The sequence below is a fragment of the Nelumbo lutea genome, chromosome 1 (genome assembly GCF_056320005.1).
Source record: "Nelumbo lutea isolate HS-2025 chromosome 1, American lotus-T2T, whole genome shotgun sequence".
NCBI lineage: Eukaryota > Viridiplantae > Streptophyta > Magnoliopsida > Proteales > Nelumbonaceae > Nelumbo > Nelumbo lutea.
In genome coordinates, this window is record NC_142684.1 from 20,395,576 (window position 1) to 20,539,185 (window position 143,610).

The 143,610-nt window shown below is 38.8% G+C and overlaps 3 protein-coding genes across 5 annotated transcripts; 1 reads left to right on the forward strand and 2 right to left on the reverse strand.

Annotated features, from left to right (window-relative positions):
* The first annotated feature begins 26,891 nt into the window (after positions 1–26,891).
* Positions 26,892–82,968, forward strand: LOC148873861 (Tetratricopeptide repeat (TPR)-like superfamily protein). Its single transcript, XM_088955976.1, has 5 exons — positions 26,892–27,285; positions 39,408–39,546; positions 39,817–39,848; positions 82,128–82,214; positions 82,303–82,968. The coding sequence occupies exons 1-5, from the start codon at positions 27,055–27,057 to the stop codon at positions 82,432–82,434; spliced, it is 621 nt and encodes a 206-aa protein (XP_088812102.1). The 5' UTR covers positions 26,892–27,054; the 3' UTR covers positions 82,435–82,968.
* Positions 82,969–84,588: 1,620 nt separating this feature from the next.
* LOC148873862 (GATA transcription factor 9-like) lies at positions 84,589–85,482 on the reverse strand. Its single transcript, XM_088955981.1, has one exon. The coding sequence runs from the start codon at positions 85,448–85,450 to the stop codon at positions 84,734–84,736; it is 717 nt and encodes a 238-aa protein (XP_088812107.1). The 5' UTR covers positions 85,451–85,482; the 3' UTR covers positions 84,589–84,733.
* A 5,472-nt stretch (positions 85,483–90,954) lies between these two features.
* On the reverse strand, positions 90,955–118,269 carry LOC148873863 (RING/FYVE/PHD-type zinc finger family protein). Of its 3 annotated transcripts, none has more exons than XM_088955988.1 (7): positions 117,868–118,269; positions 117,319–117,689; positions 106,469–106,741; positions 106,027–106,380; positions 92,811–92,900; positions 92,560–92,604; positions 90,955–92,349 (listed from the first exon to the last, which is right to left on the reverse strand). In XM_088955988.1, the coding sequence occupies exons 2-7, from the start codon at positions 117,571–117,573 to the stop codon at positions 91,489–91,491; spliced, it is 1,878 nt and encodes a 625-aa protein (XP_088812114.1). In that variant the 5' UTR covers positions 117,574–117,689; positions 117,868–118,269; the 3' UTR covers positions 90,955–91,488. The 3 variants fall into 3 exon arrangements, with proteins under 3 accessions (XP_088812114.1, XP_088812118.1, XP_088812124.1); XM_088955992.1 differs by having other exon boundaries at positions 117,319–117,701; positions 117,868–118,005; XM_088955998.1 differs by lacking the exons at positions 117,319–117,689; positions 117,868–118,269 and adding an exon at positions 112,714–112,865.
* Between the last annotated feature and the right edge of the window lie 25,341 nt (positions 118,270–143,610).

The window sequence follows — 143,610 nt, forward strand, 5'->3', positions numbered from 1 at the left end:
TACTGCTGGTCATCAGTGATACAACAGCTGAGTTATATTTTCCTTGACTTCTTGAATAATCTGCTCCTTCACTCTGCCTTTCCTGCCCTTCACCACGTTGCGAAGATTAGTATCCTTGGAATAATTGCCCATCTGAACTACCCTTTCCCACTCCAGCTGCCTTCGTTCTCTGTCGCCGTTACCGCCGGCGTTCACTTCATGTCCGGTGTCGCTCATTTTCACCCTCTTGAGAACTCTGTGCCAGTCAAACTCCTCGTCCAGTAAAGACTTGTGTGACCTGCCTGAATGAGTAAGAGAGCTCAACAGGTCAACTTAAAAAGAGAAAAAATAATAATAATAATAATAATAATAAAATTATTGCCGACCATGTGGATATATAAGAAACTGTTGGCGTTGGGGCGTTGGGCCGAGGCGAGTTCTCAACTAATGCAGCATTCCCCTGCGGATGTCCAATGAAAAACGGGCACGTCAGCATTGGAGCAAAAAATCATTTCACGTGATTTTCTGATTTTATTCCATTGGTGTCGTTTCCTGTTTTCATTGGTGAGTCGCAGGAAGTGCTGCGACCGTAGGGCCCCCGGGTGATGTAATGTCATATCTGCGGTTTGATGTCATCAAAATTCACACAATTCACGTGTTTATTACACTAAAATAATTAAGAAATAAGATATAAGATGTATTTATCCAACTCTCCGGGATTGAAAAATGTTAAATCGTGCAATAGAGGCTGTCCGTTTGGAATCTAATGATTTCTTCTTTCTGCTCCTCTCAAATCATGCAGAAACTAAATGGAGGTTCCCATCCAGTGGACAATCAGCATCAATGAATAATGGATTATATTTGAATCTCCTTGTCTATATAGGATAGGTGATGAACTAGATGGACAAACAGGATTCTTTTTCATGGATTTCAAATTCCACAGGTAACTGATTGGAGGGAAGGAATCTGGAATCCACGGTTCTGCATGCCTTAACGCCCAAGTTTCTTCTGCTCTTAAATCATCCTCAAACTCACTTATCACTCAACTAAAATTAGAGAAGAGCCAAAGGGGTGGATTCGAGCCGAGCCAAGTCGAATAGTATGAGGCTTGAGCTCGGCTCGTCAAGGTAGGACAAGAATCGAGTTCAAGCTTGAGCTCGGTTTGAACTAGAACCTTGAGCTCGAGCTCAATTTGAGAAAAAATGTTTTATAAAAATAAAAAAAAAAAGTATATATAAAATTATTTTTTATTTAATATTTAAAATTTTAGAATTATAATATTTTTATTTGATATTTAAAAATTTAAGAATTATAATATTTTTATTTGATATTTAAAAAATTAAGAATTCTATTAGGCTCGAACATGGCTCGATTATTAATCGAGCCTGTAAATTGGGCTTGAATTCGATTCGAAGCTTGGTTGAAACCGAGCCGAACCATGTTCGAGTAGCTTGTGAAGAGCTCGGCTCGTGGCCACCCCTAAGACTGAATGTGAGATGGAAGCCAAGAGGAAGTGTGGGTCAACCTCTGCACTAATGCCGGGAAAGAGAAAACCAGTGAAGAAGATGATGTTCAATTATCTAGTGAAAGCTATTGCTTCTCTCTCCCGTCCTCCCTGTCATCAATGTTGAACTAAATTATACTTTGTATTTAGACTGAGATGTTTGAATTATTTCTATATTCTTCTTTTTGTGTTTACTTTTTTTGTATTTGGGTGTGAGATTTCAGATTGGTTATAGTCAAGTATGTCCACATTTAATTTTTGATTCATTCATTTCTTCAATTTGTATCTATCTTAAATGATTTAATATAATTAACCATGTAAATTAAAATTTGTTTTCTTTTTTTCCTTTTACCAAATTCTATATGATTGAATGAATGTGAATACAAATTAATATCTTAAATATTGGATTTAATGAGGGAATTTAATGCACTGAATATCTTAAAATGACATTTTTTCAATTCATTTAATATCAACAATCAATTACCCTATTTGCCTTCATTTTTTATTAATAAATTTAAATATAGAAATATAAATCTTTTATATTCCAGAAATATTCTTAAGACTATTTGTACCTTTTAAATTAGTATAGATTTGTTAGTAATTAGGTGAGTGCACCAATCAATTTCAAATGAACCATGGGTGGACCAAAAAGAGATCTATGAATAGTTGGTACCAGACAACCACGCCAGTAGAAGCATTGGATGTATATATCAAGAAATAAATAAACGAGGTAAAAAAAAATGCATCTCATTTTTTTGGCTTTTCTTTGAATTCAGTGGTGCTCCCATCGCGTTGATTGCCGAAAATTGATGGAAGAAATCCTTCAGCTGATGTAAAACAATGTGGGTCTGCAAATCTTGATCAATCAATCCAAACCTCTCTCTTTCTCTGCCGGTATATATCCTAGCAACCCTTCTTAAAGATCCCTCCAGTTTTCTTTTTCCTTTGTTATGATACCCCTTCTCGTGGGGGTTTCAGTGGCCAGAGTTCTGGTCAATCACGGCTACCGGCGCAACTAATGATTCCTGTTTGTTGTTTCTTCTCAATCACGTTTTCAAGCAGTGAGTCAATGCTGACCGATCAGCTGTTTCTTCTCGCTTGCATCATCCTCTAGGGATGACAATTTTCTCCATCCTCAACATGGACCTAACTTTCTCGACGGAGATGGGGATTATTTTGGTGGAGCGGGGACGGGGATTGAGGTCCTTGCCCCAACCCCAATTATATATATATATATATTAAATGTTATTTATATTACATAAACTATTATACTATTTATATTATATATCAAAATATATTTAAAATATTATTTATAATTTAAATATTTTATTTATTTTAAGTAAAACATTTGGAGGCTTCAGGTCCCACGGGGAACCCATCCCATCGAGGATCAGGGATGGAGGACAAAGGATTGGGGACAGGGATAGGGGGTTAACTTCAGAATTGGGGTCGGGGACAGGGAATATGATCCCCGCCCCATTGTCATTCCTATCATCCTCGATGCACTTGCAAGCTATATTACGGTTCATTTAACGAGGGCTTCAGCTTTGACTGAACAACTAAACCACTATAAACTACTAAAACCAATTTCATTGGGAAGTCAATTCTTTTGGCTGAATGATAGCTTATTTGAGCTTTCTGGATTTTTCATCAAATATAGTTTCACACTTTAATTTTTATACAAAAGGGAAAAAAAAAAAGCCTAGGGAAGGAGAACCCAACATTCCCTACTCCATATGTCCATAGCAAGGTTTTTTAAATTGGACCAGATGGGGAACCATTCTGAGGACTGGTTTCCGGGTCAAACAATCTTACCATCTAATACAAATGGGCCCATTCTAACAAAAAACAAAAAAAAAAGTTAAAAACCATTGTTCGGGTCGATGGGTTCAACAGTTTGACTACCCAGATAGGCAGTTCGTTGACCAAAGCAACATTTTTTTGCCAAACAGCGGTTTGGGGTGAAATGAAACCACTTAGGTGACTGGTTCCCAGTTTTTCTGGTCTGACCATCCTGACCAGTCCAGTGTTGAAAACACTGGTCAATAGAACGGCAAGAGCCCATATGTGACTTACTACAAGTTCCAAAGAGGAGTGACCCTACTTTGCCAGCCAATCAACAGCTTGATTTTACCCCCTCCAAATGTGAGAGTAGGCAATGTAGCTGGAATTGTCGATCTTAATTCTAATGCATTCTTCCTTTAGCTTCGCATGCTTTTTTAGCAAATAAAATGCACTTTCCATTCGGTTGTCAAGCAATAAAAAATTTACTTTCATACGTGGTTGACTATTTACCAAAAAATTTCTTAATGATTTATTTCTTAAATAATAGTTGAGCTAGTGGAGGGGCCTTGCTTCGGAGGGGCTGGAATGAAATCGTTGACCCATTGACCCATTGATCCAATCTCTAGTAAAAAACTATTGAATCGGTCAATGATCCGTTCAATGGTTTTTGGCAATTTTTTATTTTTTTAATTGGGAACTGTCCAGGCAACCAGTTCCATTTTATCCTAATCTCAGTCCCTGGCCAAAAATCGTTGAATCGGTCAATGACCCATTAACCCAAAAACCAGTGGCCAGAATGGTTCCATTTTCAGGTTGTATGAGTCACATGCTCGAACAACATAACATCATGGTTTTTAAAACCAACCTAGAGACCGAACTAGTCAGGGGTCCGGTTACGGGGTCAAACGATCTGACCATTCAGCCCATTATGACAAAAAAACAAAAATAAATAAATAAATGGTCAAAACCATTCGAACGGTTCGATATCTAGTTATTAATAATATTTATAATAACTATTATATATTTATATAATTATATAATTATATATATATCTATTAATAGGAAATAGGTTGCTCTCACATGAAAATTTACTTGCACGAATAGATTCCATTTCCTGCACGAAAAGATCCTTAATTACTGAACTAGCTATAAATACTTGAAGGCCATTTGGTTAACAGGAATAAAGGTCTGAAATTGGAATCGGGATGGCCCAACCATTTGGTTGGATGAAATTGGAATCAGATTTCCATTTTTGTTGGATTCCCTTCCGGGAATTAGAATCCATTTCATCCAATTTTGATTTCGATTCTAATTCTAACTATAAATCAAATGGATCATTACTTTATTCATATATACGATGGATTGATAGACAACATACCCGAAAGAAATTTCAATTCAGCTAATTTAGAGGTTAAATTTGTTACGGAATAAGTCTTAATTTTTTCACTAAAAAATGTCCTTTCAGTTTTTTTATTTTCAAAACCTTCCAGTACAGAACCTTTTGACATAGATCGCCTGTGATAAGCATGATTTTGTCTCCCCTATAATTACGAATGTATTACTTTCTAATTTTATTGAGGGCACAGTTTTATTTGTTATCAGAATTTCATTTACACCAGTGTAAATGCAGAGATGTACAAATGGGCTGAGAATTTTACTTCAGATTTCACTTTGTATAGTTTGATAGTAAGAAACAAGGTTTTTAAAACTAGACCGGATAGGAAACTGTTCTGAGTCCAGTTCTTGGGTCAAATGACCTGGTCCGATCTGAATGAATGGCCCATTTTAATAAAAAACAATAAGAAAAACAAAAAATGATCAAAAATCATTATACGATTTGATGGTTTAGTTGCCTACCATATTAACGATTTTTGGCAAAAAAGTGATTTTTAGGTAAAACGAACCAATCAAGTGACCGTCTCTAATTTGACCATCCAGTCCGGTCTAGTTTTAAAAACCATGGTAAGAAATAATATAGGAAGTAAAATATTGTGATCCCCACTTTATATGAAAAAGAATGTAAGAAGGATGAACATTATTTGTTTAAAGGGAGTAAGAGTTGTAGGCAAAACGACATTATCCCCACTTTATAATTTATATATGAAAAAGAATGAAAGCAAGATGAATGTAATTTGTTTAAAGGGAGTTAAATATAAGAGTTGTAGGCAAAACGACATTATCCCCACTTTATACCAAAGAAAAGAAAATCAACGCGGGAAGAGTGTAACACAAATTTGTTCAGTACAAATTAAAAAATGCAATTACAATTTTTTGTATTTACACACTTTGGTTGCTTTGTATGTGATGTAAATATTTATCATGGAGTTTAACACGGATTGATTTAAAATGGTGAACGATGTAATCGTTTCCGGTCATGTATCATTTTTTCATGATGTGTCAATTTTTTGGCTGAGTACCTTGTTATCTCGTCTGCTCCTAAGTGGCCTGTGACTCAGAGGCTGAAGTGGAGCTCCTTGGTGGCGAGCTGCTTGGTGGCAAGCTATCTAGTGGCGAACTGCCTGGTGGTGAGCTACCTTGATGTGTTGCCTGGTGGCGAGCCAGGGGGGCTAACCTTTAGAAGCCAGTAAGGAACCAAATGTTAGATGACCCAGGGTGGCTAACCCGGCGAGGTCACTCCGATGCCTAAGTTAGCTCTTAGTGGAGAGCTGAGAATGATATTAGAGAATGAGAGAGCTAGAGAGCAGAGGTTACCCATCACCCTTTCGCTCCTGGGGGTGAGGTCTTTATATACTAGAGTCCTCGTGGTTTAGGTGGAACAGTTCTTGGATTCCCGCTGTGAAGGGACCTACTTTCGTGTTAGGTGGGGGTAAAGCCACCAACTAGTAAGGTTGCCCATTTCCACCTGACTCGGGGAGTGGGTGAGTTAATATAGCCGTTACAAGTCACAATCCCGTAAAATGCGGGGTACGGTGGTGAGCTCCTTGGGGTTGTCAGATTGGCGCCTATGTTAGAGCAACCCCTAATCATATCACCAAATAAATAGATCAAGGTTTTTTCATACAAGGTAGGAGTATAAATCACTAGTCAGGGGTTTGGTTCTCGGGTCAAACGGTCTGATCGTTCAAACCGAATAGATGATCTATCCTAGCAAAGAAATAAAAAATTTTAAAAAAATAAAAACCAACCAAACCGTTGAAAGTTTGACCACCTGGGTCAGCAATTTTTTGACCAAATCAATGGTTTTGGGGGAAATAATGGTTCTATGGTAAAATGAAACCGATCACCTGACCAGTTCCCAGTATTTCTGGTCCAATTGTCCGGTCTGATCCGATTTTGAAAACCATGAAATAGATACAAAAGTTGAACCAGTGCAAAATTTCTATCTTGGTGAAAGTAATCAATCATGTCAAAAGGATGAAGGATGAACTTGCTGATGTGTCTACTAAGTCAACTTTTTTCTTGGACCTGGTTCAGCGGTTCTAAAATCCCCATGCACCTGATTCGACTGTTATCCAAGGCAAAGGGAACTGCTCCTCAAAGAGCGTGCCTCACATCCACATCCCCTGTATTGGGTACATCTCCACACGAATAATAAATACAAGTACGAGAGATGTGGCCGATGTATGACCAAGGCACGCTGTGAGATCGGTGTGAGAGACGCTATGTGAGAAGCAGATCCGGACTTTTATCCAAGTTTACTTTATTTAAGTGTAGATATATAGCTAAATATAATAATATAAACATGGAACCACATGGTCTAATCACAGACTCACTAGCAGCGATCATGGTGGTGGTGGAAAAAATGGAAAAAGGATTTTTCTCCTTTGCTGAAATGTATGTACTTCCGCTTTTTCTAAGGTAGATGTCTTTATTTTGTTAACAATCTTTGAATGTTGAAGGAGTAAAAGTAAATTTTATGGTGATGAATAGGGATTACCGTTTTCAGCGGTCGGAAAATTCCAAATTTGGGCTTAGGTTTTGTATTCAAACCCGGAATCGACCCGACGCGATTGTATTTGGGTCCCACGGTAGAAGTGTAGAACCACTTTTTTTTATACAAAATCCTTTGACCTGAAACAGAGAGACACCATGCAGAGGTCTCCTCCATCTTTAATTCCTTCGCTGCTAAGCCTTCTTTCTTTATAATTCTTTTGTTTGTTTCTCAACTGCTATATCCTAGTATAAACAACCCCACACACGCTTCACTTCATTCTAGCTGTAATCAAAAGTAGCCAGATTTTCTTTCTTGAATTGACTGAGAGGCAGAGAGGGTGAGCGAGCTAGAAATGTGGTGCAACGCTTGTGTACAAGCTGTACAGGACGAGGCTGGGATCGTCGAGTGGCCAAAGGTGGTGGTGGTGGTGGTGGTGGTGGTGCAATTCAAGAAGAACGAGTCTTTACTGCCAAGAAGGATATCTGTGAAGAAAATGATGTTGGATTTCATAGTCGAGTCCATTGCTTCTCTCACTCGTAGTCAATCTTGAGTTGAATGGGCTACCATTACTTCAATGAGTTTAGATGTAACTGAATGATGATCCTCTGTTGTGTAGTGTTCTTTTGATCTCTTTTTGTTCTTTTCTTGAATTTGTCTAAGTAGTTTAGAGCTTAGCCCTATTAATTGAATGTATCAAAACAAATAGAAAAAGCAAAAAGAACAAACAAACTTCAGAAATGAAATAATTGTCCGTAGCGTCACCACTCATCCTTCATTGCTTTGAATCTTCTTCTTTTGTGCCTGAAAAGACTAGCATTGTAATCCGGCAAAAAAACTTTGGAAAAGTATAGACAGGCCCAATTAAGATTTCTGAATTTCACTACAGACCATAAACACTCAATGTCAAAAACCCCTTATCTGTGAATTAACATCAATTCCAAACTGATACCTACCTTAATTGTACTTTGGGTCTAAAAATTCTGGCCCTGGGTTTGACCATCATTCTCCTAAAAAACTTGTGGTGGTTCGATATAAAAAAATGACACCAAGCTTGAATCTGGTGACACCAGAACTAGACCGATGGAGCTTTTTATTCCTTCATTCAGACGTGACTGAGCCACCAGCCGGTTTTCTTTCCAGTCCTTTGGATTCTTCCCTCCTCCCCGCAAGGCACATTGACCCACCGGCTTACTTTTAGCCAACAATAGCAATAACAACCCGGCCTGAATTCTGAGAATCTGAACGATGTTCTATATTTTTCTCTATTTTCATATCCCTGGATACTCAGACCGACTGGTGACCGGCAAATACAAGTAAGGTGGCCAATTTGAGAATTAGGGGTTGCTCTAGTGGACCATGGAAATGGAGATGGCCAGATATCCCTCTATTCTTGACTTGCTTGGGGTCACAATGATAGAGCACATAAAAGTATATAACAATAAACACAAATACCCGGTCAGACCAAGTTTAAAACCGGACATGGTTGGCGCATAAAAGACCGGTTCAATCCATATGGGCCGGGCTGTTTTTTGCCACTAAATCCAATTGAGGAAGAGAGGTAGAGCTAAGGGCTCTCTCCTTGGGCTTGAAACCTTACCCTTATGGCTACAAACACAATCCAATTGTTTGAATTTGATCCGATTATAAACATGAATCCACTACTATCCAATCTAATTATATTCGATTTAGTTTAAATATATATGTACATAATAAAGATTTAAAATTTATATTTTATGTATCAGTAAATTGTTTTAAATATCGTGTTTTTGTTAAATTTGTAGGTTTAAATTTCATATAAGTTATTTTTTATTCATTTTGTTAAAAATATAATATTAAAGTCAATTTTAATTCATTTTATTAATAATATGGATATGGATATGAATATGATATGCCTATGGTCCTTTTCAATCCGATGGATAACATCATACCCAAATTCAAATTAGAGTAAATTACAAATACCCCTTCTACTATGGTTAGTGACAAAGATCCACATGTACTTTAATTTACGACAAAAACTCTGAACTTTAGCCGTTAGACAAAGACCTGCCTCTATTAGCATTCTGTTAGTAGACTCCAAAAAAGATTCTCATCTCTCTCTCTAAAATTTTGTAAATGTATAAGCTATTCTTTTCTTTAATTTATGAAATCAACTTGTTTTACACATTGCACTGGTCATTGTCTTTTCAACTAAAGTAAACTGAGATGGCCTTTGCACTTCTTCATTGTCTTCTCCATAGAACCAACAAAAAAAAAATCAAATCTCATAGAAATACGTGAATTGTCTTTACAGTAGGATGTCATTTGATACAATTCAAAGAAACAAGCATGGTTTATTATCTTTTCGTTAGCAAGAGATGTGCCCAGTTAATCAGAAATGAAACTAGTTCAAATCAAAACTGATGGAGGACGATTTAGCCCGATCTACAAAACGATGACATGTGGACTTGACTCAACACAAGCCGCAGCTCAGCATCATAGCCTGATAATGGCTAAGTAACAAGCCCATAAAGCAGCTCACTATATCACAGCTCGCCAAAGAAGAAGCTCGCTACAACACGAGCTTCGGGTTCCCCGAGCTACCTTGAAGGGGATATCCCGATGCTACCTTAGCTCGCGAGCTAGGGAAACCAGCTCACTCAAGCCCCTAAGCAGATAAGTCATTGGAAGGGCAGCCCTCAAGTATTCCTAAGCTAGCTACAAAATAGCTCGCAAGTGAGCAGTGCGAGCGTTTCTCAAGAAGCTTCTATCTGACAGACTGGATCGATCAAACTGCGCCACATCCCTTGCCTGACGGTGCAATCCCTGTCCTTTCAACAGTCTGCATCCACGTCTCTCAGCAGGCGGAGGCGTGCCTGCCCCTTTGGAGACGTATCACCCCTCCGAGCAAGGGGTACGTCGCAACGGCCACCTACGCACCCTGGCAGGTAACGGCTGTGGCAGGGACCCAATGGCGGTTATGCCCGATTTGACAAGAACACCCCTATAAAATCCCTTGAGGCAGAAGGGGAAGGGATCTTGAGACTTTTTAATACTTTCGTACTCGCACACTCTGAGTACACCTTTTGCTCGCGAGCTAACCTCTCGAGCACAGTGATAAAGCGCGACCTACACTCTTAGCTTTTGCACTATTCTTTTATCTTTCCCCTACATTCTGACTTAAGCATCAAAGTATTCCCACCGGGTAAACCCCCGAAAATCCTACTTTTCCATCTTCTCAGGTGCTGTGCATTGCCAGCAAGGAGCCAGTCCCCAGCCAGCTAGGAGTGCCCGGGTCGTGCAGCATCATTTGGTGTCGTCTGTGGGAAACACTTCTAAAAGCCTTCCTCTAAGCTTTCACGGTTCCTCCTTTTCTGAAAACTCAGCATTCATGGCTTCTTCAAGCAATGCCGGACGTAGCATGGAGATGGACATCACCAGGGAACAACTCCAGGTCCCCGTGGTCTATGTTGGGTAGTTCACCATTCCCATTTCGGTGGATGGAGTCCCTAGCCTGAACGTGCCACGAGCAGTGGCGCCTGTGAATGTTCCCCTTCCCCCCTCTGTTGAGACAACCTTTGTTGAACCAACTGTTGTCCCTCCGATGACAAGCCAGAGCCAACTCGACAACCTGGTGCAATCCATGCGGGTCATGCAAGCCTAGATGCAACAGTTTTAGCAGTTCCAGCTCTACCAGCACAGGTGCTGCACCAAGTCTCTCAGTATCACTATCAGCAACAATTCCCTCAGCTGCCTCAGCCTCAACTCCCTCCTCGGCACCCAGCCTCGCGACAAGCCAGGTCTCACCGCTAGGATGAATGCCCTTCTCGCCAAGAAGAGGCTCCCCAGAACCCCCTTAAGAGCTAAGCCTCCTCCCACAACAGAAAGGAAAGACCAGCCACTCCAGTCTCGCCACGAGCAGTCAAGTCAGGAGGATCCCAACTCGCCAGGTCTACATCACCCCAGCAATCAAATTTCGAAGCTCCACCTCTAGAGAATTGGTTCGAGATCCTGGCTGTGGACTCAAAACCCCTCTGTCCGCAGCCATCACCAGCAGCCCGAGTAGTTTCCTGCGCATACTATTCCTGATAGTATGGAGTGAGCAGCACCAACGCGGAGCCCGCCAAAAAGCAAAGACGTCGCCGCCAAGCTCACCGAACTACTACCCACAACTTGCCCGAACACAGAGGCAGGGAAGAGGTAAGCTCAGGTGAAGTAAAAGATCCCCTCCTTTATGTTCCATCCCCCTTGTCTCCCGAGCTCCTAGCTGTTCCAATGCCCAAGGACTTCAAGCTCCCCCCTCTCGATAAATATCACGGGTCGTTCGACCCGAATGATCATGTAGACGCTTTTCAGTCATAGATGCACCTAGCGAGGGCCAGTGAGTCTTGCATGTGCGTGCCTTTCTCCACCACTTTCAGAGGAGTGGCCCGCATATGGTATCGAAACCTTGCACCCAGATTGATAAGAAGTTGGGCGCAGTTCACGCAAGCCTTTACGTCCCACTTCGTCACCAGCAGGCGGTTCCCGCAAACTAAGGAAAACCTTCTCAACATAGTCCAAAGAGGGAAAGTCCATCCGGGGCTACATCAAGCAATTCAACAATGCATGCATGTAGATACCATGCCTGGACCCCACAGACAGGTTCATAGTTGAATTCCTTAGGCTTGCAAATAGGTTCATAGCCATGGAGAGTTCGGGGGGCAAAGCCGATTCAGCCATTCCGAACCCCTGTAGCGGACTGGACTGACTACATCCCACTGAATGCTAAGCGGGCCGAAATCCTAATGGCAATCAAGGATGCCCTGTATGTGAAGTGGTCACCCCGCCTGAAGGGGAATTCTAATGAAAGGAATAAAAATTTATATTATAGCTTTCACAGAGACCACGACCATAGTACCGAGAACTATAAGAATCTCCGCGGCGAGATAAAGGAACTCATTCATCACGGATATCTAAGGAATTTTGTACATAATAATAATAATAATAATAATAATAATAAAGCAGGTTAGCAAGGGGAGCACGGTAAGGATGTTCCCGAGTCCAGCAACAGGCCGATAGAGCAGTCATAGAGGCAGCCCCCGGAAGAGAGGCCAGTTCGGGGCACCATCCACATGATAGTTGGAGGCTCGATCGTTGCGGGTTGTACCTTGGCGGCAGCTCAGACATCAGTTCACGAGGCTGCCAAAGAAGAGCAGAATCCTCCTAAGCGGCCAAAGACAGAGGAACCAATCTTCTTCAAGGAGGATGATACGTGTGGGGTCCACTACCCCCACGGCGATGCACTCGCCACAAAAGTAAGGATCAACGATTCTAAGGTCAGGCGTGTCCTCGTTAACTCAGGTAGCTCGGCGAATATCCTCTTCAAGGCCGCGTTCGACCAGCTTCAGTTGCAGGGAAGTGACTTGAGGCCGACGAATACTCCCTTGGTAGGCTTCAGCGAAGAAGAAGTTAGGCCCCTCGGGAAAATAACAGTACTTATGGAAGTCGGCACATGGCCCAGCGTAGTAAGACTCAACCATGACTTCTTAGTGATCGTGGTCCCCTCCCCGTACAACACCATAATAGATTGGTCGATCACCCATGTCCTACATGCAGTAGTTTCCACTTATCATTTGGCGATGAAGTTCCCTACAAACTTCGGAGTGGGGCTAGCGCGGGGTGACCAACTTGAGTCTCGCAAGTGCTATGTTGTCACGCTTAAGGGAAAGACCAAGGTGGCCGACAACCTCAAACTAGAGCGACCTACGGAGCAAGGCGAAGAATGAGCTGCACCCACGGAAGAAACCGTTGCTATTCCGGCTTCAGCAGAAGACCCAGCTCGGACACTTCAGATTAGTGCTTCAGTCTAGGAACCCCTGTGATCCGAACTAGTAAGTTTCCTACTTCAAAACTTGGATATTTTTGCATGGTCCATGACAGAAATGCTTGGTATAGACCCTAATCTCATAACTCACAAGCTCAATACTGATCCTGTAGTTAGACCCGTTAGATAGAAGAAATGCAACCTATCCCCGGAGCGATGGAAAGCAGTCGACGAGGAGGTCCGGAATCTCCTCACAACCGACTTCATAAGAGAAGTCTATTACTCGAGCTGGGTAGCCAACCCTGTTCTAGTAAAGAAGGCTAGCGGAAAGTGGCGCATTTGCGTCGACTACACCGACTTGAACCGAGCCTGCCCGAAAGACTGCTTCCCCCTCCTCAGAATCGACCACTTAGTGGACACAACCGCGGGGCATGAGTTGCTGAGTTTCCTAGACACCTATTCGGGCTATATCCAGATCAGGATGGACCCGGCTAATGAAGAAAAGACCGCCTTCATCACAGAGTTCGGTCTATATTGTTACAAGGTTATGCCCTTCGGGTTGAAAAATGCTGGGGCAACCTTTCAAAGGCTTGTAAATAAACTATTTGACCCATTGATTGGCATAAAGGTAGAGTGTTATGTAGATGACATGGTCATCAAAACCCAATTCTCACACGAATTAATACAAGACTTACATTTTGTCTTTCAAATTCTATGACAATTTAACATGAAGTTGAATCCAAACAAGTGTGTCTTCGGTGTTACCTCTGGTAAATTCCAGGGGTACATCGTCAACTAGCGTGGCATTGAGGCTAATCCGGATAAAGTTAAGGCCATCCAGATATGAGGCCACCCCGGAAATTGAAGGAGGTTCAGAGGTTGAACGGTCGCATAGCCGCTCTGAGCAGCTTCATGTCCAGGTTGGCAGATCGTTGCCTGCCTTTCTTTAAGGCAATTAAAATCAAAGGGTTCGAGTGGACCCAAGATGGCCAGCTCGCGTTTGACGAGCTCAAGAAATATCTCACTAGTGTACTCATCTTAACCCAGCTCGAAGAGGGTGATGTTTTAGAGTTGTACCTCTTTACAAGTGACGAAGTGGTCAACTTGGTACTAATAAAGGAAGTAGATCGGGTCCAATGACCCATCTACTATGTTAGTAAAGTATTGTAAGGAGCAGAGACGAGATATCCAGAGATAGAGAAGCTAACCTATGCACTGGTCATCACAGCTCGAAAGCTTCATCCGTACTTCCAAGCTCATACTATTATCGTCCTCACCGACACACCTCTGAGGCAAGTCTTACTTAAGTCTGAGGTCTCTAGTCGACTGACAAAGTGGGCCATTGAGCTCAGCGAGTACGACCTCCAATACAAGCCGTAAACTGCTATTAAGGCCCAAGCCTTAGCAGATTTCATTACGGAATGCACTTTCAGCTTCGAAATCCCCAAACTGGCATAGGAGAGACTCCCTTCAACCTCACCTACGACACCGAAGCAGTTATCCCAGCAGAGATCGAAGTGCCTACGCTACGACTGGAAGCATATAATGACAAGACAAATGAAGATGAACTACGTACCAACCTCAATCTACTCGACGAAGTAAGGGACCTTGCGTACATCAGGACCGCAACTTACCAACAAAAAGTAGCTTGATACTATAACACCAGGGTTAAGAAGCAGAACCTCCGCGTTGATGACCTGGTCCTCCGTAAAGTTATGGTACCTGAGCCCGGTGTTGGCAAGCTCGGGTCCAATTGGGAAGGACCTTACCGAGTGAAACGAGTGCTCGGGGAGGGAACATATGAGCTCGAGACCCTCGAAGGGAAACAAGTACCTCGGGCATTGAATATTGTCAACTTGAGACAATATCACCTGTAACAACTAAGTAGACCACGAGTCGCTCCTAGAGCCTAAGAGCCAAAATGCCAAGCTAACGTGACCTCGGCGTAATAAGACTCAGTCTTCTCCATAGCATGGGCAAACCACAAAGGCAGACTATAAGTCACCCCCCCAGCTTATGGGCTTAAACACCGAGCTAACTGAGACCTCGACATCAAGAAAGACTTAGCCACTTCAGTGATGAAGTCAATGTATGAAATATCAGAGGTGTAAATAGCTTGGATTTAAACCCCATGAAACATAGCTCGCCTCAGTGCGTTGGTTGAACTAAGGAATAACCGACAAGTGTATGGGTCGAGCATACATGGTAATCACCTCACCGTGCACCATAGAGATGCCTTAAATGATTGAGGGACAGTTCGAGATAACGACTATCGAGAAGTCCTACTTCGGGTATGTAGCTCTAATAGCTTGGGTGTTGAGATAGCCTTAGCAAAAATAAAGAGAGCACATCATACTTGGAAGAAAAAGAAGAAATTTCATTACCATTAAAAAAAGGGGGCGGGGGGGGGGGGGAAGAAAGAAAAATAGCAAATGATAAAGCAATAACCGAGCTAAACAGCTTGAGAAAAGTCTAACAGTGAAAGGGCACAACCGCCCAACAAAGGATCTTTTCAAGACTGGGTTTATGGAACCTGGGAGCCACCAGAAGTCTAGAAAAATGCCGCCAAAGCCTCAGGGATCCGCCTCCTCGTCCTCGTCCTCCAAAGAGTCAGGCTCCTCTTCCTCCGCCTGGTCCGCCGTCTCGGTAGACAGACCTTTCATGGTGATGCCATCGAGGTTGAGCTCAGAGAATTTCTTCTGGATCAACCACCGGCAGAGCTTAAACCCAGAGTGGTACAAACTCGATCCATATTCTACCTGAAGGTCATGATATTCTTGGGAATCTTTGAAGTCCCAGACCGCCTTCTCTCGTTCGGCCTCCACCATGTTGTCAAAGTTTCGAGTTCGATCCAATAGAGTGGACCCCAAATCATGAACATGTTGGCGAAGGAGCTCCCTCTCCGCAGCCACCCTTGACGACTCCTCCCTATAAAGCTCACTCTCTACAGAAAGCCTGGCGATCTGGGCCTCCTGGTCTCGAATGAGCAGCTCTTGGGACTCGCTCCCCTTATGAGTGTGAAGGAGCTCGCCCCGAGTCCGGTCGAGCTCGCCCTGAAGCTTCTGAAGGTTGACCTTCTGGATATGAGCATCGCATGAGTGGACATGCGTCTGGAGGGCCATGGTGTGTATGGCAGTGTTTACCTGCTAACAAGAGACAGGAGTCAAAAAACAACAAAAAGGAAAGGAGGGCAAAGGAAGATAGAAAGACCACTTACCACCATACAGTGAGAAGCAGCGAGCGCGGCAAGATCCCCAAGCTTCATCGCCCCCCACTTAGCGACCTCCTTGTTGCAGATCGCTCTTTGGCTTCTCCCGCGAGCTAGGACGAAGTCGTTTATGCCCTCCTAGTTCCCCACTAGGAGTTGCGGATAGGGAAACAACCGAGAGGAACCCGAAGGGAATAACTCTTGCTACGGTAGCTCGCCCTCCTCGAGGCTGGCCCCGCCGGCACCCCCTTCGGATGGAGGCGGTGGAGAGGTGAAACCCGGCTCAGCAGACTCGAACTCAGTACCCTCGGAGGGGGGAGTCTGGTCGGGGCGCGACCTTTTTACTTTGTGCCTCTGGTTGCTTGACAGAAGGCGGCGCGAATCAACACCTGACATGATGGCTACCAAGAAGAAAACGTAGAATGTCAGTTCGGTGAAAACAAAGTGCGCGTATATACAACACTGTGACAAGGTACTATGCGACCTAAAGAGGCAACCTACCCGGTCTCAGGCTGGCCTGCACCAGCTTCTCCTCGATCAAGTTATCCGAACAGAGGAAGCCAACTGATGCCCAGGACAGCATCGTTTTTTTAGTATCGGGGTCCAGCTCGACCCCGGAGTCATGGATGGCATCTCCCCAAGAAGTAGGGAAGGGCCACCCCTCAGGGTTGTGGACCAAAAAATAATCCCGTTTCCAGGCAGGAATTTTATTCGGAAGCTCGTATAAGAGCTTATAGCCACAGCATGGAGAGAAGTAGTAGAGACGCCTCTCCGGTGGAGCCCCGAGAGTGGCATTCTTTATACAAAGGATAGCAGAAAAAACGTCGAGGTTCAAGGGAAGATAGTATTCATGACACAATGATATAGTCCCAACCATGTTCCGAATGGCATTGGGATGAAGTTGATCAATGGTGACGTTAAAGTGGTTTAGCACCTCCACTATCAAGGGGTGCAAGAGGAGACGCAGGCCAGCCTCAAGCTGCTCTTGGTAGATGACTATCTCATTGGGGCTATGCTCCCACAAAAAGTTACCGGTGGGAAGACAGTAGATGAGGTCCCTGGGAAGGTGGAAATAGCTAATTAGAGACCTAAGTCTCCCCTCTATCATGGAGGAAGGGCCAAAAGTATCAGGCTCCCTTCCCAGGGAAGTGGAGGCTTCATCACCGGAGGTCTCCCGAGCCCCCGGAGCCTATTCCCAAGCTCCCCTTGAGCTCGAGGGAGCATCATTATCCTGGTCACCGCCCCGATGACAAGTGTAGTACGGGTACCCAGAGATGACTGATAGTAATCGAGACTCACCGAAAGGGACGAGACGGAGTGAACTGAGGAACTCGAGTAGACTTGACAGATGCGCGACCTCAGAATCCGAAGACAGCAAGATGGTGTGGGGGAGAATGAGACCCAGAGGGCCCATCTATTTATAGCCTTCACGCCTCCGATTCAACGGCCCAAATTAAGGTAGATCCAACGGTTCGCAGGTGTGTTGACCGCACGCCTTCTGAAAACTGAAAGGCAATTGGTTGCACGTATCCCATGATTGAAGTAATGACGGCTGCACGACATCCGGAGTTAAGAGCCACTATAGCACGTTTTCGAAATCTGAGAAGTCAGAAAATCTCCTGATTCCCGCGAACGCATTTAATGTGAGTAGTCAATCAAGTTTGAATTTTGGTCAAATCAGTCCATCATACTTCATGAACTCCTTGCGCTAAGCTAACGCTCTCAGCCCAAGGAGTGGGGGCAATTGATGGAGGACGATTTGACCCAACCTATAAAATGATGACACGTGAACTTGACTCAGCATGAGCCGCAGCTCAGCCTCATAGCCTGATAATGGCTAAGTAACAAGCCTATAAAGCAGCTCGCTATATCACAGCTCGCCAAAGAAGGAGCTCGCTACAACACGAGCTCTGGGTTCCCCGAGCTACCCCAAAGGGGATATCCCGATGCTACCTTAGCTCGCAAGCTAGGGAAACCAGCTCGCTCAAGCCCCTAAGCAGATAAGTCATTGGAAGGGCAACCCTCAAGTATTCCTAAGCTCGCTACAAAATAGCTCGCAAGTGAGCAGCGCGAGCGTTTCTCAGGAAGCTTCTATCTGACATACCGTACCGATTAGACTACGCCACGTCCCTTGCCTGATGACGCAGTCCCTGTCCTTTCAATAGTATGCACCCATGTCTCTCAACAGGCGGAGGCGTGCCTGCCCCTTTGGAGACGTGTCACCCCTCCGAGCAAGGGGTACGTCGCAACGGCCACCTGCGCAGCCCTGGCAGGTAACGGCTACAACAGGGACCCAATGGCGGTTACACTCGATCTGACAAGAACACCCCTATAAAAGCCCTTGAGGCAGAAGGGGAAGGGATCTTGAGACTTTTGAATACTTTCGCACTCTCACACTCTGAGTACACCTTTTGCTCGCGAGCTAACCTCTCGAGCACAGTGATAAAATGCGACCTACACTCTTAGCTTTTGCATTATTCTTTTCTCTTTCCCCTACGTTCTGACTTAAGCATCGGAGTATTCCCACTGGGTAAACCCCCGGAAATCCTTCTTTTCCATCTTCTCAGGTGCCATCTATTGCCAGTAAGGAGCCAGTCCCCAGCTAGCTAGGAGTGCCCGGATCGTGCCGCATCAGAAACTATAATTTATAAAGGGAAAATTCTCGATTAGTACTCTATGTACTTTAGGCCTAGTGCCACTTTGGTCCCTGAACTTTAAAATGTGACAATACAGTAACCAAACTTTTAAAACATGGCAATCTAGTACCTGTTGTTAACTAGTTGTTAACCAGCCGTTAAGTGAAATTTAAAAAAGACACAAATGCCCTTTGAGTATCATCTAATTTTCTTTATCAACCATTCAAGCATTGACTAAAACTTAACAGTCTCAAATCCTTACCTCTTCTATTCAAGAAAGTTAGGGTCACTAGAATGCCCACTCAAACCTAAACGTGATCCCAACTTTCTTGAATGGAAAAGGCAAAGATTTGGGACTGTTAGTTTTTTTGTCAACGTTTAGATGGTTGATAAAAAAGTTAAATAACACTTAAAGGGCATTTGTGTCTTTTTCAAATACCACTTAACAATTGGTTAACAACTAGTTAATGGTAGGTACTTGATTGTCACATTTTAAAAGTTTGAGTACTGAATTGTCACATTTTAAAGTTCAGGAACCAAAGTGACACTAGGCCCAAATTACAGGTACTAGTCGGAAATTTTCTCATTTATAAACAACGGGACCAGTTAATCAAATACAAGCATCCACCTCCTTTCTTCCTCTAAAATCCTACAAATTCCCATTTTTAAACAATTTGTCTTTATACAAATTGCACCACACTACTCTCCTTCCACTAAAATCCTAGCATCCACCTCCTTTCTTCCTCCCGGTTCTCTCAATCCCCATCTGCTCCCGTGAGAGAATTGGTATAAGCTTGACAAAAGTTAGGGCTTGTTAGTTTCCTCTTAACTCCCATCTCTTAAGTGGAATCTTTTAACTTTAATAGAAAAATGATTGTTCGTTTCCTCTTATCTCTTATCTCTTAAAGTGCAATCATACAAGTTTTTGTTTTCTAATGATATCCCCAAAAGAGAGAAACAAAAACTCTCATATACAGGGGGTCAAAATAGACATTTGATACTTTTCAGAATTCATAATTCAGAGTTCAGAACAATATTCTTTGCATTCTGTAATTATTGCACTTTCAAATGTCAGACTTTAGAGAAAATGAACAGGCCCTTAGATTCTATAACATCTAGTGAGATCTTTTCATATTCTATTTGAAATCCTTGAGTCATTATTGTATTAAGGCCTCTCATTTCTCGAGGAATCATAAGAGTAGTGTTAGTTCTTCAGGCTCGATTTGGTTTGTGGGAAGATTTGGTGGGATGGGATGAGAAAGTGTAAAAATTTACACTTCTATTGTTTGGTTTTATATATGGGAAAATAATGGGAAAAGCATTGTTCATCATCTCTTACCTTTGGACAGTGCCGCCGAAGATAGTAGTTTAGATTAATAGGTAGCACTATTCATCATCTCCCTCCATCCTCTTCTCCATTCGTTAGTCCTCTATTGAATGTCTCTGTCGGCAGCGAGGGAAGAAGTACACTAGAGCACCAGAGCCGTTGGTGAAACAGCAAGAGAGAGGCTTGAACTAGCTGCAGCAGTTCGTTAGTCCTTTGTCGAACGTCTTTGCTGCTACAACTAGTTGTAGCAATGAGAAAGAGGCTTGAAGTGCGGTTTAGGAAATCCGAGCTCACCACCCTCCATCGGATTCTATGTTTGCTGCCAGGTTGAAGACAATGAAAACCCCTCCCTTTAGCATAATCCCTCTTTCTCTCTCTAATCATCTCTTCTCTCGCTTGAATTGAAAGACCCTAGCCTCTATATGAGAGTCTCTCTCTACTCCCAATACAGCCTTTCAAAGGGAAACCACTAGAGCCCTCCCCCTCTTATGCTCTCTCTCTCAGACTTCCTCCCTCTCTTTCTTAGTTCTCTCTCTCCTCAGTTTGATGGTAACAATGGTTTCTCAACTTTTTCCATCGGGGTCGCACGGTTTTGGTGCGACCCCAAATCCACATTTTTGGGATCTCACATCCCACATTTTTCACATCCCATCCCTCTATTTCCCTCAAAACAAATGAGAGAAAAATGAATATTTTTGAAATATTCCCATTTTCTCATCCCCAACCCACAAACCAAACAGAGCCTTAAAGATTTTTTATCCATTGGAAAGAATCATCATGAGGAGTTCTTTTTTTTGGAAGATAAATATATTATATTGACAAAAAGAGACAGGAATACAATCATCAACCCTGGGTATCCCATGGAGGTAATTGTTACTAACAAAAAAAGGAGATGGATAAGTTTTAGCAAGCCGGGGTACCACATGGGTAGTAGAGTTATATTTCCTACTTATGTACATAAATTTAACCAAGTTTAAGTTTTGTAGTACCAAAACAGACTGCAAAAACAACTAGTGACTAGACTAAGGATAATTCTTTCGATGGTTGAACGTGCTTATCAAACACTGTGAATCAACACAAAGATACACTTCATCAAATCTCCAGCTTTGAAGCTCTTTAAGTGCCTGGAAAACAACAAATAATTCAGCCTGAAAAACTGAATGAACGTCAGAAGTATGCCCTCCTAAAATTTTTAAACAAGATAAATTTTTGAAATGATGATTATGCCAAAAGTATATAATGAGCTTGAAATCTTCGGTGCATCAGTAAAAAAGAGAAAATCAGTTTGTTGGCTCACTTTGAGAGATAAGATATTTTGATCATGCGGATTGAACTAGGGGGAAGATGATTTTGGTTTATCAAAAGATGAAAGAGGGACTTCACTGAGTTGGCCACTTTGGTCGGGGAAGAAAATTTATTCTAAAAAAGATTGTGAGGTCATGCATGCGCTTAAGGCTAGCCAACTTAGGATTTGCAAGAAAAGATTGTGATCATTGATGAGGTCATGCATGCGCTTAAACTCGAAGGAAAAAGAACGTTGAATCATGTTGGGAAAGTTAATATCCTAGGGATTTGAAAATAAGATTGCTTGAGAAAACTAGCACTTAATAAGTAAGTGATGAGCATCTTCAATGTGTGAATTACATAAAACACATAGATTGTGGTCATTCTAAATATGCAAATTTGCTTTGATTGGGATGAAGTTGTTTATGAGGCACCAGAGGAATAATTGGTAGTGAGGGGGAATGGACAACTTCCAAATATGCTTAAAATAGAATTCCAGATCTGAGTTCAGAGTGGGTAAAGAAGCTTGCAACTCCTTCCTATTGTTGAAATTAATTAAGAAATTCCCTGAGTTGTGGTGCACCCAGACCCATGAGATGTTATTGATAGAAGGTTAGATGGGGGTTCTGAGAATTTTATCCATTTCAGCAAGGGGAAAAGAAACCCGAATGGTGTCTATTTTCCAATGACTTTCTTGAATGAGATCTGTTATAGAGGCACAATTAAGGTGACAGGGTAAAGGTTGAGGTATCCACTCAAACTGACCCTAGTAGGAGTGTGAACATGACTTGGAGGTTCCTGAGGATTAGGTACTTCCTGATGACGATTAACAGGTTGTTGCGGTGGTTGAATTGGGATATGGACAAAGTCACTAAAGACAAGTTTTTTCCAAGAACGTCACTAAAGACATGTCCTTCTCATCTCTGTTTTGCACGAGTTTCCCCTCTCCATTGAAAGTTTCATGTTCGATCCACTTATTCGGAATCTCCTCCTCTCCCATCAAGAAGTTGAGTTCATGATGCACAAAAACGTTATAGGATCACAACTTCGCGATGCATAGGTAGAATGAGATGGTATATGATCAGAAGAACTGGAATAGGTTGAACATGGGAAGTTTCTTGCTCAGGAACTATTAATGATCGCTTGATATTCTGGATGCTTAAGCTCCGATGGGACCCAAGGTAAGATGGGAAGATCCTCGAAAGGGAGCCCAAGGACTTACCTGTTTTCGAGGCTGATGATCAGTTCGCCATGGTTTACCTTCTAGCCACAAAAAGAGATAAGTGGAGCAACAAGGTATACCTAGAGAGCACATACTACTTACATGGATGCTAGGGGATTCTATTCGATAGGTATGGGGAGAGGAGAGGATTGAGAACTACAACCCAGGGTTGGATGATCACCGATGGCTTCTCGTTACCCACTTCATGGGTTGCAAGCCTTGTGGGAAGTTTGGGGTTGGGGATTATCTTGTTGAGAGATGCTTGAAGCAGAGATGGACAGAGCTTTTAATTTTCAAGATTAAATACTACAGATTTATGGATTCATCCACAAGTGGTTAGCCAATAGGGGGTTAATAGGATTCTGAGTGAGACCAGCAATCCTCTTGAGGTAAAGGATGAGCTTGGGTTGCTTTACCCTACATTCAAAGCTGTAAAGGTATCATCTTCTTGACAACCAGATTAGAATTGGCATGCTCCCCTATCTGGTTTTGTTCGTTATTAAGTCATAATAGATGTGATTTTCTGCTGTGTATTTTGTTCTTATATATGTTATGGTAGGTTTTGTAATTTTTCCTTCTTATTTTTGCTCTATGACGATATCAAAATCAAATGTTTAAATTATAATGATTTCAAATTCCAAAGGGAATAAAAAAAAAATGCAGTGATATGATTTCAAATTCCAATGATTTTAAGTTATAATGAGCAAGAGAGCATTGGCAAAGAGACGACGGGGTATTTCTATGTGCTGGCTTCAAATAGAAAGAGAGGAAATACAATTCATTGGCTGAAAAGTGAAAATGGCACTTGGACCTCAACTCCACATACAATCTCTTCCATTTTAACTTCCTACTATAAAATTTGTTTACTACCTCATCTCCATCGTTGATGATTTCAAGGGTCTTCCACATATGCTCACTACTAATGATAGTACTGTATTAACTTCCATTCCTAACAACATTGAGATAAAAATACACTTTTTAGCGTGGAAGCATTTAAAGCACCGGGTCCTTATGGTAAGCATGCTGCAGTGTTCCAGAAATGTTGGGAGACTTTTGGGTCCTGATTTAGTGAATGTAATTTAACAGTGTTTTGAGAGTCCATATATGATTGAATCATTGAATGAAACCTTTATTTGTTTGATCCCTAAGACATCAGCCCCAGAACTAGCTTTTGATTTTTGGCTCATTGAACTCAATAATGTCTCATATAAACTTATTGCAAAAATCCTTGTCAATATATTGAAGTCGCTTCTCCAGAAAATCATCAGCCTGTGTCAAAATGTATTCTCTCCAGGCCGGCAAATAAATGACAACATTATAATGGCAAAGGAAATTGTTCTCTCTAAAGACACAAAAAGGAAAATCCTCTTATTTCATATTAAAATTAGATTTCTCAGTGGAATGGCTGTTTTTAATGAAGATCTTAATGTCCTTGGGCTTTTTGAGAGATTTTGAACACTTGTTGCTCAGTGTTTATCGACTACTCATTTCTCCATTATGTTAAATGGGCAACTAGGTGAACCATTTCAGCCATTTAGAGGCCTCCATCAAGGGTGCCCACTTTCTCCATATCTATATATCATTTGTACGGAGGTCTTATCATACCTTCTCTCTCGCCAACTAGAGGGTGGAGGACTTCGAGGTGTCCCTCTTGGACGAATTGGTGTACAACTCAACCACTTGTTTTTTTGCTGATGATATGTTATTATTTGGAAATCCAATGTTTGAAGGAACAACTAACATCTTTCTATAGATGGTCTAGTCAAACAATAAATTTTGCCAAATCGGTTATTTATTTCAATGGCAATGCCCACCAAAGAGAGTGAAATGAGATTTCACAAGGCTTGGGAGTCCATATAATGTGCAAAGATGAGGTTTATCTGGGAGTACCTCTCCTAAAAGGCAATTATAAATTTGTAGACGGGCATCATTTGGTGGAACGTGTTAAGATAAAGTTAGTTGAATGGAAGTTTCTTTTGCTTTTGCAAGTTGGATGCATTGTTCTCATCAAATCTACTTTGGAGGTGGTTCCCTCTTTCCGAATGCAAACTCATTTATTACCAAAAGAGACATGCTCACAACTAGACAAATTATGCCAGAACTTTTGGTGGGGTGATATGGAGGGGCAGAACAGGTTGCAGGTTCTTGCATGGTTTGGATTCATTATGGGCTAAAATATTGAATGCAAAATACCTTCAAGGAAAAAAAGTATGGAACTATACACCTCCTGTAAGATCATCTTCTATTTGGGGAAGTTTGCTCAATTTGAAATCATTATTGGCAAAAGGAGCTATGTGGTTAATTGGTGATGGGTGGAATGCTGATTTTTTCTCGATCCATGGAGTGGTGTGGGCTCTTCTCTACAATAGTTTTTTTTTGTCACAAGTTGCTCATTTTATTGATGCCAACTCACACAATTGGAATCTAGAAAAGTTTTTCTCCCTCCAAATTTGGTAACTCAAATACAAAATGTTTCCCTTCCTTTTCCCAATTCACAAGTGACAAACAAACTGGTATGTTGTAAGACTCCTCATGGCCACTTTACATGTTCATCAGGCCTCCATTTGTTGTCCTCTTCCACTCCTAGCTCCTCCACTTCCCAATACATAAAGGTTGATATGCATTGGACTCATTTGTGGAAACACAAAACTATGCCACCTGCTCTTAAAATGTTTTTTATGGAAAAGTGCTTTGAATATTATATTCTTCCATTTGTTAACAACTTGGGGAAACACAATTGCTCTTTTCAGGGTGCTTGTCCGTATGTTCTACCACCAAAGAGACTCTATTACATTGTTTGTTCTTCTGCTGCACCAGTTGTCTAGTTTGGCTCACACATGCACTTTAAGACTGCTTCTTTGAATTTTTCGAAGGTTACAAATTTCATTTATTTCTGGTGGAGTGAAGACATGAAGAGTGGTTCTATTGAGCATGGCCTATTATTATTAAGTGGTGCAGCTATTATGCGATGCATTTGGTAGGCAATAAATGAAAAAATTTTAAGAGATGCTAGTTTTGATCCTGGTACAATTATTTGTAAAGCCCAGACAATCATCGATAGCTGTGCGAAAATTACTCGAGTAGAACATTCCCCACAAGAACAAGACCTCTACCCTTCTTAGAGATCATTTCGATTTGTACATCCTGGCCAGAACAATCCCATTGCACTGTGATAATGCCCAAATGGCTGAGAGCCTTATTGGAAGGTTTGTCATTGGCATCTACCTTATCATTGTCAAATGTGGTTTTTGAGGGTGATGCTGAAAGTATTTATAATCTCTTGTTGGTTGATCAGTTTGATCCACGGTGGCAGCTTATTCATGTATTAGCAGCTAGTAGAAGTTCATTTCAAACCCTTTCAAATTGCTTGGTGAATTGTGTTCACCGCTCAACCAATAAGGCTGTCCATGCTGTAGCATAACAAGTAGGAGTGGATTCGAGCCAAGCCGAGCCGAATAGCTATTTGAGCTTGACTCGCCAAGGTAGTATGAGGCTTGAGCTTGAGCGCAAGCTCAGTTCGAGCTGGGACCTTGAGCTCGAGTCAAAAGCTCGTAAGCTCGAGCTCAACTTGAGAAAAAGGTTTTATAAAAATAAAAAAAAAATTATATATAAAAAATATTTTTTATTTGATATTTAAAAATTAAGAATTATAATTATTAATTCTTATATATAAAAATAAAAATATTATATATATTGTTTTCTATTATTATTATTATTATTATTATATGGATGCATGTATGTATGTAGCTATTCGAATTTGGCTCGCAAACCTCAAAAACCGTGCTTTATTAGGCTCGAGCTCGACTCGATTAACAAACTAGCCTGTAAATTGGGCTCAAACTCGATTGCACGAACTCGAATAACTCGTAAAGTGCTCGGCTCGTGGCCACCCTAAGCAATGACTTTCATTGGGTCGGCCTTATACTTGATCCATTTCTCCAGATTTTTTGGTTACTTTTCTTGTAAGCAATGTTTCATCAAGCTAATTTAATGAGATGGTCTTCTCGCTTTTTTCTCAAAAAAAAAAAAAAAAATCCTAGAGACCACACTTGAACAATAGACCAAGGATCCATGCGATCCACTAACGGTCCGGATTCGACACTAGTACTTTGCTGAGGATGTATTCCTTTTCATATCAATGGTTCACCCCTCACTAACCGTTGATGATGGAACTTGGGGCCGGTTATATAATTCTCACCTTTAGGTTTGGGACACGAAACAGATCATTTCAAAGTGTATCATTACACAACATCTGACCCATATTCGATCGGGTTAAAACAGTTATGGGTCGAATAATTTCACAACGCAAATGATGTAATGAACATGGGATGGTTGTCATTCGGATATATACTCGGTCTCGGTGCTTAATTACGCAGTGCAGCTTTACTCCGCTCAGGAGCGAAAGTTTCAGAGAGAAAAGCCGGAAGAGAAGATGAAAATAACATGGGCGAAGAAGAGCGGCAACAAACGCTCTCTCCCCGCCATAGCTCACTATCCGAATCTCCCTTTCGAACAGAACGAAGATGACCAGAGCGAAGCTGACAGAGCCCAATTAGGCCAAAGGAACCACCAGAAGGATCAAGAAACGCCGGAGTCGGTGCCTCTTAACCCAAATTTAAAGCTCGCTGAATCCTTTCATTCTCAGGGAAATAAGTTTGCAGAGGTATTTAATGTTTCTTCTCTTGTTTTCTTTTTGATTCCTCTGTTCAATGGTTCCTTTACCCCTTTTCTGGTTTAGAAAAGTCAGTATTTTGAGTAGAAAATATAGAATTTAAACACATTTTGTTGAATTTGGATATACCCATCAATGCTCTTTATTAGTTTTTGCATGCTTATTTTATATAATCCCCAACCCATAACAGAAAAGATGATTATGGAGTCAGGATCCAAAGTCTCGCCAGCTTGCCATGTGATTCTTCTTGGGTGGTATCATTCCCCCATTCTAGAAATCTGCCTTGTCCTCAAGGCCTGCATTAGGAAACTTCTGTATCAGCTCAGACCAGCATTCCCAAGTGGCATCCTCCCAGTGTGTACCCTTCCATTGCACCAATACCTCGGTCACTGCAGCATTTCTTTGTTTCACCATGCGTCGATCGAGGATAGCGGCCTGCTCTAGATGTAATGCCCCTTCTGCTGTTAAAGGTGGAAGAGAACCACTGGAAGTTCCAGTGAGGAGTCCCCTACTTTAGCCTTCAGTAGAGACACGTGGAATATTGGGTGGAGTTTACACCCAGCTGGAAGTTCCAACCGATAAGCCACCTGGCCAATCCGCTCTAAGATCTGAAAGGGCCCGTAATATCGGACAACCAGCTTTTGTGACTTTCGAGCTGCTACGGAATTCTGGCGATATGGTTGCAACTTCAGAAAAACCTTGTCTCCTACCTGAAACATCCTGTCTGTTCGATTCCGGTCTGCAATCTTCTTCATCCTGTGTTGGGCCTGTAGTAAGTTTTCCTTCAGTCTTCAAACTAAGATGTCCCTGTTCTTAAGGGAGTGAGTTTTGCAAGGTGCCAACCAGCTGGTTGGTAAGGTCTCCTGCTGGTCGTAGCGGAGACTTGGGATCAAATCCCACCCTGGGTTGGGGGATGGGCTGCAGGCTACCCCCGTTGTGTAGTAGCCCTTCCAAAGTTGTAAAAAAAAAAAGGGTGTGAGTTTTGGGGCTGAGTGGAAGTTTGTACTGTACCACCATTCAGCCCGTGGGAGCCATCTCACCCAAGTATGAGGCTGTTCACTAATGAAACTTTTGAGATAATTTTCAAGAGTCTGTTTCAAGACCTCAGTTTGACCATCAGACTGAGATAAGCAGAGCTCATATTTGAGCTAGGTGCCTTGAATTTTGAATAACTCCCAGAAATTTCCTGTACAAATAGGATCTCGATCACTGACGATAGATTGGGGCAGACCATGTAACATGAAAATTCCTTCTATGAATAGCAGGGCAACATCCTGGGTGGTGTATGGATGAGATAGAGGTAGAAAATGCCCATATTTCGTCAGCCTGTCAATGACTACCAAGACCACTGATTTCTTGTTAGAGATTGGAAGGCCCTCTATAAAGTCAAGCTAAATAACAGACCATGCTTGTTCTGGAATTGGGAGGGGCTGAAATAAGCCAGGTATGGGCACATTCTCATTCTTGACTCTTTGACAAGTGTTTGCAATCCTTAATCCATCTCTTCACTTCTTTTCTATAACCTTCCAACAACACACCACCTTGAGTCTTTGCATAGTGTTAAAGAACCTAGAGTGCCCCCAGATGGTGATGCATGAGCATCATCAAATTCTTCTTCTGAAAATGTAGTGGGGATTGAGAACAATGTGCCCCTTTTTCAAGAGTAGCCCATTGCGCCATTCATATTGGTGTTCCTGAGTTTTGCCTGAACCTCCTGGATGCTTTTCTATAGTTGGGGGTCTTTAGTGACTTCTATCTTAAGCTCCTCCACCCATTTGGGAACCGATCGGGAAATGGCATGGATTTCCCCATCTACCTTTCTGGATAAAGCGTCATCCACTGTATTGTCTCGTTCCCTCCAATAGAAAATTTCATAGTCATAGCTGATTAGTTTACTGATGAGTCTCTGCTGTGTGGGTGTTGAAATCCCTCTATTGCAATATGTACTCCGAGCTACGGTGATCTATAACAATGCAAAATTTAGCTCCCAGAAGTTAATTCTCCACTTCTGGACAACAAAGACTACTGCCAGTAATTCTTTGTCGTATGTGGATAAGTGGAGAGCTTGTCCCTTCAGTGCCTTGCTAAAAAATGCTATTGGCCTCCCCCTCTGTACTTGCACTGCTCCTAGCCCATTACCACAAGCATCTGTTTCTAATGTAAACAGTGCTTGGAAATCTGGGGTGGCTAAGATGGGAGTGGATGCCATTGCTGATTTCAAGGATTGAAAGGCCAATTCTGCTTCTGGATTCCATAACCATTCCCCTTTCTGTAACAATTTGGTGAGAGGTGTTGCAATGTTCTCGTAATTCCGAACAAATTTCCGATAATACCCTGTTAACCCAAGGAAGCCTCTGAGTTCCTTGACAAAAAGCTGGTCTCGGCCATGCTACCATGTCCTGAACTTTTTCTGGATCCACCTCTACCCCTTGGGATGAGATAATGTGACCCAAGTAGCTGATCTTGTTCACTCCAAACTGTCATTTACTTCGCTTAGCTAACAGCCGGTGGCTCCTGAGAATTTCTAATGCACTCCTAAGATGAATTAAATGTTCTTCCCTGGAACCACTGTAAACCAAGATATCATAAAAAAAAACCAAAATGTATTGCCACAGTTGTTCTCAGAATACCTAGTTCATCAAAGCTTGGAAAGTGGAGGGAGCGTTTGACAACCCAAACGGCATTGGCCTTCATGAGTGCGGAAAGCAGTCTTTGGTATGTCTACCTCTTGAACTTGGATCTGGTGATAGCGTGACTTGAGGTCCAGCTTGGAGAAAAAATGGGCTCCATGTAATAATTCATCAATCAATTTGTTGATAATGGGCATCGAAAATCTATCTCTGATGGTTGCTCTATTCAACGCTCTATAGTCGACGCATTATTGCCACCCCCCCATCTTTTTTTTTTTTTTTTAACTAAGAAAACCAGGGAAGAAAACAAGCTTTGGCTGGTTCGAATAATTCCTTCCTTAAGCAAGTCCTTGATGATCCCTTCAATTTCTCATTTCTGGAAGTATGGATAGTGATATGGACACACGTTAACTGCCTTGGATTCATCATTTAAATGTATAGCATGGTCACACTGTCGCAGTGGAGGCAAACCCATCGGACTCTAGAATACATCTTCAAACTCAGCCAGTAAAGATATGATATCTGGGTCCGTTGGTTCTCCTGTCACATTTCCTGAGGAGGTTAGTTGTAGTAAGTAAATTTGATCTGACTTACCACCTTAGAGGCTCTACCCACATCCATCCGTTGTGTGAAAGATTTCTGTATTCCCTTGATGAGGTCTTCCCTTATCATCAGTGAACTGCAAATTTAAGGTGGCAAAATCCTATACCACTAGTCCAAGGGTTCTCAGCCAGTGAGCTTCGAGGACTACATCGTAACCTCTTAGAGGCAAGATATGGAAATCTGTTGTAATTGTACCTTTAGAGGTTCAGATGGGTATCTTCAAGCACTTACCATCTCCAATGATTTTTTCTCCATTGGCTACTTGTACCTCGAATGATATTATTGGGGTTACAGGTAGTTTCTACCTTTTCACCACTGGAGGAGGGTCCATGAAGTTATGTGTAGACCCACTGTCGATCAGCAGCAGCAATAGGTGACTGTCTATATGACCTTGAATGTGCATGGTCTGCGGGGAGCTAGATCCATTCAGAGTTTGAAGAGAAATCTCCGGGATTTCTTCTGTAAATTCAGGTTACTCTTCGTTTCTTCAACTTCTTGTTCATCATTCAAGGTTGCAACAATCCAGAAAAGCTTTTGGTTCTTGCAACAGTGTTGAGGGGTGCAACTTTCATCGCAATTAAAGCATAGACCTCGATCTCTCTTTTCTTGTTCTTCTGTTGGCGTCAGCTTCTTCACCTTCGGCATTTGCTACTGATTTGGAATAGGGGTGGAGTTACCCACACAAGTTTTGCTAGGATCTCCTCTCGCCAGTTATTGTTTGATATTCCATTCTTCTTCCTTAAAGAGTCCAGTCGAAGGGCCTTAGATATTGAAGGTGGCTCGGACTTTTCAACATGTGCTCTTAATTCTGGGCGAAGTCCTGCTATGAAACAGCCCACTAGGAACTCATTCGAGACCCCCTTGACTCTGCTAGCCAGGTGTTTAAATTCCTCCATGTAATCTTGGATCATAGCCGTTTGGGAGAGTTGTGATAATCTCCTCGCCACGTTCGCGGCCAGAAAACCATTGAACCAGCTTCTATAGCCGATATAAATTGTGACATGTGGGTTGAGACTTGAGAATGGTGGTCTTTGAACTAGCAATACTAGTCAATTGCCTTTCCTTCGAACCCCAAGCTGGCCATGGAAATCCACTGATTGTCAGGCACATCCTGTACTTCAAAGTATTGCCGTATGAGGATGAGCCACCCATCAACATTGGTTTCATTTAATCGAGGTAACTCCACCTTGAAATATCTCAGAGCTGAACCCCGTAGTGCCAAAATGAGCTGAACCTTCCACTCCCTTACCTTGATCCAAGGAACCTCCTGGAACAAAACGTTGACTAGTCTCCTCTACTCCCCATGGTTTCAGGTGGTTTAGCTTGCCAAGCATTTCATCCAGCTGCCGGTTCATTTCCTCTTGGTTTTTCTCCACATTGCTCAACCGATCTTCGGCATCAAACATCCTGCTATCCTCATGCCCAGTCGACTTTGATTCCAGTCTGATATCAGTCTCTTCTAGTAGGTGAGAAGAAGCCTTAGTCTTACCCTGAGCTACTATTCTACACTACTCACAAGGGAAATAAAGATGAAAGGAATAGTGATTTACTATTACTCAATGAGTCAATGATCCTTCTTTCTGATTTGGTAATACATATATAGAGAAAAAAAGGAAAATTGTTATAACTAACTAGTGACGTGGTACCCAATGATTACTGCTGATAATGTCCTAATCATAAGAGAATATCACTGCCTAACGATTTAATAGAAAAGACAATTTTGGAGTCAGGATTCGGAGGAGTCTCGCCAGCTTTGATGGAGACCGGTCCAGCATTATAAGATACATTCTCATAAGAAGGCCAACAAACAGGTTTTGATTTGACATGGAGAAGACTCTTGGGACTTGGACTGATCTGGTTGGGTATTTTCGTCATTTTGACCAGTCCCATGTGGGCTTGGGCTATAGCATCTTGTTTATCTAGTTTAGTAGGGCTTGCCTTTCAATTCTCAGTTTATTTAGTACATAGAAAGTTATTGTGTTTCTTGATGCACAAGACAAGGGGTGGCATTTTTGTAATTAGGGTGAACAGTATTCCGGGCCACACAAGTCACTCTATAAATAGATGTATTCTCTTCTTTTTGAAGCTAATGAATGAATAAAGATTTCTTTAGAGCAAGTTTGCTGTATGGAGGGATTCCAACAAAGCCTAGAGTGATTCTAGGACCCCTTGGAGTGATTCCTTGGGATTTCTCTCTCTCTCTCTCTCTCTCTTCCTTTCTCAGTCTCTCTTTCTAACTTCTGATAGTTTGTTCCAGCCCTACTACATTTCCTTTGTATTTATACATTATTTGTGACTATTTGATTTTAAATTTAGTGTTATTAATATATTTATGGAATTTGTATGTTTTTCCTTAACGTATATAAGTGTTTCCATTTTTTTTTTCGTCTATATCCATGCGTTTCCAAAGCGTATCCGTATCCAAGTTGTTCGATACGACACTCGATACTGATACTTTGATACGGATACACTTAAGGGTAGCTCACTGGCTGAAATCTATGGAGCTATTCTCAGAATTTTTCATGGCCGACTTATTGAGAAAGTGGAAAGAGATAGCTACCTCTACCCATTGTAAGAGGACTTCTTGGCCCTCTTGGTCCCCCCCTCTCTCTAGATTCATAAAACTGAATTTTGATGGTAGTAGCTTAAGGAATCCAAGGTCTTCTGGGATTGGGGGCGTGTTCAGGAATGAGGATGGGATTATTATTGCTATGTTCTCAGGCCCAAATTGGAGAATTAAACATCAGATGCTTGGTTCTTGAAGGGGACTCGGAGGTGGTGATTAGGTGGCTGAAAGGAGACAACAGTGATTTGTGGAGCTACAACAACGAAAAGAAAAAATTTAAATGGTTGAGTAGGGATATTGAGGTGAAGTACAACTGGGTGAAGAGAAGTGCTAACTCAATGGCTGATGGGTTAGCTAAGCAAGGGGCGTTTAAGGAATCTCTGTTTTGGGCTAATTTTTAGCTTTTTTCCTTGTCCTTTTGTTGTTGGGGAGTTAAGATAGTTTACCTCCCCCTTTCTGTAATTAAAGTTTTACAAATCTTATTCATTAGTAAAGCTTATTATTATTGATCCAAAAAGAAAGTACTCCACATATGACAAGGAAGTCTATGCTGTTGTGCAATATCTTTGACATTGGCATCATTATTTAATTCCCAAAAGTTTGTTTTGTATTTAGATCATGAGGCACTCAAATATCTCAAATCTCTGAGGCATCTTAGTAGTCAACATCAGAAATAGGCTGAATTTTTAGCAAAATATAACTTTGTGATTAAGCATACAACTAGTGCTAAGAACCGAGTAGCCGATGCATTAAGTCGTGTGGTGTATATACTTCATTCTATGTTTGTACAAGTTGTGGGGTTCGATCAGTTGAAGCAAGATTGTTGCCGGTTGCAATGATTTCAGCATCATTTATGGTTCTTTACAGGCTGGGGAGCAATCTGAATGTCTTGGCTTTTCTATCCATGATGGTTATTTGTTCAAGGGAACTTGCTTGTGTGTTCTTAACACTTCACTACGTGATTATGTTATATGGGAGTTACATGCAGGTGGAATTGCTGGGCATTTTTGGTCGGGACAAGATCATTGCTATGGTAGATCGTTTTTGTTGGCCTAGCCTTAAGGCTGATGTTGATCGTGTGATCAAATGGTGTAGAATTTGTCAATTGGCAAAAGGGAGAAAGTAAAATACAGGGTTGTACACCCCTTTACCAATTCCACATGAGCCTTGTCAAGATCTTTCTATGGATTTTGTCCTAGGTCTGCTCTGCCCACGATAATATGGGGTCATGATTCAATATATGTTGTGGTAGATAGGTTCTCAGAATTGGTCAACTTTATTCTTTGTAGTAAGACATCAGATGCCTCACATGTGGCAAACCTATTCTTTAGGGAAATTGTTCGTTTACATGGTGTTCCTGTTACTATTGTTTCTGATCGTGATGCTAAGTTTATGAGTTACTTTTGGAAGACACTTTGGAAATTCCTCAATACAAAACTGAAGTTATCATCTTCTTTCCATCCGTAGACCGATGGCCAAGCTGAGGTAGTAGTTAATAGGAGCCTCGGTGATTTGCTACGTTGCTTAGTTGGTGGCCGTACTTCCAGGTGGGTTCTCATCCTACCTATGGCTGAATTTGCTTACAACAGTTCAATAAACAGGTCAACTGGAAGAAGTCCCTTTGAGATAGTTATTGGAATTCAGCCTAAGAGCCCTATTGATTTAGTGTCTTTTCCACAAGACGCTAGGACTTTCTTAGAGGCTAAAGGCTTTGCTCGCTACATGAGAGAAATCCATGATGAAGTTAGATGCAAGATTGCTCTTAGCAGTGATGCATACAAAGCCAAAGCTGATTTACATAGGTGCTTAGCTGATTTTCAGGAGGGTGATATGGTTATGGTGCATGTGCGTCTTGAATGCTTTCTTAAGGGCTTTTATAAGAAGCTTCACTCTGAGAGTGCAGGTCCCTACAAGATCACTAAGAAAATCAGTTCTAGTGCCTATGTCCTAGAGCTGCCAAGCAACATGGGAATTAGCTCAATGCATATCATGGCCATACACATGGTGATTGTCCATTTGTCCCATAGTCCCATTGCCTAAGCTGCCTTAGGTTCAACCTACTGATGTGCCTGAAGACATCCTTGATGAGAAGTTGATTTCTATAGCAAGTGAGGGTTATCAAAAGTTTCTTGTAAAGTGGAAGAATCTACCTCTTTCAGAATATCCATGGATTACAACTAAAGACTTGTATCATCTTAATCCAAAACTTTATGATCAATATCATGCCTTTTAACTCGCTAGGGTTGAGTTTCTTTCAAGCCAGGGAGAGATGATGGGGATCGGTCCAGGCATTATAAGACCTATTCTCATAAGAAGGCCAACAATCAGGTACTGATTTGGCATGGAGAAGACTCTTGAGACTTGGACTGATCTGGTTAGGGGAAGTTTTGTCATTTTGACCAGTCCCATGTGGGCTTGGGCTATATAGCATCTTGTTCCTCTAGTTTAGTAGGGCTTGCCTTTCAATTTTCAGTTTATTTGCATTAATAGATAGAAAGTTATTGTGTTTCTTGATGCACAAGACAAGGAGTGGCATTTTTGTAATTAGGGTGAACAGTATTCCGGGCCACACAAGTCACTCTATGAATAGATTTATTCTCTTCCTTTTGAATCTAATGAATGAATGAAGATTTCTTTGGAGCAAGTTTGCTGTATGGAGTGATTCCTACAAACCCTAGAGTGATTCTAGGACCCCTTGGAGTGATTCCTTGGGATTTCTCTCTCTTTTCTCTTTCTCTCTCTCTCTCTCTCTCTCTCTCTCTCTCTCTCTTTCCTCTCTCTTTCTGTCTTCTGATAGTTTGTTCCAGCCCTACTACATTAAGCTTTCCATGTGACTCTTCTTGGTGGTGTCAAAGACCAAGAAAATAATTTGCCCACAACTTTTGGCCACACATCCTCCACCTGGATACCTTTGTTGTGAAAAATTCTAGAGTTCCTTTCCTGCCTTATCAACCACCAAACAATTCCTAGGATCATTTACCAAACAGCCTTCCTCTTTTGCTCAAACCTTGAATGTACCCCCCCTTACAGAAACTTTCCACCGACTCTGGATGACATTCCTTAAGGGCAAACAAGCTATAAACGTTCACCCAGATTTTATAAGAGAACTCACAGTGTAATAACATGTGGTCAATGGATTCATCCACCCTATTACAGAGGACACACACTGGTGAGTCAATTGCCACAGCTCTCTTGTTTAGATTATCTTTACTCTGAATCTTCTTCAGGAAAGCCAACCGGATGAGGAATGCAATTTTCAAATGGATAGGTTTGTACCAGATTAGATTCATAGGGAAATCTTGATCTTCCTCCTTAGTTAACCTGTTATAAAAGGAACTCATTGAGAACTGCTTATTCTTCCCATCCAGCCACACTCTTTTATACTCTAGTATAGTCAATACGGGTATTGTAAAGCTTCTGCAACAACCGGGCATAATGATCAAACTCCCAATCATTTAAAGCTCTTCTGAGGAGGGGATTCCAAATACAGTTGCCATCGGAGATCTACATATCAATGTTTGAAAACGTGGAGGCATGATACGAGGCGTTCCACTACCTAGAGGCGTGAGGCGTAGTTCAGAACATAAGAGGTGTAAGCCTCCTTAAGAGGAGAGGGATAAGGAGGAAGAAGAGGGAGGATCTCATTTTTCTTTATTTTTATATGAGTTGTGCATGAGGCATACGCCTCTAGCATGCCTCATGAAAAAAGCATATGAGGTGTATGCCTCACATGCCTTTTAAAACACTGCTGTATATACTTGGCCACTTTTGCTTCCTTATCCACTACTAATGCAAACAACTCAGGAAATTAATCTTTCAGAATGCTACCTTCACACCAGCAATCCTTCCAAAACCTAACTTTGGTTCCTTTCCCCACCTCCAAGCTGATTTCCTTACTGAAAAAACTGTAGCTTCTCTCTCCCTTTCCAAACTGAACATCCATAAGATTGACTTGCTTTAACTGGATCCCAACCCCCACTTAGATTATATTTTGCTTTTATGACTCTTTTTCACAAGCTGTTTTCCTGTTGGCTGAATCTCCAAATCCACTTATTGAGGAGGGCAATGTTCAGATTTCTTGATCTTCTAATTCCTAATCCTCCATTTTTCTTATGCTTGCATACCTTTCCCCAATTTACTAGATGAACTTTCTTATCCTCCTTCCATCCCTTCCATAAGAATTCCCTCATTTTCTTTTCAATGGAGACTGCCAACCCAGCTGGAATTGGGTACATGGACAACAGGTAAATCAGAATAGAAGACAGCACACTTTTAATTAATGTAAGTTTACCTCCTTTTGATAAGTATTTGGACCTCCATGATGCCAATTTCTTATGCACCCTTTCTACTATAGGCCCCCAAATAGATTTTACACTGCGTTTTGCCCCTAGAGCCTAGAGGCATGCCCAAATATCTGATAGGCAGTTTTTCCCACCATAAAACCCCAACATTCAACCCATCCTTGCAGATCCCCCACCTCTCCTACAGCCACCACTTCACTTTTTTGAATATTTAGGTGCAGCCCTGAGACTGCTTCAAACCACCATAAGGTTGCCATTAAGTACTTCAATTGCTCATTAGAAGCATCACCAAAAAATAGCATTGAATCATCAGCAAACTGAGGTAGAGTAATTTCTAACCTTTCCTCCCCTACTGTAAAACCCTTCAAAAAACCATCTCTAACTGCTCTCACAACCAACTGACCCACTGCTTCCATCACATATAAAAACAACAAAGTGATATTAACTATTTTAACAAAAAGAGTTGAATGCAATTCTCTGAACCAAGAGAACAAAAGGGTTGGATGATAATTTATATTCTGATTCGAAAATTAGGACCATCTTTTGTCCCGAATTTCATTCCTAATTGACTTGCTGCATTTAGTACTTGACTTGTGGCACTACGAAGATCCTGGCAGTTTTATATGGTGCCTTGACCCACCAGAATTAATTAATGCTAAAATTTTATATATGGGCACGTTGACTCAATGTGTCTGTGTGTGTTTGTTTTTTCGTTCCGTGGAAAAGCCCATTGTTCCAATTTCAAAATAGTGACACCCGAAAACTAGTTAAACTTCAGGCACTGTTTCACCAATATTACTGGTGAATTGCAATGTTTCCAATGTAATGAATTACCTTTTTTAGCAAACCTGGAACTGAACTTTTCTCAACCTTAGCTATTGCAATTCAATTTTGGAACTAAACCCTGGAGAAATGAAAATGTCCTAAGGGAAAAAAGAGCATATTGTTTTTTCCTCTTTCCTAGGTAAAGCATGATGCATAGGGGAAGAAAGTAAAAATTGTAAATTTATTACAAGAGAATGACAATAAAATTCTAGAAGAACTTCTACATTAACATGACATTCCCATAATCTTGGTATTTGAAAATCTCACCTACTCCAGACTTGGAAAGATCAATTTCTATGCATTCATTTCCTAGTTCTTACAAAGGAACTAAAAATTTGTACTCAAGATAATCCGCTATTTTGTTTCTACACATACCCAAAGTGATGGTCACAATCAACTGCCACTCCATTCATCAGGAAAAGAAAAAAAATCAACTGCCATTCCATTGGCTTTCTGGGTACTTCAAAGCCATGATGTTTATGATTCAACAAAGGATTGCAGCCACCAATTCCAGCATTATTACCATAATCACTTCTTATGGCATTGCTTATTCACCTTTGACAAGAAAGGACTGTATTTATGTGATAACTCTTTAACAGATCTTAAACCAATGGAAAGAGCAAGACTTCTTCCAAATTGGGGTCAGCTGATCAGCCAAATTAGAATCTTCTGTTGAAGTAATTGGAGCATATATTGTTTTTGCAACCACATATTTGTTAATGTGCTTTTGGCATCTGATGGCTTCACAGCCATCCATTCAAAACCATTGCCATTTAACCAATCAATGATCTGATCCTCTAGACATCCTGCTTCAATGCTTAGTTGGTGATACTGAAAAGATAACCATTGTCATACAAAAACCTGTTTCATAAGAATGAAATACATCCTGTGTCAAGAAAAGAGATCATCAAAATAGATAAAAAGGGCTTCTGGATGGATGGTCGATGCACTCCTGAGTGACAACCTTCTTTTGTTCATTTTCTGGGGGCTATTAAAAGTTACTTTGTATTTATTAAATGCTCAAGAAATTCAGTGGCAGATCTACATGGTTGTATAATTGAAACAAGCATATTTCTTTATGTAGAATGTGCACTAAATGGTACTTGCTTTGCTGGTCTTTTAGCTCTTTCTTTATTAATTTTTTGCTGATTTTCATCTTCTCATTCTCATGTTACCTTCATTTTGAAGGATGGGAAATACCAAGAAGCACTTGGGAAGTGGGAAGCTGCCATTATGTTGATGCCTGAAAGGGCAGTTTTACATGAACAAAAGGCACAAGTTCTACTTGAGATGGGAGATGCTTGGAATGCTTTAAAGGCAGCAACTCGTGCGCCCCTAGTTCTTTCTCCAGATTAAAGATAGTCTCTCAAAAATAATTGAACTCTCATTATGAATGGCATTTTTTTTTTCTACAAGTTATTTCATTTTTCTTACAGTTTGTCCTTACATATTGTTTTCTGATTTTATTTTGCAAGTATTTTCTTGTTTTGCATGAGCACCTAGAAAATCTTTAGATTTTTTTTTTAAATACCAAACAGTGAGTAACTATTCATTCTTTTAAATTTTTATTAAGATATTCATTGATGCCACATTGCAGGAGCTACTGAATTGGAACCCTCATGGGCTGAGGTTCGTTAATATCATTGATCTTTTAATGCATTTGTAGCTCTAAAGCTTGAAATTCATAGTTCGAATTTCTACAGTTTTTTCTTAATATTTTTCTAGTATTTTTGTTTCCCCCCTATTCACTTTTAACTAAGGCAATCTGTTTTTCTGTTTCTTTAAAACTTGGAACATTTAAGCTTGGAACTAGCCAATATATGTTGCCTATATGAGTGCGTAACTATGCAGGCCTTCGTCAATTGTATGTGGACATTAAATTTGTTCTCTTGGAAGAAATCAATAGAAGAGAAGGGAAGAGAGGAAGAAGAAAAGAGAGAAGAGAGATTATTGATCAAGAAGAAAAGAGAGAGAGAGAGAGAAGAGAGAAGAGATGAGAGGAAGAGAGAAACAAAAGTTTGGAGTCAAAAAGTTAGGCTGGTGAGTGGTGGCACAAGCTCATCTATTTATATTAGGGCGGCCCAACTAATAAAATAAAAAAGTACAAAGACAAAAAAGCCCAGTAGCTTTGAGTACATGTATTGTTAACACTTCTCCTCAAGTTGGGACATAGATGCCAATCATGTGCAACTTGTCACACAAGTCACTATGACTTGGGTGATTTAGGCCCTTTATGAAGATATCTACAACTACAAGTTCTTCAGAACTAACACAAGGGGTACATACTTCACCACTTACAAGCTTCTCCTTGATAAAGTGTTTGTCCACTTCAATGTGTTTAGTCCTATTATGAAGGACTGGGTTGGCTACAATATTGATAGCAACCTTGTTGTCACAATACAATGACATAGGACTATCAACTACAAATCTCGATTCATTTAACAAGTTATTTATCCACAATATTTCAACAACTCCATGAGACATAGCTTTGTATCCTACTTCTGCATTGGACCTAGCCACCACACTTTGTTTCTTACTTTTCCGTGTGACAAGATTTTCTCCCATAAAGGAGCAATATCCACTAGTGGATTTTTTATCATCTATTGACCCAGCCCAATCAACATTTTCACCTTTAAATGCCCATGTTTCTAAAATAACAAACCAGCCCCTGGATACTTCTTGAGATACTTGAGAATTCTCTTAGTAGCCTCCACGTGGGTAGCCTTAGGGGGCATGGATGAACTAACTAAGAACACCCACAACATATGCAATGATGGGTCTAGCTATAGACAAATACAAGAGCCGTCCCACAAGCCTCTGAAACTGTTTCATATCCTTTATAGTTTCTCTATGATATTTACCCAGCCTATGACTATAATCAATGGGAGAATCAACTGGCTTTACTCCCAATTTACTTGTGTCCCGCAAATAGGTCTAGGATGTATTATTTCCTTTGAGAAATGAATATTCCTTTTTGTAAGCAGGCAACTTCAATTCTAAGGAAATACCTCAAGAAAATCTTTTACCTCAAACTAAGTGGCTAAAAAACTTCTTCATCTTTTGAATTTCACTTGTCCAATCTCCAGTGACTACTATGTCATCAACATACATTATCAAGGCTACAATTTTACCTTCCCCCCTCTTCACAAACAATGTATGAATAGATTGACACTACTTAAAATTGATCCGCTGCACAGCTAGATGAAACCTACTAAACCAAGCCCTTGGTAATTGTTTTAGGCCATGTAAAGATTTCTTCAGTTTGCACACTTTCTTCTCACTACCTTTAGCAACTAGGAGGTTGAACCAGTGAAAATTGGTGATACCAAACTAGTGAAAGGTTTTAGTCAAAATTGGCTACCAATGAGAGGACTCTAATGGAGTTCATCTTGGCAACCAGGGCAAATGTCTCTACATAATCCACTTCATACACCTTTCCACCGTGCCACCAACCTTGAGTTGCACTGTAAATACCCATTTGCAGCCTATTGGTTCTTTTCCTTTGGGAAGGTATACCAACTCCCATGTACCATTTTTATGTAAATCATTATTTCTTCCTTAAATGCATTTGTTCATTTAGGTACTGACAAGGCCTCTGCCACATTCTTAGAGATAGGAACACTGTCAACGGAATAAAGAAAGGCATGAAAAGAAGATGAGATATTCTCATAGGAAACAAAATGCAAAATGGGATACTTGGTGGTGCAAGACCTAACACCTTTTCTTTTAGCAATAGGAATGTCAAGATCATCAAAAATAGAAATATCTATATCAATGGGATTAGACATATCAATAGGGATAATGGCACTTGGCTGGGAAGGATCTACCCCTGGAGATTCTGATGATGTTAGAAGTATAACTCCAAGTTACTCTACTGCTTTCAAACTCAGTTGGCCCTTCCATTGGTGAAGGAACACACAAAATGAAGGATCAGGAAGAGGAGGAAAGTTGAACTTGAACATGTTTCTTCTCAACCCCGAGGAGAAACAAAAGAAAATAGATCACTCTCAAAGGACAACATCCATAGATACATAGTGTTTCCTAGAGACAAAGTCAGAACACCAGTAACCCTTTTGAGAATAAGGGTAATACAAGAAAACACAAGGAATGACACGAGGGTTGGATTTACCATGAGAGGGACACAGGTTGTGAACAAAACAACGACAACCAAACACATGCATAGAAATAGAGAACAAGGGAGCCTTAGACAACCGAGATGGCATACAATTAGTGAAATATGCAACAGATAAAACAACATCCATGTAGAAACGTTTAGGAACATTCATATGAAGTAACAACCCATAAGCAACTTCAAGGAGATGGTGGGGTTCTTTTTTTTTTTTTTTTTTTTTTTTGCAATGCCGTTTTTTGGGGTGTTTTAGCACAAGAAGTCAAGAACTACAGTGCTATTGGGCTAGAAGAACTATTGTATTACACAAGAAGGTCACAATGGAAATACTCTTTGGCATTATCAGGCTAGAAGATTTGAATGAGTCTAGAATTAGGTCAATATCATACATTAGAAGTCTTTCAAAAATTTTGGAACTCCACCTCTTGACCACATTGGATACACCCACACATACCTGAAATGAAATGATAATCAATAAGCATGATAAAGTATTTATAGCTAGTCTCGAAAGGTAAACTAACAAGGCCCTAAATATCAAAATGAGCAATATGAAAAGGAAATTCAGCTTTATTGTTTCTTAAAGGAAAGAGGATTTCTACAATGTTTGCTCAATTGACAAGTTTGACATTTCAATTCAAACATGGACACTGACTTAAACAGTTATGAAAACAAAATTTTCAATGACTCAGAAGACAAATGACCAAGACGACAATCCCATAAATAGACTTAACTTGTATTGGATTGGAGTGTCTAAGAAGTAAGAACCACCAACACCTCCATTGAATGTACCAACATCATTAGCACCATAATCAACATCTTCATCCTCGTCATTATCACTGTCATAATCATCATCATGATGATCTTCAACATCAATATCTTCTTCTTCATCTTTATTATCTTCTATATCTTTGTCCCACATCGAGTCTTCTTCTTCTTCTTGAACAACACTTTTGCCATTATCTTGTCTTCCAGACTCACCTCTCCCACGACCACCTCTACTTCTACCTCTACTTGGACCCCTAGGCCTCCCACTTGCATTTCCATGTCCATGTCACTTTCTCCTTGGCCTATTTGACCCTTCAAGGATTTCAGATACCCCTAAGGCTTCATCAACTTGAGTTCATGTAAGATCACACCCTTCATAGACCAAGTCATTTGAGGGGTCTTTCCTAGTCAACCACTCACTAGTTTCATTTACATCATCAAAGCAAATAGGGTCAAATTGCTTTGGATTCGCACGCCTTGTTGTAAATCTTTCTCAGAGGCATTGGCTGTATTGAACAAATACAAAATCATTGAGCCTCTTTTGATCAAGCCTATTCCTCTTTTTTGTATGAATCTACATTCACAACAAAATAAGAAGAAATTATAAAAATAAGTATCTTAACTTTCATAAAAAATTTTATCACAAAACCAACCATTAAATCCATTACTTAGAATACATGTTCAAAAGTGCTCCAATTGCACTCACAAGTAGAAGTGCATGTAAGACCTAATATGTGTAATGCAATGCGATACGCCTAAGGTCTGGGGTGCAATGTCCATAGCTATGCCACCAATCAACTACAAAATAGAAAAAAATGAATTAAAACAATATAAATTTAAAATAATAGGAATAAAATATAAATATAAGTTTCAAGAAAAGAGAGCTTATATTACTTGGTTGCTTTGTTTCACGTTGCCTAATTGCCAATTCTTTAGAGAAAGCATCATGAGCATGCTTATACTCTTCCAACTAATGAGAGATCTTGTCTTGAATTTCAATATCATTGACCATTCTCTCAATGCAATCTAGAAAGCCCATTTCAAACTTTCCAACCGATGCTTCATCTTGTGCTTTAGCCTTTACAATGAAGGGCTGGATTGAGAAAAAGACCAGCAAGGTGCAATGGATGTTGCATCATATTAGTCCAACGCCTATAAAAAATGTCTAAAATGAGCTTACACTCCCTTTCTTTCCCACTAAAATTTTCTTTTATTTTCTCTCTTGCTCGCTCCATTGCATAGTAAAAATAACCCATTGTGGGTTTCTCATTACCATCAACCAATAGTAAAACCTCCACAACCGGTTGAGCAGCCAAAAGAGCAACTCTTACATTTTTCCAAAACCCAACAGAAAGCACAATGCTTGATGTTCTTAGTCCATCTAATTTGTTAGCCCATTTACTCTTATTCCACACATCACCAACAAATAAAGCACGCAAGGGCTCCTTGAAAGTATACAAACTTTGTAAAGTTAGAAAAGAGGTAGAAAACCTTGTAACTGCACATCATACAAGATCTCTTCCATTTGTTTTTTCCCTCACGCGTGCAAGAAGAAGATGCCTATAAATAAAGCAGTCACTTGTCTTGCCCTAGCAATACAACTTTTTGTAGACATCAATTCCCAATGTCTTCCAACATAAGGTCTAGACAATGAGCAGCACAAGGAGTCCAAAAAAATTCTTCCTCTTCAATCTTAAAAGATCACCGGCAGCAACATAAGCAGAGTGGTTATCAGTAACCACTTGCACCACATGTTCCTCCCCTATCTCCTCAACAACTTTACCAATCAACTCAAACAGAAAAGTTGCATTATGGACTTCATTTGATGCATCAACTGATTTTAGAAAAAAAAAGTTCCTTCAGGATAATTCACCAAAAAATTAATCAAAGATCTTTGCCTTTTATCAGTCCATCCATCAGACATGATGGTACAACCATAAGTCTTCCAAGAAGCCCCATACTCATTGTACATTTGCTTTGCTTTCTCAACCACCCCTTTCAAGAGTGGCTCTTGTAACTCGTGGTAACTTGGAGGCTTGTATCCGGACCCGAATTGTGCAATTGCTTCAACCATAACTTCAAAACTTTTTAATTTCACCATATTGAAAAGAATCTCGGCTTGATAAAACCACTTTGCTACATATTCATTTACTTTTTTTTCTTTCTTCTTCAAACGACTTTCAATGCTTGTTTGAACCAATTGTCCTTTATGCCTCGCTTCAACAACTTCTTCTGGACTTGGTCTCACAAAACTATCCATAGATCCTCTGACATTTTCCTTCTTTTTTGGTGGAAAGGAGGAATTTGTAATTGGAGTGTTCCTACCACTTGAAATTGAGACACCTATGGGTTGAAGAGGAATTTGTGATTGCATTATGCGAGCAACCATAATGCAAATCAGCAAATGCAATATTGTAATATACAAATAGAAATAAAAAAAAACAGCCATGTAATCAAATATCAAATTTTCAATTCAGCCATATAATCAAGTTTCAGACTTGTAGTTTAGCCAGGTAAAAAGATTTCAGCCATATGGCCCATATATATATTAATGATATAAAAAACATTTGAAACAAAACTGATAAAAAAATAAAAGAGTACTAGAGTAGTTCAGCCATATTAAAAAACATTAATGAAGCAAAATAAAACATTTCAAATCTCAGGTTTTCAATTCAGCATACAATCAAGTTTTAGATTTTCAAAATAAAACATTTCAAATCTCAGATTTTCAATTCAGCATACAATCAAAATAAAACATTTCAAACATTTCAAATAAAAAACAAAAGAATACTCAAGGGGCGGACGACTGACGAGTGAGAACAGTTGGACTCATAGGGCAGAATGGTGATGATGATGGTGAGTGGAGAGAGGACTGAAGAGTATAGGGGCGGAGCCAGAAGAAGAAGAAGAAGAAGAAGAACTTACCTGCCGCTGCCGGAGCTGAGGTGCGATGGAGTTGGGCTGGGGATTGAGCTTGAAGTGTTGTTCGGTTCTCCTCCCTCTCCAATCGAACGAACAAAACCTTTCGACAGAAAAGAAAATGGAGATTAGATACTTGTAACTTGTCTTAATATTAAAATGATACCATGTAGCAGATTTATTTTAAAAGAATACAACAACAAATAAAATATCAAAACAATAAATAAAAAAAAATAGTATTATATATGTATGTAGGCGCCCGCTTAAGTCCCTAGGCGGGCGCCTAGTATGCAAAACCTGGGGCATTTGAGCAACACGACCATGAAAAACCGCCTAGGCGTCACCTTGACAACTATGCTTTTGAACTGCTGGCTAGGCTTCTTGTTTTGTTTTGGTGTTGATTTCTTACTTAATTCTTGAGCCCACTAAGGCTTCCCATGGAGATCTCAACAGGTGTCCCTAGTGTGCCTGGACCACTGACAATGAGTGCACCAAAGTTTATCTCTATCATCCACCTTCTTTTGGAATCATCCTTCTTAAAGGAACTTCCACCACTTCCATTTGTACCTCCTCTAACTGTCAAAGCAACTAACTCCCCCTTCGAACTATTCATCACATTTCTTCTATTCTCTTCTGACTGCGCCAAAGCATATACTTCTTTGACTGAAGGAGGATCTTTGCTTCCCAAAATCTGCACCCTAATAGACTCATGCATAGGATTCAGCCTCAAAAGGAAAGCAAAAACCCATTGCTGGGAAACTAGAGACTTGTAGGCCTTCGCATCCTCATCACACTTCCAATCCATATTCAAATAGTGATCCAACTCCCTCAAGATAGAGGTCAAATCTGAGTAGTAAACTGAGAAACTCTTCTCCCCCTATCTACAAGTCGAAGATTCAGCTTGCAACTGGTAGACTTTTGCATATTGTCTTTTGCTCAAAATATGTAGATTTAGCTTACTCCCAAATTTCATACGTTGTGTCTGCCCATATAAAATTTTTCCTCACTCGTGGCAGCATGGAAACTAAAAGCCATGAAATCACCATGCTATTTTCTTGGTTCAATTTATCATGTTTTGTACTCCCAAACTTAGACTCCTTAATTTTTCCATTGATGTAGCCTATTTTTTCTCTTGCAGCTATATAAAGTTTGATTCCCTTCGACCATTCTAGGTAGTTAAGTCCTAGGTGAATAACAGCCATAGGGAAGTTCATATCAAACCCACATTCACTCCACCATGTGTAGTAGACACACCAGAAGTGGCTGAATCCTTAGATGACATGGAAAAATAGGACTGTTGTTGCTCTTCATTCACACAGGAAACGATAGAAAAAGGAATAACAATCACCAGACCCCTCAATCTCACACAAAACAACACTAAAAATTGGTATACACTACAGTAACACCAGGCACTGGATTACTGCTGGAACAGATAGAGTCTCAAAAAATAATAAAAACAGATCAGAATAGGTCTGGATAGGCCCTATGAACATCAAACACCCCTCCTTTAGGGCACACAATCACTAATGTCATCAAGACAATACATAGACTTGCTGACACTGCAGGTACAAGTCATTCTAGACCTACAAAAGCACTCACTTGAGCGAGTATACAAGGATCACACAATCCACATAAAGGATGAGAACACACCTCAAACACCTTCACTGATGCAGTCACCACATTTCAGGCTATATCTTGGCACACGACCATGAGAAGAAGAGAGAAAAAATAAGTTGATCCCCTCAAACCAGTCGATGTGAGCATCCTTTATTTAATCTGGAGAAAAAAACAGGAAAGATGATGAATCCTTGATCGAACTGTCTTCAAACCCAAGATTTCCACTCTAATACCATGTTCTCTTGGATGAAATCAATATAAGAGAGGAAGAAGGGAAGAGAGGAGAGAAACTGAATTTTGGAGTAAAAAAGTCAGGCTGGTGGCGCCAGCTCTTCTTGTTAATGGGATATCTACACCTTTCTTCCAAGCCCAAAGGGGGTTGAGACAAGGATCTGTTATCTCCATTGTTGTTTGTCTTGGTTGCGGAAATCCTAAGTTACTTATTTAGTAAAGGAGGTGTTGGGATGTTGGAAGGGTTCAGACCATGAAGACATGGTATTCCCATTACTTACCTTCAATTTGCAGATGATACATTGGTATGTCTGGATGCGTCTATGGAGCAAGCGATGAAATTAAAAGTGATTCTCAAGTTTTATGACTGTTGGCAGGTCAAAGGATCAATCTGAAGAAGAATGTGATGATTGGGATGGGCGATATCCCGAATGATTTATTGGAGGATGTGCTTCAGCTTTGGGTTGTTTGGTAGGGGAGTTCCTTTTCACCTATTTGGATCTATAGGGGTAAAAGCTTCAGTTTCATCTACTTGGCAACCAGTTCTTGACAGGACTGATCAAAAGCTAGCAGAAAGAAAGGCAGGGTACCTTTCTCTTGGTAGAAGGATTACTCTTATTAAGAGTGTCCTTTCCAATCCAGTGTGATAAATTCAATTGAAAATTTGTAGAAGGATTTCTCGTGGGGAGTTAAAGGATTGGAGAAGAAACTATTATTATTATTATTATTATTATTATTATTATTATTATTATTATTATTATTATTGATAAATAGATTGGAGAAGAAATTTCACTTGGCCAAATGGGATAAAGTTTACAATGATAAAAAGGATGGGGGTTTGGGAATAAGGAAATTGAAGGTCTTCATTAAAGCCCACCTAGGCAAGTGGTTATGGAGATTTGGTTTGGAGAGGGAGGTGCTTTGGAGAAGGGTGGTGGCTTACAAATATGGGGTTATTGGCTTCGGGTGGGACCCTAAAGAAATGAAGACATCTTATGGGGTAAGAAGGAAGACAAACCAGAGAGTTGAACGTTGTCGCTGCGTTAAGGGTTGGACGGTAAATGACCAGAAACACATCTCCAACAACCTTTTTCCGGCTAGAATCACTTACATGGGTAGGGTTGTCCTCCTTGTTGTTTCCTCATTTTTGACATGTTGATGCTCTATATTGCGATCCTTTCATCTATTTCTCCCAAATCCCAACCTGAGTTCTCCGATAACCCTCTCTTCTATACTTGTGGCTTAGCTTCGATCCGATTTGATCTGGGTTCCTTTTATAGTACTTTCTTTTTTTGTTGAATAATATGAAATGTGGGATTTTGTTTTCAATTTGTTGTACCAGATTGAAATGTGGGGTTCTGTTTTCCATGTATGAACTGATACCCAGCATTAGTATACCCATGAATCTCATTGTTGTACGATGATATTGAAAACTCTTTGATAGCTTTCTCCGGCACTGGTCGACATTACCAGAGGTCTGTCATTATATACAATTTAAGTGTGATTTCTAGTTTATAATATCAACCAAGTAAAACCTCAAATTTTATTTCTTGGATGATGCAATAAGCTAATGAAATAACAGTAGAGAAGACTGGACAATTCAGACTTTACAACAATTGGTATTTACATTGACTAGATCCAACCGGGAAAAGGGTGGTTCTGATGAATCTCATCCAATAGAAAAGTTAAACTTTTCTTCTAGATGCTGCAAAAGAAGAGAGGTGGATTTTCACTAATTTTTTTTGGTGGATGCTGCAAAATATTGGATGTCCTTAACTCACTGATGTTTTACTCTAACCAAAATTACAATATTTCATTGACTCTATGGTAACAGGAGAGGGAGGATGGATGGAGAGGAAAGAACAGAGGTGGGACCAGAGGAGAGGAAGAAAGGGCAGGTGGACAAAGATGGAGGGGATTCTGTAGGAAGGGTAGGGGTGGAGGACTCAGTGAGAGAAGACATGATAGCAGAATTTGTAGGGAAGTTGGGTTGTAGGTTGGAAGATTTGAATGTGTTGAAAGAAAGCTTACAGAAGAGGAAGAAGGAAATCAAAACAAAGAAGAGGAGATTGAGTGAAGTAGAGAGATTGAAGAGAGATGTAGAAGGAGACAAGAAGCTCGGGGTAAAAGGATATAGAAGGAAAGGGGGAAAGTAGTGGGTAGGTGGCATGGGGTTTAAAAAAGAAGCGGAATCAAGATTCTTAGTTGCAATGTGAGGGGAATTGGGAGTGCAAGGAAGAGAGCGACAATAAAAGAGGTAATAAGATGGTATGACCTTGACATTGTGTTGTTGCAAGAGTCTAAGAGAATGGAGTTTAATAACAAATGGGCAAGGAGTGTATGGAAAGCCAGGGGGATTAGCTGGGTGGCTGCTCCCTCGTGGGGTGCTTCCGGGGGAATTGTAACAATGTGGTTGAAGGTTTGGAAGAGTTGATCAGAAAGTACTCGGTTTCCATGAAGTTTAAGCAGCAAGAGGATGATTATATGTGGGTGCTCACAAATGTTTACAGACCGAATGACTACAGAGAGAGGAAGGAGTTGTGGGAGGAATTGGCTGATGTTAGAGGGTTGTGGGATGGGCCCTGGTGCATGGGTGGGGATTTCAATGTGATCAGATTCTCGGAGGAATCCAATAAGGTTAATCAGAGGGTGACAAAAAGCATGAGGAAGTTTAACAATTTTGTGGATGCCTTTTAGCTTAAAGAGATTCCCCTAGCCCATAAGACGTTTACATGGTCAAATCTCCAATCTAGACCCATTTGCTCTAAGCTGGATAGATTCTTGTTCTCTTTGGATTGGGAAGAACATTGGGGAGCCTTGGCTTCTAGAGCTCTCCCAAGGGTGACCTCGGATCACTGGCCCATAGTGTTATGTAAGGAGGAAAGGTGTGGAGGTCCTACCCCCTTTAGATTTGAAAATATGTGGTTACTTCATCCAGGGTTTAATAACAAAGTGAGGGAGTGATGGTATGAGTGTAACCCATTGGTGGAATGGGAGGGGATGAGATTCCATAAGAAACTACAATTCTTGAAAGCAAAAATCAAGGAGTAGAATTTGGTGGAGTTATGGAGGGTAGAAGAAAGAAAGGGAGATCTGATGGATAAGATTCAAAGCCTCGACTCTAAAGAAGAAAGGGGAGAATTTGGAGAGGAAGACAATGATCTCAAGAGATTTGAGAAGACAGTTAGAGGACTGCCTGCACAAGGAGGAAATTAGCTGGAGGCAAAAATCTCGATGTAAATGGTTGCAAGAGGGAGGCAGAAACACTAGGTATTTCCACTCTCTAGCATATGGTAGGAGAAGGAAGAACTTTATCTCCAAATTGGTAGTAGATGGAGTTGAGTTAGTACAACAAGAGGAGATTGTCGGGGCTTGTGTGGAGCACTTCAAATCTATTCTAAGAAGGCCTGTGAGTAGAAGGGTGTGGGTAGAAGGATTGGATTGGATAGATGTAGGGGTGGAGAACAGGAGAAGGTTGAAAAGAAGCTTTAATTTAGAAGAGATCAAGGAGGTTGTGTTTTCTATGGATAGAACAAAAGCTCTAGGGCCGGATGGGTTCACAATGGCTTTTTATCGGGATTGTTGGGATATCTTGAAATATGATCTTTTGCGGGTGTTTGAGGGGTTTTTCAGGAGAGGAATTGTCAATCCGGGTGTGAACTCTACATTTATAGCCTTAATTCCAAAAAAGAAAGATGCATCCCAACCGAAGGATTTTAGGCCAATTAGCTCGGTTAATAGCTTGTATAAGGTCATTGCAAAAGTGTTGTCCTTGAGGCTTCTTGACAGTGTAGCCGGCCAGAGATAAGTGGAAGAGGAGAGAAGAGAAGAGAAGAAGAGAAGAAGAGAAGAGAGGAGAGAAGGTTTGCAATGTAACAGTACTAGCGGCGCTAGTGTTTATTTTACTATATATAGGGCGACAGAAATAACAAGGGAAAAGACCCTTGTGCCCCTGAGTACAATAACAGACACAACAGAAATAAAAAACGAAATAAAAAACACTTTAATTAGCCAAACAGGCCCTAACAACTGCAACTAAGTTATTTTAACATTATTCCAACAATCCCCCTCAAGTTGTAGCATAGATGTCAATCATGCCCAACTTGTCACACAAATCTTTGTGCCGCACATGATGAAGACCGTTGGTGAAGATATCTGCAAGTTGCTCTTCCGAGCTGACATATGGTGTGCACACTTCTCCAGTTTCAAGTTTCTCTCTGATAAAATGCTTGTCCACTTCAATGTGTTTCGTTCTATCATGCAGAACTGGATTAGCAGCAATATCGATGGCAACTTTATTGTCACAGTATAGTGACATAGGATTGCTTACTGTGAAACCCAGTTCACCTAACAGATTTCTTATCCACATGATTTCCGCAACCCCATGAGCCATCGCCCTAGACTCTGCTTCAGCACTAGATCTAGCCACCACACTTTGTTTTTTGCTTCTCCATGTGACAAGGTTTCCTCCTACAAAGGCATAATAACCACTGGTAGACTTTCGGTCATTGACTGCTCCTGCCCAATCTGCATCAGTATATACTTCCACTTTTAAGTGACTGTTTTTTGGAACAACAAACCAACTCCAAGAAACTTCTTGAGATATCTCAAGATCCTCTCTGCAGCCTCAAAGTGAGTTGTCCTCGGGCTATGCATGAATTGACAAAGGACACCCACTGGTCAATAGGTGAATCAAGCATGGTCATAGACAAATACAGAAGTCTCCCCACGAGTCTCTGGAACATCTTTACATCTTTCAAAAACTCTCCCTGACTGTTTTGGTACATTCATATGAATCAGCAAGCCACGAGCAACTACGAGAAGGTGACGATTTTTTCATTCAGCCACACCATTTTGTTGGGGTGTCTTGGCACAAGAGCTTCGCTGAAGTGACCCACTTGAAGCAAAGAACTTCGTGAGATCACTATGGAAATATTCCTTTGCATTGTCCGACTGGAAAATAAGAATTTCCGTTTGGAACTGAGTGAACACCATGCATTGAAAATCTTTCACAATTTGTGGCACTTCATCTCGAGATTGCATAGGGTAAACCCAAGTGTATCGAGAATAATCATCAATCAAAGTAACAAAATACTTATAGTCAGCCGCAGTAGGTAGAGTAACAGGGCCCCAAACATCAGAATAAACAATATGAAATGGAAATTCAGATCTTTTATTTCTTAAAGGTAAAGAACTTCTACAATGCTTACTCAACTGACAAGTTTGACACTGTAACTGACTCACTAACAAGGACTCAAACAACTTTGGGAACATAACTTTTAATGACTCAAAAGAAAGATGACCTAAACGGCTATGCCATAAATAGGCCTGACTCTCACTCGACGAACTTGTGGACTCAGTTGCCACTAGACCAGCATTATTCTCCAACACGTAGAGACCATCCACCATGCTTCCTCTACCAATCGTCTTCCTCAAGGTTAAATCCTGAAACACACATGAAGACGAAAAAAAGGTGACTGAGCAGTTCAAAGAGTGAGTAATACTACTAATGGACAACAAATTAATAGGTAATTTCGGAACATGCAGGACATTAGGAAGAGTAAGGCCAAGTGGGAGAGATATGGTGCCTCAGCCAGCTGTGGTAGAAAAAGAACCATCAGCTAGTCTTACCTTATCTCTCCCAGAGAGAAGGTTATATGTCTGGAACAAATTTGACTTACTGGTCATGTGATTTGAGGCTCTGGAGTCAATAATCAAAGGTGAATCAGTAGTATGAGATGACACATGGAAGGTTGTTGCATTACCTGATGTAGACACAAATGAGGTAGGAGTAGGCCCAGAATCCACCTGGCGAAGAGTCCTACCATACAATTCCAAATGTTCACGGAAGGAGTTGATAATATCTTCCTTAGGGTCAGAACCAGGATGTCTCTCCTGAGTTACGGAAGGACTAGTCTTTGTCGATGCCATATTAACTGAGTTATACCTTTTTTGTTTCTGCTGGCCTGGTTTCTTGCCCTGATCCGGTGCTGACTTCTTACCCAAATCCTGTGCCCATTTAGGTTTTCCATGGAGATCCCAGCATGTATCTTTAGTGTGTCGTGTCTTCTGGCAGTGAGTGCACCAAAGCTTGCTTTTATCTTTTGATTTTTTCTGAGTGTCACCCCTTTTAAAGCCACCTCCGACATTTGTATCTGAATTTCCCCAGACCGCTAGGGCAACTGACTTCCCTTCTACACCATTCATCACACTTCTTCTGCTTTCTTCTGACTGCACCAAGGCATACACCTCTTGGACTGATGGCAAATCTTTACTACCCAAGATTTGTACCCTGATGGACTCATATAACTGATTCAACCCTAGGAGGAAGACAAACACGCGTTGCTGTGATGCATACACCTCTTGGACTGATGGCAAATCTTTACTACCCAAGATCTGTACCCTGATGGACTCATATAACTGATTCAACCCTAGGAGGAAGACAAACACGCGTTGCTGTAATACAAGTGACTTATAGGCATTTGCATCTTCATCACACTTCCAATTCACATTCTGATAGTGATCAAGTTCTTTCCATATTGATGTCAAATCAGAATAGTACATTGAGAAACTCCTCTCCCCCTGCTTGCAAGTAGAAGATTCAGCTTGTAGTTGATATATCTTGGCATAGTGTCTCTGTTCTGAATAAGTGGACTTCGCTTGTTCCCATATCTCACAAGCAGTTTCAGCCCACATAAAAGTCTTCCTTACTTGTGGTAGCATTGAAACCAAGAGCCAAGACATCACCATACTGTTCTCTTGGTTCCACCTATCATGCTCAGCACTTCCATACTTCGGTTCCTTTACACTCCCATTGATGTATCCTATTCGCCCCATAGCAGTGATGTAGAGTTTTATCCCCCTAGACCACTCAAGGTAATTCAGACCATCAAAGGGAATGACAGCCATGGGAAAGCTCATATCCATTCCCCCACTCACTCCATTGTGGCTCCCTGAGATCTCTGAAGTAGCAGAATTCTCAGTCGACATAGTCAAACAGTTAATCAGTCCCACACACCGGACTTAGGACCCTTCCTTATTCCACAAAACAATGCTCCACTCAATTCACACCCACACTCGGGTTTACCAACCAGATTGAGCACAAACAGTACCAAATTCCGGACAAAACTGAGGTAATATTCAGCAGTTTCAGACCTGTATAGTTTTATCAGTCCCCACCTACCAGAATTCCAGAATGTCTAACAGCCACTAATCAGCAGGAGAGATCCTTCTTACTTATAGTCAACTCAAACCATTGAGAAGACAGGTCAGCATTGACCTACAGTTGTCTTAACACATGAACAGATCACACGATCCAAGAAAACTAGGGTTACATAGGTTCGACAGCATTCAGCCGCCCCAGATTCATAGGGTTTTCACTCAGCACATGACCAAGGAGAGTAAAGAAGAGAAAAAATAGGGAGAACTGTACCAGTCGTAGCTATTCCGTAGTCCAAAATCAGATTTCCTTTCTGCTAGTCTGTTCGATCTGTTCTTTGGGTTGATCGATCTTCTCTTGACAGTAGGGTTGATCGATCTGCTCTCTTTTAATCAACATTCCTGCTCTGATACCATCTTGACAGTGTAGTCGGCCAGAGATAAGTGGAAGAGGAGAGAAGAGAAGAGAAGAAGAAGAGAAGAGAGAAGGTTTGCAATGTAACAGTACTGGTGGCGCCAGTGTTTATTTTACTATATATAGGACGACAGGAATAACAAGGGAAAAGACCCTTGTGCCCCTGAGTACAATAACAGACATAACAGAAATAAAAAACGAAATAAAAAACACTTTAATTAGCCAAACAGGCCCTAGCAACTGCAACTAAGTTATTTTAACATTATTCCAACAAGGCTGAAGAAGGTATTGCCAAATATCATTGCACACTATCAAGGAGCTTTTGTGAGTGGAAGACAAATTACTGATCAGATTTTAATTGCTAATGAGAGTGTGGAGAACTTTAAGAGGGATAAGAATAAGGGAGTGGTCTGTAAGTTGGACTTGGAAAAGGCTTATGACTTGGTGGACTGGGATTTCTTGAGGAAAGTTTTGACTAAATTTGGGTTTGGGGCTAGATGGTGTAAGTGGATCATGGGTTGTGTCCGGAATTGTCATTATTCAGTTCTAGTGAATGGGACAATGGTAGATTTATTTCTAGCCAGTAGGGGTATAAGACAAGGAGACCCCCTTTCTCCTTTCTTGTTCATTCTAATTGCGGAGGTTTTGGGGAAACTGATTCACAGAGCAGATTCTAGGGGGCTCATTAAAGGCTGGAGAGTTGGGAGGGTGGAAACCCCCCTCACTCACAGTTTGCTGATGACACGATTCTGTTTTGTGGAGGCGGTAATGTGAGTTTTATCAGGAACTTGAAGTCGGTGATACAACTGTTTGAGCAAATGTCCAACTTGAAGGTTAACCTTGGGAAAAGCTGTGTAGTGGAGGTGAATTTGGAGGAGGGAGAGATCAGGGAGAGTGCTGAAGTGCTGGGGTGTGAAGTCTCGGGGTGGCCTTTGAACTACTTAGGGTTGCCATTAGGTGATAATCCTATGAGAGAGAGTTTTTGGAACCCGGCGGTGGAAAGGTTTGAAAAAAGACTGGTATCCTGGAAAAAGAACTACCTCTCTCTTGGTGGGAGAATTATACTAATTAAGGCCACGTTTGCTAACTTACCCATCTTTTTCCTGTCGGTGTTTAAAATCCCGGTGAAGGTTGCTAACAGATTGGAGAAGCTAATGAGAGATTTCCTATGGGAGCCGGGAGAGGAGAAGAGGGATCATAGAGTTAGCTGGGAGATAGTGTGTAGGAGTAAGACTTGTGGTGGTTCGGAGCTTGGGAGTATTAGGAGAAGGAATATGACTCTGCTGGGAAAGTGGTTGTGGAGGTTCCCTATGGAGAAGGAGAAGCTATGGGCTAGAATAGTGGCAAGTATACATAGGCTGGAGCACAATGGATGGGACGCTGGAATCAAATTTAAGACCACAAGCAATTCTCCTTGGATAGCCATTCATGACCTGCTACGAGTTCTCCCCTAATATCAGGTAGACTTGAATTCCGGTAACTCCATAAAATTTTGGGAACAAACCTGGGTGGGGAGTGCCCCTCTAAAAGATCAGTTTCCTTCTTTGTATGCTCTTTCTAATTTGAAAAATCAGCCAATCTCGTCTTTCACCACCCCGTCCTCTTCCACTTTTGGTATTGGGTGGAACTTGGGTATAAGAAGGGATTTGAGGGACTCAGACTTCGAAAGTATTTCGAGCCTTATTGCACTTCTTGATAACGTTGTCTTAGACCCCACTAGGGCGGATTCTAGAATTTGGACACCTACCCCCAATGGCATCTTTTCTTGTGCTTCTTTCTTCAAAGTCTTAAGTTAGTCGTCCTACTTTCCCCCCCTTTCCCTGTTGATGAGGTTTGGTGCAGAGCAATACCTCCTAGGGTTGGTGGTTTTTGTTGGGAAGCCTATCTGGAAAGAATCAACACTGGTGATCTACTCCAAAAGAAGAGACCCAATACTTGCTTGTCACCTCAGTGGTGTGTTCTTTGTAAAGCGGATGGGGAGACTAGTTTTCACCTACTAGTGTCTTGCCATTTTGCGAGGTCAATTTGGGATTGGGCTTTCTCCCTATTTAGATGTAGCTGGTGAAGGGATGAGAGATCCATCCCATGGACGCCCAAAGATTGCGGAATAAGGGGCGAATTTCAAAAATTTTTCTCTCCCTTCAACTGGGAATCACAATCCCTATTTAGAAAATCTTTTTTTCAATGATCATTCTTGAACCAGATCTGAACCAAAAGGAATAGGAGAGAATTATACCTGATACGGAGAAGTAATATCTCCCAACGAAGGTGTTCACGCCCAAGGAAGGATCCAAAGACTGCTCCCACTGAAGATGGTGCAGTGCAGGATGGAGCAGAATCAGTAGTGTTCTTCCCCAAGAACTCTGTCCTTTGCAAGAATCAGTAGAATGGTACGTGAGCACAACTTCCTTTTCAATCCTTTCTCAAAGAACTGATGTCAAGATCCAATCTTGACTTCTCCCACAACTGGAGATCGAACTGGCAAACAGGGCGACAGGAACAGGGAGGTGGCAAGAGAGTATTCGCAGGGTGCAGAATTCTCTCTTCTTGATTTCAGCACTAAAGAGGATCTGATGTATCTCTTCCAAGGGTTGTCGCCCCCTCCTTTTTGTTAACTTAAAAGATCAACTCCAAATCCCATTAGGAGCTACTTATCCAAATCATATTTGGATCAGCCTTCTCTTCTAGTGATAAGGATAAACCCTTATCTCATCTGCAGATTAGATTAGCTTTCTCCTAATCCCATTAGGAGGTTTCTAGATCTGAATCACATTCAGATCTGGACTCTCTGAGTGGATAGGATTAAGACCCTATCCTATCTGCTAATCCATCTCAAAATTCGCCCCTTTAATTAACTAAATAAATAGCCCAGTTCGAAATGGGTTTTAGGCCCGTTAAACTTATGTGCTCACTTAACCTTCCTAACTGCTGCCCAGTTGGGCTTCCTTGTATGGCGTGGGACCCAAGCATTGATCTACACATCAGCCACATGGGTTCGGCCCAGCCTTTGTTACAAGGCCTGGTCGAATACACTGTTAAAGACAGTGCACCCCCTGAAACCCATCAAATGGACTCTATGGGCCCAACACTTACCCTAAGTGGTCCCTGGGCCAAACCACCTTGTAACACCCAGGGACTATGGGCAGATGCAAGATTAGCCCATCAGGTATTATCCTCAATGGTCTTACACTTAACCTCTCAGCCCTTAATGATCATACACTGCCCGACAAGAGAGGACCTCTCCCTCGGTTGCAAGGAACAGTGTTGCACTCTCCACTTATATGGATCCCGGGAATTAAAACCTTTTTGCAAACATTTTAGAAACCATAATATATATATACTTTTATATCTCATATAAAATATACTTTGCAAAACTAATCTCAATGGTTGAAATCGGCTGCCGGCAGTCTTGGTTTCCAACAGTGAGAGTGCATCCCTAATCATTACCTTTGTCCGACAAAGGGGCTGATCCTGTCACTATGATCACCCACTCAGATGAATTCTTGGATTATCCCAACATACCCAGGTTTTGACCCCCGCTAAGGATCTCATTGATTGGTACATCAAAGACAGCCCGATCCGACACCTAGTGCAGTATCATAATCGAGTCTAGGGGTCGGGTGTAACTTTCCAGTTTTGCCCATCAATTTCCAAGGTCCAGGGCAATACTGGAAATCTGGTCCAGTTCAAAGATTCAATTAATCCCACACTGTATGTGCCTAGGGTCTCACCCCGGTAGCTGAGACAAGCCACCCCAACCGACTTGGTGGCACCACAGTGTCAACCTTGTCAGGATAGGTCTCCCCAGACCGACCCACTGGCTGTGAACATTCTAAACTAACACGAGTCTCAATAAGTGTCCAGTTTAAGGGTATTACACAGAAACATACCAAGGGAACATGAATCAAATATGCACTTTTATTCATTTACAATAAACTCATAAAGTACATCAATTTTGATTGAAGCTAAGGGCATACAAAATTGTCTAACAGCTAGAATCCTCCATCAGACTTGCAGGGCCTTTTTTCCCCTTCTTTTTCCAGGTGGCGGATAAAAAGTGGAAGGACTATGTGGAGAGGACTAAGAGCTGTAGTATATTGGACACTTTGGGAAGAAAGAAACTCCAGGATATTCTCAGAAGCTGAGAGAGGAGCAACAGATCTAAGGGCTATCATACATATTAGGGCGGTACAGTGGCTGAAATCTTTGGAGCTATTCACAGATTATACTGTGGATGACATGTTGAGGAAGTGGGGTGAAATTGCAAATTGCACACTGACCAAGTTAGTAATGAGTGTGGCTTGGACCCCTCCACCTGGTGGATTCTTGAAGTTAAACTTTGATGGGTGTAGTAGGGGAAATCTGGGACAATCGGGGATTGGGGGTGTTTTTAGGGATGAAAATGGGGTCATTTCTGCCATTTTCTCAGGCCCAATTGTAGTGGGTGATTCCCTTAGAGCTGAGATCTTTACAGTTATGGAAGGAGTCTGGAAAGCTAAGGAGTTGAAACTCATAATTGAAGGGGATTCAGAGGTGGTGATAGGGTGGCTGATTAAATATCACAATGGCTTATGGAAGTACAACAATGAGAGGAGGAAATTCAAGTGGCCGGTGCAGGAGATGGAAGTCAAGACATGTTGAGTTAAAAGATCGGCTAATTCCCTAGTTGACGGTTTAGCTAAACAAGGGGCAGAAAGGGATTCACTGTTTTGGGCTAAGTTGTAACTTTAGTGTTTTTTTCTTTTTTTCCTTTTCTTGAGGTTCTTTGTTGCTCTTGGAAGATAAGTGTGTTTGTCTTCCTCTTGTAAATCTTCTATTGATGATTTAATGAAAGAGTTATTGTGAAGGGATGAGATATCCATCGTATGGACGCCCGAATCTTGCGGAATAGAATGGGTGAATTTCAAAAAAAATTTCTCCATCCTACTGGGAATCGTATTCCCTATTTTAGTAAAATCATATTTTTCAAGGATTAATCTTGAACCATAAACCGAACCAGATCTGAACAAAAGCAGTAGGAGAGGGATATACTTGATACGGAGAAATAATATCTCCCAACAAAGGTGTTCACGCCCAAGGAAGGATCCAAAGACTGCTCCCACTGAAGATGGCATAGTGCAGGATGGAGCAGAATCAATAGTGTTCTTCCCAAGAACCTAATCCTTCGCAAGAATTAGCAGGACGGTACGTGAGCACAGCTTCCTATCAGTCCCTTCACAAGGAACTGATATCAAGATCCAATCTTGATTTCTCCCACTAAACTGGAGATCGAACTGGTAGGTGTGGCGGCGGCAGGAAGGAGGTGACAAGAGAGAATTTTCGTAGATGTGCTGAATTCTCTCTTCTGTGATTTCAGCTCTGAAGACAGGTGGTGATCTCTTGTGTCTAAAGGTTGCCGCCCCCTCCTCCTTTTATAACCTTAAAGGGATCAGCTCCTAATCCCATTAGGAGTTGCAGATTAGATTAGCCTTCTCCTAATCTCATTAGGAGGTTTCTAGATCTGAATCACATTTAGATCTAAACTCTCTGAGTGGATAGGGTTAAGACCCAATCTTATCTGCTAATCCAATCTCAGAATTCGCCCCTTATTTAACTGATCAAATCGGCCTAGTTCGAAATGGGCTTTAGGCCCAATAAGTTATGTGCTCACTTAGCCTTCCAAACTGCTACCCAGTTGGGCTTCTTTATATGGCGTGGGACCCAAACATTGATCTACACATCAGCCACATGGGTTCAACCCAGCCTTTGTTACAAAGCCTGGCCGAATACACTACTGTTATGGACAGTGCACCCCCTGAAACCCATAATCACATGGGCTCTATGGGCCCAACACTTACCCTAAGTGGTCCCTGGGCCAAGCCACCTTGTAACACCTAGGGATTATGGGCAGATGCAAGATTAGCCCATCAGGCATTACCCTCAATGGTCTTACACTTAACCTCTCAGCTCATAATGACCAAACACTGCCCGACAAGAGAGGACCTCTCCCTCGGCTGCAAGGAACAGTGCTGCACTCTCTACTCACATGGATCCTGGGAATTAAAACCTTTTTGCAAACAATTAGAAACCGTAATATATATACTTCTATATCTCATATAAAATATATTTTGCAAAACAAATCTCAACGATTGAAATCGGTTGTCAGCAGTCTTGGTTTCCATCAGAGAGAGTGCATCCCCGATTATTACCTTTGTCCGACAAAGGGGCTGATTCTGTCACTATGATCACCCACTCAGATGAATTCTCAAACAGTCCCAACATACCCAGGTTTTGACCCCCGCTAAGGATCTCACTGATTGGCATATCAAAGACAACCCGATCCGACACCTAGTGCAGTATCATAATCGAGTTTAGGGGTCAGGTCTAACTTTCCAGTTTTGCCCACCAATCTCCAAGGTCCAGGGCAATACTGGAAATCTGGTCTGGTTCAAAGATTCAATTAATCCTACACTGCATGTGCCTTGGGTCTCACGCTGGCGGCTAAGATAGGCCACCCCAACAATTGGCAGCACACCAGTGTCAGCCTTGGCAGGACAAATCTCCCCAGACTTATCCAACGGCTGTGAACATTCTAAACTAACACGAGTCTCATAAGTGTCCAGTTTAAGGGTATTACACAGAAACACACCACAAGAACATGAATCAAATATGTACTTTATTCATTTACAATAAATTCATAATGTACATCATTTTGATTGGAGCTAAGGGCATACAACTGTCTAACATGTTGATAAAAATAAAAGAAACTTAGAATTCTTTACCCATCTTTCCTTTGTTTTTTTATGAATTTTTACCCAACTTTTTTGAGTCAATCCAAAAGTTGGTTTTTTTATAGTTAAGAGCACTATGAATTTGAGGTATTTATGGTTCATTTGACACTTTTTTTTGTTAATTTTAGGCTTAATGGGGATGGATTTGCAGAACTAATGTTAAGAAATAGTTTCATTATCCAAACGTTGTTTTTGTTTCTGTAGAACAAAATTCCGTTCTTGAAGAACAAATTGCCAAACACATGCTTTTCCCAAGGAGCAAGAAATAAAATTCTTGTTCTAGAGCAGGAATTTCTAAAAGAATAGGAACAGGTGGGAACGTTGCCGAACAAAGGCCTTGGTGTCCAAATTTTAGGAGATCTCTATTTGATTGGGAAATTCAAGAGTGTGTAGATCTTCTGGAAAAATTACAATCAGTGGAGCCTCAGGTGGAAAGGAAAGAATAAAAAAATGGTTTATTTTCTGTTAAATTCTTCTATCAGTCTGTCACAAGGTCAAGTGGGGACGTTTCAGGGTTGAAAGGCATTTGGGGAAACCCTATTCCTCCAAGGGTAGAAGCTTTTGCTTGGTTAGTGGCCTTGGAGAGTGTCTTGACTTTGAATCATCTTCAAGGCAGAGGTTTTCACTTGGCCAACAGATGCTGCCTTTGTGAGAATGCTGAGGAGAATGCACTTCATTTTCTGGTTGAGTGTCTATTCTCCAAGTTCATATGGGAATTTTTCTTTAGGCTGCTCAAAGTGGATGGATGATCACCCAATTCGGCAGAGGAAATTTTCTCTAAATGGCCTAAGATAGATGGAAACAACACGGCAAAAGATCACTTGGAGTTGCATTCCTTTTGCAGTCTGTTGGGAGCTTTGGAAAGAAAGGAGCATGAGAGTTTTTGATAGGAAAGCTCGGTCAAGGGATAACATAACACTCCTATGTGGCAAACGTGTCATGGTTTAGATCCTGATTCTCCCAGGCTTTGATGGAATCTCAAAGGAAGATCTTGGTGCTGGATTTTGGAATGCCTTGTAGCTGGCTTGATGTGTTTTTTGTTTTTTCTTTGTTGTCTGTACAGCCTATGCTCATTGTATCATCTTTGTATTTTTATCTCCTTGTATGTTTTTCCTCTTTTGCACCTCTTTGTAGGGTTCTCCAGTGACATCTCATCACTTCCAGATGCACTGCATTTGTTTTAATAAAATTTCCTTTTATTGACCACCAAAAGAAAATTATATTAGGACCTAACTGATAAAATAAAATAAGTACAAAGACAAAAAAAGCCCCTACAACTTTGAGTACGAGTACTGTTGACAAAATTCAAGGGTTATTTTTTTTTTAAACCTGCAGAACTTGGTGCCGGAGCTAATTGAGCCTAATTCTAAACATTATAAGTTAATTCTCTAGAACAGGCCTACTCAGGCCCCTGATATACCCTGCTTGTGCCTACTGGCACACAATCCCATCATAAAATATTATTGCTTAATGAGGCATTTTATGGCATCATTGCATGTTTATCCTGGGGGTCTAAGAGTATTTTTCAAACTAAATTTTAACCTAGTCAAGAAATTGTAATTCCTACTCCAAGAGTGGTAATTCTAGGAAACAGATTGCAATATTAAGTGTCTAACTAGAGATAGAAAGTCATATCTCTTGATTTTGATTGCATCCAGATTTCATTCTTGTTTCTTATTCTTCAAATTTAAGAACTAAAAGATAGCAAGTAGTATCCCTTATCTGAGTTTCTATGTTTTTTGTTTCTAATAATTGAATGAGATTTACTAATAAGCAATGATAAATAGTACAAGGTCCCCAAGGAGAGGCACGAGATGCAACCTCTCCAAGCTAGTTAAGTACAGCTTTCCAATATACTAGAACAAGTTACAATGTAGCACAAAAAAAAAATGACCTTCCCTGGAAACCCCTTGTTTGGCCAAAGAATCAGCCATAGTATTAACTGACATGCTTACCCATTTAGCCTCAATTCTCATATTACTAGTTAACCACTTTACTTTGTAGCCCCAAATGGTAGCATCCGGGTTTAGAAGCCACCCTGTTACCACCTGAGAGTCCCCTTCAGCTAGGTGATGTTCCATCCCAAGCTGGTCGGCAATTTGGATCCCTTGTAGAGTCCCCCACTCCCATCGGTCCTGAGAATAAGGAGATGATGTTGCTATCCTTATTCCTCAGAACACCCCCTATACCCGAAGGCCCAAGGTTACCTTGGCTGCTCCCATCAAAATTTAACCTGATGACACCTTCTAGAGGCAGATTCCATTCTAACAAACTTCTATTCTTCTTGATAGACTGACCAATTTCTCCATAGATCATCAAAAGAGAAAGCAGCAAACATATCCAAGGTTTTCAGCCAATGTATTGCTCTTGTTAGAATACAGTCCTTCACTTCATCCAAGCTTCTTCCCTTCTCTAAGAAGACTCTTGCGTTCCTTTCCTCCCAGAGAGTCCACAAGGTGATTGCCCTAATACATTTCCACATGAACTTGCCTCTTCTTGTGTGCTATACAATGATAGATGGGTTAAATAACAAACTCACATCAAATGGCAGAGACCACCTACCTCCAACTCCATAAGGTTGTAGCAAAGGAGTAGGATATTAGCAAATGGAATCAGTCCTCATTCTGGACCTTACACAAGGAACATTAGTTCTGGGAAAGACAAAAAAGGTCTCTTTTTCTGCAAGTTTTCCAAAGTACCGGTTTTCCCGTAGTAAACTTCCCAACAAAATACAACAAATTTTGGAGGAATAAGTTTCACCCGAACTTCTTTAATAGGGAATAGTCGGGAACCGGGGTTGGAGCTAAGGGATTTTAGAAAAGAAGCGAAGGTACCTTTTGGAAGAGGAGTCCAAACTCTTTGATCAAAAGATGTGGGGTCCAAACACTGACTCAAGTAAATGAAGCAGCTCATTGACACAAGTCAACTCACCATCCCTTAATCCCCTATGAAATCCAAATTCCCAGTTTAAAGACAAGGGAATAAACGGGTTCGGAAGAAACTTTGCAATTGGCTCATTTTTGTGAAGGAAGAGAGAGTAAAGCGAAGGGAACAGATCTTTGAGGGGTTGATTATACACCCAAACATCCTACCAGAACCGAATAGAATCACTAGAGCAAGCATCATACCTGATAAACCTGAGGAAGCGAGGGAGAATACCATGTATAGCCTTCCAAGGTGTTGTGAAGGTAGCTCAACGAGATATCCCAACATCCCAACCATTTATTGAGCAGCCATGAATACTCGACACCACCTAATGCCATATTCTCTCTCTCTCTCTCTCTCTCTCTCTCTCTCTCTCTCTCTCTCTCTCTCTCCTGAGACCATCTCCATGACCACTTCCCTAGGAGGGCTTTATTCTTCTGCACTATGTTCCCTATCCCCAGGCCCTCTTCTTCCTTAGGTTTATTGACTATCTCCCATCTAACTAGATGGTCCTTTTTCACCTCTCCTAGTTCCCACAGAAAATCCCTCGTTACCTTCTCTAGTTTCTTAGCATCCCTTCGGGGAATCCTAAAAACTGGAAGGAAGTAGGTTGGCAAGTGTGGCCCTAATCAAAGTCACCCTACCCCCTATTGAGATGTAATTCTTTTTCCAGGCCGCCAAGCATTTATAATTTTCTCCATAATAGGGCCCAGAAACTACTTTCTTTAGGGTTGACTCCTAAGGGGAGACCTAAGTAGGTCAAAGGCCAAGAAGAGGTGGTGCAACCTAAACACCCTACAATGGATTCTACCTCTCAATCCTCCATGTTTACTCCAGCCACACAACTTTTATCAAAGTTTATCTTCAAGTTGGAGGCAAGTTCAAAGGCTCTTATTAAATTCTTAAAGTTGTCCACCTTGCTTAAATCATTCCCTTCACAGAAAATACCAATGTCGTCAACAAAACTGAAGGTGAGTTACTGGAATGCCTCTCTTCCCTATTCTCCAACCCTTTATTAGGCCCTCCTCGTTTGCTTTGGAGATCAATCTACTGAGAACATCAGCAACGTGTAAAGAGGAAAGGAGAAAGTGGGTTACCTTGTCTTAAGCCTCTATTGGATGGAAAGAAATCCTTAACCACTCCATTAACCAAGATTGAATAATGACATGAATTTAAACATAAGCCTTTTCACATCCACGCCTTCTTAACACCTCCAACAAGAAACTCCAATCCACTAGATCATAAGCCTTTTCCAAGTCCAATTTGCAGACAAAGCCTTTTCTGCCAAATCTCTTCATCTCTTCCACACTCTCATTTACAATGAGGATCTGATTTATAATTTGTCTATCCTGAACAAAGGCTCCTTGTGCTTGGCTAATGAGAGAAGGGAGAACTGTTTTGATCCTCCTAGAGAGCACTTTTGCCAAAATCTTATAGATGCTAGTCACCAAGCTGATTGGCCTAAAATCTTTGGGGTGTTTGGCATCAATCTTTTTAGGAACTAGAGCTAGAAAAGTGGCATTGATTCCAAAACTCACAATATGTTTATCCTCAAATTCTCTAATTGCTCCTGTTGTACAAGAGAAAGGGAGAGAGAAGAGGAGAGACGAGAGGACTGAGAGCCCAAAAGAATACTGTAGGCGTGCAGTATGTTATTATTTATACTAGGGCGACTGTACAACTTATAAATAAGAAGGAAGTTACAAAAGTACCCCTGCAGTACTATACATATATAAAATAACATCTGTTAACACTCCCCCTCAAGTTGGAGCATAGATATCAATCATGCCCAACTTGTCACAAAAATCATGATGTCTTGAGTGGTGTAGTCCTTTTGTAAAGATGTCTCAGAGCTGACATAGGGAGTACACACTTCGCCTATGATGACTTTCTCTCTGATAAAATGCTTGTCGACTTTGATGTGTTTTGTTCTATCATGTAGCACTGGGTTCGCAGCAATGTTTATGGCTGCTTTGTTATCACAGAATAGGGTCATAGGTTTGTCCACTGGGAAACCCAATTCACCCAACAGATTCTTTATCCACATACTTTCAGCCACTCCGTGAGCCATTGCTCGATATTTAGCTTCAACATTGGATCTAGCCACCACACTTTGCTTTTTACTTCTCTAGGTAACTAGATTTCCTCCTATGAAGGTGTAGTAGCCACTAGTAGACTTTCTGTCATTTTGAGATCCAGCCCAATTTGCATTAGTATACACTTCAACTTTCAAATGCCCGTGTCTTTGAAACAATAAGCCAGCACCTGGAAACCTTTTAAGATATCGGAGGATTCTTTCTGCTGCTTCAAGATGAGTGGACCTAGGTGCATGCATGAACTGGCTAAGGACACCAACAGCATACACAATGTCTAGGCGGGTCATAGAGAGATATGACAATCTCCCTACAAGTCTCTGAAACTGTTTCACATCCTTGATAGGTTCACCTTGGTTGTCACCTAATTTATGGTTGGGATCAATGGGAGAGTCAATGGCTTCACTCCCATCTTTCCAGTGTCCTGAAGTAAATCTAGGACATATTTCATTTGGGAAATGAAGATACCCCTTTTTGAGTGGGCAACTTCAATTTCAATATAGTATATGGGAGGCCCTAGATCCTTTACTTCAAACTGTATGGCAAGGAAAATCTTCAACCTCTGGATTTCATCCTTCCAATCACCAATAACAATTATATCATCAACATATACTATTAAAGCAACAATTTTACCTTCTCTTTTCACAAATAGTGTGTGATCTGATTGACATTGTATGTATCCTTTCTATTGAACCGCAACATGGAATCTGCTGAACCAAGTTCTTGGTGATTGTTTCAGCCCGTATAAAGACTTCTTCAACTTGCACACCTTCTGTTCATTGCCTTGAGCTTGGAAACCAGGGGGGTGTATCATGTAAACTTCCTCTTCAAGATCACTATTCAAGAATGCATTCTTGATATCAAGCTGATGTAGATCCCAATCCAAGTTAGCAGCAAGAGAGAATAGAACTCTAATTGAGTTCATCTTGGTAATAGGAGCAAAAGTTTCTGCATAATCAACTCCGTACACTTGTGTAAACCCTTTTGCCACTAAATGAGCTTTATACCTCTCCATCGTGCCATCAGCCCTATGTTTGACGGTGAACACCCATTTACACCCAACTGGATCCTTTCCCTTAGGAAGATCTACAAATTCCCATGTGCCATTTTTATGAAGGGCATTAATTTCTTACTTCATGGCATCTGTCCATTCAGGTACTAAAAGAGCTTTTGCCACATTCTTGGGGATAGGGACACTATCAATAGAAGTAAGAAAAGCACGAAAAGATGGTGAAATGTTCTCATAGGAAACAAAGTTGGAAATGAGGTGTTTAGTGGTGCACAATCTAACACATTTCCTGTGAGCAATAGGAAAGTCAAGGTCATTAGCAACAGAGGTATCAATTGCAATAGAATCAGGGACATCATTGGGAGCCAAGTTACCTGAGTGAGTATGATCCGCCCCCGAGGAGTTTGATGGCATTGGAGGTATAACTTCTAGATTCTCCACAGCTCTTGAATTTGGTTGGCCTTTGCGACGACGGAAGAAGACATGAAAAGGCGGAGGATCAGGAAGAGGAGGGATCTGAACTAATTTCTCCTCATGTCTACACTCCCCCTGAGGAGAAACAGAAAAGAAAGGCTCATCCTTAAAGAAAGAGACATCCATGGAAACATAAAATTTCGAGAAACAGGATCAAAACAACGGTATCCCTTCTGAGTGAAGGAGTACCCCAGGAATATGCAAGGAGTAGCACGAGAATCCAATTCCTCACGAGTGGGAGACAGATTTTGGACAAAGCATTGACAACCAAATACACTAGAAGGAATGGGAAGAAGGGGGGTCTTAGGGAAGAAAAGCTGATGTGGGCCTTTGTACTCTAACCACCGAGAGGGCATACGGTTAATGAGGTAGGTAGAACAAAGAACAACCTCAAGCCAAAAATGTTTGGGGACAATCATATGGAGTAGTAAACTCCGAGCCACTTCAAGGAAATGTCGGTTCTTTTGTTCAGCAACATCATTTTGTTATGGTGTTCGGGCACAAGAGCTACGGTGAAGTGAACCACACAAAGCAAAGAACTCCATGAGATCACTATGAAAATACTGTTTCGCATTATCTGACTGAAAGATTTGGATTTCAGTTTGAAATTGAGTGAAGACCATCCGCTGAAAATCTTGGATAATTTATGGTACTTCCTCCCTGGTTCGCATGGGATATACCCAAGTATATCTAGAATGAACAATGTGAAATGGAAATTCAGGTTTATTATTTTTTGGAAGAAAATGAGTTCTACAATGTTTACTCAATTGACACGTTTGACAAGAGAAATCTGAAACAAATAGTTCTGGAAACACAACTTTTAAAGACTCAAAAGACAAATGACCAAGGCGACAATGCCATAAATAAACTTGACTCTTACAGGACTGACTCATAGACTCTGTAACATGAAAACCAACCTTATTCTCCAGCATGTAAAGTCCATCAACCATACGTCCTCTACCAATCGTCCTCCCCAAGGCCAGATCTTGGATCACACAGTAATAAGGGAAAAAGGTCACTGAGCAGTTTAAGGAATTAGTAACACTATTAACAGAGAACAAATTAATGGGAAATTTTGGAACATGTAGAACATCATAGAGGGTAAGCCCATGGGGAAGAGAGATGGTTCCTTGACCAGCTATTGGAAGCGTATGAACCTTCAGCTAGTCTCACCTTGTCTCTTCCAGAACGAAGGTGATAGGTTTGAAAGTAAGAGGACATACCAGTCATGTTTTTTGATGCTCCAGAATCAATGATCCAGGGAGAGTCAATGGTATGAGAAGCAACATGGAAAGTTGTGGCAGAGTTACCTGATGTAGATGCGAATGAGGTTGAGGGAGGTGCATCCATCTGACAAATTGCTCTACCATAGAGATCTAAATGGTCACGGAAGGAATTCATAATATCCTCCCTTGGGTCAGATCCAGAGGAATGTGTCTGAGTCACAGTATGGATGGGGGGCTGATTCTCTCGAGTAGCCATGTTGGTCATAGTGTGTTTCTTTGTACCTTGTTGTCCTGACCTTTTATTCACATCTGAACTTTGCTTCTTATTCAGATCTTGAGCCCATTTCGGTTTTCCATTAAGATCCTAGCATGTATCTATGGTGTGTCGGGGCTTCTAGCAATGAGTACACCACAATTTTTCTTTATCTTTCGTTTTTTTTCTGGAGATCTCCTTTCCTGGAAGAATTTCCCACACTGGTAGAGACACCCCCTTTTGCTGCCAACAAAACTGCATCTCCACCAAGGCTGTTCATCAAATTCCTTCTGCTCTCTTCAGATTGTACAAGAGCATAAACTTCCTGAACTGATGGAAGATCCTTAGAACTGAGAATCTGAACTCTAATAGATTCATACATAGGGTTCAAACCATGTAAGAAGGCAAACACTCTCTGTTGGGAGGCAAGTTTCTTGTACAGTTTTGCATCCTCATCACATTTCCGGCCACACTCTGATAATGGTCCAACTCCTTCCAGACAGAAGTCAAGTCAGAGTAATATACCGATAGACACCTCTCCCCCTGTTTACAAGTAGACGACTCTGCCTGTAGTTGATAGATCTTTGCATATTGTCGTAGTTCTGATTATGTAGATTTTGCTTGTTCCCAGACCTCATTTTCCGTTTCAGCCCACATGAAATTCTTCCTTATTTGAGGTTGCATAGAGACTAAAAGCCAAGACATAACCATGCTGTTTTCCTGATTCCATCTATCATATTCAGCACTACCAGAGTGTGGTTCTTTAATTATCTCATTAATATAACCTATCTTCCCCCTTGCAGTGATGTACAGCTTGATCCCTCTTGTCTACACCCCCACTCATTCCATTCAGCATTGAGGAAACTCCAGATGTAGCAGAATCTTCACCACTCATGATTTCAGATTTAAAAACAACCCCCCCAAAAAAAGGAACACAGCCTCAAAGAGTTATTGCAAAAGGTACCAGCCACTTCCAGACCTTCAATCCACCAAAAAAAAACTGTTGTTGCAACACAAACAAGGTCCTTATGACCTATGGTTTCACAGGGTTCCAAAAACAAAAATGCTATTGCAGCACATAAACAGGTCCTTATGACCTACGGTTGCACAAGGATCAAACAATCCCACAACAGAAAGGAAAGAAAGAGGTGAAGCTCACCACACATCTAATCGGTAGACCTGGAACATGTCCAACATCAGGGCAGCCGAACAGTCAATGAGAACAAAGTAAAAAAAGGGTTACTTCAATCAAACATTAGGGCAGCCGAATAGTCAATGAGAACAAAGTAAAAAAAAAAAGGAGGTTACTTCAGTCGAACACCAGGGCAGCCGAACAACAGATGAACATCAGATGATAACTTCTGAAAGTTTCAGTCGAACATCAGGGAAGCCGAACAGCAGATGGACAGCAGATGATAATTTCTGAGAACCTGTCACCCTCGAAACAAAACCTTCTACATGCTGGAAGCCAAACAGCAGATGAAGATAAAAAAAAAAAAAACAGACAAACTTTTACATGCTGGAAGCCGAATAATAGATGGACACAACTGGAAGATGAAGGGACAAACTGCTCGACTTCACCTTTCAAGCCTGGACGACCTTCTCTGATACCATGTTGTACAAGAGAAAGGGAGAGAGAAGAGGAGAGACGAGAGGACTGAGAGCCCAAAAGAATACTGCAGGTGTGCAGTATGTTATTATTTATACTAGGGCGACTGTACAACTTAAAAATAAGAAAGAAATTACAAAAGTACCCATGCGGTACCATACTTATATAAAATAACATTTGTTAACAGCTCCAATTAAATCTTCTTTGATTATGTCCCAGCAGTCCTGATAAAATGCCATTGTAAACCCATCTGGACCGGGTGCCTTAGCTCTATCCATAGAAAAGACAGCTTGTTTAATCTCTCCCATTTCTCAATCATTCTTTCTAGCCATCCTGTATCTATCTCATTCAAAGTTGGCTGGTCCTCCTCCCCTACTCTTAGTCAATTCTCCAAAGGTCTTTGGAAGATTGATTTGAAGTGAGCCACAAACCTACTAACAACCTCCTCTTTAGAAGTTATCTCAACTCCATCAACCTTAAGCTTAAGTATCAAATTTTTCCTTCTTCTCCCATTAGCCATAGCATGAAAGAATTTAGTATTCCCAATCCCTTCCTTGATCCACTTATGCCTAGACTTTTGTCTCCACGAGATCTCCTACCTCAACAGAACCTCCTCTAACTTCTTTTTCAATTTCCATCTCAGTTTTCTATCTTGCACATTCATCATCCTTTGGGACTCTTTATCATCTAAATCTTCAATTTGAGTCAGTAGGCTAGCTTTTGCTTCCTCCACTCTTCCAAATTGATCCCTATTCCATTCTTTTATTTTTCCTCTCAACCTTTTTAATTTTTTGTGGAATCTAACCTCATTCCATTTCGCTCCCCTCATCTCTCCATTCCACCATTCCACAATCTTAGACAAGAAATCCAGATGTGTTAACCACATATTCTCAAACCTGAATGGTCTAGGTCCATTTCCAAGTGGTTCTTGTCCTACTTATATGGGGCAATGGTCAGAGGTGACCCTGGGCCTTAACCACCAGGTCCATTTCCAAGTGGTTCTGTCAAACTTCAAACAAGTTGGGTTTTCTTGGAAGTTGGACCAAGTGAAGATAGCTTGTAGTAAAGGAAGCTCTCATACTAGTCGTGATGGCCTGTCTAGGATTATTTGACTCAGTTGTGAACCTTATTGCATTAGAGTCCCCCCCCCCCCCATCAGGGGCCTTCCCATAAACCTCGGATGCCATGAAGCTCCTCCCATAACTCATTCCTCTCTCTATAATTATTTGGCCCATACACATTTGTTAGCACCCATGTAAAGCCATCTTCCACCATCCTGAATGTTAGGGATACAGTGAAGTTTCCTATCAACTCCTCTACTGGTTCTATGAAATCCTCCCTCCAGAAAGTTACTAATCCCCCTGAAGCTCCCAACAAGGAAGCTGAACACCATCTCACACCTCTTACTTTCCAAATCTCTCTGACCCACCTCCTATCGAGTTCAGCTAGTTTGGTCTTCTGTAGCATCACAATATTAGGTCTTTCTCTCCTAAGTAATTCCTTAATTAGTCTCCTTTTCAAGCACTGCCCAAACCCCTCACATTCCAACTGATTATCTTCATAAACCTTCTTGATTTAAGCCCTCTAAGACACTATCTTCCCCTCATTTAGAGGCCTTTTTCCTTCCCCTCTTCCACTGAATTTAGTAGCCCCTTCAATGTCCAAAATTAGTTTGTCTACTTCAGATTTCTTCTTCTTTTTCCTACCCTTATTACCCACGGACTTCCTAGATAGAAATCCTAGATAGCCCTTTATTTCCTATTTCCTACCCCAATTTATTGGGGCTTGCATCTGATTCAGGTTTTTTGGAGTCTCCTCTATCGTTTCCTCTTTTTGTTTATACTCCTCCAACAGTGTACAAATCTGCTCCCAAATCCGTTCTAGTTCCTCCTGCTTCCTTTCTACTGAATAATCCCCCTTCTCAGTTCGACTTCCAACACTCTCATTCATCACTCCCCTACTACCACTTGGTTGTTCTGGTTGAGATTCCAGGATATCTGTTACAAGCATAGAACCCAGATGATTATCTAAAAGAAAATGGACAGACTTACCAAAAGGTAAAAAGGGGATTGCAATGGAACCAGGTGTTGGGTATCAACTATTGGAAGTCAAGACCAGACCCATTCCTTGTTCCTGACTCAGTTGTGGAAGTAAACTAGGTTCAACTGTGACTTTTTCACCCCCCACAGTCAAAGGTTCCTCACTAGTCTTTCCTTCTATGTGAATCCTTAGGTGAGGCACAAGATTTGATTCTTGTCTCTCTGGCCCGATATTCTGAATAGGTTATGCCAATAAGTAGACTCGTTTATTGGCAGAGATGTAATCTGCTAAACCTCTGCAAGTGTTTCCAACACCATCTGTTTTTTGTGCAAAATAATTCCTGGAAGGGAAGATATCTGTTCGCCACCGTTGAGACTTCGATTCGTCAACTGTTTGTCATTGCCAAAATCTTGTGGGTCCATTTCCTCCTTCGAAAATAAAAGTTCAGTGTTTACACTTCCCTCCATGATATTTGTGGTGATTCATGGGGATTGGGAGGGGGGAGAGAGAGAGAGAGAGAGAGGAAGAGAGAGGTATGGTTAAGAGGAAAAAGTAACTATTGGTTGGCACCAGTTTTCTATTTATATTAACTTCATAAAAGAATAAGAAATTATAAGTATGCCCCTGGCGGCATATCCTAGAATCAGAATAATAAGAAAAAAGAAAGAAGAAGAAAGAAACAAGTAACTGTAACTGTCCAACAGCCTACTAACAGCAGTATAAAGTAACAATTAAGTAAGCCTTACAACACTCCCCCTAAAGTTGGGCTGAAGATGTCTATCATGCCCAGCTTGTCACATAACTCATTGTGCCATGAGCACGGAAGCCCCTTTGTAAGGACATCAACAAGTTGTTCCTTGGAGTTGACATAAGGGATGCAAATTTCCCTTTTTTCCAGTTTCTCCCTTATGAAGTGTTTATCCACCTCAATATGCTTGGTCCTCTCATGTAGGACTGGGTTGCTGGCGATGTTTATTGCAGCCTTGTTGTCACAGTAAAGGGACATAAGACTATGAACAACAACTCCAAGCTCCCCTAGAAGGTTCTTTAGCCAAAGGACTTCAGCCACCCCATGTGCCATAGCTCTATATTCAGCTTCAGCACTTGACCTTGCTACCACACTTTGCTTCTTGCTCTTCCAGGTCACCAGATTTCCTCCCAAAAATGTGCAATACCCACTAGTGGACTTTCTATGATCCACAGCTCCTACCCAATCAGCATCTGTAAAGACTTCCACCTTTAGGTGATTGTGTTTACTAAATAATAGGCTTGTTCCTGGATATTTCTTCAAGTATCTAAGGACTCTCTCTGCTGCCTCCATGTGTGGCTTCTTAGGAGAGTGCATAAACTGGCTCAGGACCCCAATGGAATAGGCAATGTTTGGACGGGTCATGGACAGATAAATCAACTTTCCCACTAACTTTTGGAACTGCTTCACATCTTTCAGAGGTTCACCAACATAGTCACCTAGCTTGTGGTCCATATCCATAGGAGTATCTGCCGGCCTTGCACCTAATTTACCTGTATCCCGTAATAGATCAAGGGTGTATTTCCCTTGAGAGACAAAGATACCCTTTTCTGAGCGGGCAACTCCAATCCCAAGGAAATACTTCAGGAGTCCTATATCTTTCACTTCAAATTTAGATTGAAGGAATTGTTTCAAGTTCTGTATCTCTGAACTCCAACTTCCTGTAATGATGATATCATCTACATACACTATCAATACAGCAACCTGCAAGAAACAAGTTACTTATCCTTTGTTTATCCTTGTTTTGTGTTTTTCTTTGATCTTTGCACGTTTCTTGTGTTGTCCTTGCATAGTTTCTTTGAATTCTTCCATTCGACTTCTTTGTGTTTTTGAGTAGAGTCAATTCTATTTTGTGTGTTTAGTTTGGCAAAAAAAAAAAAAAGAGAGACAGAAAAAAACATCCAATTCGGAAAAAAAAAGAGAGAGAGAGAAAAGAACATCTAATTTGGAAAAAAAAAGAAAGAAAAGGAGGAGTTAGCTTGCAGATCTGATTTTTTTTTTTTTCATTTTCCCAGCATGAATGGGATTTCTTGAATTGCAAGATCATATTCCTATAAGTCGTACGAGTTCTCCTTTCTTTTTTTGGGTTTGACTAGTTGACTAATTCAAGAGCCAGCGGTATGATCATTTTTGGGTTGGGATTTCTTTTCCTTAAATAGTTGTCTTACTATATTAATTAGTACTAATCCTTATCAAATAAGGATTCTTGTGTCTAAATTAATTTAATTTCGTGCTCCATATTCTAGTGATTTCTTTTGCATGTCTTTTGCTTCCTTTTTGAAGTTTTCTTTCTTTTTTTTGGCTCCTATAATTGATTTTTTTATTTTCCTTCCTTATCTCTACCATTTGCTCCTTGAGATTTGTTGATCTTGATTTTGTTAAGAACATAAAGGGGCTAGCTTGAGTGAAAAGAAAAAAAAAAAAAAAAGAGGCAAAGAGAGGTGAGGTCATCATCGAGAAAAGTCTGATTTGAGTGCAAACACGTGAGGGAGTGTGTGAGGAACAAAAAAAAAAGGCAAAGAGAGGTGAGGAGCAAAAAGAAGATGTGTGTTTGAGGAAGAAATTATTCATAAGGGCTGTTAATGAACAATTTAGAAAGTTGAATGCGAGGCTGAATGATTTGCAATCCCCATCTATTTCTAAGTCCACTAGAAGACGTGTGTTTGAGGAAGAAGAGGAAGATTCGGATTTGGAGGAATCAAGTTCTAGACGAGGCAAGAAGATTGTTTCCAAGAGAAATAGCAATTTGGGAAGTATAAAGATGAAGATTCCGACCTTTCAAGGAAAGAATGATCATGAACTATACTTGGAGTGAGAAAGAAAGGTTGAGCACGTATTTGATTGCCATGACTATTCCGAGGAGAAGAAAGTAAAACTAGCAGCCGTGGAGTTCACAGATTATGCAAGCATATGGTGGGATCAATTGGTGATCAATAGACGTAGGAATGGAGAGAGGCCAATTCGGTCATGGGAAGAGGTGAAATTGGTAATGCGCAAGAGATTTATACCTAGCCATTACTATAGAGATTTGCATAGAAAGTTGCAAGGGCTGGTTCAAGGTTCCATGAGTGTAGAGGACTATTACAAAGAGATGGAGACAGCCATGATTAGAGCAAACATAGAGGAGGACCGAGAAGCAACAATGGCTAGATTTATTGGCGACTTGAACAAGGAGATTGCTGATGTGGTAGATTTACAACACTATGTGGAGATGGAGGAGCTATTGCACAAAGCCATTAAAGTGGAGAAGCAAATCAAATCAAAAGGGTTTAGATCTGGTTCTTCATGGAAACCTAATTGGAAGGACAACAAGGCTGTCTCAAAAACAAAAGAGGAAGCAAAGCAAAAGGATTCGATTGTTGTTCATAAGGGTAAAACCAACACTAAAACTTCTTCTAAGTCACGTGAAGTTAAGTGTTTTAGGTGCCAAGGATTCGAGCATATTGCTTCTCAATGCCCAAACAAAAGAGTTATGATTGCGTTGGAGAATGGAGAAATAGAAAGTGCTAGCTAAAGTGAGGATGAGATGCCACCATTGGACGATTGTTCTGATGTTGAAGTTGTAGAACCCGTTCATAGTGATTTACTGGTTACAAGGAGAGCCCTAAGTATACAACCTAAGGATGATGGTAATGAGGAGCAACGTGAGCATATTTTTCACACAAGATGCCATGTGAAGGATAAGGTATGTACTATGATTATTGATAGTGGAAGTTGTACTAATGTTGCTAGTACGTTGTTGGTAGATAAGCTGAATTTGCATACCATAAAGCATCCTAAACCGTGCAAATTGCAATGGCTGAATGAATGTGGAGAAGTGAGGGTAACCAAGCAAGTTCTAGTTTTCTTTTCAATTGGCAAGTATGAGGATGAGGTTCTATGTGATGTGGCACCAATGCATGCTGGTCATATATTGCTTGGCCGACCATGGTAGTTTGATAGGAAGGTTACACATGATGGGTATAAAAACCGTTATTCTTTTGTAATGAATAACCGAATTGTTATACTAACTCCTCTCAAACCTTTGCAAGCTTATGAAGATCAGATTAGGATAGCAAGAGAGTGCAAAATGAGAGAAGAACAAAAGTGTAAGCAAGAGGAAAAGAAAAAGAAAGAAAGTGAACAAGCAAAAGCAAAGAGAGCAAGTGAGACCGAGAGGAAAAGTGCAAGTGGAAAGAGTGGGGCCGAGAGGAAAATTGGAGAGAAAAGTGTACAAAAAGGAGAGAAAAGCAAGGGAATGAGTGAAAAAAAATGAGGTTAAGAGTGTCATGATTGCAAGGCAGCAACTACTTGTACTTATGTACAAGGATGTTTACTTTTCTACTAATGACCCAACCCCCTCTTTGCCTAGTGTTGTTGTGTCTTTATTGTAGGAGTTTGAGGACCTATTTCTCGAGGAGATTCCCCATGGATTACCTCCCTTAAGAAGTATTGAGCATCAAATAGACTTCATACCCGGTTCTGCCATATCAAATCGACCTGCTTATAGAGCTAATCCCGAGGAAACAAAGGAGATACAATGGCAAGTGGATAAGTTGGTGCAAAAGGGTTTTCTAAATGAGAGTCTTAGCCCCTGTTTGGTTCCTATCATCTTAGTCCCAAAGAGAGAAGGAACATGGCGTATGTGTGTGGACTGCCGAGCCATTAACAAAATAACAAGGATTCGAGGAAGGAGGGAATAATGGAGATCGAGGTGCTGGCCAAATGGCTCAAGCTAATATTCCCAAATATTCTCAAGATCCTTTGCAAGAAATCGGTGGTCCAATGACTAGGGCAAGGACAAAGAGGATGAAAGAGGCTTTACAAGGCTTAATCATGGAAGTGCATGACAAAGAGGTTGTTTTAGAAGATTGTAAGACTGTTCTAGAAGTTTCCAAAGCTTCACCAAGGATAATCACCTATCTTTATGTGCAAGGCTTAGAACTTGAAGAACAAAGCTTGGAATCCATGACATAAGACCAGGGCCCATGGGCATGATAAGAAAAGGCCCAATTCGCATGCTAAGATGAAGTTAATTCATGACTTGCCATCGAATACTACTGAAAACCAGTCCAAATACCACCCAACAACACAGCCGCCACAATCAGAATGTGAGCAACTCGGGGTCTACTCCTAGAATGTGAGCAAAAGAACATTAAATACTATTGAGAACAAGGGGTTCAGTCAACACAACGTCCAAACAGAACAATAAACCAGTCCGGTAATCGGTTCAGCACCACCAATACAGACATTACAATCAGTCTGACTGTAGTTCACACACTCTAACCATCCAACGTCCAAACAAATAACTATATAATCAAGGTATGAGCCCTACGCACCATCGGCCAAAGAAGGCTGAGACAAACTGAAATAAAAAAAAAAAAAAAAACACATGTTCAGCACTTGTACGAAGGTGCTAATCTGAACTTGACTTCACAGCATCAAACAGAGGAGTCTGCACCAGCATCACCCTTCTCCGACTAGGGTTTTCTCGCTATTACGGCCAAGAAAAAGAAATCACAAAAGCTGCTGCCAGAAATTGCTAGGGTTTCCAAAAGAAAAATACTGCCACCAGAAACTGCTGGGGTTTCTGCAGAAACAGCCACGTCCAAACACTTTTTAAGAATAGGGCAAGAGGGATCGTAGGTCTTTTTCAACCCAGAAAACCTGGCTCTGATACCATGTGGTGATTCGTGGGGATTGAGAGAGAGAGAGAGAGAGAGAGAGGTACGGTTGAGAGGAAAAAGTAACTACTGGCTGCCACCAGTTTTCTATTTATATTAACTTCATAAAAGAATCAGAAATTACAAGTATGCCCCTGGCGGCATATCCTAGAATCAGAATAATAAGAAAAAAGAAAGAAGAAAAAAGAAACAAGTAACAATTAAGTAAGCCTTACAACAATATCTTTTGGTTTTTGGAGGTCAATACTTCCCAGACTGGGGGTTTCTCCAGATTCTGAATCCGAATCAGAAAAATCTTCTTCTGCTGTCGACATTTCCAGATTTGAGCCATGTAGCTCACTGCACTTCACACACCTCGGATTACAGCAATCCTGTGAAGATCAAGCCAGCTTCTTCGACGGGATCCACTGTAAGGAGCTGGACACCTTTGCAGAGTTGTTCGAGCGAAAGGAGGAGCTCAAGGAAGACGATGATAGCCCTTGTTTGCTGTCTACCTGAGATGCTCCCCCTGTCACGTGCTTCTTTAACTCCTCAAATGCCAACTTAAGCCCTGGGTCAATTAATTTTGGCCCACTTAACTTGGTTTCGGGCCTACTGGGCCCAGGAATAGAATTTGAATTTGAATTTGGTTCTACTGGGTCAGCCACCATAAGGTTTTCTGATTCTAACAAGACGCCAACCTGACCCAATGGTTTAGCTCCTCCAATCTGTGGTTCAGTTCGTACTACCAACGGGCCCTTCCCCTCACTTAAGCCATTCAAATTATTTTGCTTGGCGCCAGAAGCTGCTACCTGAGTAAATGTCCTGTTGGTTGTCATACCCTTACCTTGTATCTCACGTTTACTACTAATCTCCTGACCCAAATCTTTTGAGCTGTTTAAAGGTTGTGTTTCCATTTTGGTGAAATTGCCCAGTTTCTTCTGTTTAAGTAACTCCAATCTGCCACGTAGCTCCACTTCCTCAACCTTTTCATTTTCCTCCTGCCTGGCCTCCTTCCAAAGAGTAGCTTCAATGGAAGACACTAACCAGACTGGTAAAAACAATCCATCCACAGCAACGGTCACCTTCCTCGGTATATCTTCTGGTTTTACTCCACCCAGTAGAAGGGCTGCACTTCGTAGGTCTCCCCAAAATACACCATCAAGGTGAGCACCACACGGCAAAGCAATTGAGTTTGCTATCTCTTGATTCCAGAGATGGAATGGCAAACCAATCACTTGAACAGTAACATTATCTTCCACTGAGAAGATTTTTGAATTAGAAGATGAAGACCATTTAAAGACTGAGAAGGTCCCCAGAGCATCTTGAATACATAAAGCTTTAACATTTACCTGGTTTTCAAGAGGGTCCAACACTGCCTTAGCAAGATCAAACGGAGTTAAAATAAAGGTGCTCCTTAACCCCAGTTTGAACTTTAATAATTCTGCAACTTTCGACCAATCTGTCACCAACTTTCCAGCATCAATCGCTAGCATTATTTCCCATTTTCCTGTTGTCCCATCTGCTACCAAGGAAGGGTTCCTACTGTTGTTTGTCAAGGCCAAGAATTTCTTTTTTGGTTCCTCTGCCTTACCCAGGATCTGGCTGCTAACTACCAGGCTTTGTTCACTTTCATCAATTTCGATCAACTCTTTTTTCTCCAGCTCCCTTCTATTTAGGAAATTTGTCAGTATACCAGCAATCCCTATCCATCCTTGACTATTTTTCCCTTGAGGGAAAGAAACCATTTGCTTCCTTCCTTCCTCTTGTTTTCCATCACATACCTCCTACCTGTCTCTGAGAAATTTTCCTTCCATTTTATCTGCTTCCCTTTATCTGCTGCATCAGAAACAAACTCTTTCAACCAGCCAATCATCTCTGAGCCTTCCACAAGAACCGTGGCCATCTTCTGTTCTCTTATTTTCAGACCGAGTCTTCCTTTGATCCATATTTCTTCAAAGAGGAAATCTTTAGCCTCTACCCTCAGAGATGACCTCCATTTTGTTTTCTCCACGACCTCCATTTTTTCCAATATTCTAGAATGTTTTTTCTTTCCCATGAGATGTTATGAGATGGGATAGGAAATACCAGGGATTTTAGTTCTCAATTTTTTGCCAGTGGACTACATCATTTTGGTATGAAAAATTATCTGAGTTTCTATGTTTGTCCAGTCAAGAAACATGTATTTGGATTTAGAGAGTATGTTAACAGTAATTCTTTTAGCCTTTAAGAAAAAGGTAGGTTCCCTATTAAATCTGTAATTGGGAATTGAGTTTTTGATGGAAGAAACTATTCTTGATTATCCCATTCTTTTCCTTTATTTTCCTTTAGCCCGTATGTTGTTACTTTTTCATCATCTATTTCTGTTTCTTCTTTGCATCTACTTGCATAATTGGAATCTGTTCATATATTGCGTCTAGACATACTGGTGGGTATTGATCAGATTTACATGGGTTCTGGAGTATGCACAGTTTATTGCATAATTTCATTATTCAATTGAACTATTTCCATTGACAAATTTTGCCCCGTCAGTGAGCTTTGAAGATCTATGGTATTTTGTTTTTTTTTTTAATTTTATCTACCAAACTTCTGATCCATTTTCTAGGCATGGATAACACTAGGAAGGACACAGTTAAACTTTGGGGAACCTGACAAAGCCATTGAGAGTTTTAACAAGGCTTTAGCAATCAAGGTACAGCTTCAAAACATTGTATGTGGGTACTTGAACTTGACCCTTCCTATTTAACAACTAAAGTTTTATTTGATCACGGATCTTGCAGCCTGATTCTGAGGCACGAGATGACAGACAAACTGCATTACATCTTATTAAAAGGCGGAAGCAACTTCATATGTCTGGCTTGAGTACAAATGAAAATCGTTATGTGGTTAGAGACAAGATTGAGGAATCATGAAATAATGATAAAGCGGAAAAGCAGCCTGCAATTTGGACCTCAGATTTGTGTAACTTCAGTGTTGTATTTGTGGAAATTGCAGCACCTATAGAGGAGTCAATCAGCCACACAAAGTTAACATACGTATAGAGTATAGATTAGAGAATCCCAGAGTTTTAAGTCTGGAGCTGTACATAGCAGGGGGCGTGTACTTGGATCTTGACAACACAAGGTTTATCAGGACGGAAGCTTACAAGTGGCTGGAATAATCTAATGCTCTGTACATGATACCATTCCAAGACTCTCAGATAACCTGAACATTCATTATTAGCAGGGATGCCATATTACTATACCAGTAAACAGTAATCACTGGAAGCTCCTTAGCGCGCTCCATTGAGACTGAGGTTGAGTTCCAGACATATCCTTTGAATTACATGGATGAAAATTTATACCTCTATCATCAGGTTTTCTCTGATTACTACTGAATGGTTGTTACCTGCTTGTGTGATGTTTATCAGTTGATGTTTCTTATCAAATATATTCTGTACTATAAAACCTTCTGAGTTTGCATTGCCTGGAATGCTATTTTTAACTCGGATTCAATCAATGTGAGTCCCCCAATTACACTGCATCTGAACTTGTCGGGTGAAGTCAATGGAAGTATGGAACAACCCACATGCAAAGGAGATATGGTGAAGCCAGTTTCTTGGCTTTAATTCCTTCACTTTTATGACTAGATGAGTCATGTAACTCTGAGTCAAGCACCATGTGAATCTACTAACGAAAAGGCCGATTCCCAAGTACTAATTTGGATCACATTACCAAGCCAGAAAGTTCTGCCAGGTAATCAGAAAGGCTTTTTCTGGCCCAGGGAAAGTTTAAAAACTCTGAATTCTTCTAACCTTATACCATGCAATTTCAAAAGCCAATTAAGACTTTTTTATTTTCCCAATTCAAATTGAATTTTTAACTTCTAATCAAGAACCCATCTGCCTGTTGCTAAGCTGTAAACTACTATATCACAGAAGAGGTGCAGAACTTAAACCAATTGAGCTTTGAGCACAATTCCAGTTTGGTAATACTGCCTAATACAGAAGAGGTGCAGAATCCTTCTTCATTCTTTTTATTTTTCTAGAGATTCTACCCGTGGAAATTGGAACTTGGACTGCTTAGAAGTTATAGGCAGAACCACGGAACAAACTAGGCAAAACTTGGGCCCAGAGAGACCTTGCTTTTCTTAATCTTCTTCATTCTTTTTATTTTCTTAGAGATTCTACCCTTGGAAATTGGAGCTTGGATTGCTTAGGAGTTACAGGCAAAACAAACTAGGGAAAACTTAGGCACAGATAGACCTTGTTTTTTTTAATAATAGTTGCCATGTTGATAGTTGGATCCACTATGTTCAATTCAGAAATTCTGAATTCATTGGGTGGTTGGTACATCCAAACGCCAAGATTGTATTCACTCATTTATAGTACTGAACGGCTTGAAGGGTGGCTTAGATGTCTTAGAGGCCTTTCCGGTGAAAGCTACACAGAGTTTTGAAGATAGCTCATAACTGATAAGCAGTTCATATAAGTGTCCCATCAGTGTGCTTAACTGGGCAATCATGTCATGCTCAAGGAAATAGACATCACTCTACAACAGTTTAAAATGTCCCGAAAAGTCCTAGAATATATTCAACTCATTTGTCACAAATTGACAAGATTAGAAGGTTCAGCTACTATCTTGAACTTGGCATGGCATCTATAGAACAGTACAAGTTGTAGATTAAATATTTAAGATGATGTGAAATCAAGAATCAATCCATGCTTTGTGGGGTGGTCATGGAGATTTTAGGAACCCAGAAAGTATGAGAAATCAACATCTCACTTTCTTTATCAAAAAAAAAAAAAAAATCTCATTCCATATTCTCATTTGTTGCACTAAATAGGATTTTTGGCTTACTGAACCAATTACAAGCTTACGGCTTTCATACTAAACCCTGCTTTCAGTTACGCAAAGAAATAACAATCAATCAAACTACAAATATAATATGTTTAATCAGACAAGACCCCAAATGTTTGCCCAACTTGCAGAAACAAGTAAATAAAGAATATTTGGCCACTATCACTAAAAAATAAATAAAAATAACCAAATAAATGAACAAGGTCATAAATTACATATCCTTACCTGTTAATAAAAGAAAATCTGTATTCTGTATCAAACAAATATAAGAATTTCCATAGAAATAAAAGAAGAAAAATTCTACCTTCTAAAGACTAAAACTAAAAATGATAAAACTCTTACAAATCAAATACAAACAAGAATGTCTTGTCTCCTATCTTTTTCTCATTCTTCTCATCTTCATTATCTTCTTATGACTATTGGAGTACATATTGTTAAAACTCGGACTAGCTGCTGGCCGATATTCCGGCAACAATCTCCCCGACTTATAACGAACCCCACATGCATTGCACAGTGTTTTCGGCCCCTTAGGTCCCATTCTCCATTGGGGCGTTTTTTCTGTTCTACAGTGAGTGCATTTTCTCCTTGTTGCGTAATACTTCTCATGCTTACACTTCGCCGGAACCCGACTTTCAGGAACTGAGAACGGCAGGACATTCTGTGCCCAAACACGTCTACATACTCTCTTACTCCTGGCCTTCTTACTGGGTATAGTATTTCTCAACAGCCCAACATCGTCTCTCGACGAAAACCTATTATTTTCTTCTATTTTCTGTTCAGGGGTCGTCGGAAAAATATTCTTAGGCTCCGGAACGGGTAAAAAACCGTTTAACGAGATGGAATCGTCGGTAAAACTGGGAAACCACTCCAGTTCATCTAATGGGTCCCCCGGAACACATAACCGACTCTCAGAAAAACCTTCAAAATTCTCCAGAGAACAATCAAAACCAGCCGGAAAACCGTCGAAACCTAACGTCAATTGTGACTCTGTCTCATCGGTTTCCAAGTCTTCTAACGTGAAGTCCAGCAGGTCTCCTTCCTTATAACTGTCCTGTAAAGCCATGGGGGAAAGAGCGAGAGCGTCGAACATATGCACGTACAGAAGGAAAAAGCTTTGAATGGCAACGTAATGGAATAGCAGAAGGGAGTTTGGTATTATAGGATGACGGGGTGACGGTCATAAATTTGAGGGACGTTTAATTTAGTGGAAAGCTCATAGGATAAAATAACCAAAATGCCGTTCTGGCTAATAGCAATCTAATCATTGGATTAAGCCTAAGCTTGATTATTCAGAGTAGCATTAGATAATTAACAGTTTATGGGTCTTCAAGGGAAATCTATGGTTTAAGCCAAGGTGGGCCCTTCTATGATTTCTTTTGTTTAAGAAAGCCAATCCGATGGTTGGGAATGAGTTTGGTTGCTCAGTGAACGGCCAGGATGATGTAATTTCTTATTAGCGCGTGTTGAACTCATATAACCATTTTCCAAATCCTTGTTACGCTACAAAATTCTATCATTAGTAGGCAAGTTTATATTTAGTCATTTTTAATAACCTTAGGGGTGGTTTTGGTATTCTATGCTAATTAGTTTTTTATTCAAATTCAACAATATTACACCGTAACCGGTTTTATTACGGTCCTGTTCCCACTTCCCACTGGGACTTGATACGCAGTATAGTAAGGTATAAGATTAAGTGGAGCCCACTCCATCTGGATTACCATCGGACGGTGTGTACCGTCCCGAGATCGAGAGTGACCGACCACGTGGGGAATCCACACGGCCACAATCAAAATCAAACTCCATTGACAGATGTCGATATGCTGCCAAGCTGGACCCCGAGCTATTGGTGGATGATGGGCCATCATTTGGACCAACACGATCTTGAGGTGGTTCAATGCTTGTGGTCTAGAATGTTGGGTGTACTTTCTTTGACCAGCTTGGAAGCTGGCCGGGACCATATAACCATATGGTCCACACCTGAGTTGATTGGAAGGTCAAGAACCTTAGAATCAGGATTTATTGCCTGCATCAGCTGGGCCCCACGCAATCACACATGGCAAGCAAGGTGTCAGAAATGTAGTATAGGGCCTATAGGCAAAGGATTGGCTCTTGAACCTAGGGTTGAAATATGGGTTGGGCCAATCCCAAACTCTAAGCCAATGATTTGGGTCACTGTTTTCAAAACCGGACCGGACCAGATGGTCAGACTGGAAAAACCTGTGACCGGTTCCGTTTTCTTTCAAAACTGTTTTTTTTTCTAAAATTGTTGATTTTGGTCAGCAAACCACTGAATTGGCTGGTTAATCGTTCGAACGGTTTTGACTGTTTTCTAATTTTTTTAGTTTTTTATTAAAACAGACTGACCGTTGGAGTTGAATGGTCAGACCGTTTGAACCAATAACTGGACCCCTGACCGATTCAGTCACCGGTTCGTTTTTTAAATTGTTGGTTTGGGTTGGGTTTGGTCGGTGGATTGTTTTGAAGACTCGAGCCCACTTTACTTTATTCATTGGCGATTGAACCCACTTTGGTTAAAGAGTGGAGTGGGTGGTGGGAGTTATTTTTTTACTATGGGATTATCAAAAGTATCAACTAAACACAACTTGGGGTTTGGTGTTATGTGGGCTCATCTGACAATGGGACATTGTTTTAATTTGGGCTAAGAAAAAATAAAATAAATAAAGGCGGATTGGGCATTTCAAAGCTTCAAACCTATCCGATTGATTGCGTCCATCTCAAGGACATCATTTGGATAGAGTTTATTAAAATTAGGGTTGGAGATTAAGAAGTTTGGAATTTAGGAATTTGTTTGGTTAAAATTCTGCACTAAGGAATTTTCTTTAAGGGGTGGGGGTGGAGCAGCATGAGACCCATTGCCATTTACTACGTAAGTGACCATTTCAGCTATTGGATAATCGAAACTGGATTTAGTCGGTGCAAGACCCGTTCGATTAGCATTTATATTTATAGTCTTACATTGGGAATATCTACCCATGAAATAAAGCATATAAGTACAGAGATATTCCCAATGCAAGGCTGTAAAGAGTGTTTGAAGGATGTTTGAATGGGTCTTGTACTGATTGATTATTTTTGTAAGCCAATTTTTTAGTTCCAAAGAATAAATTCTTAAAATGAGTTTTCAGCTCAAAAAAATAAAATAATTTTTAAAGTTTTCATACACCCAAAATTAAAAACGACTCTTTTTCTTAATATCACAAAATTCATCAGAATTAATTCTCTTAAACATGCCTAATGCAGCCTAGGTTGGCCACAATTCCACCCAAGCCAGTCTGTGTTGGGCTAATGCAAAGCCCCACCACCCATAAATCAGCTTGGGGCTTGCCACTTTATTCTTTAATCAGAGAACCAACACACCCCACTAAATGGTTCAAAAAGATAGAGAGTAATGGAGCACAAAACAGCTGCCTGAGACATGATAAACAGCTACTTGGTTTTGCTATTTACGGTGAAACTGTGAAGTGGTACAAAAAGATTTTGCAATAAAGCTTAAAAGAATCAAATTGATTTTTTGGTTTAAATACTTATCAATCAAGGTGGGACCTAGTGAGTTCTGGGGTCCCTATGTGTCCCCAAACTCAGGCCACTCCCTTTCCCATAATGGGTTTAGAGGCATCTCAAATTTTAACCATATCTGTATACTTTCCACTGCAGATGGAACACCAGTCTTGCCCAAAGTCCCTTTCATACAGATCACAGATTGATGATTGAACTTCATCGTAGGGTGTCCCCCACATGCATGATTCTTTTGTTGTAGTGGGAACTGGACAGAAGTGACTTGATATGTTTAACTACTGCTGATACAAACAAACAAAAAAAAAAAATCTGGTTAAGAAGAGAAAATATCTTCCTGTTCATCAGGAAATTTTTTTGTTAGATAGTTTTTAGTATTAAAGACTGCAGAAATTCCAGGGAGCCATTAGAAAGATGGAGCCATTGATAAAGAAGCACAGTAGCCATTTTAGGATATTTATTTTTTGGGATTTAAATAAGTTGAAATGAGAGGAATAATTCTAGCCATTTGCCATTTTAGAAGTGTAGCTTATTCCATGCTTGTGGAAAAGAAACAGGGGTTTTGTTGCAAAAATCCTTGCACATGTAAAGCCATTGCCACCAGAGAATATAATAAAGTTCAAATCCATCACATAAACACAGAAGTAGCTTTAACCATGTCAACCTTGGATCCCAGCTCTCATACAACCACCTTAGTAAGTATCATATCCATCTTGTGTGTTGTCAGTTGGGACCATTTAACACCAAGCCTTAGAAGTGGAGCATATTAGACACCTCTTGTAAGAAAGTTTGTTTGCCCAAAGTATCTTTGAAACCCTACTCAAAGAAAAAGAAAGCCCATAGGGTTGATTCTAAAACCATGAGCTCCATTTAGTTTGGAGGCCCACATCTTCTAATCCCAGGAAGGAGAATGAATTGTCCTAATTCACCTATCAAATAACTCCTTGAAATTCCTCAACATAAGCCCAATTGTAGTTCTAATGGTTATCCCTACTAAGATGATGATAAACTACTGAAATGTGATGGCCACAGTTATTGTCCCCCCAGGGAAAGTCTCTAGAAAAATGGTAAAAACCAACCCTTTCCCAGCTGCCTTGTGTATATGCCTTCTAGGGCCAGCAGAAGTTCTTTCCCTTGGCAGAAAGAGATCAAAAACACAAATTTCTTAACAAGCAGGATGACATCTCGATGTTCCTTCTCAAGACTCTACAACCAAATCCAAAGACCCTTGTACAACTTCCTAAATCCTAGATACAAGAGACCCCCCCCCCCAAACCCAAACTCTCATTAGCCTTCAAATCTTCAAGCTCTTCAGTCCTCAGTCCTCTTAAGCCATTGAGATTTTAGCTAAGTTGTTCCAAATTTTTATTACTGCACAAAACAAAATGGTAACAATAGCAAACCAATTATATTTATTTATATATCTACAGTTGTTTTTTTTTTGGTCATTATCATCCCAAATTAATTCAAACTCAACAGTGCAAGAATAGACAATTAGTACAAACCAACTCCAGAGGTGTTTGTTCACATGCCTAGAATTAGGAGTTTTAGTCAAGATAAATTTGGCTTTCCTTTAGCTCCCCCACATGTATAAAGAAAAAGGAAATACCCCACCACAAGTCATCTACTAAACATGTTCCATCAGTAATGAGCTCTTGCCAGCTCGATTTAGCTGGCCACTCCTCTAGGGCTGCAACGGATGTGAAAGTGAAACAACAATTGAAGAAAAATAATTCAATTTTAAGCTAGGGAAGGTCAATAATTGAAGCTTTTTTGCTTGCGTATAGGGAATTTAAGAAATCAAGGCTTAGTTTGGAAGGAGTACAAGTACAAATATGTACAGTATAAATACATATAAAATAATACAAAATACAAGGATTTGCACACTACATATTTGTATTTATACTCCATCTGGCTCAGTTTGGAAGGAGTACAAACACAAATTTGTAGAATGCAAAACCTTATATTTTATATTATTTTGTGTATTTGCACAGTACATATTCGTATTTGTAGTTTTGTACTTCTTCCAAACTGAGCCTTAAGAGAACCGGAACCAACATTGGGTAATGGCCCTTTTATAGTTGTGAGAAAGGTTAGGTTAGAATTCATTATGTGCCTCCCAAGACCCTAAATAGCCCTTTTATATCATGAAAGGTGGGGTATTGGCCCTTTTATATCATAATAGTTTTAGGCCTCATTAAGATTACAAACATGCACTGTTGCATACAAAACTATAATGACAAGGTTTAAAATTGAAAATGTTGCAAAATAAGTAAACACCGTTCAATATTTTAGTAAGTAGAAATTAGCTGTTACTAAGGCTGAATTTGCTTGTAGTGCAAATTCCATCTGCACTGGCGTAAAATAATAGAAGTGCAAACAGGTTGACTATAAATTATGGTTTACTTTTCATTCAGATTTAACTTTATCTTATTTGTTTGTGAAAAATAAAATGAAACAGTCCCCATCTTATATGAAAGAATGGAGGATTATTTGATTGGGAGTGAAATAGGAAGCAAGATGATGTGATCCCATTTTGTATCACTTTTCGGAATACAAAATTTCACTGCTAATAAGTGCAAATGAGACAAAAAAATGTAAATTTTGTATTAGACGGGAGTGCAAATCATAATTACAAATAAACAGATATGCACTGAAAAGTGAAAACAAACAGAATCTTAAGATTGATAATCAAGTAACCAACTAAATAATTTTATCATTCTATGTGGGAAAAAATCGTTACTGATGAGTTCATTTATTGGGGATCTTGAAACATGTCAATATCAAGACTAGAAAAGATATTTCCATAAATGAATACATCCAGTGCAGTTAAAACTTATTGGTAGCTTTGATAATGCGAATTGCAACACAAATAGCATCAGTTCCTCCCGTCTCTGCAGGGGAACACCTGGGACCCTAACGAGTAACGACAACATTGATCGATAGAAAGTGAACCCAATTAAAGAACAATTTAATAAATGAAATAAAATGAAAGAAAAAATTGATTAAAAATGGATAGATGGATAAAATGGATGAATAAAGGAGCATCTCAGAAATAGTAAGTTGAAGAGAATTAATGTATCTGAAAATATTCATATTTTCAATTGTAAAGAAATGGGCATTTGGATGCAATTTCTTAATATTACAACATCCTGCAACATTGCCTTTCTGATACCCATTACAAAGCTGACAAGACTCCTTTCTCAGCATTTGCACTCCAGAGGATCATTAAGCCAATAGCAGGTCTTGGAGGTCTTCTCCCTGTTTAATAGAGACTAAGCCCCAGCTAAATCCTCCAAACGATGAGCTATATACCGTAGTTTACATGGCAGTTCAATGACACTGATACAAACCCCCACCGCCTTCAGCATTAATGTATTTTAGATCCAAAAGAAATCTAGCCTAAACAATGTTTACGACCAAAACATGTTAGTCCTCTAAACAATGTGGCGAAAGACAGCTTTCTTGGCATAGGGTATTCGACCAAAATGTACAAAACCCTTACCAAAGGAGTATCAGGAAATGAATCAAACACAGACAATGAAGTGGATGTCCCTCCCCTTCGACTTTTTTGTCCAGAAAAATTTTGTGCTCTTCCTATCTCTTCCTCACAGTGGCAGCCATTTTTTCCTCACACTTGAGCTTTTCAGCAGCATTTAGAAGCATATCCACTGATCCTACAGCTTCGATTGCTGACTGCTTCTTCCTCTTCTGTTGTTTCTCATGATCCTCGTATGCCATCTTTGCCTTCCGTATTGCCTCAATCCCACCATCACATTGGCTGCAGAACCATTTCCCTCTTGGAATAGAAGTACGAGGAGGTTCCATACAATAAATGTGATATGCTTCATCACAGCCATCACAGAGGACAATATCATCATCATCTTGATCAGTCAAACAAGCTCTACAGAGACATGAAGGGCAGTACCAACATGATCCATGGGACTTCAACTGCTGACTCGTCAAGCACCTTACATGGTAGTACTTGAAAGGACAGAGGGGGTGTCCACACGCACGGAACTTCTGGCCATCCTCTCCCCCACTTCCACAGAACTTGCAAGACATTTTCTTTATGTTTTTGCTGGACAGATGGAGCCCATTTTTAGCATCCATACTGCAATCTGACCTCTCTTCCAAGTCACTAAGCAACTCTTCACCGGTTGGAACCATCTCATCCCCACCTCCATTGGTTTGGATCCTGGTGTCATTAATCCTCTCACATACAACACAATTGTCATGCAATGATTCAACCCCACTTGCAGTGCAGTTGGCACAAAACCAACTTGTTGGTGGAATCTCCTCCACAGCAGGCTCAATGCAACGGATATGGTACACTTGCTCACACGAATCACAAACCAAGAAATCTTTTCCCTCCGTCTTAGATCTGCAGCGCATACATTTATGATCTTTGTCCATGGCACAAGCCTCTGTTTGCTCCGATTTGTTGTGGTCAGAATCCTGGGTAAAAAAAAAAACAGTATCAAATGATTCTTTCAGGACCAACTTGATTGATCTTCTGCAAGTAGTCCTAATCTTACTGGCATAATAAAAAGAATGGCATATACATTGTATGAAAGTACAGATGTAAACCGAATTCTGAATTTGCAGTTCCAATCAACATTAATGTTTTACATGGCTGATAATATACAGTAGAAGAAAATTATTTACCTCAAATTTTCCTTCTTCATAAGCACCATTTACTAGGCCTCCCACCTGAGATAAAAAGTAAAATAGGATGAGGTAAGTGTAGCAAATAGGTGACTAAACAAAATGCAGGAAAGTTTTAATTTAGAAGCAAAAGGCCTCCTGGAGAACAAAGCCCAAAAATATAGGCGGTTAACCAAATAATCAGGTGTATTACAGTATTGATTCTATGATGCCACTGGAGGTCATGCTCTGGGATAAACCAATCTCCATACCTTCTCACGGTAAGAAGTCCGTGACAAGTCTGAAAGGCTCTTCGCAAGAGAAACCATTTCGGCTCCTATTCTCTGGAACTTTCCCCACACCTGGGAAACATTTAGGCATGAGATATCCATACCATGAGAACTAATTTTGAAATACATTCTTGAAACAAATTATGATATATGAAACCTCATGTTTTAATAGGAAAAACACCCAATACTGATGAAGAAAATAGGGAAAATGCCCAATTTAAGAGATTCAAATAACCACCACCATATCTCATCTTGATCTTCAGTGAGGTTACCAAGAAAATCAACGTAATCTTCCACTGTATTTAGAATAAGGTGGACACTTAGTATTATTTGGCTCACTTTCCATGTTTAATAAATTTCCTTTTATTTACTATGCAGAGAAAAGAATAAGGTGGTCCCTTGTAACTTTAAGATTAACACCAAAAAAATGGATCAAACAAGGAGGCAAGAATTAAACCAACAATTAAATAGCATAACTGTCATGATCTTGTAACCAGTATAAGAAAACCGACTGAGTTTCATTGGTGATAAGAGGTAAGAAAATACAACACTACTCTCCTTTTTTATTATATTCATTCAAAGAATATATCATTGGTGTACAAGTATAACCATGTAGAGATATTATTTACAAAAAGAGGATTCAATTAGACCTGTCCTGCCAACCTTCAAAAACAAAAATGGCAGGATCCAAATTACTTAGATGGGCTATTCCTTTTATTTGCTCCATTGCAGCCAACCAACAATGGATGGTGCTCAAAATCTTCCTGATTAGATCTTCCGCCAATATGCTCCTATTATGAAATATTCTCTGATTCCTCTCCTTCAAATACACCATGACACTGCAGCTGGAATACTCCACAATTTTCTACCTTTTTCAGTTACACCTTTCAATTTCCATGAGTAGCATTGGAATAATAGGACAGAACTTGCAAAACAGTCATCAACTGTCAATGTCACACCATTGCATATTCAAAGCAGCTACTTATTCAAACCTGGCTCTGGCCTTCTCCATTCTAATCATTCAGGTCTACTCACATCCTTTCTAAAGTATTTGTTGAACTGCTAGCTGACCTTGGCCCAGGGATCCATCTGAATGAGCAATTCAGATTGGAAGATAACACCCGTACTTCTCTAATCTTAAACCCCAATGTCCTTCAGATCTTGATTGCAGCCAGGTTACAAGAAGCTCATAATCGCCTTCCACCACAAGTCAATTCCATCCACATTTATCAAAAAGAGTACTAACAGTTCAGCCCTCTCCAAGTTACCAATCCCAGCAGGCCAGCAGGGACCCAATAACTCATTAAAATGGTACCATCATGGCATCGTATGACACCTCCCACACCTGGGGAGTTTAGACTCACAATTCATCTCAATTCAACTCACCAGGCGGTTAGCCATTCAAGTTCTTAGTTACCAACAAATAATAAGTTGTCACCAAAATAGATAAGGATGATGAAGTAATATCATTTGATTAATTGTGTTGAACATTAATCAGTTTTATGATTTTTTTATGATTAGATGTTTTATGTTAGTTGTTAGTTAGGAGGTGGGGACCACAGTGCTGTTTTATGTCTTGCCGCCCTGTAAGGGCATAGTTGTCTTTGTATTGCTCTCCTTTCTTTTCAACTTCTCTTTTTTTCTTCTCCTTCTCTCTTCCTTCTTTCTTCAAGAAATTCCTTTATTTTTTTTAATTCGGCAAACTTTCTACTTGGTATTAAAGCAGCGGTTAGGGTTTCTAGAAGCATTCTCATGCAGCCCTAGATCAACGGACTACATGAAGTAATAAAGGGCTGAACAATCTGTTGTACATTGCCCTATGGGGAAGAGTCCTAGAAAAGTTGGACTCTTTGTTTTTTATTTGATCTTGGGCGGCCAGGTATTGTTAGCTTTCTTTTGATTTTTTGAAGAGTGCAGTTTGGTTTATGGATTTTTCTGAGCCTCCTAGAGTGATCGATCACTCTTCTTTTTGTTGGGAAGCGTGGGGAGGAGAGAATTTTCTCTCCAACTAGGGTTTTCTTCTTTCGGAAGGGTTTGTTTCTGTGTGTGTGATATTAAATTGTTTTTGGAAGGTTTCCAATCTATTTTTTCTTACTATTGAACTGTTTGAAGTAAGATGGAGAGTTGGAATACCAAGATGAAATCTACTGGTATTGTGGGACTGGGTGTTGGAGGTAGTAGTGATATTTTTGGGTATGGGATCATTACTACAGTAAAACTTGATGGTACAAATTATTTGGAGTGGGCACAATCAGCTAAGATGGCTATTGGTGCCCGTGGAAAATTAGAGTATCTCACTAGGGAGGAGAATAAACCTGATACAGACTCTTCCCGATGGGTGTAGGAGAATTACATGGTAATGTCCTGACTGTGTAATTCTATGTTATCTCGTATTGCAAAAAAATTCCTATGGGCTAATACTGATAAGGAGATTTGGGATGGAGTGACTGAAACCTACTCTCATAAACAAAATGAAGCCAGAGCCTATTAGTTAAAGAATCAGGTGATAAGTATGAAACAGGGACAAAAACCTCTTGTTGTGTATTTCTCCATGCTGAAAACCCTATGATAGGAGATAGATCACTTAGAAACTGTGGAATGGGAAAGTGTAAATGATGCAACAATCTATCACAAACTGATAAAGAGGAATAGGTTTTTTGAGTTCTTGGCAGGGCTGAACCCTAAATTCGACATTGCTAGGTATCATATTCTTTCTAGGCAGGGTGTGACACTCTCTCAAGCCTATGCCTTTTGTCTCTGGAGAGGAGAGTAGGAGGAATGTAATGCTGAAACAACCTGGGATTGACTAGTCGGTTATGGTTAGTACAACAAAACCTAAGCCGAATGGAGACAAGGGGAGTAGTAAGACTAGAAGGGAAGATAAGAAGGACTTGGTGTGTGATTATTGCAAGAAGCCTAAGCATACCAGGGACACTTGCTGGAAGCTTAATCCAAATCTTATGCTTGCCCGGACAAGGAACAAGAAGGGAAATGCAAATGTAGCCACTACAGGAGACTCTTCAATCCCTCTTTCCCAAACGGATTGGGAATCCATTGCAATAGTAGCAATGAGGACAAAATTGGAGAGGTTTGGACAACTTATGAGTAAGAAAGATTCACCTACCACTAGCCTTCTAGATGGACAGCGGAATGCAGGAGCCAGCTACACCTCTTCCTTTGCACATACAGGTAGTTCATATGCAACTGCAAATCTTGCATCCACTTCAGGTAAGGAGGGACCTCCCTGGATTATAGACTCAAGAGCATCTAAGCACATGGCTAATGCCCCTACCCTTGTTCAGTTCATATCTGTTGTGTTCTGGTAGAGACAGAGTCTCTACAGTAGATGGTTCACATATTCCCATTGCAGGGAAAGAGACAGTTAGAGTGACCAACGATATAACTCTGTCTTCTGTTTTACGTGTCCCTAGACTTCATACCAACCTACTATTTGTTAGTTTTTGAGAAAGAATTTGAATTTTTGTGACCTTTCTTCCTGGTAATTGTGTTTTATAGGATCTGGAGTCAAAGAAGATGATTGGGAGTGGTCGTGAGGTGAATGGAGTGTACCTTATAGATGAGATTCCGAAACAATAGGGCTATCATGTTAGCAGCAACAGTAATAGTGGGTCAGAGTCAGTGAACCAGATTATGCTTTGGCACAATCGCTTGGGACACCTTTCTTTTAGTTCTTTGAAATGTCTTTTCCCAAAGTTGTTTGAATTTGTTTAGTTATCTACTTTGAAGTGTGAGAGTTGTCAGTTAGGAAAGCATTGTAGACAGTCTTTTAAACCAAGTAATATAAATACTTTTGCCTTGAATATTGTTCACACTGATGTATGGGGTCCATATCATATCCCTTCCATGGGAGGATTCCGTTACTTTCTCTTGTTTGTGGATGATTATACACGATATTCTTGGATATATTTGATGAGATCATGTGATTCGGTTCCTAACTTGGTACGACAGTTTCACTAGATGATTCTCACACAATTTGGAGTGACAACTAAGGTTTTTAGATCAGATAATGCCAGAGAGTACTTTGAGAAGGACCTAACCACGTATTTCCTAGAACGTGGGGTAATTCATCAGAGTAGTTGTGCATATACACCACAATAGAATGGAGTTGCTAAGAGAAAAAACAAACACACTGTGGAGGTGGCAAGGAGTCTTATGGTGTGTGCTTCAGTTCCTGTGTAGTTCTAGGGAGATGCAGTTCTTACAGTCGTGAATTTGATTAACCGTGTTCCTTCACGGGCTTTGGGGTTTAAGGTGCCATTTAGTCTACTTTTTCCAGATGGGTAGATAGTTCATATACCTCTAAGGGTTTTTGGGTATGTTTCCTTTGTTCACATTCTTGGCCCTCATCACAAGAAATTGGATCCTAAGGCCAACAAATGTGTTTTTCTTGGGTATGCTCAGAACCAAAAGGGATATTACTGTTATGACCTAGCGTCGAGGAGAAAATTTGTCACAACAGATGTTACCTTCTTTGAATCCACCTTCTTCTCCAGTGGTTCTCCTCAGGGGGAGAGTTTTGGGGAGAACTCACAATCTGCTCATCTTCCTGTTTCTTTGGTGCCTTCATCATTTCAACCAGCACCTGCACCTCCAGTTTCATTACCTGAGCCACTACAGGCAGCCTCACAGAAATATCAGCGCCGGTAGATGATGGTTGACTCCACACATCCTCAACCCACACCGCTCTCTATCAGTCCTTCTAAAACTCTAGATTCGGCAGATACAATTCCAGGTATTCCTCTTGAGCCTGAGCCTGTTATGTTTTCTAATGATATTGTTCATGTCCCTAACACCATTGTTGAAGCTGATCCCACTGACCTTGATCTTCCCATAGTACTTTGTAAGGGGAAGAGAAAGTGTACAGCCCATTGCATTTCACATCATCTTTTCTACAGTGCCTTATCACCCTCCTACCGTTCTTTTCTTTCTTCCCTGGATTTTGTGCCTATACCTAGGAATGTTACTGAGGCTCTCTCCAAACATGAGTGGAAAACAGGCATGCAAGATGAGATGGATGCTTTGATTAAAAACCAAACTTGGGAAATAGTTGATCTCCCCCCAGACAAGGAGACAATCGGATATAGATGGGTATTCACAGTGAAGTATAGGGCTGATGGCAAGATAGATAAGTACAAGGCAAGGTTGGTAGCAAAAGGGTATACTCAGACCTATGGTGTTGATTATCTGAAAACCTTTGGACCAGTAGTTAAGATGACATTTTGTATCCTTTTATCTCTAGCAGCCACCTATTCATGGCCTTTGTTCCAGCTTGATGTCAAAAATGCCTTCCTCAATGGTGATTTACAGGATGAGGTATATATGGACATTCCAACAGGCTTTTATGAGAATGTTGGTAAGGGAAAGGTGTGCAGACTCAGAAAATCTCTGTATGGACTGAAACAATCACCTAGGGCTTGGTTTGACAGGTTTAGAGGGGCACTCATCCGTTTTTGATATACACAGACACAGTCTGATCACACTCTCTTTGTGAAAAGGAGAGATGCTCTGGTGTCAATTCTGACTGTGTATGTGGATGATATAATGGTGACAGGAAATGATCTAGAGGAGATTGATGATCTCAAAAGATCATTACAACAAAAATTTGAGATCAAAGATCTTGGTGAGCTCAAATACTTCTTGGGGATTAAAGTTGCAAGATCCAAGCATGGGATCTTTATTTCACAGAGGAAGTATGTACTTGAACTATTGTGTGAGACTGAGAAGTTGGGGACCAAACCAGCAGGCACTCCTAGTGATCCAAATCACAGAGTTAATGGTGAGAGTGGTGAGTTGGTAAAAGATGTGGGGAGATATCAAAGAATGGTGGGTCGACTGTTGTATTTGTGTATGACACGACCAAATATTTCTTATGTTGTCAGTGTTCTAAGTCAGTACATGCATGCACCGTAAGTTCAGCACTGGGAAGCTATTGAGACGATACATGCATATCTGAAAAAGCACCCTAGCAGAGGCATTCTTTTCTCAAATCATGAGAATTTGAAGCTAAAATCCTATACAGATGTAGACTGGTCAGGATACTTAGATGACAGGAGGACTACATCAGGAGTGTGTACCTTTGTAGGTGGAAACTTGATCTCCTAGAAGAGTAAGAAACAAGCGGTTGTGGCAAGGTCAAGTGCAGAGGCTGAGTATAGATCCATGGCTCATGGTGTCTCAGAACTTCTTTGGGTTATCTCTTTTGAGTGAGATTGGGGTGAAAGTAGAGGAACCTATGATGTTATACTGTGACAATCAGGCTACAATCAATATTGCCCACAATCCAATTCAGCATGATAGGACAAAACACATTGAAGTTGATAGACACTTTATAAGAAAAAAAATAACAACCAGAGAAGCCTATTTGCCTTATGCCTCTTCAGAGTTGCAGCTCGCAGATGTCCTCACTAAAGGGGTGGCAAAGAACAAGCTTGAACATAAACTACGCAAGTGGGGAATGTGTGGCATTTACTCCCAACTTGAGGGGCAGTGTTGAAGATTAATCAGTTTTATGATTTTTTTATGAGTAGATGTTTTATGTTAGTTGTTAGATAGGAGGCGGGGACCACAGTAGTTATGTGAGTCCAAATTTTATTATGTTTTTTTGTCTTATATATGTTTGTTTTATGTCTTGCCACCCTATAAGGGCATAGTTGTTGAAAGCTAAACTACTGTAGCTTAAGTAGCAGAAAGGACAAGAAAAAGAAGAGATGTTGGAATGTCGAACTAACCTAGCCAGTCGACCATGTTATTATTTATATTTGAATGTAGTACAAGATACAAGTAATTACCGGAATGCCCCTGATTAGTGATGGGACACCCAGTGACTTAAAACATTAAATAGGCTTAGGCCCATTAACACAGGTCCAGTTACAGGATAGCTTGAACTTTAAGTATGGGCTAATAAGAACTCTTATTAGCCGAACACTCATATAGAGAGACATCATTCAACATTCTAACACTCCCCCTCAAGCTAAGCATGGATATCAATCATGTTTAGCTTGCCAAGTATGTCCCTGAACTTTGTTGTTGCCAGCCCTTTAGTCAATACATCTGCAATTTGCATTTCTGATGGAGTATAAGGCACACAAAGTTCTCCTGAAACAATTCTCTCTCTGACAAAGTGTCGATCAATTTCAATATGTTTTGTCCTATCATGCTGCACAGGATTGTTGGCAATGTTGATAACAGCTTTATTATCACAATACAGCCTGAGAGGACCCTGAGCCTTAATACCAAGCTCATTAAGAAGAGTTTTGAGCCATAAGAGTTCAGCAACCCCGTGTGCCATAGCTTGGTATTCTGCTTCTACACTTGATCTAGCCACAAAATCCTGCTTCTTACTGTGCCATGTGACTAGGTTCCCTCCCACAAATGTACAATATCCTGAAGTTCATTTTCTGTCTCCTACAGAACCAGCCCAATCTGCATCAGTATAAACTTCAATTTCAATTCTATTGTTTTTCCTGAAGAGAATTCCCTTTCTTGGGCAAGTCTTCAAGTACCTGAGAATCCTTTCAACTGCTTTCATATGAGGGATCGTTGGAGAGTGCATAAATTGACTGACAACACGCACAGCATAAGCAATATCTGGTCGAGTGAGGGATAAGTATATCAGTTTCCCTACCAATTTTTGGTATCTCTCTATCATAGTAGTCCTCCCCTACTGATTCCTGCAGGCCATGATTCTGTTCTATTGGATTATCTGCTGACCTACACCCCATCATGCTTGTTTCCTCTAGGAGGTCAAGAACATACTTCCGCTGACATATGTAGATTCCCTCTCTTGACCTGGCAACTTCAATCCCAAGAAAATATCTCAAATGACCCAAGTCTTTGATCTCAAATTCAGAAGCTAGAAACTCCTTCAGTCTTTTTATCTCTTCCAAGTCATTCCCGATAAGTACCATATCATCCACATAAACAATGAGTGCAGTAAGTTTGCTATCCTGTCTCCTTATGAACAAGGTATGATCTGCACCACTCTGAGTGTACCCCACTTTCTTCATGGCCCCACAGAGCCTCTCAAACCATGCACGGGGAGATTGCTTCAACCCATATAATGCTTTCCTCAGTTTGCACACCTTTTTACCAAAGTCATAGCCTGGTGGAGGTTCCATAAATACCTCTTCATGAAGGTCACCATTTAAGAAGGCATTCTTCACATCCAGCTGATGAAGTTCCCATGAAAAATTTGCTGCTAGTGACAATAGAACCCGAATTGTGTTGAGCTTTGCCACTGGGACAAAGGTTTCTTTGTAGTCAATCCCTTCTTTCTGAGTAAACCCCTTTGCCACAAGTCTGGCCTTGTACCTTTCAATGGACCCGTCCTCCCTGTGCTTTACAGTAAACACCCACTTGCACCCAACAGTGATCATCCCCTCTAACATATCCACTAATTCCCAAGTTCTTGCTTTCATTTCTTCATTCATAGCTTCTTTCCACCTTGGATCAGACACAGCCTCTGAGTACCTAGAAGGAACACGCACAGAGGAAGGAGCAAACACAAAGGAGTGATAGGTAGGAGATAAATGTGAGTAAGAAACAAAATCAGCAATGGGGTGTCGGGTGGTGCAAGAGCGGATAGGCTTACGGAGAGCAATAGGAAGATCCAAAACAGAAGTATGAGAGTTGGAATTACCTTGGAATGTAGAGATAGATTGATCCGAGTCCAACTGGTTGCTGTCATGAGGTTGAGAGCCCCTTTTTCTTCTGTTGTGTGTAAGTATCTCTTTTTGTTGCCTACTGGAGCCTTCAGAAACATCTGCAGCATCAGAAGAGGTAACCGGCACAGTGGGAGCCTCACTGAGTTGACCCGGAATGCCACAACAAGGAGTAGGAGGAGAGGATGGAAGACCCAAGGTAGATAGGGGAAAAAAAAAGGAGGGAGAATGAGAATCCTCTTCTGTCCCACTAGTCTCCCCCTGAAGAGGATTCTGAGAAGACTGAAAATAGGGTTGAGACTCAAAGAAGACCACATCTCTGGTGACATACTTTCTCTTGGAGATAGGATCATAACACTTGTAACCCTTTTGTGTAAGAGAGTACCCCAAGAATATTCCCTTTGTAGCCTTAGGATCCAGCTTGATCTTCTTTGGGTCCTTCACATGTATGAAACATATACAGCCAAAGACCCGAGGAGGAAGGGGAAAGTCTGGAAGAGTGGGGCACAAAACAAAGAAAGGGGTTTTCATACCCAACACCTTAGATGGCATCCGGTTTATCAGATATGATGCAAAAAGTACAGCTTGAGACCAGTATTGCTTGGGGACTTTGTGCTGGAAGAGTAAGGCTCGAGCTGTCTCCAATAGATGTCTATTCTTGCGCTCAACAACCCCATTCTGCTGAGAGTATTAGCACAGGATGACTGATGTAGTATGCCAGCATCATCCATGAATAAGTTCAAGGATTTTTCAAAGTATTCAGCAGCATTGTCGGACCTGAATTGCTTAATCTTCTTATTAAACTGTGTTTTAATCATCTTGCAAAATGCTATGGTTATCCGTGGTACTTCATCTCGTCCTTTTAACAGGTAGATCCATGTGCAACGAGAATAGTGGTCAATAAAACTGATAAAGTACCGGAAACCATCAAAGGAAACAATGGGTGAAGGGCCCCAGACATCAGAATGAACCAAATCAAAAGAATCACAAATTTCATTACTGGAAATTGGATACACAGTTCTACATTGTTTTGACATTTGACATACTTCACAGGTTAGACTCTGACTTGGAATGCCCTTAAACAATTCGGGAAACAACATTTCTAATGAAGAGAAAGACACATGACCTAGCCTAGCATGTCAAAGATGCAACTTAGCTATTGACTCCACACTCTCCGAACTACTGGCAGTAGATGCTTGTAAGGCTGAACCGATGTCTACATCAAGATAGTAGAGGCCTCCATACTCATGACCGCACCCAATCGTTCTTCTTGTTAATCTGTCCTGGAAGACACAATGAGTAGGCAAAAAGGTTATACTACAGTTCAAAATTTTGGTAAGTTTTGAAACAGACAAAAGATTTGAGGTAAGACTGGGAACATGTAAAACTGATTTAAGAGAGAGATCCTTGTTTAGGTCAACCACTTCCTTTCCAGAGATAGTGGAGAAAGACCCGCCAGCAACACTCATCTTATCCTGACCAGACAACAAATGATATGAAGAGAATAGGGAAGACATATGTGCCATGTGGTCAATAGCACCGGAATCGATAACCCAATAAGTAGAGTCAATAGAGCCAGTGGCACTGAAGGCAGAGGTTGTACCTGATCTGGCAAGAGATGTAGAAGCAAAAGAATTATTCCTTAGATGGGCTAATGCCCTGCTAAGGACCTCTACCTCACTAACAGTGAAGCCCAAAGTACCAGTTCCAGAGGAATCAGCAACCTGTCCCATAGGAGAAGAAGACACTGTTGGTGTATTTTGTGAGTTGTCATCATTGTTGCTGGTGACAAGATTCCCACTTGCTGCAGGCCTGTTATCTCTAGAAGAAACTTCTCTGGGTATTGAAGACATCTTGACTGCAGCCACTGTGTAGGTGACACTGATTAAGACTAGCTGAGGCAGTTCTGAAGGTTCTGAACCAGTTCTGGAGCAAATTTTGATTAGCCAAAATGATCACAGCAGGTTCTGACAGCACTCGACACAGTTTCAAACTTGTTGAGACTGCCACGGTTCTGAAACAGTTCAATTACAGCAGCAAGCAAGGAGTTCTAGGCTGGTAACCGACCTGAAGCAAAGGATTCTCAACTATTGTGCTATGCAAACTCCACTTGAACTTCGAGTACTGCAATTGTAAAGAGAGTGCCCCTCCGTGCGGCCAATACTAGGACTGCTAGCATCAGTCCTCAACTAGGGTTCACAGTGCTGAACAATCTGGAGCTAGCAGCTCCCTAGGTAATCTCACAGCAGTGGTGAGGGGTTTCGGACTGATGACCAACATGAACTTGGAGCTGTTTACCACTTTGCTATGCTGGTAGAAGTGTTCACAGTGCTGGTAGAACACTAGATAGACTTCACTTGGGCTGAACCGAAACTGCAACAGTCCGAGTACAGTAGCAAGTGAACAGTTCGAGGTTGCAACAGTAGCAAGTGAACAGTGGGCTTTGTAGAAGAAGCTAAGTCTGTGCGAGTCTTGCTGGAGCACTGAAGCTGCAACTGTAGAAGAAGCTAAGTCTTCACCACTATTCTGTGCAAGTCTTGCTGGAGCACCGAAGCTGCAACTGTAGGGGAAACTCTCCCCCTTTCGGCTAGTGCTAGGACTGCTGAAATCAGTCCTCAACTAGGTTTGTCCTATACAGACCTCTCTTAGTAGCCAAATAACTACTATTTGCTGGAAATAACCTAGTAGGACATCTACTTCTGGATCTTACTTCCCTTGAGTCCTACACCCAAGAGAAACCCTAGGTTCGAACTTGCTTTACTCTCTTACGCCCCTAAGTCTTCACTGCAGCAACCCAGAAAAGGAAGAGAGAAGATGAAAAGACAGCAAGGGAAGAGAGTGTGCGCCAGCTGAAACCAGGAAAAAGCTAACGCTCTGATACCATGAAAGCTAAACTACTGTAGCCGAAGTAGCAAAAAGGAGAAGAAGAAGAGATGCTGGAATGTCGAACTGACCTAGCCAGTCGACCATGTTATTATTTATATTTGAATGTAGTACAAGATACAAGTAATTACTGGAACGCCCCTGATTAGTGATGGGGCTCCCAGTAACTTAAAACATTAAATAGGCTTAGGCCCATTAACACAGGTCCAGTTACAGGATAGCTTGAACTTAAGTATGGGCTAATAAGAACTCTTATCAGCCAAACACTCGTATAGAGAGACATCATTCAACATTCTAACAGTTGTCTTTGTATTACTCTCCTTTCTTTTCAACTTCTCTTCTTCTCACTTCCTTCTTTCTTCAAGAAACTCCTTTTATTTCATATGTTTTTAATTCAGCAAGGTTTCTACTAAATGTTATGGGATTAAAAAGCAACTTATCTACCAATGGAAAAAAATATTATCTGATTTTCTAGTTATTATAGTTCAGCTTAATATTATTAAAATTTCATATGCATATATTAGCAATTTGTCCAAGACTGACTGAGTTATGTAACTGGATGAGTCGGATCATTTATTTATTTTTTCTACCAATGTTGTAACAATCATTTGAACAGCTCATCAATCCTTCTACAGTTTTTCAAAGATGCAGCACTTCAAAGAGAATATAGGTTGCTATTTAGAATAACCAAATTGTTGATGTTCAAGATTTGGGATCTGATGCATGGAATAGATGGCAAAAAAGACAAAAATAACAGTTCTACTTAACAAATCCACTTCTTTAGTTATGAACCACCAGTGTTTAAAGCGCAAGGTGCAAAAAAAGTGCAAGGGCCAATTTGCACCCAAGGCGAGAGGCACAAGGCGAGGTGCATGCCTTTTTGAAGCAAGGCTCAAAAATACAAAAAAAAATGCTAAAAAAATATAAAAAAAGGCAAAATTTCAAAAAAAATGCAAAAAATAAAAAATATTAAGCATAATATTAATAAGAAATATAAACTTAATTTTTAAAATTAATGGTTTTAAAAAACCTATTGTCTAAAATTAAAATAAATATAACATGTAAAGCATATTCAAATGAAAATTTAAAAATAAAATCAAACATATAAAACATTTTCATGCATGTAAAGCCCACAATCTCTTTTTTCCTTCAATTGCATTACCTCTTCAAGTAGCTAATGTGATGTAAAACATATTACATTCCTAATTCTACGAGTCGCCTTTGTGCCACATCCCTCTAGACAAGCCCAAATAAGTCCATGTTATGGTCCTAAATTCTTAGTTCTCACACAAAATAATGATTTTATAATTTTAATTGCTTTTTAAGAAGATATTTTAGTAGGATGAATGAATGAACAACATTACCAAATTTGAAAGTGCAGCACCTAGGACCAGGGCGAGGCACCTACCCTAAAATGCACCTCACCTGTGCGCCTAGGTGCGCCTCAGGCACGCCTTTTAAATCACTATGAACCACTGTAGGAGCATATAGATTCAATATCAAACTAACTGGCAGATAAATCCAAAGTTCATATCTTGAGATGTCAACAGTGATCAAATATGGCATCTTCAATGATTGCAAGAGCATGAAGAGAGGAAAGCATGTATGAGCATATATGAGGATTGGAACACTACCTGTTGAATGTCCGCGCAAAAAAGTACTGGAGACTGTTCATAAGCCCCTTCTTTCATTCTTGAGTTGATGATACTAAAGTCAAAAAAGCTGTCAACCTTGACACCTTGGAAATTTTCGCAGAGTAACTTACACAGCAATGCAAACTTCTCTGAAATTATAACTTTATGAAAAACCTGCTGACACAACTCAGTGTTGTGATGAACATGGATTCGATCACTTGTCTCATTTCGAGATCCATCTGGAGAAGCATCCACATGCCCCTTGGAAAAATTGTGCTTTCTATCAGGTATTTTAGTTGTACTGTTTAACTGTGAGTGTAATTTCTGACTATCTCCATGACGCTTGGCAGATTCCTGTGAATGGGTATTGAACCAAGAAATTATCTTAATAACTCATGGGAAAAGAAGGCAAGGAATTGCCTGTGAGTCATACAAAAACTACCTGGTTCCATGCAGTTTGCTCAGTGGCATTTTGCACCTTAGGCATGTTACCATAACGGAATTGACTGTGCATGATTGCTTCACGGATGCATCTATGTATACCACCTTCACTCACACCCAATGACTGTGATATTTCTTCCAGCACAACACGCCTCCAGTGGCCATGTGGACAATCATCAATGCCATCTAAAAGAACAGGACAAACTATTCTCGAAAGGCCATCTTGCTCAAGAGAATTCTTGTGTGCAACTATGTCCCCTGGCTTTTTTGTGGTCTGCAGAAAACCATATAAGCCAGATAAGGCTGAGACAGAATCATAGAACCAGCAATAGACAATGTTCAAGAAGAGACAACAGACAAATATCAACATCATAAATAACCTATAAAAAGATTTACATTAAGGCTGTCTTTGTTTCAATTAAAATGGATGAAATTTGCTCAGGCTGAAATATTTGAGCTATATTTTCACCCCTTGTACAATCAAAATTTTGCTTTCCTTGCCATCTACATCAAAACAAATGATAAGTGGCAGAAACAAAAAGGGATGGTAATAATAGTTGAAATATTTCAGTCTGAAAATTTCTGTCCATATTAAAGAGAAATAAATGCAATCCAAGGAGAGAATAGCTTTCCTAAATAGAAACTACCACAGAAACATACAATCAAATAACCTTAACCGTTTTTCTTATTTTCCCTTTATGTGGATTAGTTGAAATAATAGTAGACAACCACAATACAGAATCCTATACCCATGCAAACTACTGTATTTTGGAGAAAAAATCTGTGAGGTGTGGAGATGACAAGTCTTCTAACCTGTACCAACATCTTGTGGAGATGACAGGTCTGTAAGGTTCCGTGAAGCTAGCTAGGGGTACAACTTGGTCAGAATCGAGTTAGGAATTTGTTCAAGTTCCTTCAGATCAATGATCATCATAATTCACCAAGTCAAATTAGACAAGTGGTTTTGCGTAGAATACTGGAATGGAAAATGAAATTTAACTTTAATGCTAATAAGCTTACAAATATGCCAAATTTAATAAGATGGCTACCATTAAAGTCTTCAATACTAATATGAAAACCAAATAGGGTGCAAAGAACAACTTTTACAGGTGAAAATTGTATAAGAGATAGCCAACGGAACATCTTAGAATTCAAATTCCATCAATGTATAAGAGGTTGCCAAGGCCCAATAGAAATATTAGAATTCATATTCTATTCTATCTTGCTGAATGGGAGAATGAATTTTCACCTAAAGGATGATGAGGGTCTAGGACTGACACGTCTTGGGCAAGTTGATATATAATTTCATGGCAAATGGTGGTAATGATTTAGTCAGTATGCAAAGGGGCCTAAATGTGCTACAAAGGAATGGGCTAAGTAACCAATCAAGAGTGGGTTTGCCAGTGATCCAAAAACCTCGGAACCACACCCTATATGTACGGATCACTGTCTTATTCAGTCTTTATTGGCTAAATAGTCCATTGTATACATCTTTGTTTGTAGCAGATCCAGAGCTTACCCAAATAACCTACAGAAAAAATGCATTGCTGCCAAACATGACTAGGTATTTGGAGTGAGAACCAACTGAAGTTAGAAGTTAATATGGGTGCAAGTTTGTTTGGAAAGCAATTTAAAAGGCTTACCCCTTTTCATTAAATGAGTCAAATATGAGCTGGCAGATAGGGCTAGAACCTATGATACCCAGAATAATGTGTAAATTCTGAATCCGATACTGCATCAAGCCCTGTCCTTGCATTATCCTAGAATAATGTGTTGGCATGAAATGATGTGGCAGCCATCCTCTCAAGTAGGGGTAATCATTTCTAGGTCAGCCTGCAAGTTTCTGGACTTGAACCTAGGTTTTGAGCTCAGGCCTAGCCTGGCCAGAAATACTTGTACATATATTTTGTATAGAAATGTTATATTATGACATATACAATATTTTATATTATAAAAAGTATACACATTTATTGTGTCATACATACATTTAATATACAATACAATGCAATAGTCAGAGACCTTTTTTTGAAGGATAAAGAGAAAAAAGCTTATTGGAATAAAAAGAAAAAGTACAGCAATAGGTGATAAGATATCACCAAAAGCAGCTGAGCAACTCCATCAGAGACCACAGATAACACCCATGAGAATCCCAATCAAAACCTAGAGAAAGACCACAATAACAAGCCTGATACAAATCCCAATACAAATATGGTAACCACCCGACACACAACCAAAGCTAAAAGCCTTTCCTGAGGCATACATCAGTCTTCATCTGCAAATGCATTAGTCAGAGACCTGGAAGCCCAGGTCTTGCGCCTTGCGCCTTGTGTCTTGTGCCTCAACGTAGGCGTGTGCCTCAACGTAGGCGTGTGCCTTTTGAAAATTTGCCGCTTTTTTGCCTTTTTTGAACATAGCAGCTAGGTCGGGGGCTCCGCCCTCGGAGCCCCATTTCGCTTGCTCACCGAGGCTCCAAGAACCCCCAATTTGGTAATGTTGTCCATTCATTCATTCTAATAAAATGTCTATTTAAAAAGCAAGTACAACTATAAAATCATTATTTTGTGTGAAAACTAAGAATTTAAGACCAAACATGGACTTGTTTAGGCTTGTCTCGAGGGGTGTGGCACAAAGGCGGCTCATAGAATTAGGAACATGGTTTCAAATGTCGCCCGACATATGTCGATGTCGAGGCTCACCAACATGAAAATGGATGGTAATATAAAATTACATTATGTCGGTCGACATTTCCTATATTTTGGAAATGTCGACCAAATTGGTCCAAATAACCAAAAAAAAAATACAGCATTTCCTATTATGTCGACAAGATGTCAACTAATGTACATTAAAAATATAATATATTAGTATATTATATTAATATAATACAATATATTAATATAGATTATTCCATTAATAATTTCTATATAATATTTCAAATAAGATATTTATAAAAAGAATTAACAAAATATAAAAACAAAAGAATAAATTAATTACTTTATAATATAAAACATAAAATATTTTTCAAGTAATAAAATATTAACTAGTTAGTATTTTTTAAAATATTTATTAAAATCAGAAAATGTTTATTAAATTTTATAATAAACCATATTCTACATTTAATATAAAAAATCAGAATAAATTTAATAAATTTTATACTAAATCATAATTTATTATAAATTTAGTATTAAAAATCATAATAAATTCATTAAGTTTTATAAGAAATCAGAATTTGTCATAATCTTAATACTACAAAAAGGAGAATCAATTTATTAAATTTATAATAAAACATAATGTATTATAACTTTAATATTTAAAAAAAATCAGAATAAATGTATTTCTATTTACTAGTGTGAAATAAATATATTAGAATTTATAATAAATCAGAATTAAAAATAAGAAAAGAAAATATCAGATAACCTTGTAAAAACATCAAAATGCATAATAAATCATCATTTACTAATTTGTTATAGATCTTAGTTTCTTAGCTTTATATAATGGTTGGGAATAAGATAATAGTCTAGAAATATGTATCAATGCTTCTTTTATCATTTTACAAAATATCTTTGCATATTTCCACATATTTCATAATATTTCCACAATGTCTCTAATTTTTACAATATTTCCCCTCAACATTTCTGACATTTCCGACATATGTCCTATACTTTGGTATGCGACGTTTCCATTGACATCGACATTTTAAACCTTGATCAAGAATGCAATATGTTTTACATTACATTAGCTGCGTGAAGTAATGCAATTGAGTGAAAAAAGAGATTAGAGGATTTAAATGCTTGAAAATGTTTTATATGTTTGATTTTATTTTTAAATTCTCATTTGAATATGCTTTACATCTTATGTTTATGCATTTTAATTTTAGATAATAGTTTTTTTTAAACATTATTTTAAATTTTAAGTTTATATTTTTTATTAATATTATATTTAGTATTTTTTTGAATTTTCTGACAATTTTTTTAGCTTTTTTTTATAATTTTACACCTTGCTTCAAAAAGGCGCACACCTCACCTTGCACCTTGCGCCTCAGGCGCAAATTGACCCATGTGCCTTTTTTGCACCTTGCACTTTTAAAACACTAATATATATGATACACGTATTACTTAAAAATCAAAATACATTAAAAATATGCCCAGGGGCCATTACTTGTTATAATGGTAAAATCTTGGGCTGTCAAGCATGAGAACATGGATTCAAGATTGAGAGCACCCAGTTTGTGTAGAGAAAAAAAATGCCAAAGGTTAGGACCATATCCAGCCCACCCCTCCCAAAACCTCAGATAGCTGGAACCCAACATTGGGTAATGGCCTTCTACATTAATTATGCCCAAAATGTGATATAAACCATAAAAATAAATAAAATCCAAACAAATAAAAGTAGAAAACTTTTTAGCTAATTGATCTACCACCACTTTAGCAAAAAGTTGGTTTTCCTCCTTTGAAAGATTCAATTGCCAGAGTTTTGGCTTCAAAAAATCGTTTTTTTAAGAGTAAAGAAGAAATTTTATTAAAATAAAAAGAAAGGTACAAGCTGACTGGGTGTCAAGATGACACACCACACCAGTTAGTCACTAAGAAACAAGTTTACATTACAAGCCTGAATCTCAAGAACATCCCAAAAAATTTTCCACCAAATCTGCATTGTTTACTTGCTCAAATTCTGGAATGCCCGGAACCCAGCTTGAAACCAGCTTTCCGACTGAGGCCACCAAAACTTCAATGCCTTTTGATTTATCTTCAAACAGCCTTCTATTCCTTTCCTCCCATAACGTCCAGCACACCAAGAAGGGGATGCAACTCCAAATAATTCTTGCTTTCTTGCTTTCTTGCTTCCTCTGAACCTTGGCCAAGAGGAGAACATTTCTGCAGGTAAGGCAGGCTGAAAAACCGGCATGCCAAACAAGAAAGAGTAGTACTGACATATGAAGTTGGCTACTCCACAGGAAAAGAACATTCCTCGTCCTTGTTACATAGGTAGCAGTAGCTTGCCATAATAATAAATAAAAAATTTTAAAAAAAAAACTCTATGCTTCAGATGGTCTGTTGTTAGGATGCTGCCTAAGGCAACCAGCCAAGCGAAAGTTTCCACTCTTGGGGAGAACAGGATTCCCCCATACTCCACCTACTTGGTCAGAAGTCAAATCCTCTTTGATCAAAGCCAGATAAAAGGATAGCAAGAACTTTCCATACAACTAGTCAAATCCTCTTTGGGACACCAGACCAACTGATCACCTCTAGTCTCAAAGCATTGAGCAATCTCCACTTTTTGTTCGGTCAACCTGTACAGTCTTGGACAAAGTTCATACAACTTCCCAAAACCACACCACTCATCTTCCCAAAACCTTACTCTAGCCCCATATCCACTAAAACTCACCAAACCCTGAACTCCTGATTGAACTTCATAATAACTTTCCATACACAAACCCATAAGAGATTGGCACCTCTCTTGACTCCCACCCAAACCTTACCGCTCCATACTTCCCTACTACCATCCTTCTCCACAAAGACTCCTTTTCCTTCTCCAACACAAGCCCCCAAAGCCATTTGCCAAGGAGGGCATTCTTAAAAAAAAACTTTTATTCTCCTAAACCCCAACCCCCCCCCCAAACTCTTTCAGCCTGCATACTTTTACCCATTTTACTAGGTGAAACTTCTTTTCCCTCCTCACCCCTTCCCAAAGAAGATCCCTCTGCAGTTTCTCTATCTTGTTGGCCACATCAGTTGGTATTTTCAACAAGGATAGGTAATAGGTGGATAAGCACAACAATACACTAGTGTAATCCTACCATCCAATAAAATACAGCATAATTGAAGATAAAGAAGATAGAACAATCAGAAAATGGGAACAAAGTGGAAGTTTTTCAGTCAAGTCTTATGCTACAAATCTGAGAACTGCTAGGAACACTACTTTCCCTCATAAGGTTGTTTAGAGGTCCCTCAAAGATCTAATTCTTGGTTTGGCCTATCACTCTTGGAAAATGCCTCATAAAGGACAATTTGATCAGGAGGGGGTTACACCTATAGGACGTAAGGTGTGTCATAAGCAAAATAAAGCTGTCCTCCAGAAACTGGTATCCTAGTTGGCATGGCCTCTTCTCGGTTGTCCTTAATAACTAGCTTTTCTCTTTCTGTTGTAGGATACCTGATGCTGGATCCCATTGTACAGTAACCTGATTTATTGGAGCATAACTTACACACTTCAAAGTTCAAACTTTCTTGACAATAGTATTACAATTACCTTTACCATGTCCCAAGGAAAAACTATTAAACCATACATCGGATTGTGCTTTTGTCCTGTCTTCTGAAGTTTTGTGACCCATACTTGTCCAATTCATATTATAGCCACTCTCACAAAACTTCTAACTGATCATGACAGTTCCATGTGACAACCTGAATTTGTTCAGAGCCATTACACAATACCAAGTGACAAGTCAAAACCACAGTTAGGATCACAATTATCTGTTTCAATATAGAAAATATAAATCATGACATTTTTTATCAGCAACTCAGAAGATGGATTCATTAAGGCTGCGTTTGGAATCGGTGTAAATCAAAAATGGTGTAGAAGTTTAAACCGGTTTGATTTTGTCCGTGTTTGGAAGGAGAGTGTGATCGACGTAAAACTCCACTCCAGTTCAGTTTTGCGTACATTTGGATGGAGTGGAGTTTTACGTCGATAATTGATGTAAAACCTATCAAACATAAATTTTACATCAATTATCGATGTAAATACTACATCAATTTTATCGATATAAAACTTTACACTCTTCACCCATCGTGTTTTTCAAAAAGCAATGGTCACTTTCACGGTTCAGCGTAAAACGTCATCGGTGTAATTTTACACCGAAAGTACATCGATGACGTTTTGCACTGATTCCAAACGCAGCCTAAGAACAAATAATGAAGCACAACAAGAAGTTGAAGGATAAAGATATACAAAAAAGAATCATGACAATTTCATTACATATTTCTCTAAAGAAACATTAGTAGCCTACAAAGATATAGAAATGAACCACCAAAAAAACTTCTATAGATTTTGTTATTATGGCACATAATACCAATGAACGATAAATGTTAAAACGTAAATGGCTATTAAACTTCAAAGGCATAGTCCAACTTGCTCCATGATGTAAGACATATACTTTGTAGTAATCTCACCAAAATCCAAGTGCCAACAACAAAGTCCTATCTATCATTCTTTTTTATCAGTAGCCAGTGATGCTTCATTAATGGTATCAGAAAATATATAGCACACATTTTACAACTATTATATATTCAATACCAGTCCCTCACTTTCTCCCCATTGCTCCTTACAGTACCCTATTTTTACAATAGCTATATGTTCATCTCTTAATACAGAAAGCAATCATCACAAACACCAAAACCTGTCTACTAACTCCTCCACAGGCTAATAAATCAGCCACTGAGTTAGCAGATCTAGGTAGCAATAGAAAATATGCATCCAAACCAAGTGATAAATGCCTTGCTTCCCTGATCTGGTATCTAACTTTCCAAGGCTTCACCCTTACCAGAAAATAATATTGTGAGTCCCCTTCAACAATCACCTCTCAGGTCTCAAAGTAGCCAACTTCAAGCTATGGTTCATAGGTCTGCTCATATGGAACTCCCAATTCCTATCCATCCAGAAAAGGCCACTTTGATATCCTCATCATGGTACAAAAAGGCCAGTGAAGTCCTACTTATCACTTTCCTCATTAGGTATAGATCTGCTCATGACCAGGTGGCCCAGGCCAGGTTTGGCTTAGCTTTTTCCAAAGTTTGAATGGGTCCTACCCAAAGCAGTGAAAAATGTTCATGGGCCAAGCATGAAGCCAGTCCGTGAATTAGGGATATCAAAACTTTAAAATCAGGATGCTGAATTTACTCCTCTATAGCTCTACCACCAATGAACTTAACTTATGAAACCTACAGCATGGCCAGGACCAATAGAAAGCCACCAACAGGATGTTTGGGGGAGGGGGGGGCTCCAATCTTGATAGAATGGGAACCCAATTGGAGGAGTAAATTATAGGATGATCATTACAGGATGAACAACCCTGGCTCCTCTCCCAAATTATAGGATGATCATTAAGCTATATTGCATCTCTTTATTAAGTTTGACATACACAAGCCATGGTACAAATACCACCATATGCAGTTTTCACATGTATCCATATCATCATTAGGGGAGTTAGGCAAGGAAACCCACTGTTTCCCTTTCTGTTCATATGAACAGGGGCTCTGGCCTCTGAGTAGAATAATTAATAGGGTGATCGAAGGTGGTCTCTTGGAGAGTTTCAGAGGAAACAGGTGGCTTACTACAATATGCAAACACCACCTTATTTTTTTGTAAAAGCATCACAGGAACATTATATATGAGACCATTCACATAATTCTCATTTGGTTTGAAGTAGTTTCAGGCCTAGGAATAAGTATACATAAAAGTGAACTGCTGGCTGTGGGAAAGGAGATTGATGTTAGGCAGTTGGCAGACCATGTAAGGTGCAAAATAGGTGAACTGCCTACAAGGTATTTGGGGATGCCTTAAGGAGAGAAATGTACTTCAAAGATGGTTTGGAAGACAGGGAGGCAGTGGTGGAGCGAATTGACAAATGGCTGGCATCTTGGAAGGAAAAATACTTACCAAAAGGAGTAAAACTGACCCTAATTAAAAGTGCGTTATCCTCCCTACCAACTGTTATCACTGTTTCCAATTCCATCAAGCACAGCCAAGAGCCAAGATCATTGAAAGAAAAATGAGAAACCTCTTAAGGGAAGGTTGGAAGGAAGAGTCCAAGTTGCACCTAGTCAAATGGAGTAAATTTTGCAGACCTAAAAAAGCAGGAGGCTTGGGAGTTAGAAATTTAAGAGTTTAATATGGTCTGCCCAGGAAATGGCATTGGAGATGGGATGGCCAACCCAAGCCCTTGGAGAAGAATGATTATGGAAAAGTATGGAGACAGCAATATGATTTTTTTTTTTTGATAAATATACAGAAATATGATTTAGGAGCCAGCATAGACCAACTTGTCTTATAGGTGTGCAATGTGAAGGGGTATTCAGAAATCTCCAAGTGAATTCAGAAAGGGGATCAAGTATGTAGAGGGATATGATACAAGGATAAAATTTTGGCATCATACCTGGTGTGGAGATCAACCCCTTAAAGTGCCCTTCCCTACACTGTCTGAGATTAAGGACTGTTTGATTGCTAAAGGTTCTTTCCAAAGATTAAGTCCAGGTGAGTGGTGTCCCATTTTTAGAAGAAACCTAAACGACTGAGAGGTAGGGGAGCGAATGGAATTAATGCGAATGATCAGCAACTTCACACCTAATCAGTCAAGAAGAGATAAAGGGATATGGCTGCTGGAAAAGTCAGGATTAATTTCAGTCATATAATTCTACATTTCTACATTAGACTAAATGAGAATGTAAGGGAATTGGAAAGCCTTCCAGAGGCCAGAGTGTGGAATACTGTAGTCCCTCCTAAAGTTGCCTTTTTTGATGTGGGTTGCAACTTTAGGGAAGTTTTTAACAGCAGATGTTTTGGCAAGATAAGGAATGAGGGTGGAACCCAGCAGATTGTAATGTGCAGAGAAGCTTCCCATGATCTGGATCATCTTATTCATTGCAGATTGGAGAGAAGTTTATGGACAAGACTACTAGGTCTATTTGAAGTTCAGATTTGTTTCCTAAAAAATCTGGCTGCCTTATTATGGAGTTGACAGCTGAAAAGTTTATCTAAAGAAGGTGATATGGGGAGTAGGAGTAGGGCCTGCAACAGTGGTGTGGATTATCTGGACGGAAAGAAATAAAAGGCTGTTTGAAGACAAGCATAGCTCGGAAGCAACCCCAATGAAAGAATTTTGGGATAAACTGTATTTTTGGGCAAGGAATACACAAACAGTATAGGAACAGACTTTATAGTCCTTTTTTTTGTTTCTTTTTTAGTACAACTCTCTTTTTGTATCTATGCACACAAGATAGAAATGTATAGAAAAGACACGGGCCACTGCATAATTCCTTGTTTTGCAGATTTTACTTTGAGTAATACAATATCTTACCTTTCTTCTCAGAAGAAGGGAAAAAAAAACCATCATATGCATATAATCCATGTAACTTATACCTAGTTCCAGCCAAAAAGTATTAATCATAATACAAAAATTCTATGGAACAATTTTCACTTACTATTTACTATGACATAGCATCATCTCATCAAAGATCTGCAAATAAGCACTCTATGGATCTTGAAACATGTAGCAACTACCAGCTAGCAAAATTGGATTAAAATTTTATTGAGAGTATGAATGCCTGAATTCTTATTCAATAAAATTGTAAATTGTAATTTCTGGCTTAAATTTGTCATCTTTATGTGGAGAAGTTCAAGAGTAGGAAAATGATAGACGCCCCCAAGTGAGTGCCTTGTCATCTTGATTAATGGAAAAAAACGTTTTCCTAGATGAATGTTTCCACTATATTGGTGGGACAAAATGCTGTTTAGCAGATAGTGCGCACTTCGTAACCTATTCCTCCTCCAACTGAAGCAGCAGATTATATGTCCACTGTGTTATTCTTAACAAGGAATTGCTTCCCCCAGTAGTCAAAAGCATCCTAAGTTGTTTTATAAATCTACCTTGTTTAGTTACAAATTTAATTTTAAAGGATGTATGGGTCAAATACTGTTATGAGCTTTGAAATCTTATATTTACCAGATTAACTCCAAGCATTTCAAACAAAAAAAAAAAAAGACAGAAACTACTCAAAACAGTAGTCCTACAAAAACAACAATTTAAACTAACTTAGCAGCTCAGGAAAAAAAAATGACGACAAAGGAAAAAGTGCGAACCTGGCCTGGTAATTGACCTGCTGCTCCTTCAGAATCTCTCCCATCTTCTTGAAGGCTACTCTCTGAACTCAGCCTCGACTGCTTACGCCGCTTGTAAGTACGAAGCTCCTCAGCAGAAGAGACCCCCAAATTCCCATCAGTATTATCACCTCCAAATCCAAATGCATACCCATTCAAGGCAGCACCATCCGCACAAAGAGCCACTAGGGAGCAGTCCATACTGTCACCATTACACGTTCTCTCCTCAATAAGCATTTCTCCAGATGACTAACCCTAGCTTACGAGCTTACCCAGCACGAAATTAGGGTTTTCACAGAAGCACCAGCGACCCACTCAACACGAACCTCAAGAACATCCAAGATTCAATCTTACTGCAAATTATTCTATATTAATAGTAGAAAACAATCAAAGCAGGACAATCCCAAGTTCCAAGCACACACTAAAGTCCATGTTGTGATTGTGCTAACCAAAGATTTCATAAGCAAAACAAAAATGCTTAACAACAATCAAAAAGGCAAAATAGAACAAACAACAGAACCCCTAACTTGCCTGAAACACCAAATGGAAGCGAAGACGCCACAGAGGAGAAACCCTAATCTTCTGGGGAGTCAGCTCTTTTGCCCTGAAACTCGTCTCTGGTAGAATTTTAAATTTTCGGAAACAGAGTGAGAGTGGGGGGTGTCCTGGGTTCTTATCAGTTTTATGAAAATAAAATAATATTAAAACTTATATTTTTTGTGTATAGCAACTGACCGGAGGTGACCGGCTGCTGCACTCCAGTTAATGCTGGAAGAGACTCTGATGAGAATTGGGAACCGGCAATTGCCAGTCTCCGGTTGTAGTACCTCCACAGCGCCGGTCTCATGTTTCTGTGCTTTATTGCGAAGGATGGCGCCGGTATCGTCCCTTCGTTTTCACTCTCCAGCTCTCAACTTTCAACTCGTCCTTGTTTCTTTCTTATCCTTTTTAACTCTCTATTTCTTATGGGAGTTTTATTTTTCTCTTTTTGAAAGGGGTGATTGAGTTGGGAAGCGAAATCCAAGTTGGCATATGGGAAAGATGACTTGGCAATTCAGGATCCTTTGATGGACGCAGTTTGATTGGCCACGTCAGCCCATCATGGTTTTTATTGCAAATTTCATAGTAAAATCTTGAACTGACAAGTGTGAGAATGGGCTTCAAGTTCAAGCCACTTTGTATGAAAATGTGGAAAGTCAGTAAAAAGCTGATGAATCTTTTTTCTCTAATAATGAATTTCTTTGGCAATGATAAAAATGCTTTCTTCTTCCCTACTAATACTATATAATGATGCAATTCTCAATGAACTAAGAACTGCAAATTGATTGGAGGGAGAGAGAAAAAAAAAAAAAAAAGGAATGATCAAACTCCTTTCAATGTCATAGATAAACCATTGATGATCATGACATAAAGCTAAAGATAATTAAAAACCATTACTATTGAACAAAAAAGTCTACAATGAAGAGGAAAGAGTAATCCTTAGAAGATTACCAAACTGAATAAACGTTGTAGCTTGAGTTAAAATAACAGAGCTGTAATAGCACAAACGACTGATTCATTTTTTGTTGTGAACAATATAGTTATAAAAATGTAGTGGAGACTCAAACAACAATATACTATTTGTTTATTATTTTCAAATTGGAAGTTCAAACAAACAAGTCAGGGAATACATTGGTAAAAACACAAAAAACAACTCTAAACTTAACAGTTGTTTCCTTGACAATGTAAGGTGAGGGAGATAGACCATCAAGAACTTTGGTTATTTTAATAATTTATTTCATCTAACACCAACAACCAAGAGAGAGAGAGAGAGAATGTACAAATCAAGGGTTCTTAGGAAATTGGGCTTTTAGTTTGTAGTTACAAACTTACAATGTGGACAAAAGATGAAGGATAAAGAAAATTTTAAATGAAAGGAATTGGTTTGAAAATCAACTCAAATAAAGAAGTTTCCCCCCATCCCATTAGGGGGAGGAGAAAACAGACAAAAAACAAAAAGCTCTACAAAGACTTCATGATTAGTACACAATAACCATCTTTTGAGAGTAATGGAATCTCCTAGAAGCAAAAACTACATGTACAGGAGATATTTCCAATGTGTGGCTGGCTTCCATGCTCTCAAAGTTTATGTTTTCAGGAGAATTGGGTTCCCTTTTGAGAGTGTATATGAATCACAATGTGTATGTGTGTATGTGTTTGTGTGTGTGTTAGAGAGAGAGAGAGAGCTGGATTTCTAATTCAGATCTTTCTAGTTTTGTAAATGCTAGTTCTAAGGGACTCTCCGTTTTGAATCTTGCTGCTCTGGCTTTCTTCGCATGCTTTCGCGTTCAAGCCGTTGCGCTAACGTGCCCACAACTTTAATCAAAACTAGATTGATAATTAATCATTAGGATGTGTTTGGTTGCAATGCAAATAAATTTGCACTGATACGAAACTATGGCAGCACAAATGATTTGAGTGTAAATTCTGAGCTATTTCTGTTTCAAATTTTAACTGATTTTGTTTGATTGCATTGCAAATGAAGTAAATTAAGACATGAAGAAGAATAAAGTAAAACCCAAAACAAAATTAAATGAGAATTTGCATTTTTTTTCATTTGCAATCCCGTGCATTTGTTCTAGTGCAAATAAAATTGCACTACAACCAAACACAGCCTTATGCATTTATTTCATAATGCTGAAATTTGGCACGAGAAACTCATTGGTAAGACCCATTAAATAGTGGGTTTTTATCCTTTGTTGAATATCACTAACCCCCTAAGGATAAGTCTATCAACAACAACACTTGTAAAATGACCACACAACAAAGTAACATATATCCACCCTTAATAAAATTATCGGAAAAGTATGGACAGGCCCAATGCAGATTTCTGAATTCCATTGCAGATCTATAAACATTCAAAGTGTCAAATACCCACACTCTATGCACCAATGCCCGCCCGTGAATTAGCATCAATTCCGAGCTACTACTTACTCCAACAGTACTTTGGGCCTAAAAGTTCTAACCCTGGGGGCTGAATCGTCATTCTCCCTAAAATTATCTAATTCTCTGATATGAACCTATAAACCACAACCTAATATGTTGATATAAAAAAATTGTCTAATTAAATGCTATAATAAATATCACTATCAAATATTAAAAATATTAAAAAACAAGACTCAAATAGAATAGATGCAATGTAAGTTTAATAATAGGAGTGGCAATTTGAGTACAATTATGGTATTATATAACATACATTATGCATGGGGAGGGGGGCTCATGGCAGGATGTATGTGAGGTCCACTAACTTTACCATGGAGATTTTACAATTATGTGGGTTTAGTCCCATGTCCCTCTTTTAGAGAGATACAAGTGACTATCCGAACAACTGGGTCATTACCAAGTACAACTAAGATTCGAAACCAAGAGATGTCACAATGCAATTTCTTTCATCACATTGGTTCAATGATTTGTAGTAGATGAGAGATTAAGGAAGTGGATGCCCATAAATTAGAGCCAAAAGGACAAAATGCAAGATGCACTTAAAGACTTGTTTGATAGAAAAATATCATTCAAGCTAAAAGAATTTTTTGATAAAACAGTTATAAGGCCATTGATATTATATGGAGTAAAGTGTTGGATAATCAATAAATAACATGTACAAGAAAACGATTGTAATAGAAATGCAAATGTTGAAATGGACGAGTGGAGAAATTAGGAAGGATTGAATTAGAGACAAAAGGACAAAATGCAGGGTGCATTTAAATTCTTATTGATAGAAGAATACCATTGAAGCTAAAAGAAAATTTTGATAAAACAGTTATAAGGCCATTGATATTATATGGAGTAGAGTATTGGATAATCTGTACAAACAAAATGATTGTGATAGAAATGTGAATGTTGAGATGGATGAGTGGAGAAATTGGAAAGAATTGAATTAGAAACAAACACATTTTAAGAATTTGATGAATGGTCTAAAGAGTTGAAATTGGAATTTTCTGATATTTTATGTATTCCTATGTTTTTGTGTAGTAGGGCATTTTTGTCATTTTATGATTTTTTATATGGGGCTCTAATGATATGGTCTGATTTTTTTACTTCTATTTTGTTTTTATTTAAAGTTTTAGAGTCATTGAATTGAATAAGTAGTTCAAGAGTTATTAAAGCCATGTGCTTTTCAACCTAAATAAACTTTTGAAAAAAATGCACTTTTAGTGTTTGACCAGTCATCAACCTTTTGTTCAAGATAGCTTCTTGCAAGTGTTAAAAGATGGATTTTTATTTTTTTGCTTTTTTTTCAAACAGGCTTTTTGTAAAGCCCATTTTAACTTTTCCATCAAATATTTTTTGGCTGGATTTTGGCTTCTCCAATGTGAAAAGCATAAAATGTTCATTGGATAAGCATTCACAAATGCAGCCTAAGTCTTCTTTGAATTTAGATAGGATGGTACTCTTTTGTTTTTGAGTCATGCAAGGATTTTTATAAATCTAACCGTTCGAATCCTAAGATTCTTATGAGTCTAGAGTATATAAATATGTATGGATGTCTTACACAAAAATCATTGAAGTTTATTGAGTTTTGTTGAACTTATGCTAATTATGGTGGGTGACTTCAACACCTTAGAATGATTCTAGGTACCTTGTGGGTAATTTATTTTAGGTATCATCTCTCTTTTTTTTCTCTCTCTATTTTATTCCATATTCATTTAAGAAGCCATTATATTCATCAACAACCATAATTTTTTTATCAAAGGATGACATTCAACATTCTCAAAGGACTGTAATTGAAATATTGGTCCTACATGAGTCACTAAAACAAACCAAGAAAATTTCACCCAAGAAAAAGACAACTCTCTTGCTAATAGTGAGTTGCAGTAAAGTAAGAAAATCCATGTACATATTCAAAAGATAAAATGGAGTCCAAAATATCACCTAAATAGCTATGCAATTTCCATTCTAGAAGTTCATATTGACCCTAAGAGCTTCCATCATTGTGTATTTGATTCTAAGGTAACCTGGCCTTTGGCATTACCAAGGTCTCCCACAACCATAATTGCTTGCTTGGAAGCAATAATATCCACTTCTAAGGCCCCATCATAACCTTCACTACTCTATGACAAACTATAAAGAAACAAGACTCATTAGCTTAGCTAAATATCCAAAAAAAAAATACCAATATCCATGCACAACATGAATTTTTCAAACTTCATATAGCAATTGGGAAAAGCCATAAACATTCATTTAGACTTAAATACCAAACTATCACATTTGACACAATTTTATTTGAAAACTAATTAAGCACTTTGAAACCCTGCACTAGTATATTAGACTTCATATCTCTAAAAGTAACATTGTTATTAGTTCTCTATTTGTAATATGCTATATAAGAGTAAAAAGCCCAGTAACCATGTGCTTAAGTTCAAAATAATACATGAGTGTAAAATTGCTTAAATACAATAATAAAGACAATGAATTAATGTAAGGATCCTACATACCCAAAGCAAACCCAAACATCACTTTTGAAAAGGGTAGTATAAGAATGAATTATCAATTGTTTTAGATTCTTAACCATGGAAAAAACAAGAATTTGAACCTTACTCCCTTGTTTATGAGTCATCTTTAAGTAGTTCAAAAGGCTCTAATAGCTTCCAAATGAAAACATTTGGAAATGAGAAGGGGTTTTAAGTCTCCAGATTTTATTAAATATAGAATGTGATCTAGCTAGGTGATAGGGGAATTTTCTTAGCAATCATATGAATCTATGTGCATCTTTAAGTTTTAGTTGCAAACTCTTTGCCATTTCAGATCTATATAGACCCATCCCAAGAAAGCAGCATGAAAATGTGGTGTTTAAGACTATATTGAACAAAAGGTTCAGCCAAAAGATCATTCACCTTTCCCTCATCCCATCTATGTTTATAGATAAATTAAATCAACTACCACTAGCTAGATTTTTATGTTGAGTAATGGGAAGCCCAAAGGGAGAAATGAAGCCCTCTATAATAGATATGGCCTCATAGACTCATAATATCCATTGTACTTTCCTATATTTTATTTCTAGGCATGGTGTTGGTGACATGCGAGATGCAACTCTATATTTTCTATCTCTCAAGTTTCAACCCTTGTTCTCATTTGCTAACATGGTGATTTTTGTTTCTCCTTTTTCTTACCTCTATATCTATAGTGAATGGATTTTTTGTTTTTATTTTCCATTTCAAAAGGAGTTCTTGAGTTGTAAAACTACTCTATGTTGACATGTGGGAAGAAGAGTTACCAATTCAAGATGCATAAAAGGATGCAGTCTAATTGGCTACATGTATGATGTCTTTTTCAAAATCAGTTTTTCCCCTACCTTTGCTCATTTGTTTTTTTTTTTTTTTTTTTTTTTTGAAGGGAAGGGGGTTGGAGTGTCCAAATTATGCATATTATCAAAAAAAAATCCCTCTTAAATTTCTTTAACTTTTCAAAATAAATGTAGTGAGAATATTCATCTTATTTAATTAATCGCTATCATGACTCTTGATAAAATACAATGGCAAGACAAGGTTCATGCAATTAACCCCAAATGATTGGGTATAAAGCTAATTTGAGTTCCTTATCCTTTGATAATAAATTTTCTTTTGTCATAGATAACAAATTTTCTTCATTGGAATGAGAAACAAATGACCAAGCACCCTTCAATGTCATTTAGAAAGCATTGATGATTCTGACACAAAGCTAAAGAGAATTTGAGGAAACCATATATTACTGAACTAAAAAAAATCCAATCCAAACAAAAATAGGAAGATAAATCATTATATTTCCAAACTTAATAATGCATTATCTTGAATAAGAATAAGGACTTTCAGCTTGAGCTTCAAAACTTTGATTGGTAAAAAATTAAGACCTGTTATATAACATATCTAAGCAATTATTTGCATTAAGAAAATGATTGTGATTGAATTCTTAAGCATTTAATTAATAATTCAATGTGAAAAACAGGTATAAAAAATGTGAAAACCAATGGAATTAGAAATTTAGGTTTGTTTGGTTTGATAGAAAACAAGAAGAAAACCAAAGTTGAGGGAAAGTTCTTAAGGAATTTTACAAAATTTGTTAAGAACTTTCCCTCAATTTTTTTTTTCTCTTTTAGTTTCTTTTAAACCAAACATAGCTTTAGTGAAGAAGCATATAGCCATCTATTATTTGTTTATTATATTCATATTGAAATTTGAGAGAAATAAATCCAGAAGTACATTGGTAAAAAAACTTAATAAAACAAGCTTTTTGTTTAGAAAAGTGAGGAGAAGAAGATAGACTATGTATTTTTCTTGTCTTGATAATCTATTTCATCTAACACCAACACCAAAATGGAAAATTATATAAATAATGGTGACTAAGGAAATCAAATCTTATGAACTTCATTTGATCGAGTTAATGAGTAGGGGTGTGGGTGTGGGTGTGTGCGTGAGAGACCTAAATTTTTACTATAGTTTTTTTTTTTTTTGCAAAAATTAATTCTAGTTTTCAAGAGTTTCCACAATTTCTATGATAACTAGGATAGGTAGACTTTGAGTAAAAACAAAGATGGTAGTTTTTAAACATCATATGATTAATCCAATGATTACTAGGCACTTTTTATCTCAACTAGATCAGTACATTTGATGTTGCAAAATTGTAGCATTAATTGTTTTTCTTTTAAAACACAATAAAAAATAAAAACAAAATAAAGTTACAGCTATTTCTCTTAGTTATTGGTAGGGGTGTTCATGGGTTAGTAGGTCGGTTAACACATTTTGTTCAACTGACCTGACCTGGTCGGGTTACTAAAACATCAAACCGAAACCGACCTACCATTAAGAAAAACCGACCCAAACACACTATGCATTCAAGAACTAGAGGTCTCAATTAAAGTTTGATTTTTTGCTTATTACACACCATGATTAAGGATGCATTTGCCATTTGGCATTCATAGATACTCAAAAGACCAATGGGCTTGTGATGCAATCTAAAATCTAAATGATTCAACTATCCAATATGATATTCAGAACGTTGGATGGATAATAGAATGTGATGGGTTGAATGATTCAGCTATAATAACCTTAGTTGCATATTAACATTTAACTAGAAGTCTAGCAAAATCTCTTACAAAATGGTTGCTAAAAAAGCTTAAACCTGTAACTAAACACATTTCAATCATAAACTGAACTGAACATCACTAATAAAGCTTAAATATGTAACTAAACATCACTAATAAAGCTTAAACCTGTAATTAAACATCATTTCAGCTATAAACTGAATTAAACATCATTAATAAAGCTTAAACATGTAACTGAACATCACTAATAAAGCCATCTTGGCTTCTAATAAAGCTTAAACTTGTAACTGAACATCAATAACTTTTGAGCTTGAAAACAAGTAAGGTATAAAAAAATAGTCATAAACTAAACATCATTTTTGCTATCCAATGACAAAATTTAAATGAAAATTTAATGACAAAAGTTGTTCACTAATCCAAAATTTCTTGTGAACTTTGGAATTTCATGTTTGAAGAAGAAATGATGCCAATGACTCAATTGTCAAGAAGCAAACAAGAAAAAGTTTGTTTTAGATTGTCACATTACTCAGAAAATGAAATTTTAAATTGTAAAAAAAAATAATTACATGTGTAAAGATTATTAAGTCTTACCAAAACATCATTTATCATCACTTATTTAACTTGACATAGTTAAACAATGTGAACTTTTTTTGTTCGTGAGAATTCTAAAACAAAAAAAAAAATAAATATTATTATGTAACCTAAATATATACATATATAAGGTTTATTTACAAGATCACAAATATTACCTAATGTGATTTTTTCATATTTTTCCACTTCATCCATAACTTCTCGAACATCAATTGGGATTGGTTTGGACTGTAACCAATCTTGGCCACATATAAGAGCCTCCACCATTTTTGGAGACAATGAACTCCTAAATGGATCAAGTAAACGCCCACTTATGCTAAATATTGATTCATAAGCAACTATAGAAATTGGCATAGCTAAGACATCCCTTGCTATTTGAGAAAGAATATGATACTTTTGAGAATTCATTTTCCACCAAATCAAAATGTCAACTGAATCATTTGGTTTTTCACAACATCTAACAAATATCTTGCAACTTCAAATTTACTTTCTACACTTTCTTTTTTTTCTAAGTGTTTTGCAAATTGAGATTATAAGAATCTCCATGTATCCTCTTCATTACTATCAAAATCCATTTCATTAGAAGTTTTACTTGAACTTGATGCTTCATGTCTAGCATTAGAATTTGAATTACATTCATGATCATAATAATGGTCATATAAACAATTAAGAGTTGTCTCTACTCCCTAGCCCTTAAACTATCATATATTTGACTAAAACAAAGCTTCACATATTTTAATTTGTAACAAAGATTCAAAATAATGGAAACATATAACAAGAAATTCAGATTTTCAAGGTTCTCTCAATATTTATCAAACTTTCATTTCATGTGCTATGTCATAGAACTCAAGAGACTATCTCCACTTCTAAGCAAATGAACCAATCTAGCTTGTAATGCCATGAGTTTATGAAAAAAATGCATTCAATGTGATATAAAGAGATCCCGAGAACCGTAATGTTATATTATAGAAAAGTTTTAGAAACTTCACAAAACATTTGGCATTGTTCTAATCATCATAAATACAAGGCCCAACATGCTTATTCCCTCTCCCTTTTCCTCTCTTATTCCCATTTCCACTCTCCACATTTTCATCTTCATCACCACCTTCAAAGTATAACAGATATCTTGGATCATCCTCCCCTAATTGATCAAAAGCTCTTTCAAAATTATTAGCAACTTTCAACATCAAATAGGTAGAACTCCACCTAATATCAACATCAAGGCATACATAATTCTTATTTTCTATTTTCTCCTTCTCTACACACCTTTTGAAAGTTTGAAGCCTACACGGAGATGATCTCACATATCTTACTGCATTTCAAATTTTGACAATAAACTCTTGCAAGTATTCCAATCATTCTTTACTATCAAATTCACAACATGAGCAGAACATCTTACATGTATGAATTCATGTTCTAAGATGATGCCTTTCCAATCCCTAGTTTTTCTTTGTAAATATCTAATTGCACCATCATTAGAACTTGCATTATCAATAATAATTATGAAATTTTCATTAATGCCCCATTCTAACAAACCCTCTTCAATAGTCTTACCAATTGTTTTTCCTTTGTGATTAGGAGCTTGGCAAAAGTTTAAAATTTTTTCATTCAAGTTCCATTCACTATCAATCCAATTAGAAGTCAAGCACATATAATTTAAATTTTGGATTCATGACCAAGTATCAGTGGTAAAACATATACATTGATTTTTAATCACTTTTTGTAGTTTCATCTTCTCCTCAAGAAAAAATTTCATGCAATCTCTAGAAACTATGATATAGGATAGAATTGTAAACTTAGGTTACAAAGCTTGAGAATAGTTCTTAAATCCTTCCCTGTTCAATCCCAAAAAAGTAGTTAATCAATTATAACCATTTTAGCAAGTTCCTCTTTAGCTTCCTCAATACTAAAGGTCATTGTTTTTAACTTACCGATAGTGAGACCATCTTCTCCTCCATTTTTAGGCTCAAAAGACAATGCCTTTTGCCTTTTATCAACCCTATAGGGATATTTCATAAACTGTTACTACAAATGACTCTACATGTTATTAGTGCCATGATTTTTTGTGTCACATGCATAGTCTTTGCAACAATAGTTACATGAGTCCTAGGTTCATCCTTATCCTCCATTTTAGTGAAACGATCATAGATTTCTGATTTTAATCTAAAACCTTGCCTTTTGTTTTGCTTAGTGGGTTGTGTCATAGTAATTTTATGAGGAACAAGGGGACTTTTTACCAGATTTGTAGCCTCAGAATCTTATTGCTTTGAACCCTTGCCATTGGATCTTCAACTTCATCAATCGCATGCACATTTTCACTTCTTTTAGGATCCATCTGAAAATAAAATACCATTATCAATTTTTAATGAGTTTCCATCAATAAAACTAAAATATATAAAAAAGTATTTCATAATATATATTTTGGAAATATATTTAAAATTGATGTATGTATGTATGTATGTATGTATGTATGTATGCATTTCAGATTTTGAAATTCATAATACATATTTTGGAAATATATTTAGAACTAAAATATATAAAAATATATAGTTTTTGTGCAAGTTATGAAATTAATATAAATATCTATTACTATATTTTGGATATATATATATATACATATGATATATTTCAGTGAGAATATATTTTTTGGAAATATATTTAAAGTGAAATATATATATTTATATATATATTTATTATTTTAAAACTAAAATATCTATTTATATTCAAGTTTATTTCTTTTTAGTTTTTATGTAAAACTGAAATATCTATATTTAACAGTTTTAAATATAAAATATATATTTAAATTAAAACTAAAACATATATTTAAATAGATTATTTTTTATACAAAACTGATTTTTTTTTGCAAATATATCATAAATAACCGAATTTCTTCAAAGCTTAAACAAAACACAAATAAAATTTATCAACTTTTAACATGCATTAAAATTTAAAAATATTAAATAAAAAGCAAAATAGTAAGCTGTGAATGTGATGCTATTGCTTGAGCCTTGAGAAGTTGAAACTTGAGAGAATGAGAGTTGAGAAGATGGGAGAATCGTAATTGTAATGGTGGTGGGTGAAACTCGAAAGAAGCCTTGAGAGTGCTTGAGGTGGACCAGTAAAGGATGAAGATGAACTAATGAAGATAGGTATTTGGAAGAACTAAAGAAAAATCATGATTCAAAACCCTAGGACTCCTTTTTGGTATAAAGCATGCCTTAGAGAGTAAAACATCTCTTTAACTCTTTCCAAAAGTGCAAGAAGCCAAGTCTCCAACATGTCCATTCTCCATTGTCTCCAAGATTCCACTAAGAGCATCAAATGAGAAAATTTCTAAGTTTAGCAAGTCTAAAGGTGTAGGGATCTTGTTTATTGTTTTTTTTTTTATGTTAAAAATAAGTAGGTAACTAGAAAGAAGAAACTAGGATAGGGATTACCTGATTAGGGAAAGACTAGAAAATCAAAAAGTAGCTAACTTGGTTCGGTTTCGGTTTTCATGTTACCTACACAACTAGAAACCGACCGGTAGTGTTGAAAAACCAACCAAATTGGGTTGGGTTGGTTTGAAATCGAATATGAACACCCCTAGTTATTGATAATGAAAGGTCACATATGAAATTTTCAATGGTTGTTTAAGCATGAAAAACTCATTTGTACTATCATCTTATGCATCAACTATTTTGTTACAAATATGGGATTCTTTGTTTCTCACTAGGCATATTCCAGGTTTATAAAAGAATGGGATGCACCCAAATCAATCACCCCCAGATTAATTATTATGCACTTAAATGGTGAATGTTGTTCCTTTGTTGTATGTTTTAATCTAAGATATAGAGTTCAAACTAAAAGCTTTCTAAGATTAGGTTTTTGCAATAACATTCCTTCAAAGTTTTTCCCAAAGATAGATTTCTATATCAGTAGTTCCCAAAAGATTTCAAGTTCACCCACATATGGCAAATTTCAAATGACTACAACTATAAGAAATTACCCTTTTTATGACCTACCGCTTTCTAGAATATGCTCCTTATCCAATGGCCACAAAAAACAAAGATTCTTGTTATAATCATCTAATTTTCAAAATCTAACAAAAAACCATAACCCTTATATTATATATTAAAGAAATTATGTGTTTTTGGGGCATGATTAAACTACTAGGATTGGGAGGACCTATCTAGATAAGCTTGTAGGCTCTGTTTAGCCCATAGTTTTTAAAATTGACTTGGTGACCAAACCGGTCAGGGGTTCGATTACCGGATCGAATGGTCAACCCGTTCTAACAAAATAAAAATAAAAAATTAAAAAATTGAAAAATGGTCAAAACGATTTGAATGGTTAACCAGTCGGTTCAGCAGTTTGTTGATCAAAATCAATGGTTTTGGGGAAAAATTGAACCACTTAGGTGACCGGTTCTTGGTTTTTTGGTCCGACTGTTTGGTCCGATCCGGTTTTGAATACCATGGTTTAGCCTACATGACATTTATGAAATGGAATTATGAAGTTTGATGTTGCATGCTCATTTGTTGTGTCTTTCATAAATAAATAAAAAAAAATCATTTTTCTTGCATTTTTCAATAAACAAAAATGTGCTAAAGTTCAAAATTGTAGGTCATTTTTCATTACTATACTTTACTAGCAATTCTTGTAATGGGAAATATAAAAACCACTAGTAATTGTGTAAAACAATGGAGAAATAAGAGATTGAAGAGAAGGCATAAAAAGCATTTCATTATTAAACAAGCTTTGATTTCTCAATCCTTCTTATGGTTTTTATTTTGAAAAATAAAGAAGACTTCATCCCATTTTATATAGTTCCTTGAGAACTTTCCCTCAACTTTCTATTTATATTTATTGGGTAATTTTTGGAAACCTCCCCTAAAGTTTGGTATTTGCAATCAACTCCCTTGAACTTTCTAATATAGTTGCAATTAGACCCCCTTTGTTAGAATTTTCTAAAAAGAGCCATAAAAATGTCCAAAATACTTATATTGTTGCTTTTGAGCAAAATGTTTATTTTCTAAATTTTCTCTTCATATGAATTGCTAGACCAAACCCTTTCAATATCTTTTTTTTATTTAATTTATTTTTCAAATTTTCCATTGATATCAATTGCTCAAAGGTAAAGTTGCGACTTTAAATTCTCTATTTTTTTGTTGATTATAATGTTTGTATTGTTTTTCGTAGAAACCATCCTTAATAGTAATTTTATAGGTATTTTGGACATTTTTATGCCTATTGTTAGAGGATTCTAATATAGGGAGTTTACTTGCAATTGTGTCAAAAAGTTTAGGGGAGGTAATTGCAATTACCAAACTTTAGGGGACATTTTAGCAATTTACCATCTTATTTTCTATCAAACAAAAACAGCCTAAGTGATGAAACTAATAGATTTCATTTCACAAGTACCTCTTACATGTTACTTTAATGTACTTGGTATTTGTTAGGAAAAATATTGGCTATTTTTATGTTAAACAAGACTTTAAGGCCATGAACACTAGGCATTTGTCATGTAATCATAATTTCTTAATAGGCATGCTTCTTTCAAAATCCATGGTCATAGGAATATGCTTAGAATTTTCCTAAATAATGGAGGTTATCCTTCCATTGCAACCATTTGTTTTCATTTCTTTTTCTACTAACAAGTATAACTATACTAAGAAACATCAAATGAGTCATGATACAAATGTTCTAAATAACATACCTATCAAAACCAAGTAAGAGTCCACTAAAAAGAAAAGAAAAGGACAACCCTCTTGCCAATAGTATGGACCATGAACTAAACAAACTCATGTATGGTTTTAAAATACAAAGTGGAAAATGAAATATCGTATAGATAGCTATACAATCTTCATTCTAGAAGGTCATGTCAACCCCTCAGGACTTTTATCACTAACTATGCATCTGATTCCACGATAACCTTTGGCATTATCAAGGTTTCTTCAAGGTTAATCACTTTCTTTGCAGCAACATGCTCCACTCTTAGGACCCCGTACATATTATTTACCATTTCTCTAAAAGCTGTAAAGAAACAAAAGATTGGCTAAAGATCCAATACTACCAATATATGAATTTGTGATCAAACTTCCATTAGAACTTATCTTTGTCCATGCACAACATGAAATTTCTAAGCTTCTATTGTTAACAATTAGGAAGAGAGCTTATGAGGCATTTCAGATTTACAATTAGAGTCCAAGCTACCACACCACATAGAATCTAATTTACGATTAAATGAGCCTTTTAAGAAACCTGCACTAGCATATTAGACTTCAGATCTCTAAAGATCACATTGTTCTTGGCTTTTATATGTAATATAACATAAGAGCAAAATGACAAATAACCATGTAATTGAGTTTAGGAAAAAAACATCTAAGAAATTATTCAATATAAATAGTAAATGAATATGAATTAGTAAATGGAATATGCATATTCCACTAGTTTTTTCTTGCGTAAAGTGGATGCTTTTGGATTCATCATTACAGTTGGAAAAAAATATAGTTTAAAGATTCTACCTGAAATTTCCCTTTATTTTACATTAGAAATAATGCAACTAAGCAAAGTTTACTAAATATAACTGTTTTATATCATAAGCACCACAAAAACTAAGTGTCATTTGGGAGGGTGTTTGGGATGCAGATTTTGACTTTCTAAGCTGGGCCCCTACACGAAAATCTTTGAAATTGTGTTTGATGAAAATTCGGAAATGCCCATGTTGAGGTGTTTCCAAGTTAGTAGGTGTTTGGCAGAAGATCTCAATTCTTACTAAGTACCTATGTGGGAGGGTTGAAGCAAATAATTTTTGACTTTCCAAGTTAGGCCCCACATGAAGAGACAACCTATATCCATAGTAAGAGTTGAGATCTTCTACCAACAAAAAAACGTTCCAACCCTCTACCAGCTTAGTAGGTGTTTGGCACTATGGCTATTTTCAGTGAGGTGTTTTCCGCTGAAAACATCACTGTAACACCTCACTAGAAACGGCCACGAAACGGCTTTTTTTTTTTTGTTTGGCAATGTTGCTACCATGTAGAATAGAATGCAATGGTTTCACATACATTTTGTTTGGTTGAAACCGTTTTCTTGAGTGTTTCTTTGATTCAGTGTATGTGTTGTACACTATACTAGCATAGATGGTAATGAAAGGTTCTACCTAGCATGCAACCACTATTTGTTCGTTCCAATGCATTATCAGTGTTCAGTTTGGCCTTGTTACAAGTTGTTTTTCCTTTTTTTTTTTTTCATATGCTGACATTGTTCTCTCCCTATGATGATGAAGAGCTATTTGGCTACTTATTGTAAGGAGAATAACTAATGGATTCAACTATGATATGAAAAAGACTGACCAATAAACTGGAAACATAATGTTCTATTTTCTTGGACTTGGGATTAATTGACTGAAACAAGGTGATGGGTGCTTTGGAAGTATTATATATAAAATCTTTGCCTTTAAACTTACAATTGTTTTTATATACATGAATGCATTATGGTGCAAGTTAATGCATATCACAAATAGAAATGGTCTATTGATTTAACATAACTACATGCAATAAGAAGTGGTTGTTTAGTTTAACACAATCAACTTGACTCACTTCAAAAGCTTAAATATCAATATTATCATCATAAGCCAAACCCATAGAACAAAGCAAATTTTGTTGCAACCACAATATGCAATGAGAGGCATTGTTGTTATGTTGTGATTGAACATTGGAAGAAGTTAGCTAGTGAAAGTGAGGTTGTGGTGGCATTTGGTGTGTATCAAGATATTGGTCTACCCAAATGAAGGAAGTGTGTGTAATTGAAATATTTCTCATATGATCTAAACCTACTACAGTGTCATTGAAAATCACTTGTGTGATACAACTCTCCAGAGTGAGTAATAAAGTCGAGTGCATTAGCAAAGCTAGAATCAACAAGATAATACTTCCCTGCAATGAATATAAAGTATATATTATCAAATAAAGTACACGGTGGAGGTATGAGAAATCACATTTATGCTCTACCAATTTCTTCAATAAGGATTCTAGAGTCATGTACTGAACATTCCCATCCAATGTACACAAATTTGAAAAGAATATGAAAATCACATATGGCTAAAACATTTTACATACACACTTTCTTCCTCCCCCTATAAGGAATTTGTTCATTAACTAGAATACTATTTGATACATGTGTGTCATCTATTACCCCCACACAGTCCTATTAAAATATACAACAAAAGATTTTCACACTTGTTGGGTGTAGAAAATATAAAATCTACCTAATAATTAATAGAGAAGTTACCTTAAACATTAGGTAGAATTTTTTTGGCATCCTAAAAAAGGGGTGGGCCTCTGTGAACACTAGTGGAGTTATTACTTCATTTCCGAACTTGCAAATAGCCTATACAATTTTCTTTAGATGTGTATTAATAGTCCAAGATGAATGTTGGAATCATTCAACCATTTATCGATTCCTTTCATTCAGTTCCACAATGTGTAGGATGCAAATGGATTAGATTGTATTCGAATTAGGGTATATTTGAATCCAATCTAACAGTTTTCATTGTGGTTCTGATCCGATCTTGGTATTTGATTAGATCTGATAAGTCTCGATCTAAATTCGAATCCTATCGGTAATTTGGATCTAATCTGTTTGACTTGTTTTCTTTAAAAAATAATAAATTATTAAAAGAGAAATAAAATATGCCAATTTAAATAAATAACAAAACAAAAATACAAGTACCTTTTTAATTATTTTTGTTATGTATATACATTTATAAAAAATAAACAATATAACAAATTTATAAAAATATAATATAAATAATAAATTTATAAATAAATAAATAACATATCTATATATGTATTATTTATATTTTTATAAATAAATATATAACATATATTGGGTCAGATCTTTTTGGATCAAGTAAGGGTGATCCAAATCTGATTCAATCCATTTATACCCCTAACAATGTGTAAGAAAAATGCAAGGGACTCTTCATCAGTAGTGTGTCGTGTATTCTTCAACAATCCTCTTCGCCTAATGAGATTTTCTAGGTTCTTGAATGCATATGACATTCCATCCTAAATGCATTGTAACACCTATCTGCATATTCAAGGTCTTGCAACACGTCTGACCAGACATAATCATGCCTAGAGGTGTAAATCAGGTTGTGTTGGGCCAACACGACATGGTCCGGATGCGGCCCGTGCAAAGTGCAGGCTGTGTCGTGCCAGCCCGTGGGCCGATTCAATTCGTGCTTCCATCCCCTAGGATGCTTTGGGGGGTTGACCTAGAATGACCCATGGCCTGAGCCCATGCCATGCCATGGGCTGGGTTGGTCCACGGATTGAGCCTTGGGCCAGGCCAGTGCCGCAAACTGGGCCAAGACAATTTTTTTTTTTAATTTTAAAAAAGTAAGGAAAATTTTAACATAAACTAAAACATAGACAAAAAAATAAAAAAAGATCTTAAAATTTTATTTTATATTAACTTTGATGTATACAATATTATTTATATATGCAATAATATAATAAAATTGAAAATAAAATTATATATATTAATATATTATACAATATACATACATACATACATACATACATATAGATACATATACATATGGGACGTGTCGGCATACGGGTTACAAACGACACGACCCATACAATTGCATCATGCTTGGCATGGCCTACAATTCGTCATGTCGGGCCACGGGTGGCATGATTCGGTTTACACCTCTAATCATGCCCTTTGAGTTTAGATGTTATGCATGGTTTTTTGCATATTTATGGTTTATATAATCCTAGAATGATGGTTATAATAATACATCTAATCACTCCAGCATCTGTTGAGTTTGTGTCAATCTTAAACCGTGTACATTAAGTGGGATCCATTAATGATGTAAACAAGAAAAACATCTATAGTTTCACACAATATGGATATGAAAACTAGCTAAGACAAACAATGGTAATATGGAGATAATAATTATGCCATATACATTATTTAGCTGGTATAGGAATAATTAAGCAAAAAATGTTATCACTAAAGTTTTCTTTAACCAGCACCAAGTCAAGTACTAATGTCAAGCATAAAAATGGCATCACCAATACATAGCCCATGAAAACAAGAAAACAAAGCCAATAATGTTCAACAAGCAGCTAAGTTAAGTACATAGCATGAAGTAACACCGATGCCATAGCAAAAAATATCCCCAAAAACCAATGAGAATGATTAATCTAAGGATCCATCTCTCATAAAGTCATGAAGCCGAAAAACTCTAAACTCTAAATTCATCGCGAGGAAAGTATTCCTCCACTTTTCATCTTGAAGATATTGGTGGCCTTGAAGTAGCTAGTAGCTGATAATTCTTGTACTTGGAATATTGAGTCAAGTATTGCAATACGCCTATCAATGTGCTCCTTCTCCCATGCCTTTTCCATTTCATGTTTCATTTCCTTCTTTCTCTCTCTCTCCATCTCTTTCCATCTCTCTTTGCTTCTCAATTTCCTTCTCCTTTGTCCTTCCCTTTTCCATTCTCTCTCCATTTCCCTTTCTTTCTCTCTCTCTCTCTCTCTCTCTCTCTCTCTCTCTCTCTCTCTCTCTCCACATCCTATCCATCCCTTGTTTTCTCAATAATTTGGACCTTCCCATCTTCTATGATGATTCCTCTACCATAAATTGTTTTCTCCAAAATGACCTTCTACATTTGAAGCTTGTGTCTTTTTAACTCGGCCCATGAATCCAAAGCATTGTTAAGGCCTGGAGGAATGAAATTTTTTGCCTTACTTCATGTTTGTTGGTGGATTTCCAACCCTCCTCTTATGCTCAACCATCTCTACGAGTGATTCATCATTGAAGTCAACTCCTGTTGGGTTAGCAATGGGCTCTCCTGTCAATGGAGTGCCCTTATCGTCCAAATTGACAATAGGTGGAGTCTGTGCTTGAATAGTATCATAATCTTGACAACTAGATACACCTCTACCTCTGCTAGCTTGGGTTCCATAGAAAATAAAGTCCAACTCATCCCAATGGTTATAGGTCCTTAGTCTATACTTACATGCCCCTCCATTGTGCTATAATTTTTTTTTTTTTGTGCCAAATGATTAATAAACATAATCATTAAAAAAATAGGTAATAGAAATGCATCTAATAACACACTTACTTTACAAATATCATTCCAGACTTCTTCATTGGCACATGGTTTTCTTGTTAGGGGATCCACCATCACTCCTGTGTGATTTAACAATCTAAGGTATTTGATGCGGCATTTCCTAAGTGCATTGTACTTGTTCTTAAATTGTGCATGAACATAATTTTTGTTATAAATATGGTTGAAATTCTCTTTTATATATGTCCAACTTGCATTATTAAATGTAGATGTGGGCCTATTGTGATCATTTACTTGTTTAACCATTAGATTTATAAATGTTGCCTCTTCTACCTCTGTCCATGAAGCATTGTCATCAAACCCCAGTCTCACGATGCCATCCATAAGGAGCTCAGTTGCCATCCTATCACACTTTTCACCATCATATCAACAATATTATATTAATCTCAAATCCCCCAATTAAAATGAGAGACATAATCTCCATTTAGTCTCCAACAATAGCATATTGTCCAATTTAGAAGAGGCCTTACTTCAGAAAGCAATGCAATAATAACCATAAATTATGGGATGCAAAAACTCCCAATAGCTAGTATACTCTTTGCATGTATCTCATCTCATATTTTTCATAGATCTCTGATTGCATGATAATAATCAACACCTATTTTAAACTACTATAAATAAACACAAGCAACGACAAAAATTTAGTTGAATTTAAACACAACACTTTTTTTCTCATTGATCTTTGGCCTCGTTGATGCTTAAGCATTGCCACCTATTTTCTGAATCCCCTCATGTCATGGACTTGTTTTTGGTGTTTCTCATTTGTATTAATATTTAGTGTTTTTGAATCCCCTCATGTCATAGCCCCTTTGAATATTGCTCTTGTCATGCTATTGTTCCTTTATGTTGTGTTATGGCAAACAAGTAACTGAAAAATCTAAGACCTAGAGATGCATATGAATCCTCTTGGTTGATCACCACAATATTGAAGGATTAGTTAATAGAGCTATGTCTATTAGGCATCATGTTTAGTTGTATCAGACGTGTTTTCCAGAACTATGAAGATATATTAGATATTCTTTAAGCTGTAATTCTTACTAGTTGAAAGTTTAAACATGTTATATTTGAGTAGAAAATTATTGGACAACATACGCTTGCTTGAAATAATCCTATTGTTACTCTTAGTGACATTATACGTATAACAAGCAACTGGGGCTCACCATCCTGAGCAACACCTGAAACCAAAAACAGACCCAATAGAGAGTAAACTAAAATCAAATGCAAAGATAAAACTAAAACTAGTACACACAAATAAAAAAATAAAAAACCTAATACAACAATAAAAAAATTGCATAGGATATAGCCTATACAAAGCAATGATACCGAACCAAAAAATGGAGATAATCCATTCAGAGAACAGAGTTTTATCTTTTCACTCAAAAATTTACATAGTTTTTTGTTGTTTTGTTCTCAAACATTCGTATAGATTTTTTTTTTTAGTTTCATGCTCAGACATTCACAAGCATTAACATTCCAAAGAAAGTAATATTTAAACTAAAAGGAACAAAAATAAAACCATCTCAATTAGAGGAGAATAAAGTTACATGCGAGTATCTTCTTTAGTTCTCTTCACAGAAATCCTTTCTCAAATGCCATTGTTTGTGACAATGATATTCAATGCATGACAAACAAAAAAGAAAAAAAATGAAGCAAGGAAGATGGAAGAAGAATTGGGGGGGAGGGGGGGGGAGATGCAACCTTCTTGTTCGAACTTCTCCTTTGTTAGGGATTTTCTCTTTTGCTTAGTTCCATAGGAAAAACCCAAAGCTAGAATAGTGCATCATGATGCACTGCATAACACTCACCAACTGCCAACTCAGCATACACGTAAGTGCCATGTCATACCATCATTGCGAGAAGCACCAGCCTCTCGCTCAAAACACCTTTTTGGTGTTGCTAGCAGTTGTGAATTGAACATATCTGTAGCTGTTTCCAATTCTGATCGTTTTCACTAAAATAGGTATAACCAAATAGGTTTTTGACCGCTGACGTGGAATATCCTATGTGGTGCTTATGTGGACTCAAAATGGGCACGCAATGCCTCGGTACCAAACAATGTCTTAATCTAACATTGCACATCTTACCATGAGATTGGGACCCATCATAAAAGTGTGGGACCTGCATGTATGAGATGTGTGGTAGTATTTGATTGTGTTGGTAGACGGTTGAAACATGTTTTGTTGGCAGGTGATCTAGACTCTCTATATTAGAAAGAGGAAAGAGGGAAAGTGAGGGGTCCTCTCACTACAAAGCTCACATGGACCTCCTCCTCCTCTCATTTCTCATGCTTGTGGTTAGTTATTTTAAATTAAATTATAAAAAATGTAAGAAGTCAAAATAAAAATCCTCTCAAGTCTTAACTGTATCTAATAAAGTCCATCATTACTAAAACAAAACCCTTTTAGGCCTTAATTGTTTCTAATAAAATCCATCAGTACTCTCTCTCTCTCTCTCACAACACACACACTCTACTCTCAATTGCCAATGTTTCTAACATCTTCCCTCCCCCATTAGATCTTTAATTTTTTCTTAAACCTCTTTGACTCTCTTAATTCCTTTTGGCTCTCTTTAATAAAGTAGGGGTATAAATTTAATGGATTTGGTTATGTTAAAGGGACAAACCAAGAACAACCATAAATGGACTCTAGCTAAGTCTCAAATTGATATTAAAAGACAAAACCCAAATAGGGGTGCAACTTGGGTTGGGTTGGGTTGGGAGTTTTAAATTTAAATGGGCATGAACCCCACCCCAAGCCTGATGTAGCTGAAATTCTTCAAATTTGGCAACCTGACTTATAGCCCTAAATTAGGGGTGATCATGGGTTGGGCGAAGCCAAGCTGTGCACCTATGATAAGGGCAAAAGCTTGGGCACATGCCTGATTCGGTTTGCATTATTCTAGGCTTGAGATATAAGCTTGAGCGTGAACCTACATTGGCGCAGGCCAGAACTAATTTTGAGCCTAGCTTTTATGTGTAAAATATTAAATATATTATATATTTTATAATATTTAATATATAAAACATAACATAATTTTTTGGTTAAAAATGAGCCTGAAGTATTGGACCCATGTCCAATCCTAAACTTTATGGGCTTGATGTGAACTTAGCCTGAAAATGATCACCCCTAACCTAAACCCAATCCTAACAAAATTCTACTTATCTTTAAACCCCTTTTGACCCTCTCTAATAAAGTGCGGGTATAAATCAAATGGACTAGATGGGGTTGAGGGCCAGCCCAAGACCAACCCTGAACATGGACCTTAGCTTAACTGTGTGAAACCCAAAGTTACCAATCCAAGTGTAACCAAATTTCTATTCAACCCCATGCATCACATGGGTTTGCTTGCTAGTAAGCTTTATATAATGAAAAATCCGATTGTACACTTCAGCTTTTTTGAGTAGCTTATCCAAAGTGCTTTAAAGCAGTTGAATAGAATATCTCCCATGAATGACAACATAAGGCTGCATTTGTTTGTAGTCCAAATATAAACATGTTCAGTACATATATGAATATGGTGGTTCATTAAAAATCAAAGTTGGTTCAGTTTTACATTGATAAGTTTTGTAGTCTTGACAAATTTTTTGGTTGTGATGAGTACAAACATGGAAGTTGTGATAGTTGTAATTTGTAATACACAAATGCATTCTTATCGATTGCTTGTAAAACTTAACCAGAGTGCATATATGTATCGAATCTGCATTTACATTGCAAATTAACAAAGGCAGTCTAAAGTACAAAGGATGTTCCTTTATGTGTGTGGCTATAGGGTACTTGTTTGGACTATCAATTTGTAAAACTTAGGTGAAATTTCACACAATTTCAATTTTGGATTTTTTAAAGAATTTCAGGATCTTGTGTCACTTGCTTCATCGAAATTTTAGGTTATGCATCATAAAAATAAATGACATAAATATATTATAAAAATATTTAAAAATACATTAATAGCTTAATGAATAAAAATACTTTTGATCAAAAGTTTGGAATTTTGAAAATTTTCATTTCAGATATAGGATTTAAAATTCCCAAATTGTCTAGCTTTTATACCTTGGTTCAAGCTTGTTACTTTGGGTCATTCTTCTCTTATCATGCCAATGTGTCTTAGAAATTCCCAAATTACCCAATGTTACCAATGTTAGTCCCAACTATCTGGAGGGCCGTCAATGGGGCAGGTCTACCGACTACCTAATACAACCGAACTCTAATTATGTCAGTTTGGTTTTGTGGTTTGCTCCTTTAATAATTGGGTTGGATCGGGTTTTGTTATTTTAAACTGACCTGTACCTATTTTTTCTTATAACTTTTGTGCCGGAAATGATAAATTTCATAGACTAATTGCATATAAAATAAAGTTGATTAAAAAAAATACTTGTTTTATCAATATAATCATTTTTATTGAGGTTACGCCTAGACGTGTAATGTTGGTCGTACTGGCAAGGCTTGTGTACGTTAGGGGGTGGGGCCCATCACTAGCTTGGGCTTTAGCCTGTAATATTTCATTTTCTTTCTTCTTTTGTTTTTATTACAAAAAAAATCAAAAACTCAAAAAATAATTTAAAGGGAAAAATGACAAATTCAGTGATTGCAACAACAATTTGAAAAAAAATCATTTTAAAATTTTATTCCTTATGAATAATCAATTTATACAAAAGAATGTAAAATAATTAAATAAAATTGCAAAAAAAAATTATAACAAAATAGAAAATAAAAAATTACAATTGAATTGAAAAGGTTTACAAATAACTTACAAAGTACAAATAAAATTGAACCTTTCAAAATTTCCAATGATCTAAAAAATTTTACTGGTCCCACTTTCCTCTTCTTCTAGTGATACATTAGATGACTTGTCATGCCCTCCTTTATCTTGTAGTCTATCTTTTGCATTTAACAAACCTTTTAGACAAATGCACATCTCTAATGTTTCATCTATCATCCAGATTTGGCTCCTCCTCTCATCTAGCAGATTAATACCCTGTTTTCTGCACATATGCCATGGCAGAAAGTATAGGACAATTATTTTTTATGCTTTCTACCAAGTTAAAATATCAAAATTTTCTATGTTGGACATCTAATGGCTAGTGCCAACAATATTTTGATATCCAAAAACACTTTTACATTTATTGCACTCATGTTCTTTCCCATTACATCCTTGATGGTAAAATATTTACAAATATTGTTGGTTTTCTTTATTTCTTCTTCTTCTTCTTCTTCTTTATTTCTTTTGAAGGGTTACACAACTGGGGGGGGGGGGGGGGGGGGTATCCCATCCCCCGACCTATAACTTCCCAACCCAAGTGTAGGGGGGATTTGATCCTAAGTCTCCTCTACGACTAGCAGGAGCCTTGTGTTGTTTTCTTTCTTGTTACCTTAAAATGTTTAGGGCCAGCATTAGATTAGATTGGGTTTAAGAGGGAGTCTGAGTGGAACAGACCATTTTAATAAATATTAATATCTAAAATTAATAAAAAATCCAACTAACCAGATAATTGCACTTGGGTCCTTGAAGTCCAATATGCCAATTTGGTATTTCAACTTGAATCCAAAGTTTCCTAAATTGCCAACTTTAACTTGAGACAAAGCCTCCTTCTTGTTGAAATAAAAAAAAAAAAAATTAGAAGTATGAGAATAGAATAGTATGAGAGATTGAGAGTACTATAAGAATATGAGAATGAGAGTGTATTTGATTGTTGTTTTGAAGAAAATGGGTAAGGGTTAGGGTATTTATAAGGGTTAGAAATAATTGAATTAACAAAAGAAAAACTGTTATAAATTAACCATTTATAGCTGTTGAGAGGGACATTTTGGTTATATATAAAGTTTATTTATCACTTTACTTGAAATGTCCCCTAAACTGACTATTTATTGCTGCTAGGGGTGGATTTTAGTCATCTTTTGCACCCCTTTTGGTAAAATAAACAAATACCCCATCAAAATACCTACTTAATTATAGCTATTGCCTATTGGGCATATTTTTGCCATTATACCCCCTATATAGCCATTATATAATGGTTAGTTTCAGCCGGGTTGGACCATGCCGACATTAGCCCATATAGGCCATATGTGGCTCGACCATTTTTCATCTATAGTTATGTCATAAAAAAATAAAGTTTTCAAGTTATTACTGTCATAGGTAATTATAAATTTCAAATATAAGTGGGTTAGGTCAAGTTTTATTGTCTTGATCATGGTTTTAAAACTGTTGTTCATCTGTGTAGTCAAAATGTTCATTTCAACCTTGGAACCGATCACTTATTCGGTTCTGTTTTTTACTCGGCTCGGATTTTTCCAAAAAATCATTGAATCAGTCACTGAACTACTGATTTAGACGGTTGAACCGTTAAACTGTTCGACTTGACAATGGTTTTCTATTCATTTTTTATTTTAATTATTTTTAAAATTTGGATAAATTACATATAAGCACCCTAAACTTTCAATTGCAACACTTGAGATTACTCTGAACTCTAAAAAATCGACACTTGGATTCATCCGTTAGT

What these genes read in the sequence shown, in the direction of transcription:
- LOC148873861 (XM_088955976.1), top strand. Translation starts at nt 27,055, where the DNA reads ATGAAAATAACATGGGCGAAGAAGAGCGGCAACAAACGCTCTCTCCCC. An exon ending in AGGGAAATAAGTTTGCAGAG is followed by an intron (nt 27,286 to 39,407) that starts GTATTTAATGTT and finishes TTCATTTTGAAG; the next exon opens with GATGGGAAATACCAAGAAGC. An exon ending in TGGAACCCTCATGGGCTGAG is followed by an intron (nt 39,849 to 82,127) that starts GTTCGTTAATAT and finishes TCCATTTTCTAG; the next exon opens with GCATGGATAACACTAGGAAG.
- LOC148873863 (XM_088955988.1), bottom strand. Translation starts at nt 117,573, where the DNA reads ATGCTTATTGAGGAGAGAACGTGTAATGGTGACAGTATGGACTGCTCC. An exon ending in CAGGTCAATTACCAGGCCAG is followed by an intron (nt 106,742 to 117,318) that starts GTTCGCACTTTT and finishes GGTTTTCTGCAG; the next exon opens with ACCACAAAAAAGCCAGGGGA. An exon ending in AGCAAACTGCATGGAACCAG is followed by an intron (nt 106,381 to 106,468) that starts GTAGTTTTTGTA and finishes ACCCATTCACAG; the next exon opens with GAATCTGCCAAGCGTCATGG.
- LOC148873862 (XM_088955981.1), bottom strand. Translation starts at nt 85,450, where the DNA reads ATGTTCGACGCTCTCGCTCTTTCCCCCATGGCTTTACAGGACAGTTAT.